General features: G+C 46.2%; 1 long non-coding RNA gene and 2 pseudogenes across 13 annotated transcripts; 2 read left to right on the top strand and 1 right to left on the bottom strand.

Annotated features, from left to right (window-relative positions):
- The first annotated feature begins 48,671 nt into the window (after positions 1 to 48,671).
- On the top strand, positions 48,672 to 49,977 carry LOC309812083 (phosphoethanolamine/phosphocholine phosphatase-like; annotated as a pseudogene). Its single transcript has one exon. The product of its transcript is annotated as a phosphoethanolamine/phosphocholine phosphatase-like (transcript).
- A 3,030-nt stretch (positions 49,978 to 53,007) lies between these two features.
- On the bottom strand, positions 53,008 to 122,317 carry LOC309812543. 11 transcript variants are annotated; one of them, XR_014295336.1, is made up of 6 exons: positions 122,101 to 122,317; positions 120,858 to 120,954; positions 79,846 to 79,922; positions 73,060 to 73,136; positions 72,406 to 72,523; positions 59,416 to 59,987 (listed from the first exon to the last, which is right to left on the bottom strand). It is a non-coding gene; the product is annotated as an uncharacterized lncRNA (long non-coding RNA). The 11 variants fall into 11 exon arrangements; XR_014295339.1 differs by lacking the exons at positions 59,416 to 59,987; positions 72,406 to 72,523; positions 120,858 to 120,954; positions 122,101 to 122,317 and adding exons at positions 53,008 to 53,847; positions 63,301 to 63,543; positions 81,807 to 81,861; XR_014295337.1 differs by lacking the exon at positions 120,858 to 120,954 and having other exon boundaries at positions 122,101 to 122,312.
- LOC309812542 (putative ATP-dependent RNA helicase DDX28) lies at positions 81,955 to 87,777 on the top strand (annotated as a pseudogene). Its single transcript, XR_014296197.1, has 2 exons — positions 81,955 to 83,716; positions 87,680 to 87,777. The product of XR_014296197.1 is annotated as a putative ATP-dependent RNA helicase DDX28 (transcript).
- Positions 122,318 to 144,179: the final 21,862 nt, after the last annotated feature.

Raw genomic sequence — 144,179 nt, 5'->3', positions numbered from 1 at the left:
AACAGTTCAGCAGCAGCTGGCCTGGGGCTCAGCTCACGTTTACTCACAGACGCCTCAGCACCGTCCCCCAGCTTTGCAATGAGGACGCTCCTTGCAGGGGGGCTGCTGGCTGCATGGGAGACGATTCCCCACCTCTGACCAACTTCAGAATTGTTTACCACTGGAGCAAGTGCCCTGGTAGGGTTTTCATCTGTGTAACTATGGGGTTCTTAATTAACAACGTGAACGGTGACATCAGAGGTCCTGAATCAGGATGGAAATACTTATCCCCAGCATGTACAGGCGTAAAAATCTGGGGAGGCCGTGTGCAGCCAGCACCCTTAGGGATGGGCTTCCAACTGACCCCTCAACATTCTGGTGTCCAGCCTCTGCTTTACTATTTCTGGGGCGCAATGCTGATTCTAAGGGTTCTGCAATCCAGCCTCTGTCGACCTTTAATGAGACCCGCACTTCCAGGATCCTACAGAGTAGGGTCTGTGTGACCGTTCTGTGGCTTCTGTAACAAATGACCACAAGCTGTGTGGTTTAAAACAACAGGAATTCATCCTCCCCCAGTCCTGGAGACCAGACATCTGAGATCAAGGTGTTGCAGGACAGAAGTCTCTCCAAAGGCTCTAGGATAGGGTTCTTCCTGCCTTTGCCAGCTTCTGGGGGCTCCAGGCGTCCCCAGGATTGCGGCTGCATCCCTCCCGTCTCTGCCTCTGTGTTCACGTGGCTTCTCCTCTCTGTCTGTGTCTCTCCTCTGTTGTCTCTCATAGGGACTCTCTCAATTGGACTGAGGGCCACCGTAACCCAAGATGACCTCACCTCAAGATCCTTAACTACATATACAAAGACGCTTTTCCCAGATATGGTCCTGTTCATGTGTTCTGGGGGACACATCTTTTGGGGCCAGAATTCAACCCATTACCTGTGTATAAAATAACCCTCATTTTAGGAGGTTACCAAGGTCCCGTATAGACTGGCACAGATGGCAGCCATGTGGGTGGGGTCTGGGCAGAGTGAGGACCCTGGAATCACCTGGAAAGAATGAAGTCCTGGCTGCATTAGGTGAGCTCTTCCACCACGGGGCCCGTGGAAACAGCCACTCCACTCTGTCCGTGGAAAGGGACCCAGTGCCGAGTCCAGAAATGGTTATACTGCAAAGCTGGCTCTTCTGGGATTTCATCACCAGTAGCATCATGTAACCAGTAACTATGGGCTTGGAGGAGTCACTCTCTGGCACATGATGACAGCACTGTCACTTTAGGCTCATCCAGCCTAGAATAGGAATGTTTGAAGGAGGAGAGTTTGGGAGATTGCAAAGCTCAGTTGTCAAGGAAACAACCTTGAGCAGGTTTGTCAAGGTTGTCAAGGAAACTTCCTCCTTAAACTGAAGGCAGGGCTGGGAGAGCTGAACTCCAGGGATCTTTTAAAGGGGCTGCTCTGAAGCACCATCACCCGAGAGGTGGTCTCAGCGTGAGCTGGGGTTTGAGAAAAGTGTGATGAGATTAAGCCTGACTTTCTGTGACAGCTGGGGAGGGGTTTGTAAAGCACCTTGGCTTTTAAGGCAAATGTTTGTTGCTGGAACAAAGTGTCTCCCAAAACTGGGCTGAAGCTCAAGACGTCTCTGTTCCCTTGTTGTGAGAGTCCAGGGCAGGCGGGGGTTAGGTCCCAGGCTCTGTCCCCCTTGTTTCTTCTCCCTGCTTCCAGGTGAGGGCTCCAATCAGCAGGGTGGGGTGACCAGGTGGGCATCATGCCCTCCGTCCTAGGATGCAGGCTGGCCAGGGCCCTCACCACCTCCACCCCTTCCCCTTGGTAACACAAGACACTGCGTCCCAGCTGTAAGGGGTGGGAAGGCTGGGAGGTGCAGGGTAGCCGTGAACAGGAAAAAGGGAAATGGGTTCTGATGGGCAGCTGTGCAGCTCTGCTGTGAGGGTCACCTGGATGGTAGCGCACAGACTCTGGGGCCTGTGAGGCCTCGACACTTTGTGGTTCTGGAAATCCTATAGGAGACGGTCCACAGCAGGTGAAGCTAATGCCCTCAGTGGAGGTGGTGAAGCCAAAGATCTGCAGTTCAGACTGAAGGTGCCGATGTACATACAGGACAAGACCATCTCGTGTGAATGGACTTCAGGAACGTTTAACGTGAATGCAGTCATGTTAATGCCTAGCATCTTCTATCTCATGCCTCCCCTCAGGGACCCCCTCCTCAGGTCCTGAGGATCCTGTAACTCACGTACAGGGAGATGGAGAGTGAGCTCTGTCCAGTCTGAGCCCTGAGTTACCCTGCGTGTGAGTCTGCTCGGGACCCCTGTAACAAAGAGCACAGACTGGGCTGCTTGAATAACAGACCTATCTCCCAGTCCTGGATGCTGAGATCAAGGTGACTGCAGGCTGATTTCTCCTGAGGCCTCTCTACCTGGTGCTTAGACAGCCATCTTCTCCCAGGTCCTCACATGGTCTCCCCCTGTGCCTATCTGTGTGCTAATCTCTTCTTGTAAGACATCAATCCTATTGGATTAGGATCCAGCCTAGTGACCTCATTTTTACCTTGATCACCTCTTTAAAAATCCCATCTCCAAATACAGCCACATCCTTGGGTCCTGGGGGTTAGGGGTTCAGCATGTGGATTTGGGGGGACGTGACTGAGCCTGTACCATCCTCCTTAGGAACCAAGGGTGCCTCGGTCCTTCCTTCCCTCAAGTCACACGAGGTGATGTAATGGCTCACGGAGAGGCCACTCGTGCAGAGTTTGTGTCCCAGCAGGGGATCCCTTCTCTGCTCTCTTTGATCAGGCCGTGGCAGTGCCAGTCCCCTCCGGAGGTGAGCAGTTCTGGGGTTTCCTGCCACGTCTTCTGGCCTGCTGAGGTGCTCATTGTCAGGGAACCCAGGAGCCAGCAGCCTAGTAGGGATGCTGGGGACCCTCAGGGCCTTGGCAGATGTCTCTCCCAACAGATACCCTAGCAAAAGTGGGGAAACATTTGGGGGATTACAGGTGGGAGAGGGTCACAGTCTCGTTTATGCTTCAGAAAGACCACGTTGGGGTGGGATGTGAGACGCACTGTGGGGCAGGGAGCTTTGTCAGGCCTGATGGAGGAACCAGGCACAAGACCGGGCTTGGGCCAGGGCTGTGGACGTAGAGAGGAATTAGTGTGGGAACTGGCCACAGACTGTTGTTGAAATATCGGCTTCCCCGTGCACCGAGGCCGAGCAGAAATACAGAGACAGGGATTTTGGAGGAAGAGAGAGATGGCTTTATTTTTCTGCCAGGCAGAAGGGAAGACACAGCTGGCTAGCACCTCAAGGACTGGGCACCCCTCCTTGAGAATCAGGGAAGATTTTATATGTGGGGCTCTCGCAGTCCAGGGTATGGGATGAGGATCAAAGTAGTGAAGGTCTTGCATTCCTCCTTTCCTTTGCATTGTTTCAAAACAGTCATAGCTGGCGTCAGGCCGCCCGGTAATTGGGGTCCAGCAGTCTGGTAATTGCATCCGTTTGCCTCTGGTTTATCGGCTGGTGACCTTGTTTCTGAAATGAAAAACTATAGGGGGTGACTTGTTATGAGGGGCATATAGAATGTAAGTGCTGGACATAATAAGGTTAGGGAGTGAGAGGCAGGGGATGTAACTCACACAGAGTCAGGGGTGATGGGTGCCGAATGTAAATTACATAGTGTCAGGGAGTGAGGTTAGCTTTGTAAAGTACAAATCTAGTTACTACAAATGAGTGACAAAGTAAAACAAGGAGTGATGAACTCTTTCAGGCCAGGTTATGTTTCTTCTCTAGCCTGTTCGCTGTTCCCTTTGTTTTCCTTGTTCTCAGGGGAAGGAAAACTTCATTTCTATTTTTGCTGCAACAAGACTCTGGAGGAGCAGATGACAGTCACTGGGGCGCAAGGAGGGTGGGAGCCTGGGAGACCCCAGTGTTACCGAACAAAACGTGGGTCCGCTTGCCCGAGTGCAGTAAAGCCAGTCTACTGACACCGGGTGTGGTGAAGGAAAGTGCAGCTCTAATTGTACAAGTGCCAATACAAGGAGTCCAGGCGGCTTGTGCTCTGAAACCCCGAACTCCCTGAAGGATTTCAGCAAAGCAATTTCAAAGGCCAGGTGAAGGAGGGGGGTCGCAGGGTATGTGATCAGCTGGTGCACAATTCTCTGGCTGATGGTGAGGTAACAGGCGGTTAACATTATAAATTCTTAGGCCCCAGAAGCTCCGGGGCTACCTGTTCATGATCATCAAGTAGTTAATTCCTTCCACTTGGTGGTGGAGGAAGCGTGCGTCAGACACTGTTATCCGGGTACTTCAGAGAGGACCTACAGCAGAGGACGTGGGGGAGGGCTCTGTCCTGGGAAGGCCCTGTAGGGTCCGGCTCAGTTACACCCGGTGCCTGGGCTCAGCAACCTGGGAAGGTGGGGCTGCTCCTGGGTGTGGGGAGCTGCGGGATCCCAGTCCTCTGAGGGCCCTGTTAGCCCCCAAGGTGAGATGGGGGTGCAGTGGCTGGACAGAGGCGTCTGGCCTGGGGGAGGGGTCCAGGCTGGAAATGTCATGGGAATCATCCCAGGGAGGGAGAGGAAAGGCCAGTGGGGGCAGGTAGGTCACAGCAGACTACGTGCAGGTGACTGCGGTCCTGGTGGAAGCAACTCAGAGCCAGAAAGGAGTGGCCGTCAGGGGCTCAGCTCCATTCTCTTGTTCCTTTGTAAAACTGCTGTGTCAGAGTTTGAGACACCACCAGGAGACGTCTGGGCCCAGTGCTGCCATGGCTTCATCAAAGGGGTCCAGGGGGAACACAGGACCACTGCAGGCCCTGCCCATGTCCTCACTGGGAATGAACCCCACTGGGGCTCCTGGGCTCACAGACTTGAGGGAACCTCTGTCCTCAGGACCGGTCTTCCTCCCTCCTCTCACCTTCTGGTCAGAGGCCCAGGAACCCCCAACCTGGCTCCACCCCCAGGGCCTGGATTCTGGGACAGCTTAGTGGTAAGCAAGACCCTCATGCTCCTTTATCTGCCTGGGGGGTGAGAATGTCTTAAACACTGCAATTGACTGATTATGGAGGGCTGAGTGTTTCCAGCAGGTATGGGTGGAAAGATGGGGCGTGAAGTTCCTATGTCTGCAGGGTCTTCCCAGCGTGAAGATCTGTCAACATCGCAGCCAGTCAGCATCCTCCCAGGAAGCCCAGATCCAGGATTACGAGGGCAGAGGCTCTCCCCTTGCTTATCTGTAACTTCCTGCTCCCACAGCAAGGAGCCTGGCTCCCACCATCTGCCATTTATCTGTGCATTGCTCCTTTCCAGGTTACATGTGCAGAGGTTTCAGAATTGTTAGCTACTACACCCTGGAAAGAACTTCGTAGAATAAAGCCCACTGTTTATATACGGTCCATTTTGCCTTTAGTCTACAGATTCCATTCATTTCCAAAGGTAACTTAGGTCAGCAGCTTTTACCCCATCCCCTACAGTGAGTTGTTTCCATATATTTCTAACACAGTTAGATTCTGTGACATTGTGTATTCCATCCTGCAACACTCCTACATCCTAAATAACTAAATTTGAATAGATTATGATTGGCCCCTTGGGCTGTGCACATCTGTGGGCTTAGACAACTGCATAGTGACAGGTATCCACCCTAGAGTATCACGTGGAACACTTCAAACCCCCCACCCCATGATCTGCTTATCATCTATGTAGCTTTGCCTTTCCCAGAATGTCATCAATGGGGTCATACTGTGTGCAGCCTCCTCAGACTGGATTCTTTCACTTAGCAGTATATACTGAAGATTTATCCATGTCTTTCCATAGGTTGGTGGTGCATTCCTCTCTGCTGAGTAGGATTCCACTGCAGGTGTATGGGAGGAAAAACAATTTTCCCTCTACTTTTCTAGGTTCTTGGTTGAGGTCCCCCCTGCCCCTGTAATAAAAGATTACCAGGAGAAAAGCAGAAGTTTAATAACATGCATACCTTCTGAATACAGGGGGGGGTACCACGGAAACTGAGTCACTCCCTGAAATGACCATAACCATCCCCTTAAATACCGTCTTCAGCTAAAAACAGAAGAAAGATGCTGGGGAACGGGGGAAGACCACTTATGGCAGGTTATCATGCAAAGCTCAGTAAACAAGGGTATGACTGTTTGCACATTTAAGTCAGAACTTCTCCATTGAAAAGAGTTACTTAAGATTTAATTATCCTATTTTTGGTGCAAAGAGGGACATACCCTTATAAATGGAGATTTCTCTATTGTAAATGTCCTTCATAATACGGCAATCTCAGTTTTCTGAGATTAAAAAAAAATAAATTTATTATTTTATTTTTGGCTGCATTGGGTCTTCATTGCTGCATGCAGGCTTTTCTCTGGTTGTGGCAAGCAGCGGCTACTCTTCATTGCGGTGCGTGGGCTTCTCATTGTGGTGGCTTTTCTTGTCACGGAGCACAGGCTCTAGGCATGCAGGCTTCAGTAGTTGTGGCACATGGGCTCAGTAGTTGTGGCACACGGGCTCAGTAGTTGTGGCTCGCGGGCTCTAGAGTGCAGGCTCAGTAGTTGTGGCTCACAGGCTTAGTTGCTCTGTGGCATGTGGGATCTTCCTGGACCAGGGCTCAAATCTGTGTCCCCTGAATTGGCAGGCAGACTATTAACCACTGAGCCACCAGGGAAGCCTTTTTTTTTTTTAAAGCAGGCCAATAATCCTTATGCCAGAGAGACATATTTTGGGGTGGCATATTCTACTCGCCTTGACATGGATGTACCCCAATTTGCTTATGCATTCATCTTTTGAAGGATATCCTGATTTCTTCAAGTTTTTAGCCATTATGAAAGTGCTGCTGTGAATAATTGCACCCTTGTTTGCATTTGGACATAGATTTTCAAAGCAGTTGCCTAAATACTGGAAACACGATTGTTGGATCCCAACGTGAGACTTGTTTAGCTTTGGAAAAAACTGCCAAATTGTCTTACAAAGTGGCTGCACATGCATCCCTCCAGCGATGAGGGAGAGTTCCTTTTGTTCCTCACCCTCCAGCAATTGGTATTGTCCTATTTTTGGAACTTAGCAGTCCTAATAGGTGTGCTGTGATATCTCATGATTTTAATTTGTAATTCCCTAATGGTGTATGATGTTGAGCTTGTTTCTGTATGACTTTCACTCTCTGTGTATCTTTTTCGGCAGGACGTCTGTTCAGATCATGCTGTCATGTTCATGCTGAGAGGAGCCCCGTCTCCTCAGGACCCGCTGGGGCTTTGGCTTCTGGGACATGCGGGGCCGAGTCTACGCTGACGGCTGGGCTTCGGGACCACCCGGGGTCGAGTCCACACTAACGGAAGCCGGGTCTCCTCAGGACCCGCTGGGGCTTCAGCTTTGGGACACCGTGGGGTCCAGTTCATGCTGACAGGAGCCTGGTCTCCTCAGGACCTGCCAGGAGGTGATGCCACTGACGGAAAAGGTGAGGGAAAGTGAGCAGAAGGTTCCTGTGCATGGCTGACCGCTGAGGGTGTCTGTCTTCAGAGGACCCAGGAGAGGAAGGGCTTGATGTGGAAAACTGGGTTTTTGGCCCCTTTTGTGTGTGGTGTAGACAGAGTGCAGTGTTGTTCTTTGGCATGTGGTGTCTGGTTTTCCCAGCACCGTTCATTGAGGGGACTGTCCTTTCCCTGGTGTATGTTCTTGGCTCCTTTCTTGTGAAGGAACTGACCACATACCTGTAGGTTGATTCCTGGGCTCTCTGCTCTGTTCCTCTGGTCTGTGGGCCTGTTTTTGTGCCAATTCCACACTTTTTGGGACTGTAGCTTTGTAATGAAGTGTGAAGTCAGGGAGGGAGATGCCTCCAGCCCCTTCTCCTGCCTCAGGGTCCCTTTGGCTCTTCTGGGTCCTTTGTGGTTCCACACACAACTTAAGATTGTTTGTTCTGTTTCTATGGAAAATGTCATTGGACTTTTGGTAGGGATTGCATTGAATGTGTATATTAATTTGGCTAGGATGCATATTTTTTTAAATTAAAAAAAATTTGGGGCCACACCATGTGGCATGCAGGATGCGGGATCTTAGTTCCCCAATGAGGGATCGAACCCATGCCCCCTGCAGTGGGCGCGCAGAATCCCAACCCCTGGACAGCCAGGGAAGTCCCACCTTAGAATGCACATTTCCACAATATTCTTTTTACCCATGAGCACGGGGTATCTTTCTATTTATTTTTGTCTGTTCAGTTTCCTTTATCAGTGTCTTCCAGTTTTCAGTGTGCAGGTCCTTCACATCCTTGGTTAAATTTACTCCTAGTTATCTTTTTGGATGCAACTGTAAGTGGAATTTGTTTTTAAATTCTTCTTCTGATGGTTCATTATCAGTGTATAGGATCACAAATGATTTTTTTGCATTGATTTTTCTTTTTTTTATCCTGTAGCTTTACTGAATTCATTTTTTAGTTGTAACAGTTTTTGGTGGTTGAATGTGGAAAGCTAGAACTCAGAAATCTCACTGTTTCAACTACATCCAGGTCATCCACAGCACCCAAGACATACTGGTTCCCAATATAATCTTCCCATGGTGCCTCTTGTAGTATGTGGACTCCTACAAGGGTGATTAGCATCACCACTGTGGGTGAACTGGATCTGGGTAGGGCTTGGCCTCTATAACAGAGTTTGATGTCTGTATTTCTGGCTTGGTATGACATGGTTGTTTTGATAAGTACTTTATTTTCTAGTAAATTTCAAGTGTAAAAAAAACTTTAAATAGCAGTATAAAGTTTTCCACATTCACAAAATACTCCAGTTTGTTTACCCTGTGAGAGTGGGGGGGCCACTCTCCCAGGTAACCAGCACATAACCGCATAATGAGGAATAATTATGGTTTCCACATTATAATCCTATCCACAGACTTGCTTCAACTTTCACCAGCTGCCCCAGCTTTGTGGAAATGTATTTTTCCATTCGAATCCAGTTTTCTTTTCTTGGAACCATCACTGGGGCTTTTCCTCACTTTAAAAACCTGGCTGGATTTAAAGTGTACAAGATGAGCATGATCTGGGTGGTTTTTCTGTATGGCTTCTTTCACTTAGGATGTTTTCAGTGTTAATCCACATTGTAACATTGATCATTATTTCATTCATTTTTTCCCATTGTGATTAAAAACACATAACATTTACCATTTAAACCATTTTTTTAAAGCTTTTAAAAAATTATTTTTTCTTTTTTGGCTGTGTTGGGTCTTTGTTGCTGCACGCAGGCTTTCTTTAGTTGTGGCGAGTGGGGCTACTCTTCATTGCTGTGTGCAGGCTTCTCACTGCAGTGGCTTCTCTTGTTATGGAGCACGGGCTCTAGGCACACGGGTTTCAGTAGTTGTAGCACGAGGGCTCAGTAGCTGTGGCTTGCAGGCTTAGTTGCTCTGCGGCATGCAGGATCTTCCAGGACCAGTGCTTGAACCCGTGTCCCCTGCATTGGCAGGCGGATTCTTAAACACTGTGCCACGAAGGAAGCCCCATTTAAACCATTTGTAAGTATACAGTTCTATGGCATTAACTACATTCACATTGTTGTAAAAATATCCTCACCATCCATCTCCAGAATTCATTTTCCCCATGTGAAACCGTAGCCATTAAACACGAACTCATCTCAACCCCTGGCAACCTTATTCTACTTTGTCTTTGAGTTTGACTTATCTGGATACCGCATACTAGTGGAATCATAGAACGTTTGTCCTTTTTTGTGTCTGGCTGGTTTCACTTAGCATAATGACTTCAAGGTTCATCCACATTGTAGCATGTGTGAGAATTACCTTAGTTTTAAAGGTTGAATCATATTCCATTGTGTATATACTACACTGTATTTGTCCATTCATCTGTTGAAGGATGTGTTGTGTTGCTTCCACCTTTTGGATATTGTGAATAACGTTGCTATGAATATGGGGTACAAATGTCTGTTCCAGCCCTTGCTTTCTAATATTCTGGGTGTACACCCTGGAGTGGAATCAAGGGATCACACATTTTCCATGTTTTTCAGGAGCCACCATACAGTTTTCCACAGCGGCTGTATAATTTTACTTTATTCCTTTATATGACAGAATAATGTAGCTTATGAATCTACCTTATTTTGCTTATCCATTTACCTGCTGATGGACATTTAAATCTTTTCTACCCTGGGCTGTTGTTAACAGTGCTGCTATGAATAATTGGTGTACAAGTTTTTGTTTGAACGCCTGTTTTCCATTTTTTTTGGTATATATCTAGGAGTGGAGTTGTTGAACCACATGGTAATTATATTTTATATTTTTGAGTAAATGCTAAAGTTTTGTACACATAGACTGCACCATTGTACATCTCCACAAGTAACATTTAAGGATTCCAATTTCTCTACATTGTTGCCAACCTTTGTTATTTTAATTTATATATTTTAAAATTGATTTTAAAGTTTATTTTTATTCTAGTGTGTGTGAAGGGGCATCACACTGTGGCTTTCATTTGCATTTTCATCATGACTACTAACATTTGACATCTTTCCATGTCCTTGTTGACCGTTTGTATGTCTTGCCTGGAGAGCAGTCCATGCAGCCATTTGTCTGTTTCAAAAATTTTATTGTTTGTCTTTTTGTTGATGAGTTGGAAAAGTCCTGGGTATATTCTAGGTAAAGAGCCTTATCAGATATATAATGTGCCAGTATTGCCTTCCATCCTGTGGGCTGTCTTCTTCCTTTCTGGATAGCTTCTTTTGATGCACAAAGGTTTGTAATTTTGAGGAAATCCAATTTATCTATTTTTTTCTTTCATTTCTTAGGCTTTACTGTCAAATCTAAGAAACCATTGCTAAATTCATGGTCAGGAAGATTTAATTCCTTGGTTTATTTGAGAGTTCATACAGTCATCCATCGGTACCCACTAGGCCAGGCTTTAGGCCTGGGGTTGAGTCAGTGTGAGGGTTCAGGGGTCACAGTTTAGGGTTATGGGTCATTGTTGGAGAGTCCTGGTACAGGGTTGTGGTTAAAGGGTCGGGGATTAGAGTTCAGGGGTCTGGGGCGAGGGTCGTTAGGGGGTTACGGTTAGAGGTCAGGGTTCTTAGGGTGAAGGTTAGAGTTAGGTTTAAGCACAATTGGCCCTCATTGCCCTCCCCTCTCCTTCTCTCTGAAGCCTGCAGAATGGATAGGACTTGCCCAGGGTCAAACAGGAGTCAGGGAGCTGAGGTCAATAACTGTTTTTCTGGCCTCCCTTCCCCCAGTCCTGGGCTCTGAGAGAAGAATGAAATGTCTGTTCTTGTCTTGGACTGTTTCTTATCCAACTCAACCTCTGTCAAGGATTGGGGAGGGTGTCAGAAGTCATGCATGGTTTCCTTCTGCCCTCCTACCTGGGAAGGGTGATGCTGGCCCTACTCTGCCTGGGCAGCCCCAGGTTCCAGCACAGCCCAGACTGGAGGACACTCAGTGGACACGTGTGGATTTATACAGGACTGGGGGCAGTGACCTGCCAGCCCCCAGATGCTGCCTTCTTAAGGGCTGGTGGGCCCTCCTGGCCCTGGAGGCCTCCTTTGTTCCATCTGAGTGGGCATGAATAGATGATCAAGTCTCAGGCAGGACAGCCTTTGACCTCTGACTATGCAGGCAGGCATCTGTGGTCCTCTAGCTCAGTCCAGCCTGGGCATTGTCAGGCCCTCATGTACAGTTACGGAGCTGACCATGATGCTGGGCAATTCAAGAGCTACCTGGGCAGTGTAGACATTCCTTTGAGAAGTTTCAACTACCAACATGCATGTGGCTGAGAAAAGGGCCTCCCGCTCACAGCCTCATAGGCTGCCAAGAGAAGTAATAATCCTCTAAACATTGGAGTGTGTCCCTGACACAACACCCATACAGCAGACCATGACCCTGCAATCCTTTGTCCTTTCAGTCGTTAGAAACTTTTGACATGCATATTCATTAAGAATCAAAGATATGGGAGCAACTGGACCTCCCAGTTGGAGGTTTACACTGACACTGCCATTGTCTTGGAGAGCCATATGCATCCATGTGGCCTCTGGAAGCCTGCCAATTATGGGTTCCATGGCATGGAATAATTCTTGAGCCTCCCGTTACTTCATTGCACAAGAGTTTCCTTACCACCCTAGCATTTCGTTTCTTCCCTTAGAAAAGGAGAGAGAAGAAACTGGAAAAGGAGCAGTATTGTTTTTCAGGGATGGGTAGTTAATATGGCCAGGGAGATGGCATAACTCACGGGCTCCCACCTCTCAGGGGCAGGAATGAGGTCTGTGGGTCTTCTGAGGGCACATGGGCTGTTCTGGGCCAGCCTCTGAGATGTGAGGACCTGATGCCCAAGGAAAGAGACTTGAGTTTACCACCACCAGTGATCCTGACTTTTCAGCAAGTGAAAGAACTTCTTGCAGTCTTGGGAGGGACAGTAAGAGCACTGGATAAATAGCTGCAGCCCCTGACCCTAAGTGAACCCCTTTCTTCCTTTTGTGTCAGACTCTGTGCTGTGCAGTGAGCCGTCATTGACTTAGAATCTGTTGCTTTTTCCTAGCCAACATCTGTTCTCAGGTCCAGGTGCCTCAGTTTTCCTTTGGGAATTACATCTCACCTGCTTCCAGTCCAAACAGTTGCAGAAGGATGACCCCATGTTCCACCCAGCTCGAAGAAGTGTTTACAACCCACATCTAGCCAGTCTCATTTTCCATCTTCTGGTGTTGGGTCAAGGATGAGAATGTAACCCAAGCCAGATCAAAGGCATTTAAACCCATGACTTTTTGGAATCCAAGAAAAGGAGAAACTCTTTCTCGGAAAATGGATGGTGAGTGTTTGTCAACCTAGAACTGCTGTTGGCCCAAGGGCAGTGAGAGAGCCTGTGCCTGTGAATGGGGTCCCCCAAAGGCACTGAGCGGGACAAAGATTTGGAGAGAAGCAAGATCACACTGAGACAGTGTGAGCCGCTGGACCTGCCAGGTCCAAACCCATTCTTCAACTTGTCACTTGCAAGTATTAATGTATTTCTACCCTTACAATAAATACTAATTTATTTTACTTCTGTAAGTGTGTCCAGTCGCTGGAAAAAGAAAAAGTCCTGGTTGATACATCTGAATCAATAATCCCTGACCCTTCCTCAGGTGTCCTCACTGGGTAGGCGTGGCTGGGGGAGGTGAAGACACTGGGTGGGGTCATGTACTAGGGGAGCTGCCAGACATCTCTGTCCCTGCTCCTTCCCTGTCCCAGGAGAGGGAAACCCTGGAACAGTGATAGGATAACCAGTAGGGGAAGAGGTTCCTCAGTGATTAATTGGCCTTTTTGTGTTTTCCTTAATTTAGGGACCATTTTGGTAATGTGTTTTTACAAAGAAATCCCCCTTTTCCTCTAGGTTTCCAGTTTGTTACAGTAGGTTTCTCTTATTTGACGTTTACTTTTTCCTGTCTAATTTTCTACAGAATCATGACAAATAATGAACAAATACTGATACTTTACTATTAACTGAAGTCCCTATTCACGTTCCCTTTGTTATACCTTTCCATGTTCCAGAGTCTCAAAGGACATGGGGTCATCATGTCTGTTTAGTCTCTTCTGGGCTCTGACAGTTGCTCAGACTCTCCTTGTTTCCATGACCTTGACAGTGTGGAGGAGGACTGGTCAGGTATTTTATAGACTGCCGGGCACTGGGATTTGCTTGGTGTTTTTGTCGTGGTTAGACTTGGCTTTGAAAAAGCAGATCACAGAGGTGAAGTGCTTCCTCTTCATTATATATCAAGAGGACAGGCTCTTAAGGAAACTTCTCACTTATATTCTTAACTTTGGTCACCTAGCTGAAGTAGTGTTTGTCAAGTTTTCCCACAGGTTAATTTTTTTCCCATGTCCATCCTGTGTGTCTTATTTAGGAGGAAGTCATAATGCAGAAGCTACACTTGAGGAGAGAGGGGTTAGCTTCACATCCTTGATGGACAGCTGAGTGTCTATATACATTGTTTAGAAGCTTTGTGCATAGGAGATTTCTATTTAACACCATTCATCTAAAACTATGTAATTTATTTTTACCAGTTTGGACACGTGAATGATTATTGTAAACTTTTGGTTAGAATCCAGCACTACATGATTAGACTGCTTAGTTCATTCTTGCTTTGGCTGTTGAGAGCATTGTCCATTTGCTCCTGTTTTCATTTTACATAATTTTCCTTTTGTGGGCTTTTAAAATTTTGGGTACTTCTTTACTTTCTGATATTTTAAGATTACGCTGCTTCATATATTTACTGTCTCAGTCCTAGCATCAGCCCTTTCTTCAAAGAGCCCTTGTTCCTTTTATTAAAGAATGGTATTGAAAACTTACATGTGGGAGCTCAATATGCTCAGCTGACTGTACATAGAAATACATGCATGTATCCCAGCCTATGCATATACACATAATTATAAAGATATCCATATGGAACTATGTGTAGGCTAAAGATAGTTTATACCGATGTCTCCAACCGGATCTGTTATGACATGGATATCGTAACCTTTTCCCTTTGTTTGACTGTAACATCCCACTCCAGTGGTAAGAAACCTGGCTTCCACCATTTGTCATTTATTAAATTCAGTGCTTGTTCCATTCGATTACTGATATAGTAGTTTCAGTACTGTTAGCTACTACCCCTCATGGGAAAGAACTTAGAGTCCACTGTGTATGTATGGCCCATTTTGTCTTTGGCCTACAGATTCTGTACATTTCCAAAGTTAACTTAGGTCAGCCCATTTGTCCCACTACCAACAGTGAGTTTTTCCATACATTTCTGAATCAGTTAGATTCTTTGTTACATTCTGTATTCCAGGCTTTGACACTCCCATATCCTAAGTAGCTAAGTTTGAATAGATTGTAAATTACTTGTTGGGTTGTAAAAATCTGTGGGTGTAGACAAATGCATAGTGACAGGTGTTCACCACTAAAGTATCATATGGACTATTTCAACCACATATTCCTTAAACTGTTTACCAGTGTCAGTTTTACCTTTTCTAGAATGTCATATAAATGAGGTCATACAGTGTGTAGCACTTCAGACTGGATTCTTTCACTTAGTAATGTACGTGTTAGTTGCATCTATATCTATCTATATATATTTGCATGGGTTGATGATCCATTCCTTTATATCTCTGAATACTATTGCACTGCATGTATAGGAGAGGAAAAATAATTTTCCCTCTACACTTCTATGTTCTTTATTGAGATCTCCCTTGTAATGAAAAAGAGACGAACTGGAGAAAACAATCAGAAGTTTAATATATACCATGCGTACCTCCTGTATACTTGAAAGATACCCAGGAAAACTGAGTCACTCCCTGAAATGGCCCAAGCCATTACCTTAAATGCTATCTTCTGCTGAGAACAAAAGAAAGATGTTAGGGAATGGAGGAAGCCATTTAAGGGATGTTATTAGTCAAAGCCCAGTAAACAAAAGTATGGTTGTTACACAGATTTACATCCAGGCCTATTTCATTGACAAGCTTTTTTTTTTTTTAAACACTTATTTATTTGGCTGCACTGGGTCTTAGTTGCGGCCTGTGTAATCTTTAGTGGCGGCATGCGGTCCCTTTAATGCAGCATGTGGGATCTAGTTCCCTGAACAGGGATTGAACCCTGGTCCCCTGCATTGGGAGTGTGGAGTCTTAACCACTGGACCAGCAGGGAAGTCCCAACAAGCTTTTCTTAATATTTAGTCATCTTTCAATTCCTGGTCCAAAGAGGGACATACCCTTACAAATGGAGATATCCTTAATAAATGTAAATTTACCTCCTAAAAGAGCATTTTCTACTTTATTTATTTTTTTGCAGTACGGGGGCCTCTCACTGTTGTGGCCTCTCCCGTTGCGGAGCACAGGCTCCAGATGTGCAGGCTCAGTGGCCATGGCTCATGGGCCCAGCCGCTCCGTGGCATGTGGGATCTTCCCGGACTAGGGCACGAACCCGTGTCCCCTGCATTGGCAGGCAGACTCTCAACCACTGTGCCACCAGGGAAGCCATCTACTTGGTTTTGAAAGATTCTCCTGGGTCTGCTGTTTCTTAAGTTAATCAGTCCAAAATAATCCTTTTGTCAAATGGGCATATTTTGGGGTGGTGTATTCTGCTCCCCTTGACATGTATGTGCCCTTATTTCTTATGAATTCATCTACAGAAGGACATCCTGATATCTTAAGTTTTTAGCCGTTATGAATAGAGGTGCTGTGCATTACTTGATGCTAGTTTTGGTTTGAACACAGTTTTTCAAAGCAGTTGTCTAAATACAAGAGGTACACTTCTTGGGTCCTAAGGTGAGACTTTTTAGATTTGGAAAAAACTGCCAAACTGTCTTCCAAAGTTGGTTGTACATGCATTCCACCAGTATCTTGAGTATATTCTTGTATGCTTATTTACTGCCTGTTTATCTTCTTGGGCCAGCTGTGTGTTTCAATCTTTACTAAATTTTAATGGCGTTGTTGGCATAATTTGAGTACAAATCCTTTATCAGATACGTGTTTTGGAAATAGTTTCTTGCAGCTTGTGATTTGTCTTCCTGTTTTCTGAATAAGGTCACCAGACCTAAAATCATGTAGATTATCTTTTTTTGTCTAGGATTTTTATAGTTCCGTAATTTAAATTTGTCTATGGGCAATTTTGAGTGAATTTTGGTTTAAGTTGTAAAGTTTGTGTCTACATTCATTTCATTATATATGGTTTGTAATTAATTGCTCCTGAACCAATTTTTGAGAAGATACAGTGAGACACTTGGCTCCATTTCAGTTTGGATTTCCAAACTTAGTATATACAGCAGAACTGCCTTCCGGATGAGGCCTCTGGGTTTGTGAGTGCGGCACTCCTGGCACTTTTCTCACGTCCCACAGGGGGCGCCAAACCCACCTGTCTGACCCTGGGGGCACAGGTGCACCCTGCCCACAGACTTTGCTCCATGACAAGCAGACGGGAGCTTTGTCTCCTGTCAGGGCTTAGGTTTCTGGACCATGAGGCATTGTCCACACTGACAGGAGCTGGGTTTTCTCAGGAGCCACTGGTGAGGAGACTCTGCAAGAGGAAAAAATGAGCAAGTGTGGAGAATCTTCCTGTGCAACTGACTGCTGGCTGGGTGGGGTGCAACTTCAGGGGACTCAGGAGAGAAAGAGTTTAATGTGGAATACTGTGTGCTTTTAGTTAGCTTTATATGCAGTGTAGATGGTGACCACTGTCATTCTTTGGAGTCCGTTGTCTAGTTTTCCTGGCACTGTTTGTTGATAACTTTAGGTAGAATAAACATTTTTTTTACATCTTTATTGGAGTATAATTGCTTTACAATGGTGTGTTAGTTTCTGCTTTATAACAAAGTGAATCAGTTATACATATACATATGTTCCCATATCTCTTCCCTCTTGCGTCTCCCTCCCTCCCACCCTCCCTATCCCACCCGTCTAGGTGGTCACAAAGCACCAAGCTGATCTCCCTGTGCTATGCGGCTGCTTCCCACTAGCTATCTATTTTACGTTTGGTAGTGTATATGTGTCCAAGCCACTCTCTCACTTTGTCACAGCTTACACTTCCCCCTCCCCATATCCTCAAGTCCATTATCTAGTAGGTCTGTGTCTTTATTCCTGTCTTAACCCTAGGTTCTTCATGACATTTTTTTCCTTAAATTCCATATATATGTGTCAGCATACGGTATTTGTCTTTCTCTTTCTGACTGACTTCACTCTGTATGACAGACTCTAGCTCCATCCACCTCATTACAAATAGCTCAATTTCGTTTCTTTTTGTGGCTGAGTAATATTCCATTGTATATATGAGCCCCATCTTCTTTATCCATTCATCTGATGTTGGACACTTAGGTTGCTTCCTAATGTCCTGGCTATTGTAAATAGAGCTGCATTGAACATTTTGGTACATGACTCTTTTTGAATTATGGTTTTCTCAGGGTATATGCCCAGTAGTTGGATTGCTGGGTCATATGGTAGTTCTCTTTGTAGTTTTTTAAGGAACCTCCATACTGTTCGCCATAGTGGCTGTGCCAATTCACATTCCCACCAGCAGTGCAAGAGTGTTCCCTTTTCTCCAAATCCTCTGCAGCATTTACTGTTTCTAGATTTTTTGATGATGGCCATTCTGACTGGTGTGAGATGATATCTCATTGTAGTTTTGATTTGCATTTCTCTAATGATTAATGATGTTGAGCATTCTTTCATGTGTTTGTTGGCAGTCTGTATATCTTCTTTGGAGAAATATCTATTTAGGTCTTCTTCCCTTTTTTGGATTGGGTTGTTTGTTTTTTTGATATTGAGATACATGAGCTGCTTGTAAATTTTGGAGATTAATCCTTTGTCAGTTGCTTCACTTGCAAATATTTTCTCCCATTCTGAGGGTTGTCTTTTCATCTTGTTTATGGTTTCCTTTGCTGTGCAAAAGCTTTGAAGTTTCATTAGGTCCCATTTGTTTGTTTTTGTTTTTATTTCCATTTCTCTAGGCGGTGGGTCAGAAAGGATCTTGATGTGATTTATGTCATAGAGTGTTCTGCCTATGTTTTCCTCTAAGAGTTTGATAGTGTCTGGCCTTACATTTAGGTCTTTAGTCCATTTTGAGCTTATTTTTGTGTATGGTGTTAGGGAGTGATCTAATCTCCTACTTTTACACGTACCTGTCCAGTTTTCCCAGCACCACTTATTGAAGAGGCTGTCCTTTCTCCACTGTACATTCCTGCCACATTATCAAAGATAAGGTGACCATATGTGCGTGGGTCTGTTATTATAGGTCTTTTCCTTCTCTTGTGTTTCTTGCCTAGAGAAGATCCTTTAGCATTTGTTGTAAGGCTGGTTTGGTGATGCTGAACTCTCTCAGCTTTTGCTTGTCTGTGAAGGTTTTAATTTCTCCATCCAATCTGGATGAGATCCTTGCTGGGTAGAGTAATCTTGGTTGTAGGTTGTTCTCCTTCATCACTTTAAATATGTCCTGCCAGTCCCTTCTGGCTTGCAGAGTTTCTGCTGAAAGATCAGCTGTTAACCTTATGGGGATTCCCTTGTGTGTTATTTGTTGTTTTTCCCTTGCTGCTTTTAATATGTTTTCTTTGCATTTAATTTTTGACAGTTTGATTAATATGTGTCTTGGCATGTTTCTCCTTGGATTTATCCTGTATGGTACTCTCTGTGCTTCCTGGACTTGATTAACTATTTCTTTTCCCATATTAGGGAAGTTTTCAACTATAATCTCTTCAAATATTTTCTCAGTCCCTTTCCTTTTCTCTTCTTCTTCTGGAACCCCTATAATTCAAATGTTGGTGCGTTTAATGTTGTCCCAGAGGTCTCTGAGACTGTCCTCAGTTCTTTTCATTCTTTTTTCTCTATTCTGCTCTGCAGTAGTTATTTCCACTATTTTATCTTCCAGGTCACTTATCCGTTCTTCTGCCTCAGTTATTCTGCTATTGATCCCTTCTAGAGTATTTTTAATTTCTTTTATTGTGTTGTTCATCGTTGCTTGTTTCATCTTTAGTTCTTCTAGGTCCTTGTTAAATGTTTCTTGCATTTTCTCTATTCTATTTCCAAGATTTTGGATCATCTTTACTATCATTATTCTGAATTCTTTTTCAGGGAGACTGCCTATTTCCTCTTCATTTGTTAGGTCTGGTGGGTTTTCATCTTGCTCCTTCATCTGCTGTGTGTTTTTCTGTCTTCTCATTTTGCTTCTCTTACTGTGCTTGGGGGTCTCCTTTTTGCAGGCTGCAGGTTCGTAGTTCCCATCGTTTTTGGTGTCTGTCCCCAGTGACTAAAGTTGGTTCAGTGGGTTGTGTAGGCTTCCTGGTTGGAGGGTGCCTGTGTTCTGGTGGATGAGGCTGGATCTTGTCTTTCTGGTGGGCAGGTCCACGTCTGGTGGTGTGTTTTGGGGTGTCTGTGGACTTATTATGATTTTAGGCAGCCTCTCTGCTAATGGGTGGGGTTGTGTTCCTGTCTTGCTAGTTGTTTGGCATAGGGAGTCCAGCACTGTAGCTTGCTGGTCATTGAGATAAGCTGGGTGTTGGTGTTGAGATGGAGATCTCTGGGAGATTTTCGCCGTTGGATATTACGTGGAGCTCGGAGGTCTCTTTTGGACCCGTGTCCTGAAGTTGGCTCTCCCACCTCAGAGGCACAGCACTGACTCCTGGCTGCAGCACCAAGAGCCTTTCATCCACATGGCTCAGAATAAAAGGGAGAAAAAGTAGAAAGAAAGAAAGAAAGAAAGAAAGAAAGAAAGAAAGAAAGAAAGAAAGAAAGAGGATAAAAGAAAATAGAGTAAGGTCAAATAAAATAAAGTTATTAAAATAAAGAATTATTAAGAAAAAATTTTTTACGTAAAAAAAACAAAACCCCCAAAAAACGGATGGATAGAACCCTAGGACAAATGGTGAAAGCAAAGGTATACAGACAAAATCTCACACAGAAGCATACACGTACACACTCACAAAAAGAGGAAAAGGGGAAATAAATCTTGCTCTCAAAGTCCACCTCCTCAATTTGGGATGATTCGTTGTCTATTCAGGTATTCCACAGACGCAGGGTACATCAAGTTGATTGCGGAGCTTTAATCCGCTGCTTCTGAGGCTGCTGGGCGAGATTCCCCTTTGTCTTCTTTGTTCGCGCAGCTCCCGGGGCTCAGCTTTGGATTCGGTCCCGCCTCTGCGTGTAGGTCGCCGGAGGACGTCTGTTCTTCGCTCAGACAGGACGGGGTTAAAGGAGCCGCTGATTCGGGGGCTCTGGCTCCCTCAGGCCGCGGGGGAGGGAGGGGCACGGAGGCCGGCGTGACGTTGCGTCAGCACGAGGCGCGCCCGTGCGTTCTCCCGGGGATGTTGTCTGTGGAGCCCGGGACCGTGGCGGTGGCGGGCAGCACAGGCTCCCGGGAGGGGAGGTGTGGAGAGTGACCTGCGCTCGCACACGGGCTTCTTGGTGGCAGCAGCAGCAGCCCCAGCGTCCCACGCCCGTCTCTGGGGTCCGCGCTTTCAGGCGCGCCTCGCGCCCGTCTCTGGAGCTCCTCCTTTCAGCGGCGCTCTGAATCCCCTCTCCTCACGCACCAGGAAACAAAGAGGGAAGGAAAAGTCTCTTGCCTCTTCGGCAGCTCCAGACTTTTCCCCGGACTCCCTCCCGGCCAGCCGTGGCGCACTAACCCCCTTCAGGCTGTGTTCACGCCGTCAGCGCTCTGACTGAAGCCCGAGCCTCAGCTCCCAGCCCCGCCCGCCCCAGTCGGTGAGGAGACAAGCCTCTCAGGCTGGTGAGTGGCGGTCGGCACCGGTCCTCTGTGCGGGAATCTCTCTGCTTTGCCCTCCGTACCCCTGTGGCTGCGGTCTCCTCCGCGGCTCCGAAGCTTTCCCCCTCCGCCACCCGCAGTCTCCGCCCGCGAAGGGGCTCCTAGTGTGTGGAAACCGTTTCTCCTTCACGGCTCCCTCCCACTGGTGCAGGTCCCGGCCCTATCCTTTTGTCTCTGTTTATTCTGTTTTCTTTTGCCCTACCCAGGTACGTGGGGAGTTTCTTTTCTTTTTTTTTTTTTTTTTTCGGTACACGGGCCTCTCACTGTTGTGGCCTCTCCCGTTGCGGAGCACAGGCTCCGGACGCGCAGGCTCAGCGGCCATGGCTCACGGGCCTAGCCGCTCCGTGGCATGTGGGATCTTCCCGGCCCGGGGCACGAACCCGTGTCCCCTGCATCGGCAGGCGGACTCTGAACCACTGCGCCACCAGGGAAGCCCCGTGGGGAGTTTCTTGCCTTTTGGGAGGTCTGAGGTCTTCGGCCAGCGTTCAGTAGGTGTTCTGTAGGGGTGGTTCCCCGTGTAGCTGTATTTCGGATGTATCTGTGGAGAGGAAGGTGATCTGCGTGTCGTACTCTTCCGCCATCTTCCCCCTCTCCCAAACATTTTAATAATAGTAATTTTTCTGACGCATGAGCATGGAATATTGTTTCCTATTGTGCCTTCAGTTTCTTTACGAGTGCTTTATAGTTTTCTGAGTATAGGTCTTTCGTGTCCTTGGTTAAATTTATTGCTAAATAGTTCGTTCTTTTGGATGGAATTGTAAATGGGATTGTTTTCTTAATGTTTCTTGCTGGTGGTTCATTATTAGTGTATAGAAACGAAACTGATTTGTGTATATTGAGTGCATATTTTGCAACTTTACTGAATTTACTTTTTAACATATTTTTTGAAGTAATGTGAACAATTGCAAGACTAAAATCTCACCGTTTCTACTGCCCCCCAGGTGATCCACAGGACCCACGACATGGTAGCTACCAATACACTCTTCCCACGGTGCCTCTTAATACCGTGCGGACTCCTACAAGGGAAATAAGTATCACAACTTTGGTTGAACGTGGTCTGGGTAAGTCTTGGCCTCTGTGAGAAAAATTTGATGTCTGTCTTCTCTGATTTTCTGGCATGATACTGACATGGTTGTCTAGAAAAGTAATTTACTTTCCAGTTATTTAAAATGTACAGAAAAGTTGCAATAATGGCAAAAAGTACTCACATTTGCCACTTGACACAAAATGCTCAGTGTGTTTTGCCCAAGGCACCAGCACATAACCCCTAAATGAAGAAATCCTGATGTCCACATTATAATTTAATACTCAGCCCCACTTCAACCTTCACCTACTGTCCGAACGGTATGAAAATGTCTTTTTCCATCCTGATCCAGTTTTCTTTTTCTGGAACCATGACTGAGTTTCTCCCTCATTTGGACAACCTTGATGGATTTGAAGCAGACAAGATGAGTATGGGATCTAGGGGGCCTTTTCTGTATGGCTTTTTTCACTAAGAATGTTTTTAACGTTCATTTTTGTAACAAATATCAGCGCTACACTTTTTTTTCATTGTCATTAAAAATACAAAACACGACTTTAGCATTTAATTCACTTTATGTATACAGTTTTGTGGTATTAACTACCTTCATTTAGTTGCACAAACAAGTTAACTAACATGTGTACCTCCTGTGTGCATGGCAGACACCCAGGAAATGGAGTAACACCCTGAAACGGCCCAAGACATCACCTTAAATGCCGTCTTCACCTAAAAGGGAAAAAAAGGAAGGCTATAGTTGTTTCTGTCTACATTCATTTGATTGTATATGGTTTCCAATTGATGTTGTATAACTAGTTGTGGAGAAGTCATGGGATAGGTGGCTTCATTTCAGTTTGAATTTCCAAATTTAGTGGATTCTGCAGGCTTGTTACAAGGTTTACAAGCTTCATATTGGATCAGGACATCCCCTGGTGTAACTGGTATTCACGGTTTGTTCAACAATTAAAGGTCTGTGTGATATGAGTTCATCCGGGAGTAATCCAGGTTAGTTTCTGTTATACATTTGTCCCAGGATGAAAGGACAAGAGAACTAAGACCCAATTTATAAAAGTGCCTTCAAACTAATTGATACTGAAGTATAGTTAACCTACAATGTTGTGTTAATTTCTGCTGCACAGCAAAGTGATTCATACGTACGTACATACATATATACATATTTTTCATATTCTTTTCCATTATGGTTCATTACAGGGTATTGAATACAGTTCCCTGTGCTGTACAGGAAGACCTTATGTGTCCATCCTATATCTAATAATTTGCATCTACTAATACCAAACTCCCAATCCATCCCTCTCCCCTGTCTTCCCCTTGACAACCACAAGTCTGTTTTCTATATTTGTGAGTCTGTTTTTGTTCTGTAGATAGGTTCATTTGGGTCTCATTTTATAATCCACATACAAGTGATATCATATGGTATTTGTTGTTCTCTGTCTGACTTACTTCACTTTGTATGATAATCTCAAGGTCCATCCATGTAGCTGCAAATGGCATTATTTCATTCTGTTTTATGGCTGAGTAATATTCCATTGTATATATGTACCACATCTTCTATATCCATTCCTCTGCTGAGGGACATCCAGGTTGCTTCCATGTCTTGGCTATTGTGAATAGTGCTGCTGTGAATGCTGGGGTGCATGTATCTTTTCGAATTATAGTTTTGTCTGGATATGTGCCCAGGAGTGGGATTGCTGGGTCATATGGTAATTCTAGTTTTAGTTTTTGAGGAGCCTCCGTACTGTTTTCCATAGTGGCTGCATCAATTTACATTCCCACCAGTAGTGTATGTAGTACACCACACCCCTTCCAGCATTTCTTTCTAGACATTCTAATGATGGCCATTCTGACCACTATGAGGTGATAACTCACTGTAGTTTTGATTTGCGTTCTCTAATAATTAGCGATGTGGAGCATCTTCTCATGTGCCTATTGGCTATCTGTATGTCTTTGGAGAAATGTCTGTTTAGACCTTCTGCTTATTTTTTGATTTTTTTTTCTTTTTGGAGCTGTATGAGCCGTTTGTATATTTTAGAATTAAGACCTTGTTGGTCGCATCATTTGCAGGTATTTTCTCCCAAACAGTTAGCACAGGTAGTGGAACAACTGGATACCCACATGCAGAAGAGTAAAGTTGGACCCTTACCTCCCCCCACCCCACATACAAAATCAACACAAAGTGGACCAAAGGCCTAGGTGCAAGAGCCAAAATTATAAAACTCGTAGAAGAAAACATGCGAGTAAATCTTCATGACCTTGGATTTGGTCATGATATCTTAGATCTACCAAAAGCACAAGCAACAAAAGACAAAATAGATGAATTAGACTTCCTCAAAATGAAAAGGAGTTGTGTATAAAAGGAGCAAGGAATAAGATAATCCACCATCCAAAACGGCGCAGGATGTTTGCAAACCATGTATCTGATAAAGGACTGTATGTAGCCCACCGGCCAAGCCCCCGGTGGTCCAGTGGAGTGTCTGTGCGGCCCCTCCCGTCCTCGGTGATCAGGGAATTTCAGGCCCCACGGCACCCGAGGGGTGGTCACTGGTCATCCTCGGCACCCTCAAGGAGTGAGTGAGTGCTGGATGGTTTTGAGCCCCGATGCACTCCCATTACTGCCCTCAAAGGCTGAAGCCTTCAGCATGCCTCCAGAAGGACACAGAGTATTTGCAAGTCTTTGAGAGCCAAGAGAACAGTCTTCACTTTTCTGAAAAGGGCATCTTACTATCTCACAGCATGACCATTTTCAATCTGGCTCTCGGGGTGCCCTCCCACCGTCTTTATTTCTCTGAGAGTGGCCATGGTGGTTTGGCTGTCCCCAGTCCCCACACCAGGTGACAAGGCCAGTGGGGCCAGATCCTGGTGGCCCTTAGCTTCGTTGGAGATTAACCCAGACCCTCGGCCTGCGATTGAATGGGGATGCCCCTGCTTCTCCCCATCACCGATTCTCATCTCCTCCTCTATCTCTTTTCCTCTTGCTTTTCAGTTTCAGATTTACCTGATGGTCACCACTCACAGCTCCCGCAGAGCCCAGAGATTTCTCCTTGAAGGAAAGGTTCTGGAAAATCAGAGGGATAAATAAAGGATGCAGCTGATTCCCGCCTTGTGCTGACGCCCCAGAGGGTGAGGAGAGTGAGTGTTTTCTCATTAGAATTTTAAATCCTGCAAGTAATAGATCATTGGGGGTGGGGGGCATCCAGTGTTTTCCTGCTCATTCTAATAATGTCATTCCTGAATTTTTATGTGGTAAGTAATTTATATTATTTATCAGTAATTTGATTATTGATATAATCAAATTATTATCAAATTATCCTGAGGGGGATATCCATTTTAAAAATGTTAGAGGTAACTCCAAGGGATTTACAACAAACAAGGACACAGAACCCGTTCTCCAGACACTGGCTGAGCCGCAGTCCCCTGGAGGGCGGCGTGGCCATGACTCTCCTCCCACAGGTGAGCCTACACAGGCACATCCCACGTGGGACCACTGCATCCCAGAATCTTAGAGTGGCCAATGGCAGGCAGCTGGCCAGAGATGCAGACAAGAGAAAACTGCCCAGCAGCCTGGGACAACCCCGGGGTGAGGCCTTAGGAAGGGCCAGTGTCAGAGCCTCAGAGATAACCTGAAGAGAGTTCAGGCTGTTAAGGACATCGTCAGAGATGCACTTAGGGACATATTCAGGGCCTTAGTTATGGACAGGATCAGGGCATTATTTAGTGACAGCTGAGACTATAAAGGACAGCATCAGGTCCTGATACTGTCCCTAACAAAGTCCCTAACCCTATGCCTGACTCAGGCCCTGACAGTGTACCTAACAGAAGGCCCGGACGCCAGTCCTAACCAAGACCCTGACACTGTGCCTAACAAAGGCTCTCATGGTAGTGCTAACCAAGGCCCTGACACTGTCCCTAAGTAGGGCCTGAGACTACGGCTAACTCAGGCCATGACACGATACCTAACCAAGGCTCTGATGCTAGTCGTAACTCAGACTCTGATACTGTCCCTAACTAAGGCCCTGACACTACTCCAAGCTCAGGCCCTGACACGATACCTAATGAAGGCTCTGATGCTAATCCTAACTAAGTCTCTGACACTAATCCTAACTAAGGCCTTGACAGTACTCCTAACTAAGCCCCTCACACTGACCCTAATTAAGGCCTTGACACTACTCCTAAATCAGGCCCTGACATGTTACCGAACAAAGGCTCTGATGCTAGTTGAAAGTAAGGCTTTGACACTGTCCTTAACTAAGGCCTTGACACTACTACTAACTCAGGCCGTGATACTGTCCCTAACTAAGGCCCTGACAGTGTCCCTAACTAAGGGCCTGACTCTCCTCCTAACTCTGGCCATGCCATTATATATAAAAAGGGCACTGATGCCCGTCCTAACCAAGACTCTGACACTGTCCCTCGCTAAGGCCCTGACACTACTTCTAACTCAGGCCCTGACATTATACCTAATGAAGGCTCTGATGCTAACCCTAACTAAGGCCTTGACACTATTCCTAACTAAGGCCCTAGTCCTAGCCCTAGCCTAAGCCCCAGCCCCAACCCCAGCTGCAGCCACAGCCCATGCCCCAGCCCCAGCTCGTGATGCTGATCCTACAGAGGCCCTTATACTCCTCCTAGGCCTTGCCCTGACACTGTCCTTAACTAAGGCCTTGAAAATATTCCTAACTAAGGCCGTAGCCCCAGCCCCAGCCCCAGCCCCAGCCGCAGCCCCTGATCCTACAGAGGCCCTTATGCTCCTCCTAGGCCTTGCCCTGACACTGTCCTTAACTCAGGCCTTGACACTACTACTAACTCAGGCCGTAATATATTCCCTAACTAAGCCCCTGACAGTGTCCCTAACTAAGGGCCTGACTCTCCTCCTAACTCTGGCTCTGCCATTTTACATAAAAAAGGCTCTGACGCTCCTCCTAACAAGGCACTGACACTGTCCCTCACTAAGGCCTTGACACTACTTCTAACTCAGGCCCTAACATTATACCTAACGAAGGCTCTGATTCTAACCATAACTAAGGCTCTGACAGTGACTCTAACTAAGGCATTGACACTATTCCTAAACAAGGCCCTAGCTCCAGCCCCAGGCCTAGCCCTAGCCCTAACTCGAGCCCCAGGCCCTGACCCAACCCGAGCCACAGCCCCATCCCCTGATGCTGATCCTACAGAGACCCTTATACTCCTCCTAGGCCTTGCCCTGACACTGTCCTTAACTAAGTCCTTGACACTACTAATAACTCAGGCCGTAATATCGTACCTAATTAAGGCCCTGACAGTGTCCCTAACTAAGGGCCTGACTCTCCTCCTAACTCTGACTCTTCCATTTTACATAAAAAAGGCTCTGACGCTCGTCCTAACAAGGCCCTCTCGCTGTCCCTCACTAAGGCCCTGTCAGTACTTCTAACTGAGGCTCTGACATTATACCTAACGAAGGCTCTGATGCTAACCCTAATTATGGCCCTGACAGTGACCCTAACTAAGGCCTTGACACTAGTCCTAACTAAGGGCCTAGTCCTAGTCCTTGTCCTAGCCCTAGCCCCAGCCCCAGTCCCAGCCTGAGCCCCAGCACCAGCCCCAGGCCCAGCCCCAACCCTAGCATTAGACGCAGCCCCTGCCCTAGGCCCAGCCACAGCTCTAGCCCTAGCCCCAGCCCCAGCCCCACACCCAGCCCCAGCCCCAGCCCCTGATGCTGATCCTACAGAGGCCCTTATGCTCTTCCTAGGCCTTGCCCTGACAGTGTCTTTAACTAAGGCCTTGACAGTACTACTAACTTAGGCCGTGATACTGTCCGTAACTAAGGCCCTGAGAGTGTACCTAACTAAGGGCCTGACTATCCTCCCAAATCTGGCCCTGCCATTATAAATAAAACAGGCTCTGACGCTCGTCCTAACCAAGGCCCTGAGACTGTCCCTCACTAAGGCCCTGACACTACTTCTAACTCAGGCCCTGACATTATACCTGATGTAGGCTCTGAAGCTAACCCTAATTAAGGCCCTGACAGTGACGCTAACTAAGGCCTTGACACTATTCCTAACTATGCCCCTAGCCCTAGGCGCAGCCCCAGTCCAGCCGCAGCCCCAGTCCACCCCCAGCCCCAGCCCCTGATTCTACAGAGGCCCTTATGCTCCTCCTAGGCCTTGCCCTGACCCTGTGCTTAACTAAGGCCTTGACACTACTACTAACTCAGGCTGTGATACTGTCCCTAACTAAGACCCTGAAAGTGCCCCTAACTAAGGGCCTGACTCTCCTCCTAACACTTTCCCTGCCATTATACATAAAAAAGGCTCTGACGCTGTCCTAACCAAGGCCCTGACACTGTCCCTCACTAAGGCCCTGACACTACTTCAAACTCAGGCCCTGACATTATACCTAGCGAAGGCTCTGATGCCAACCCTAACTAAGGCCCTGACAGTGACCCTACCTAAGGCCTTGACACTATTCCTAACTAAGGGCCTAGCCTTAGCCGCAGCCCCAGCACCAGCCCCTGATTCTACAGAGGTCATTATGCTCCTCCTAGGCCTTGCCCTGACACTGTCCTTAACTCAGGCTGTGATAATGTCCCTAACTAACGCCCTGACAGTGTCCCTAACTAAGGGCCTGACTCTCCTCCTAACTCTGGCCATGCATTTATACATAAAAAAGGTTCTGACTCTCGTCGTAACCAAGGCCCTGACACTGTCCCTCACTAAGGCCCTGACACTACTTCTAACTCAGGCCCTGCCATTATACCTAACGAAGGCTCTGATACCAACCCTAACTAAGACCCTGACAGTGACGCTAACTAAGGCCTTGACACTATTCCTAACTATGCCCCTAGCCCTAGCTGCAGCCCCAGCCCCTGATGCTGTTCCCACAGAGGCCCTTATGATCCTCCTAGGCCTTGCCCTCACACTGTCCTTAACTCAGGCCTTGACACTACTACTAACTCAGGCCGTAATATTGTCCGTAACTAAGGCGCTGACAGTGTCCCTAACTAAGGGCCCGACTCTCCTCCTAACTCTGGCTCTGCCATTTTACATAAAAAAGACTCTGACGCTCGACCTAATGAAGACCATCACACTGTCCCTCACTAAGGCCCTGACACTACTTCTGACTCAGGCCGGGACTTTATACCTAAGGAAGGCTCTGATGCTAACCCTAACTAAGGCCCTGACAGTGACCCCAACTAAGGCCTTGACACTATTCCTAACTACAGGCCTAGTCCTAGCCCAGTCTTAGCCGTAGCCCAGGCTCCATCCCCAGCCCCAGCCCCAGCCCCAGGCCCTGATGCTGATCCTACAGAGGCTCTTATGCTCCTCCTAGGCCCTGCCCTGACAGTGTCTTTAACTAAGGCCTTGACACTACTACTAGCTCAGGCTGTGATACTGTCCCTAACTAAGGCCCTGACCGTGTACCTAATTAAGTACCTGACTCTCCTCCCAACTCTGGCCCTGCCATTATACATAAAAAAGTCTCTGTTGCTCGTCCTAACCAAGGCCTTGATACTGTCCCTCACTAAAGCCCTGATAGTACTTCTAACTCAGGCCCTGAAGTTATACCTGACATAGGCTCTGATGCTAACCCTAACTAAGGCCCTGACAGTGAACCTAACTAAGGGCTTGATACTATTCCTAACTAAGGGCCTAGTCTTAACCCCAGCCCCTGCCCCAGCCCCAGCCCCTTCCCCAGCCCAAGCCCTAGCCCCAGCCCCAGCCCCACACCCAGCCACAGCCCCAGCCCCTGATGCTGATCCTACAGAGGACCTTATGCTCCTCCTAGGCCTTACCCTGACACTGTCCTTAACTAAGACCTTGACACTAATACTGACTCAGGCCATGATACTGTCCCTAACTAAGGCCCTGACATTTTCCCTAACTAAGGACCTGACTCTCCTCCTAACTCTCGCCCTGCCATTATATATAACAAAGGCTCTGACGCTTGTCTTAACTAAGGCCCTGACACTGTCCCTAACTAAGGTTTGACACTACTTCTAACTCAGGCCCTGATATTATACCTAACGAAGGCTCTGATGCTAACCGTAACTAAGGCCCTGACGGTGACCCTAACTAACGCCTTGAAACTACTACTAACTCAGGCCGTGATACTGTTCCTAACTAAGGCCTTAACAGTGACCCTAACTAAGTGCTTGACACTAGCCCCAGCCCCTGATTCTACAGAGGGCCTTATGCTCCTCCTAGGCCTTGCCCTGACACTGTCCCTACTGAAAGCTGTGATACTGGTCCTAAAGAAGGCCCAGGTGCTCTCGATAAGTAAGACCTTCAAAGTGTCCCTCGCTCCGTTCCTGACTTTATCCCTAGTCCGTAGTTAATGTCCTGCCCCTTACCCTACCTGAAGCCCTAATGTTGTACCTAACTAAGGCCCTGACTAGTCATCACTAAGGCCCTGACTCTGTTTGTATGTAAGGCCTGGAAGCTGTCCCTAATTCAGGCCCTGCTGCCAGCAATAACTAAAGGCCTGACACTATCCTGAGCTAATATACTGACCCATCTCTAACCAAGTTCCTGACACTATCCCTAAGTTAGCCCTTATTCTGGCCCTAAATAAAGTTCTGATGCTGTCCCTAACACAGGTCCTGAAGGTATCCCTAAGTGAGGCCTTGACGCGCCACCTAACTCAGGCCCTGATCATGTCTTTAACTAAGACCGTAATGCTCATCCTACAGAGGCCCTGATGCTGCTCCTGAGTCATGACCTGACAGTGTCCACAGCTAAGGGCCTGATACTAGGCCTCACTCGGGCCCTGTCACTCTCCCTACGTCAGGCTCTGACGCTGTCCCTACCTGAAGCCCTGACACTGGTTCTAAACAAGGCCCTGATACTCTCAGTAACTAAGGTGTTGACACTATACCTGGGTCATTTCCTGACAGTACACCTAGATCATAATTTAACCCTTTCTTTAGCTAAAGTCGAGCCTCTTATGGCAACTAAAGCCCTCATGCTGTACTTACCTCATGCCCTGAATTTAGCCCCAAGTCCGTGACACTGTCCCTAATTAAGGCCTAGATGCTGGTCCAACATCAGGGACTAACAAAGTCCCTAACACTATGCCTGAGTCAGGCCCTGACAGTATACAAAACAGAAGGCCCTGACGCCAGTCGTAACCAAGACCCTGACACTGTCCCTAACAAAGGCTCTGATGCTAGTCCTACCTAAGGCCCTGACACTGTCCTAACTTACGCCCTGACACTACAGCTAACGCAGACCCTGACCCTGTTCCTAAGAGAGGCACTGATTCCACTCCTAACTCAGGCCGTGACACTGTCCCTAACTAAGGCCCTGACACTACTCCAACCTCAGGCCCTGACATGATACCTAATGAAGGCTCTGATGCTAATCCTAACTAAGTCTCTGACACTAATTCTAAGTAAGGCCTTGACAGTACTGCTAACTAATTCCCTTACACTGACCCTAACTAAGGCCTTGACACTACTCCTAAATCAGGCCCTGACACGATACCGAACAAAGGCTCTGATGCTAGTTGTGAGTAAGACCTTGACACTTTCCTTAACTAAGTCCTTGACACTATTACTAACTCAGGCGGCGATAGTATCCCTAACTAAGGCCCTGACAGTGTCCCTAACTATGGGCCTGGCTTTCCTCCTAAATCTGGCCCTGCTATTACACATAACAAAGGCTCTGACGCTCGTCCTAACCAAGGCCCTGACACTGTCCCTCACTAAGGCCTTGACACTACTCCTAAATCAGGCCCTGACACGATACCGAACAAAGGCTGTGATGCTAGTTGTAAGTAAGGCCTTGACACTGTCCTTAACTAAGTCCTTGACACTACTACTAACTCAGGCGGTGATAGTGTCCCTAAGTAAGGCCCTGACAGTGTCCCTAACTATGGGCCTGACTCTCCTCCTAAATCTGGCCCTGCTATTATACATAACAAAGGCTCTGACGCTCGTCCTAACCAAGGCCCTGACACTGTCCCTCACTAAGGCCCTGATACTACTTCTAAGTCAGTCCCTGACATTATACCTAATGAAGGCTCTGATGCTAACCCTAACTAAGGCCCTGACAGTGACCCTAACTAGGGCCATGACAGTATTCCTAAGCCCTAGCCCTAACCCTAGTCCTAGCACTTGCTCCGGCCCCGGCTCCGGCCCCTGCCCCTGCCCGTGCCTCTGCCCCTAACCCTGCCCCTGATGCTGATCATACAGAGGCCCTTATGCTCCTTGTAGGCCTTGCCCTGACACTGTCCTTAACTAAGGCCTTGACAGTCCTCCTAAATCAGGCCCTGACACAATACCAAATAAAGGCTCTGGTGCTAGTTGTAAGTAAGGCTCTGACACTGTCCTTAACTAAGGCCTTGACACTACTACTAACTCAGGCCATGATACTGTCCCTAACTAAGGCCCTGACAGTGTCCCTAACTAAGGGCCTGACTATGCTCCTAACTCTGGCCCTGCCATTATACATAACAAAGTCTCTGACGCTCGTTCTAACTAAGGCCCTGACACTGTCCCTCACTAAGGCCCTGACACTACTTCTAACTCAGGCCCTGACATTATACCTAACGAAGGCTGTGATGCTAACCCTAACTAAAGCCCTGACAGTGACCCTAACTAAGGCCTTGACACTTTTCCTAACTAAGACCCTAGCCCTAACCATCGCCCTAGCCCCAGCCCCAGCGCCAGCCCCAGCCCGAGCTCCAGCCCCTGATGCTGATCCTAAAGAGGCCCTTATGCTCCTCCTAGGTGTTGCCGTGACCCTGTCCTTAACTAAGGCCTTGACAGTACTACTAACTCAGGCTGTGATACTGTCCCTAACTAAGACCCTGAAAGTGTCCCGAACTAAGGGCCTGACTCTCCTCCTAACACTTTCCTTGCCATTTTACATAATACAGGCTCTGATGCTCGTCCTATCCAAGGCCCTGACACTGTCCCTTACTAAGGCCTTGATACAACTTCTAACTCAGGCCCTGAGATTATTCCTAACAAAGGATCTGATGCTAACCCTAACTAATGCCGTGACAGTGACCTTGACTAAGGCCTTGACACTATTCCTAACTAGGCCCTGAAGCTACACTTAACTCAGGCCCTGACACTGTCCCTAAATAAGGCCCTGATACTACACCTACAACAGGCCCTGACACTGTTCCTAACAGAGGCACTGATGCTAGTCCTAACTCAGGCCCTGAGAGTGTCCGTAACAAACGCCCTGCTGCTGTCAATATCTAAAGTTTTGACAGTATCCTTAGCATATATCCTGTCCCATCTCTTACTAAGGTCCTGAAACTGTCCCTAAGTGAGCCTTGATGCTGTCCCTAAGTGAGACCCTGAGCCTGTCCTTAAGTGAGGCCCTGAGAATGTCTTTAACCAAGACCCTGATGCTGATCCTACAGAGGCCCTCATACTCCTCCTAGGCCTTGCCCTGACACTGTCCCTACCGAAGGCTGTGACGCTGGTCCTAAAGAAGGCCCAGGTTCTCTCAGTAACTAAGGCCTTCAAACTGTCCCTCGCTACGTTCCTGACTTTATCCCTAGCCTGTAACCTGACTCAGTCCGTAGTTAATGTCCTGCCTCTTACCCTACCTGAAGCCCTAATGCTGTCCCTAACTAAGTTCCTGACTAGTCATCAGTAAGGCCCTGACACTGTTTGTAAGTAAGGCCCGGAAGCTGTCCCTAATGCAGGCCCTGCTGCCGGCAATAACTAATGGCCTGACACTATCCTGAGCTAATATACTGACCCATCTCTAACCAAGGTCCTGACACTATCCCTAAGTCAGCCCTGATGCTGGCCCTAAATCCCTGAGGCTGTCCCTAAGACAGGCCCTGAAGCTATCCCTAACTGAGGCCTTGACGCTCCGCCTAACTCAGGCCCTGACCATGTCTTTTTTTTTTTTTTTTTTTTTTTGCGGTACACCGGCCTCTCACTGTTGTGGCCTCTCCCGTTGTGGAACACAGGCTCCAGATGCGCAGGCTCAGCGGCCATGGCTCACGGGCCCAGCCTCTCCATGGCATGTGGGATCTTCCCGGACCGGGGCACGAACCCGTGTCCCCTGCATCGGCAGGCGGACTCTCAACCACTGCACCACCAGGGAAGCCCCCATGTCTTTAACTAAGACCGTAATGCTCATCCTACAGAGGCCCTGATGCTTCTCCTGAGTCATGACCTGACAGTGTCCCCAGCTAAGGGACTGATGCTAGGCCTCACTCAGGCCCTGTCGCTCTCCCTACGTCAGGCTCTGACGCTGTCCCTACCTGAAGCCCTGACACTGGTTCTAAACAAGGCCCTGATACTCTCAGTAACTAAGGTGTTGACACTATACCTGGGTCATTTCCTGACACTATACCTAGATCATAATTTAACCCTGTCTTTAGGTAATGTCAGGTCTCTTATGGCAACTAAAGCACTGATGCTGTCCCTAACTCAGGCCCTGAATTCAGCCCCAAGGCTGTGACACTGTCCCTAACTAAGGCCTTGATGCTCTAAGTCAGCTCCTGATAACTGTCCTTAACTAAGGCTATAATACTATTCCTAACTAAAGCCCTGACAGTGTACCTAACAGAAGGCTCTGACACTAGTCCCAACCAAGGTTCTGACAGTGTCCGTAACAAAGGCTCTGTTGCTCCTAACCAATGCCCGGACACTGTCCCTAAGTAGAGCCTGAGACTACGGCTAACTCAGGCCGTGACACGATACCAAACAGAGGTTCTGATGCTGGTCGTAACTCAGGCCCTCACACTATTCCTAAGAAAGGCTCTGGTGCTACTCCTAACTAAGGCCCTGAGACTACTCCTAATTCACGCCCTGACACTCTCCCTAAATAACGCCCCGACATTACTCCTAGCACAACCCGTGAATGTGTCCCCAACTAAGGCCCTTGTTGTACTCCTAATATAGGCCCTGCCACGATACCTAACAAAGGCTCTGATGCTAGTCCTAACTAAGGTCCTGACACTGTCCGAACTAAGGCCCTGACACTATACCTTCCTAAGGCCCTGACACTGTCCATAACTAAGGCCCTGACACTACTCCTAACTCAGGCACAGACACGATACCTAACGAAGGCTCTGATGCTAATCCTAACTAAGGCCCTGACACTGACCCTAGCTCAGTCCCTGACACTGTCCCTAACTCAGGCCCTGACACTGTCCCTAACAAAGGCCCTGCTGCCGTCAATATCTAAAGTTTTGACATTATCCTGAGCATATATCCTGTCACATCTCTTACTAAGGTCGTGAAACTGTCCCTACGTGAGCCTTGATGCTGTCCCTAAGTGAGGCCCTGAGCTTGTCCCTAAGTGAGGCCCTGAGAATGTCTTTAACCAAGACCCTGATGCTGATCCTACAGAGGCCCTCATACTCCTCCTAGGCCTTGCCCTGACACTGTCCCTACCGAAGGCTGTGACGCTGGTCCTAAAGAAGGCCCAGGTTCTCTCAGTAACTAAGGCCTTCAAACTGTCCCTCGGTCCTTTCCTGACCTTATCCCTAGCCTGTAACCTGACTCAGTCCATAGTTAATATCCTGCCTCTCATCCTACGTAAAGCCCTAATGCTGTCCCTAACTAAGGCCCTGAATAGTCCTGTTAAGGCCCTGACACTGTCTGTAAGTAAGGCCCGGAAGCTGTCCCTAATGTAGGCCCTGCCGATAGTAATAACTAAAGGCCTGACACTATACTGAGCTAATATACTGACCCATGTCTAACCAAGGTCCTGACACTATTCCTAAGTCAGCTCTGATGCTGTCCCCAAATAAAGCCGTGAGGTTGTCGCTAACATAGGCCCGGAAGCTACCCGTAACTGAGGCCCTGACGCTCTCCCTAACTCAGTCTCTGATCATGTCTTAAGACCGTAATGCTGATTCTACAGAGGCCCTGATGCTGCTCCTGAGTCATGCCGTGACAGTGTCCCTAGCTAAGGGCCTGACGCTAGGCCTCAGTCATGCTCTGACCATCTCTCTGTCAGGCTCTGACACTGTCCCTACCTGAAGCCCTGACACTCGTTCTGAACAAGGCCCTGATCCTCTCAGTAACTAAAGTTTGACACTATCCCTAGGTTATTTCCTGATACTATACCTAGACTTTAACCTAACCGTTTCTTTAGCTAAAGTTGAGTTTCTTATGCCAACTAAAGCCCTGATGCTGTGCCTAACTGAGGCCCTGACTTTAGTCCCAAGGCCGTGACACTGTCCCTAACTAAGGCCTAGATGCTCATCCTAAGTCAGGGCCTCATACTGTCCCTACCTAGGGCCCTGACACTATTCCTAACTGAGGCCCTGACACAATCCCTAACAAAGTCCTTGACACTACTGCTAACTCAGGCCCTGACAGTGTCCCTAAATAACGCTCTTATACTACTCTTAACTCAGGCCCTGATATGATACCTAACAAAGACTCTGATGCTAGTCCTAACCAAGGCCCTGACACACACTGTCCCTATCTAAGGCCTTGACATTGCTCCTAACTCAGCCCCTCACACGATTACTAACAAAGGCTCTGTTGCTAGTCCTAACTAAGGACCTGACACTGTCCCCAACTAAGGCCCTGACACTACTCCTAACTCAGGCCTTGACATGATACCTAACAAAGGCTGTGATGCTAGTCCGAACTAAGGCCCAACACTGTCCCTAACTAAAGCCTTGACACTACTCCTAAGTCAAGGGCCTTAGTTAGGTCCTGTTTCAGCACCTTAGTTAGGAATAGCATCAGAACCTTTGTTAGGTATCGTGTCAGGGCCTAAGTTAGGAGTACTGTCAGGGTCTTAGTTAGGGACAGTGTGAGGGCCTTGGTTAGGACTAGCATCTGAGCCTTTGTTAGGGACAGTGTCAGGGTCTTAGTTAGGACTAACGTCAGGACCTTCTGTTAGGTACACTGTCAGGCCCTGAGTTAGGATTAGTGTTAGGGCCTTTGTTAGGGACAGTATCAGGCCCTGACGTTCGACCAGCATCTAGGCCTTAGTTAGGGACAGTGTCAAGGCCTTGGGACTAAGTCAGGGCCTGAGTTACGCACAGCATCAGGCCTTTAGTTGGCATAAGAGGCTCAACTTTAGCTAAAGACAGGGTTACGTTAAGGTATAGGTATAGTGTCAGGAAATGACCTGGGGATAGTGTGAATACCACAGTTACTGAGAGTATCAGGTCCTTGTTTAGAACCAGTGTCAGGGGTTCAGGTAGGGATCGCCTGGGAGCCTGTCTTAGGGAGAGCGACAGGGCCTGAGTGAGGCCTAGCATCAGGCCCTTAGCTAGGGACACTCTCAGGGCATGACTTAGGAGCAGCATCGGGGCCTTTGTAGGATGAGCAGTAGGGTCTTAGTTAAAGACATGATCAGGGCCTGAGTTAGGAGTACATTCAGGGCCTTAGGTAGGGAGAGTGTCAGGGCCTTAGTTAAGACTAGCATCAGAGCCTTTGTTAGGTATCGTCTCAGGGCCTGAGTTATGAGTAGTGTCAGGGCCTTAGTTAGGGACAGTGTCAGGACCTGAGATAGGAGTAGTGTGAAGGCTTTAGTTAGGGCCAGTGTCAGGGCCTGATTTAGCAGTAGTCAGGGCCTTAGTTGGGGACAGCATTAGGGCTTCAGGTAGGATAAGAGGCAGGACATTAGCTACGGACTGAGTCAGGTTACAGGCTTGGCATGACGTCAGGAAATGAGCGAGGGATAGTTTGAAGGCCTTAGTTATTCAGATCATCAGGGCCTTATTTAGGACCTGCGTCAGGGCCTTATCTAGGGGCAGTGTCCACGCAAGGCTGAGGAGTAGCACCAGTGCTTCTGTAAGATCAGCATCAGGGTCTTTGTTAAAGACATTGTCAGGACCTCTGTTAGGGACAGCATCAAGGCCTCACTTAGGGACAGTTTCAGGAACTCAGTAAGAGATTGGTCAGGATATAAGCTTAGGATAGTGTCAGGACTTTAGATATTGACAGCAGCAGGGCCTTTATTAGGGACAGTGTCAGGGTCTGAGTTAGGACTAGCATCAGTGCCTCTGTTAGGAACAGTGTCAGGGCCTGTTGTAGGTGTAGTATCAGGGCCTTATTTAGGGACAGTGTCAGGGCCTGAGTTAAGTGTAGCATCAGGGCCTTAGTTAGGAATAGTGTCAAGGCCTTAGTTAGGGTTCCCATCAGTGCCTTCGTTAGGTATCGTGTCAGGGCCTCAGTTAGGGACAGTGTCAGGGCCTGAGTTATTAGTAGTGTCAAGGCCTTCGTTAAGGACAGGGTCAGGGCCTGAGTTAGGTGTAGCATCAGGGCCTTAGTTAGGAGTAGTGTCAAGGGCTTAGTTAGGGTCAGTGTCAGGGCCTTAGTTAGGATTAGCATCAGAGCCTTCGTTAGGTACCGTGTCAGGGCCTGAGTTAGGAGTAGTGTCAGCACCTTTGTTTCGGACAGTGACAGGGCCTTGGTTAGAACTAGCATCAGAGCCTTTGTTAGTTATAATGTCAGGGCAGAGTTAGGAGTAGTGTCAGGGCCTTAGTTAGGGACACTGTCATGGCCTGAGGTAGGTGTAGTGTCAGGGCCTTAGTTAAGGACAGTGTCAGAGCCTTAAGTACGATTAGCATCAGAGCCTTTGTTAGGTATCGTGTTAGGGCCTGTATTAGGAGTCGTGCAAGGCCCTTCATTGGGGACAGTGTTAGGGCCTGAGTTAGGAGTGGCATCAGTGCCTTTGTTAGGAACAGTGTCAGGGCCTTAGTTAGGACTAGCATCAGAGCCTTTGTTAGGAATCGTTTGAGGGCCTGAGTTAAGAGTAGTGTCAGGGCCTTAGTTAGGGACAGTGTCAGTGCCTTAGTTAGGAACAGCATCAGAGCCTTTCTTAGGTATCGTGTCATGGCCTGAGTTATTAGTAATCTCAGGCCTTACTTAGGGACAGTGTCATTGCCTTGGTTAGGACTAGCATCAGAACCTTGGTTAGGGACAGTGTCAGGGTCTTAATTAGGACTGGGGTCAGGGCCTTCTGTTAGGCAGTGTCAGGGACTGAGTTAGCCATAGTGCTAGGTCCTTAGATGGAGACAGTATCAGGTCTTGACTTTGGACCAGCATCTAGGCCTTAGTTTGGGACAGCGTCAGGGCCTTGGTTAGGAGTAGCATCAGAGCCTTCTGTTAGGTACAGTGTCAGGGCCTGAGTTAGGAATAGTGTTAGGGCCTTTGTTAGGGACAGTATCAGGCGCTGACGTTGGACCAGCATCTAGGCCTTAGTTAGGGACAGTGTCATGGCCTTGGGGCTAAATTCACGGCCTGATTTAGGCACAGCATCAGGGCTTTAGTCGGCATAAGAGGCTCGACTTTAGCTAAAGATAGAGTTAGGTTAATATCTAGGTATAGTGTCAGGAAATGACCTGGGGATAGTGTCAATACCATAGTTACTGAGAGTACCAGGGGCCTTGTTTAGAACCAGTGTCAGGGCTTCAGGTAGGGACAGCGTCAGAGCCTGACGTAAGGAGAGCGACGGCCTGAGTGAGGCCTAGCATCAGGCCCTTAGCTAGGGACATTCTCAGGGCATGACTTAGGAGCAGCATTAGGGCCTTTGTAGGATGAGCATTAGGGTCTTTGTTAAAGACATGATCAGGGCCTGAGTTAGGAGTAGGTTCAGGGCCTTAGGTAGGGAGAGTGTCAGGGCCTTAGTTAAGACTAGCATCAGAGCCTTTGTTAGGCATCATGTCAGGGCCTGTGTTATGTGTAGTGTCAGGGTCTTTGTTAGGGACAGTGTCTGACCTGAGTTAGGAGTAGTTTGAAGGCTTTAGTTAGGGCCAGTGTCAGGGCCTGAGTTAGGAGTAGTCAGTGACTTAGTTAGGGATAGCATTAGGGCTTCAGGTAGGATAAGAGGCAGGACATTATCTACAGATCGAGTCAGGTTATGGGCTAGGGAAAATGTTAGGAAATGAGCGAGGGATAGTTTGAAGGCCTTAGTTATTCAGAACATCAGGGCCTTATTTAGGACCAGCATCAGGGCCTTATCTAGGGAAAGTGTCAGGCCAGGCTTAGGAGCAGCACAATTGCCTCTGTAGGATGAGCATCAGGGTCTTTGTTAAAGACATTCTCAGGGCCTGTGTTAGGGACAGCCTCAGGGCCTCACTTAGGGACAGCATCAAGGCTTACATCAGGAGAGTTCTAGGACGTTATTAAGACATTCGTTAGAATATATTCTCAGGATAGTGTCAGGACTTTAGATATTGACGGCAGCAGGGCCTTAGTTAGGGTCAGTGTCAGGGCCTTAGGACTAGCATCAGAGCCTTCAAAGGAATCGTGTGAGGGCCTGAGTTAGGTGTAGTGTCAGGGCCTTAGTTAGGGACAGTGTCAGGGCCTTAATTAGGACTAGCGTCAGAGCCTGAGTTAGGAGTAGTGTCAGGGCCTTAGGACTAGCGTCAGGGCCTTCTGTTACATACAGTGTCAGAACCTGAGTTAGGAATAGTGTTAGGGCCTTAGTTAGGAACAGTATCAAGCCCTGACCTAGGAGAAGCATCTAGGCCTTAATTAAGGACAGTGTCACAGACTTGGGACTAAATTCAGGGCCTGAGTTAGGCACAGCATCAGGGCTTTAGTTATCATCAGAGGGAGGACATTAGCTAGTGACAGGGTCAGGTTAACATCTAGGGATCGTGTCACGACGTTAGTTACTGACAGTACCAGGGCCATTTTTAGAACCAATGTCAGGGCTTCAGGTAGGGACAGCATGAGAGCCTGACTTAGGGAGAGTGACAGGGCCTGAGTGAGGCCTAGCGTCAGGCCCTTAGCTGGGGACACTGTCAGGTCATGACTTCAGAGCAGCATCAGGGCCTTTGTAGGATCAGTATTAGGGTCTTAGTTAAAGACATGTTCAGGTCCTGAGTTAGGAGTAGGTTCAGGGCCTTAGTTACGGAGAGTGTCAGGGCCTTAGTTAGGAGTAGCATCAGAGCCTTTGTTAGGTATCGTGTCAGGGCCTGAGTTAGGACTAGTCAGGGCCTTAGTTAGGGACAGCATTAGGGCTTCAGGTAGGATCAGAGGCAGGACATTAGCTATGGATCGAGTCAGGTTAAGGGCTAGGGATAATGTCAGTAAATGAGCAAGGGATAGTTTGAGGGCTTTAGTTACTCAGAGCATCATCAGGGCTTTATTTAGAAGCAGCGTCAGGGCCTTATCTAGGGCCAGTGTCCGGGAAAGGCTTAGTCACACCACAAGTGCCTCTGTGGGATCAGCATCAGGGTGTTGGTTAAAGATATTATCGGGGTGTCTGTTACGGACAGCCTCGGGGCCTCACTTAGGGACAGCGTCAAGGTTCACTTAGGGAGAGTTTCAGGACTTCAGTAAGAGATGGGTCAGGATCTAAGCTCAGGACTGTGTCAGGATATAGATATTGACAGCAGCAAGTCTTTATATAGGGACAGTGTCAGGGCCTGAGATAGGAGTAGCATCGGTGCTTTTGTTAGGTTAGGGTTAGGGTTAGGGTTATGGATAGAGGTTTTGGGTTAGAGGTTTAGGGTTAGGGTTAGGTGTTAGGGTTAGGGTTAGCATTAGTGTTAGTTATGGGTAGGGTTAGTTAGGGTTGGGGTAGGGTTAGGTTTAGGGTTAGGGATTAAGGTTTAGGGTTTAGGGTTAGGTTTAGGGTTTTAGGGTTTTAGGCTTTCAGAGTTAGGGTTTAGGGTTAGGGTCAGGGTCAGGGTCAAGACTAGGGTTTTGGGGTTAGGGTTTAAAGGTTACAGTGATGGTTAGGGTAAGAGGGTAGGCTTAGGGTTATCATACGGGTTACGGTACAGGTTAGGGTATGGCTACAGCTTAGGGTATGTGTTAGGGTACAGGTTAGGCTTAGGGTATGGATAAGGGTTAGGATACAGGTTAGGGTACAGTTTAAGGTTAAGGCATGGGTTAGGGTTGGGGTATGGGTTAGGGTCAGGGTCGGGTTAGGGTTAGGGTTTAGGGTTTAGGGTTAGGGTTAGTGAACGGGTAAGGTTTATGGTAAAGGTGAGTGTTAGGATAGCGTTAAGGTTAGGTTTAGGGTTAGGGTAAGGTTTAGGTTTAGGGTTACGGGTTAGGGTTAGGGTTAGTGTTAGTGTTGGGTTAGGGTTAGCTTTAGGGTTAGGGTCAGGGTCAGGTTCAGGGTTAGGGTTAGGTAAGGGTTAGGTTAGGGTTAGAGTATGGGTTAGGGTATGGGTTAGGTTATGGTTTAGTGTTTGCATACGGGTTAGGGTTGGTATGGGTTAGGGTATGGTATGCCTTAGTTTTAGGATTCGGGTATGGGTTAGGGTACGGCTATGGGTTAGGGTTAGGGTATGGGTTAGGGTACAGGTTAGGGTATGGGCTAGGGCTATGGTACAGTTTAGGGTATGGAGCAAGGGTGTCCTTAAGGGAGTGGCTTGGGGTCAGGAGGCGGTGGAGACTGTGTTTCGTGGGAGAGTCTTGCACACCTGTGACATTTCGTTCTCGGGGTCAGCACGGCAGCGCGGATCCACCATCTGCCCATTTTTCTGTTCCTTCATCGCTCACTCATTCCCTTGCTCATTCGTTCATTGACCCTCTCGATCCGTGACTTGAGCAGTTACTAAGGGTGTTCTGTCTGCAGCAAAACACAGGATGCAGAGGGTCCGAGAGATCTGGCCATCGGTGAGACTAAGGCCTGCTCAGCGCGTCACTCATGGTGAGCCTGGGAGTGAACTGTGCACCAGGGCAGGGGCTCTAGGGGGACGAGAAGACCATGCAACTGGGGTGCTGCCGCTTCCCGCCTCCTCTCCCTCAGGCTCCCTGGCCTGCCTGCGTCCCTGTGGCACAGCTCTGTGTTTGTTCACACTTTGTGTGGTAGAGGCCTGGAGGAGATGGTCAGTGTCCTCATGGGAGGATCCTGCTGCCCACAGAGGACCTGGGACTCTGAATCCAAGTTCAGCAAGGGGAATACTCTGGAACTTTCTGACCCTCCAGGCACCAGAAGCCTGGGAGCTTGGCTGGGCTCCCGTACCCACTTCTTATGCAGTCTCCCTGGATCCCCCATCCCACCATGGTGAGGATCCAGAAGGTGCTTTGTGAGGCCCTTTCCAGTCTGGGCAGCACCAGGGCCCTGGGGCTCTTCCAGGCCCAGAGCATCTCTGAGTATGTTCCAGTGTAGTGAAAAATTGACAGTTTTCACACAGTGTAGAACAAGCCTGGCGGTTATTTATGGTTTGTGTTGTGTGTGATTTTTTATGGTCTTGGAGAGTCCTATCATTTTTTTATGCATCAGCACATTTTCCCACAGCACGTGCTTGAGTCCACAGGCTCAGGGGGTATTCCTGGGTTCTCTGGTCAGGAAGGCCCAGTCAGACTGGGAGACTGATCACACCCAAGGCCTGGTCCTTGTCAGGCAGAGGGCTGGAGATAGTCCAGTTGAGGTAGGATTGAGGCTCATTCCAGGAGGGTCATCCTGACTGTGGTCTAAAGAGATGCTGCTGCTTCTGGGAATATTTTTTTCTAGAGGAGAAAAACAGAGATGTTGTATAGAGCATGACTTGGACTAACAGGCAAAGGCAAGTCCGTGGAGGCCTGCGAGAGGGGGATCATGTCTCCCAGATCTTCATGGACTGTAGACCCAGCACCTCTGCAATCAGCCCCAGGTGGAGCAGCATTAAGACATACAAGAAGTGGACTTGGGTCAGACTGCAGCTTTGTGATTGTGCACAGAGACGGCTGACTGTTTCCCAACTCCAGGGTTCTAGAACTGGGGCCTCTGGAGGACATAGGCATTCAGGAATATGGTGAAGTGCTTATGGAAGAGTAGATAGCAAAATGTAAGCCTCAGCCCAGAGCAAGATACCATGCAAGATAACACAAGACCCCAGTCCGGAAGTAGCACAGACATGACCTGCAACTGACACTCAGACTTGCTTCTCCCGCGAGCGGCTGGGGCAGCGGAAGGCTCGGCTGAGGCAGCTGAGCAGGCTGGGTCTGTACCCCACGACTGGGCAGGGCAGAGCGTGCTTGAGCCTTCAACTAGCCTCTGTGACAGATGCAGGGCCGTGACCATCTTTATTTCCCAGGGACCATCTGCTGTCTCCTCGTTCTTGGGGAGGGTGAAACAAAAACAAACTTTGTGAAATTTCCTGAGCTTTTGTGTGTATGTGTGTGCATTACGTGAGTGTGTGCAAGCATGTGCATGTGTGTGCTGTCTGTGCACAGGTCTGTGTACATCCGAGTGCATGTGAGTGTGTTTATGTGCAGGCAGGCACATGTGTGTATGCACGTGTTTTTGCATGCGCAGCACGTGTGATTGTGTGCCTGTGTGTGACTGCAGTCCATCTTTTCATGTGTGTGTGTACATGTGTGTGAATGCCGGTATGCTTGGGCATGTACGTGCACATGTGTGTGTACACATGCGTGCTGTGGGGGGATGAGGAAGGCATGGAGTTGTTGCTTTCTGGTGCCGCCTTCCCCCACCCTCCCTTTTGCTGTGGCCTCAGCACTTTGTGGTGAAGTGTAGAGACTCAAAAGGAGGACCACTACCCGCTACCGTCAGTGATCTGCCTGCTCATCCTCATGGTCATCCATCTGTCCAGTAAACATCCCTGAGCCTGTGCCATGTGCTGGGGCCTGGGGTCCACAGTGAAGCAGGTGCATGCTCTCAGCTTTGCTCAGCCCAGCCGGGCATGGGGCAGAGAAGCTGCAGGCCAGGTGTGTCTGTGGAGGGAGAGGTTACCTCTGGCTGGTGAGTCAGCGGAGGTGGCAGCTGAGCTGAACTGAAGGAGCGGGCTGGACGGAGCTCGCTCTAGAGGAGGGTGGGGGCAGGGGGCAGAGGAACGGGCTGGGTGCCTGGCTCGCGGGGAGGACGCATCGCAGAGGGGCTGCAAGGGTGGCCAGACAGCTAGCTTTGACTTCATTTTATAGACAGAGAGAACAGTTTTGGAACCAGAGTGACAGGATTAGGCCCACATTTTTCCTCTGGTGGCGGCTGAGGGGTTTGATGGCAGAAGAGAGGAGATGGGCCGAGGAACAGGGGTGACGGTGGGGGCTGTGCCTCCGCCAGGCTTCCAGCCTCTTTGTGGTGGTCCCTTGGGCCCACAAGGTTAGCACGCACCTTGTGTGAGGCCGGAATGGGGCTTCCTCTTCATTCCTTCTTTCCCAGAAGTAAACGCAACACAGTTTGGAGTTGGTGAGACTGAGGGGGCCATCTTGCAGGAAAGGCAAGCGTCAGCGTTGGCTGGGGTGCCTACCTGGGGTCAAGGGGGAACCCTTAGCCAGACCCGCAGACCCCAGGGAAGGACACGGTGTGCTCAGAGAGGCAGGGATAGTCAGGAGAGCCAGGTGTGCAGAGAAGGCTCGGCCAAGGGGGCCCTGGGGGCTCAGGCACTCAGGGAGTGAGGGGAGGGGTGGCCAGACAGCTGTGAATGAGGCCCAGGGGTTGATGGGGTCGTGCTGTGTACAGGGTGGACACACAGGGCCCGAGGCTGTTCTGTAGGGAACGTCTGCCGGCTGCCGTGGGCTCTGGAAATTGTCTGCGGGTTGCCATGCCTCCTGGGGCTCTCTGGCCCAGGCCCTAGCCGGGAGCTGCCTGTCCAGCCTACCCCGGCTCCACCTCCAGACTGCGCAAGGCTGGGCGGGCGGGATGGGCTCCTCGTGTCTCAGTTGCCATGACCTGTGACGTTTCCTTTCCAGTTGCCAGGTTCATTATAAGGATATATGTACAGTTTGTTGCGTTGTCTTGCGCCACCCGTTGGCTTAGGGAAGAACTGCCCTGGTAGGTTGGCCTTCAAGATGTGCTACTTCAGAGCCTCCATCTGACATACTCTTCCCTGTCCGAAATGCAAACACAGCACACACTCCCTGCCTGGTTTGGGAATGATGACACCTCACCTCTCGCCCCTCCTACCCTGTCCTGCCCACACTCCAACCTCAAGGACACTTCCGTTCCCCATCTGACTCCCGACCCCTCCAGCTGGCTGGGGACAGGCAGCCTCATGAGACAGTGTGCACAAAGCTTTCTGGCTGGGCTGTGAGGATGGGGACCAGGTCCCACCTGTGCCAATGAAGTAGGCGTCTCACCTGGATTTGTCTCCGGGCTCTTGAAGGTGGACTGAAGGTCAGACAGTCCAGAGGCCAAGGGCCCCAGAGGAGGGGGGTGTGGGCGCAGGTAGACCAGGAGCAGCTGCCCCTCTGGTCAGGAGAGTCCAACAACCCAGGGCTTTCTGGTTCCTGGGGGGAGGAGAGGGCAGAGGCAGTGGGGGCCGAAAGACAGGTCCTGCTTCACCTCTGGATGGAGCCACTCAGCTGAGCCCAGGTTTTGAGGGATTAGAGTTAAAGGATGCAGGCTAGAGGGTCAGGGTTAGAGGGTCAGGTTAGATGGTCTGAGTCAGGGTCAGGGTAAGGGTTAGGAGTTTACAGGTCAAGGTCGAGTATCTAGGGGCTAGGGGTTAGGAGCATTAGGGTTTAGGATTAGAGATGAGGAGGTTAGGGTTAGGGAGTGAACAGTAGAGATTTGGGCGTTAGGGTTAGTGGGTTAGTGTTAAGCACAACTGGCCCACGGACCCCCTAACCCCACACCTCTTGAGTCCTGTAGGACGGACAGGACTTGCCCGGGGTCACTCACGAGTGTGGGGTTCACCTGGGCCGCTGGTTATCTACCCCCATCCTGGAACCTGAGAGCAGAAGAACAAAACGTCTGCTTGGGTCACCGACTGTTTCAAATCCACCTCAACCTCAGTCAACGGTTGTTAGGGCCTCAGAAGCCCACAGGGTTTCCTCCTACCTCAGAACTGGAAAGAGTAGTGCTGGCCCCACTTGGCCTGGGCAGCCCGGGTCCAGCAGAGGCCTGATTGAGCTCACTCCATGGTCATGTTATGAATTTATACAGAACTTGGTGCAGCGACCTACCAGCCCCCAGGTGCTGCCTCCTGAGGGCTGCTGGGGCCCTCCTGGGACTGCAGGCATCCTTTGTCCCATCTGAGTGGGCATCAATAGACATCAAGTCTCAGGACAGCCCTTGACCTCTGACCATCCAGGCAGTCATCTGTGGTCCTCCAGCTCAGGCCAGCCTGGTCCCTGTCAAGTCTCTGTGGCCAATTACTGAGCTGACCTTGCCGCTGGGCAATTGAACAGCTACCTGGGCAGCACAGACAGCCCTTTGGGATGTTTCAGTTACTAACATCCTTGTGGTTGAGAAAAGGGCCTCCCCCTCACAGGCTCATAGCCTGCCAAGCGAGGTAATAACCGTCTAAACATTTGAGTGTGCTCCTGACACAACAACCATACAGCAGACCATGGCCTTGCAATCCTTTGTGCTTCCAGCTGTAACAAACTTTTGATATTCATACTCATTAAGAGTCAAAGATACGGGAGCAACTGGGCCACCCAGTGGACAGTTTGACACTGAGGCTGCATGGTCTTGGAGAGCCATGTGCACCCATGTGGTCTCTGAAAGCTGCCAATGATGGATTCCATGATACGGCATAATCCTTGAGCCTCCCACTGCTTCATTGAGCAAGAATTTCCTAACCACCATAGCATTTAGTCTCTGCTCTTTGTAAAGGAGGGAGGAGACTGGATAAATGAGCAGTATTGTTCTTGGGGGATGGGTGAGTCATGTGGCCAGGGGGCAGGTGTGACTCCTGGGCTCCCACCACCAGAGACATCAAGGAGGGCTGTGCCTTTTGCAAGAGGAAGAGGTTCTTGCTGTTGTGGACGGACAGCAAGAGCACTGGATGGGTGGCTGCAGCCCCTGACCCTAAATCAGCCCCTTCCTTCCTTGGCCTTCAGATCCCACAGCTGTGCAGTGGGCCGTCAGTGGTGTGGAATCTGCCGCTTTCCCCTATCCAGCATCTGTTCTCATGCCAAAGTCCAGAACCTCAGCTTTCCTTTGGGCACTTCTTACCTGTTTCCAGTCCAAACAGTTCCAGAGGGCTGATGCTACGTTCCACCCACCTTGAAGATGGGCATATGATCCACATTTAGCCAATCCCATGTTCCATCCTATGGGTGCTCTGATGGGTTCAAGGACGATGCTATGACCCAAACCAGGCCAATGACGTTTATTTTATTTTATTTTTTGGCCATACTGTGCACGTGGGATTTTAGTTCCCTGACCAAGGATCGAACCTGTGCCCCTTACATTGGGAGCTCAGAGTCTTAACCACTGGACCACCAGGGAAGTCCCATCCCCTCATTTTCAAAACTGCTATGGATTTAAAGCACACAAGATGGTTGTGATATGAGTGGCCTTTTCAGTATGACTTCTTTGACTTAGAATGTTTTCAATGTTTATCCATGTTGTAACATGGATTATCAGTGCTTCATTCATTTTTAAAATTGTGGTTAAAAATACATAACATGGGGATGGGGGGCAAGTGGAGGGAACGGCCCAGATGCACACCATTCACGGACCCTCTGGACTGGAGGGACTCGTGAGAACCGGAGCCCAGAAATCCAGGAATGGATAAGACGCAGCGTCCCCTCCAATTCCCGTGAGCACCCCTTGCTCCATCCTGTGCCCAAATACCTCAGCTAGGCCTTCTCCCCACTCTTTACACTCCAGACTCAGCGGGGACAGACCTCCGCAGCCGCCACTCCCCACCCTGCAGGAGAAGCTCAGAGGTCCTGTCCCCCTTTCCTCTGAGGGACTCTTTTTGGCGACCACAAAAGGATTTGGTCGCTCAGGACAAAGCTGGTAGAGGACAGTGGGATGGCTGCGCCCGGTGCACCATGCTTCCTCCTGACCTTCGACTTGGACGAGACTATCGTGGATGAAAACAGCGACGACTCCATCGTGCGCGTGCCGCGGCGGGCCAGCGGCTGCCCGAGAGCCTGCGTGCCACCTACCGCGAGGGCTTCTACAACGAGTACATGCAGCGCGTCTTCCAGTACCTGGGCGAGCAGGGCGTGCGGCCGCGGGACCTGCGCGCCATCTACGAGGCCATCCCCCTGTCGCCCGGCATGGGCGAGCTGCTGCAGTTTGTGGCCAAGCAGGGCGCCTGCTTTGAGGTTATTCTTATCTCAGATGCCAACACCTTCGGCGTGGAGAGTGCGCTGCGCGCCGCCGGCCACCACGGCCTGTTCCGCCGCATCTTCAGCAACCCGTTGGGGCCCGACCCTTGGGGGCTGCTGGCGCTGTGGCCCTTCCATGCGCACAGCTGCGCTCGCTACCCCACCAACATGTGCCAGCACAAGGTGCTCAGCGACTATCTGCGCGAGCAGGCCGACGACGGCGTGCCCTTCGAGCACCTTTTCTACGTGAGCGACGGCGCCAACGACTTCTGCCCCATGGGGCTGCTGGCAGGCGACAACATGGCCTTCCCGTGCCGCCACTACCCCATGCACCGCCTTATGCAGGAGGCGCAGAAGGCCGAGCCCAGCTCCTTCCGCGCCAGGGTGGTGCCCTGGGAAACCTCCACCGAAGTGCGCCTACACCTGCATCAGGTGCTGAGGACGTGGCCTGCAGGGCCCACCCGGGCGGGGAGGGGGTGGGGCGGTGGGGGTCGGGAAAGAGAAAGCTAGTTTTATTACTCCCTTTCCCTTTCGTTTCGGTATATCCCTCCAGGATTTCCCGGAATCCCAGGTTGGTCCATTTGGGGACTGGAGGAGGGAGTTGGGAGCTGTCCCCATCTGTACAGTTAACCGAGCTCAGCTGCCTCCCCCAGTTCCACTGCAAGCGAATTCTGGAGTCTGGCCGCAGCAGCGTGGCACGCCTATCTGAGCAGGCAGCAGTGTTTCCACAAACCTTGTCCTCTCAGTTGGGAGGACGGGGTTCCCTGTCAGGGTAGAGAAGGAACATGTCCCGCCGCGTTGTGGTTAACTGTTGCCTTGGGCTGCGTGGCCTCCCTCCTCCAGTCTTCTGTCCAGAGGACCTAGGCCCCGAAATGTACCCCTCGACCTCCCCCGCACCGGACTCCCCACAGAGAGAGGTGGCGCTCCTTGCTGATGGTCCCAGGCCTAGATCCTGCTTTACCTACCGTGACTGTACACTACACTCCTTGCCTCCCCCCCGCCCCGCCCACCCTGTTAGGATCCCCACAGGATAAAAAGCTAGAGGGAACAGTCACCTCCTGTTGGTGGAAAGAGGTAGCACACTGTCTCGGGGCTCGGGTCTGGCCAGCCAGGGACCTCACAGAGCCCGAAGATGTCTCCTTGCACCCCAGCCTCGTCTATGCAGCAAGAAACCAGGGACTTAACCAAAGTCCCCCCACTGACTGGGCCTTTTGAGTCCCCCTCCTCCCGTATGGAACAGAAAGCCATGATGCTGTAAAGCAGAGCCAGTGGAAACCCAAGGCCCACCTCCATCTTCTGGAGTTTCAGAGCTGTGAAGGAGGTGAAGGGGCGGAGGTGAGCGAGGTGTCTCACGCTGCCATCTGGGGGATGAGGGTGAGGTGAGCTCTGCTCTCAGAGAGCCCCACCTAAGTGAGGGAGCTGGTCCCCACTCTTGGAGTGCCCAGCCTGGGGAACCAAGACTGAATACATAACAAAGCAGGCAACAGGCAAAAGAGCAGGGTGCAGCCCACCTTCGCAGAGGGGCACAGGGGTCTAGTGTGGAGGGCTCAGTGAGCACCGAGGAGATGGGAGATGCTGCTGCTTAGGGCAGGCAGAGGAGGCTTAATGAGCGGGAGCCTTACAGGTGGGTTGCCTTTCAGTCCCTCGGCCCGCTAGCCCTGCAGGGCAATCATCAGGAGGTCATCAGAATTTTATTCAAAGTTGGCACTTGCAGCTGGAGACCCTGTCTTGCATGGCGTAAGGGTCCCCTGTGGGTAAGGTCACCAAACTCCTTGGCTTCCAGTTTTTTCCTGTCTCCAGCAGGCCTCTGGGTACCTCCTCTGTCTTTACCAGGACGCCTTCCCACTGCAATGGGGGGAAGGAACAGACACAGCTCACAGCCCAGGAGGCGTGCCGGACTGGTCCATTCTTGACTGGAGCAGGCTTTGGTGTGGGACTCAAGAGGTTCACTCAAGGTGGTGCTTGGGTCAGCATCCCAGAGATCCCAGGTTGTCAGCAGCTGGGCTGCACATAGTTCCCGGGGAAGAATCCAGACCCCTTTGAGCCGATGCCCTCACAGCAGCCATCGTAGTAGTGGCGGGTGATGCAGATAATGGTGCCCTCAGAGAAGGAGAGTTCATTGTCCTTCTGGCGGGTGTATGGGTACAGTGTCATTACTGCAGGGCGAGAGGAGAGGGGTGCCATGAGACGTGCCTCCTGCCCCACCACAGGGATGCTTGTGCCCACATACTGGACTCTAGGGGGCAATGTGGGGAGTGGGGCAGGAGATGCCTTCTTCAAAGCCCCAGGACTCCTCCCCAGCTGAGCTAATATTCAGTATCAGGCCAGCTGCTTCCCTCCTCTGTGGGGGTGCGGTGGGGTGGAATAAAAGGCTCCACAAGTGTGACACAAGCCATCCCCTCCACTCCAAGAAACTTCAGTGTTTGAGAGCAGGGCCCCAGGATCTACCCATGTTTTGTAATCTGCTTTCAGCCCCCGTTCATCCTGGTCTTCCCACAATGTGTCTGGCAGGTGCTGGAGGTATTGCTCAGTAGGTGCTCTAGTAGGTGCTCAGTAAATACAGCAACATTGAACAGTGTAGACTTGGCCGAGTGAGCCTTGGGCAAGTCACCTTAGTTTAACCTCTCAGGCTCAGCTTCGTCTGTTAAATGGGAGTGTGAAGATCGTAGGAGGTTAAGTAAAAGTGAGAAAATGGATGAGAAGCTTTGACTCTGGGGTCTGGTATAAAGCAGGGGCTAAATTATGTTAAACCCCCCCCACATAACATTTACCATTTAAATCATTTTGAGCATACAGTTCTATGGCATTAACTACATTCACGTTGTTGTACAAATATTCTCAGCATCCACCTCCGGAAGTTATTCATTTTCCCTATGGAAAATTCTGTATCAGTTTCTCTAAATTTTTGCCAACATTTGTTATTTTTAGCTTTCTTGATTGTAGGCCTTCTAGTGTGTGGAGGGGTCAGCGTTGTGGTGTTAACTTGCATTTCATCACGACTAATGACGATTAACATCTCTTCATGTGCTTGCTGACCATTTGTATGTCTTATCTGGAGAAGGGTCTTTTGAAGTCCTTTTTCCATTTAAAACATTGGGTTGTTTGCCGAGTCCTGCCAAGCGCCCCTCCTGGCGGCGTTGATGTCAGTGAGTCTAGCCTGGAGCGGTCTGCGCGCCGCAGGGGCCCGCGCCCCGGGGCATCGCTAGCTGCCTCTCAGGAAAGGAGACGCCCACCCCCCCCCCGGCGCCCGTGCCTGGAGCGCTGAGATCGTGCTGCGCCTAACGGGGCGGGTCTTGTTCGGCATTGGCTGCGGGTCACCTGAGCGCGGCGGCAGTCTGCGCGCCTCTTCCGGAAGAGAGTGTCCCGGAAGTGGGCGTCCCAGCCAGAGCGCACCTGTCCCGGGGCGTCCTCGGGGCTCCTCGCCGTTGGCGCCACGCGAGCTGGCGGGGGTCTAGGGAGCCAGCGCCTGGCGGCTGGGAATGACCCGTCCCGTGGGTCCCAGGCACCCCAGCGGCATCTGAGCGTGGAGCGGAGGGAGTCTAGGGAGCCAGCGCCCTGTGGCTGGGAACGACCCGTCCCGTGGGTCCCTGGCACCCCAGCGGCATCCGAGCGTGGAGCAGAGGGCTGCAGACCGCAGGTAAGGGGACAGTGGTTAGTGGGGGTGGGTGGAGGAAGGAACGACGAATTACACCAGAGCTGTTTGGTACAGGGGCAGAAACAGAAAACTCAGACGTACCACTGCAGAGGCCATGGGAGTTCAGTTGTAAATGCTGCTGGCTTTCAGTAGCCTGCAGCCATTCTCTTCTGTAGCTGATGGGATACAAAGCTCTACTGGGTTGTTCTTTGCATGGGATAGTCTTATTTTGCAGAAATTAAGCTCAGAGCCATCCTTGATGTGTAAGTGTAAGGTCAGATCTTAACAAACGGCATTGCGAAACAGAGGAAAGCTTCAAGTGAGCTTTATTAGGGGGCGCTCCCGGGCGAGGTTCACTGGTCCGAGAGAAAGGGGCCAGAGAAGTCGCCCCCCGGGCGAGGGCTGGGCAAGATTTTATAGGGGAAGAAGGGAAAGGGGTGTGGTGAATCTGGGAGGGCGCAGGGAATTCCTTATCTGGTGGTCTCTTCGGGTGTCGTGGCACTATCTGGTGCCGGTTACATCAGTCTTGGGACCGCTAGTCCCGTCCCTTGAAAGGCGGGAAGGCTGGGCCAGGTGGAAAGCCCCCAGGTCAGTTCCTGGAACTGGGTGGTCCGGAATGTCTCCAGGTCAGTTTCTGGAACTGGGTGGTCCGGAGAGTTTTGGTCTGATGCAACCTGTGAATCTGATTGCGTTCCCCTGCCTCGGGCCAGTTGGCCTTACATCCCGACATCTTTGGTGTAATGGGGCGGCGTTCTGATCTCTGGCTACTTCATGCTGAATGGGGGTGTCAAAAGAGGAGTCGGGGGCTTCCCTGGTGGCGCAGTGGTTGAGAGTCCGCCTGCCGATGCAGGGGACACGGGTTCGTGCCCCGGTCTGGGAAGATCCCACATGCCGCGGAGCGGCTGGGCCCGTGAACCATGGCTGCTGAGCCTGCGCGTCCGGAGCCTGTGCTTCGCAATGGGAGAGGCCACAACAATGAGAGGCCCACATACCACAAAAAAAAAAAAAAAAAAAGAGGAGTCGGGCGACCAGAGGTCCGAGGCTTAGGGGAGAGCAGTGGGGGTTTCTGTAGGAAGCAAGGTGTAAGGACCAAGGAACATTTGGTTTGTGGCCACCCGAGAGACTTCCTCCATGCGCCGGCGAAGGAACCTAAGAAAACGGGGCAAACATGAGCAAGATACAGATGAGAATTAAGGGGCCTCAGATTGGTGTTAGCCAGGTATAGAGGGTGGATCGCCACCAATCGGGAATTGGGGAGGCGGACTGTTGGTGTTTGCGTTGGAGTTCTTCTCTTAAGCGATGGAGGGCGTTTACAGCAGCATTCCTCCTGTAGGAAGAGGCAGGTACCTCCTTTGTCGGCTGTCAGGAGATCCAGGGCTTGTCGATTCTGGAGAGCGACTCGGGCTAAGGAGGTGATTTGGCACTGGAGAGAGGAGATGGAGGCGGCGGAGCCTTCAATGGCTAGCTGGAGTTTATGTTCTAAGTCGCGGGATGTTGAGACACTATGTGTTAGAGCTCCCCGCCCCGCCCCCCGAGGCCTGCAGCGACCAGGGAGGAGGCGAGAGAGATGCCTGCGACCAGAGGAAGAAAGATAGCTCTTTTTTTGTCGGGTAAAGGGCGGCATGATTAGCGAGGAAAATTCGTCTTGGCTATACAGTGTGAGTTGTGGGACAAGAGTAACGGGGATACATGGGAAGGGGGAGGAAGAATTGATCTCTTTTGTGAGGGAACCATTGCACCACAAAAACATGCCTGGTGGTGCTTCAATTGATGTGTTTACCGTGAGGGATGTGTTGCAAAGAAACGCAGTATCAGGTAGATTTGGGCGGCTGCCGTAACAGATGGTGAGATTTTTGTGAATCAAGGAATATGGGGACTTTTAACGGGGAAAAAGGTGGGTTTGGGGATGTGTAGGAAGTAGAATTGAAGGGCTGGTCGAGTGGGACAGCAGCCAAGGGTGGACGGCCAAGCGAGGCACATAGAAAGCAGTCAGAGATGTTACCTATTCCTGTGTGGTTGAGTATCTGTAGTGTTTGTTTGGTCAGTTCGGCTGCTGCTGCTAGGGCCCGAAGGCATGGTTGCCATCCCCGAATGGTTGGGTCTAGCTGTTTGGAGAGGTAAGCCACAGGGCGGTAGGAAGGCTCTACAGGCTGGGCAAGGAGTCCAGTGGCTATTCCGGCCCGTTCATCTACAAAAAGGTGAAAAGGTCGGTTTGGGTTGGGCAGAGAAAGGGGAGAAGATATCAGAGCATTACGGAGGGTGAGAAAGGCCTGTCGAACGGCGGAAGGAGAGGTGAGGGGTCCTTGAGGGGTTTCTTTAGTGGCTAGATATAAGGGTTTAGCGAGGAGAGCAAAGTTAGGGATCCAGTGTCGGAAAAATCCTATAAGGCCCAAAAAAGAGAGAATTTGTTCCGCTGTTTCCGGAGGCTGGAGTTCACGGATAATCTGGGTGTGATCGGCTGTTAGACCTTTGGTGGTGGGGGTAAGGTGGAGCCCCAGGTAGGTTACAGAAGATACAGATAACTAAGCCTTGGCTGGAGACCCGATAACCGCGAGAGCCAAGGTAATTGAGGAGATCTGCAGTATGTTGTCTTGAGAGGCTGAGATGGGCTACAAAGGAGGAGGTCATCTACATATTGAAGGAGTGTGCTGGGGGTACCGGAGCAGGAAGTGAGGTCCTGTGCCAGCGCCTGACCGAAGAGGTGAGGACTCTCGTGGAAGCCCTGGGGAAGAACTGTCCAGGTGAGCTGACTGGAAGTATGAGTATCCGGATCCGTCCAGGTAAAGGTGAAGAGAAAATACGAGTCAGGATGTAGGGGGATAGTGAAAAAGGCATCTTTGAGATCCAGAACCGTAAAGTGGGTTGTGGATGGGGGGATATGGGAGAGCAAGGTGTATGGGTTTGGTACTACTGGGTGGAGAGGGATTATGGCTTCATTGATTAGGAGGAGGTCCTGGACTAGGCGATAATCCCCAGAGGCCTTGCGGACAGGCAGGATGGGGGTGTTTCAGGGAGTCAGTGGGGATAAGGAGTCCCTGGTTTAGGAGTCTGGTGATAACAGGTTGTAGGCCCCTAAGGTGAGTCTCAGAGATGGGAAATTGGGGCCTTGATGGAAATTTGGAGAGGTCCTTTAGGCGGATGAGGACGGGGGAATGGTGTGTTGCTATTATGGGCTTAGAAGCATCCTAGACATGGGGATTGATTGGGTTCCGTGTGATTGGAAGAGGGGGATAGGAGGGGGAGGGTTCTAGAGACAGGCCGAGAAGAGGAAGCAGGAGTTGGGAGGAGGGGACCTTAGGGTCAAGTCTATCCAGCTGGAGGGAGGCCCCTAAGTGGAAAAGGACATCTCGGCCTAGCAAGGGAACTGGGCAGGATGGTATGACTAAGAAGGAATGAGTAAAAGGGAGTCCTTCGATATGACATGGGAGTGGACCGGTCTGGAGTGGGAAGGATGGTTTGCCATCAATACCCATGATCGAGATCTGGGAAGGAGAAACTGGCCCGGAATAAGTAGGCAGGACCGAATAGGTAGCCCCCGTGTCCCCCAGAAATGAGATGGGCTTACCCGCTACCTGTAGCGTTACCCTGGGCTCGGTGAGGGTGATGGGGGTCTTCGAGTCCGGGTGCTGTCAGTCGTCAGTCAATCCCAGCAGTTCGAGTGGTAATGCCATTGGGTCGGCCTGCCCCCCACGTGGAGACGCTGAGGGAGGGCCAGTCGTAAGGCAGTCACTCTTCCTTCCAGTGGCCCGTTAACCCGCAGCTGGGACAGGGCTTAGAAGGAGGTCGGGGATGGGGACATTGGTGAGCCCAGTGGCCTTTTCCGCATTTGAAGCAGGCCCCCAGCGGGGTTGCCTTTTGCAGACCCCATGGATGCTGTGATACATGGGAGATGGCCGGCCTTAGGGCAACTACAAGAGGTTGGGTTTGGAGGGCCACCTTCTGGTGCATCCGAGCCTGTCAGCTGGATCCTGCCAAATCCTCACGGCCAGTGTAGACTTTAAAGGCCATCTTTACCAGATCTCGAATAGGGGTTTGAGGGCCATCTTCTGCCCGTTTTAATTTCTTTCGGATGTCTGGGGCTGATTGGGTGATAAAATGGGTGGCTAGGACCGCTGCCCCTGCCGGGGTGTCGGGATCCAGCTGGGTGTAGAAAGTTAAGGCCGCTGTAAGGCGATAGAGAAAGATAGCTGGATTTTCGTTAGGTTCTTGGATTATCTCCTTAGTTTTTCAAAATTGACTACCTTATGAGCAGCAGCCTGCATGCCAGCCAGGAGGCACTGGATCATGAGGTCGTGTTTATGATGGCCATCTTGGCCTTCCTGATAAGTCCAGCCTGGATTGGTACCAGGTACAGCAGTCACTCCGACAGGCATGGAGTTGTCGGTAAGGTGAACCTGATCTGCATGGTTTCGGGCAGCAGTTTGAATTCTCTTTCCCTCTCATCAGGGGTCAGAGTAGAAGATAGGATCACAGAGATATCATACCAGGTTAGATCGTAAGCTTGAGAGAGGTAGCAAAATTATTTGATGTAGCGGGAAGAGTCCGCCGAAAAGGAGCCTAATCGCGTTTCTATTTGAGAGAGAACTTGGAGGGAAAAGGGAACATGAACTGTAACTAATCCTTCCGCTCCTTCTACCTCCCTCAGAGGGCAGAGGAGATTCGGATCTTGGGAGTCGGGAGAGCGTGTATGTGCACTAATTGGCGAAGCAAGGGGTGAGGGAGGAGAAACCGTTGAGGGAGGCGGGGGAGCGGTTGGATGGGCCGGAGCGGCTGCGGGATGAGGAGGGACCGCTTCAGGGTTGGGTGGAGGCTGGAGAGGAGCTCTGGAGAGGGGAGAGGCGAGAGATTCGGGTGGGTCGCCTAGTAGAGAGGAGTCATCATCAAAGGAAATTAGGGGCTTGGATGTAGGAGATGTCTGTTTGGCAGGAAAGATCTGGGAAGTGGAACAATTGACGTAGAGGGAGGGGCGGGAGCATAAATACCAGAAGGCCTGAACATAGGGGACCTCGGATCATTTGCCCATCCTGCGGCAGTAATTATCTAGATCACGGAGGATGTTAAAATTGAAAGTCCCTTCAGGAGGCCATTTGGATTGACTGTCTAGAGAATATTGTGGCCTGGCCACAGTGGAATAGAAAATAAGCCGTCAGCAATGGAGAACTTGGGAGAAACCGAGGGCTGTAAAATTGGCTAGGAGACACCCCAGGGGTGTCTTAGAATCTGGTTTCGATTCTGAGGTTCCCATGACCCCCAGTCTGTCCCTGAGTGAATGGAGGAGGAGAGAGGCGTGCCTGGTCTCAGTCTCCAATTCACGGCAGGTCGGAGAGCAGTCAGGTGATTGGGACGTCTCCACAGTTCCATAGACCTCACTTGCTATATGGTCGGTCTTTTGATATATGTATTTAATAGGTATTTGTACACGTATGGTAACCCTAATCTTAATTTTTCCATTCACCCCACCTATCCTTTTAGATAAGCATACTTCTAAGTCTGTGAGTGTCTTTCTCTGTGGAAATATGTTCATTTGTGTTAGTTATTAGTTAACACCTGTAAGTGATATCATAGGATATAGGTTTTTGCTTTCTGACTTACCTCATGTTCTGTGATTATCTCCAAGCTCATCTATGGTGCTTCAAATAGCAGTGTTTCATTGTTTTCCATGGCTAATATTCTGTTGTATAAATAGACCACTTCTTTATCTGTTCATCTGTTGATGGACATTTTGGTTGCTTCACTGTCTTGGCTATTGTGAATAAGGCTGCAGTGCAGATTTTGCAGCCCGGGTCTTCTCGATTCAGGTCTCAGGTGAGAGGCCCAGTGGTGTGACTGCTGGATTGAATGGTACCTCAATTTTTATTTTAATTGCAGCTCCCTTCTGTTCTCATTATTGGCTGTTACCACTTTACATCTCACCAGAAGCTAGAGGGTACAGTCTTCTCTAAAACCCCTTCAATACTTATTGTTTGTAGTATTTTTGCTGATGGCCAGTTGACTGGTGTGAGTTGAAACCTTTTTGTAGATTAGATTTGCACGAGTCTAATAATTACTGAGGTTGGGCTTTTATCCATTTTCCTTTTTTTAAAAGAGAGTGAGCCAAATTAACCTCTTCATATTATTTTCTTGAAAAATTTGCAGTTTTGAATTTCTTTGGCCATTCCCTACCTCCGCACAGTTGTTTAGGGCAGGTGTCCTTTACAGCCCTGAGTCCTTCTGAATGTTAAGTGACCATTAGCGGTGGGTTTAAAGCCGCTCTTGTGGGAAACGGCCACAAGGCAGCAGCATTTCTACATTTCCAACTCTGGGTTTTTGGGCAACAGAGCTTTCCTGGAAATCGTGTTAGTAAGCTGCAAATTAGAGTGGAATGTGCCAGCGAAAAGCCCCAAGAGTTTATATCTCCTAAATTATTGTTTGTTTTTTAAATTTAATTTTTATTAATTATCAGAGCAAATTTGATAAAAATGTAGATTCTCCTAGGTGTACAGTCTCCGGTTCATCCTATCAATGTATCCGTCTATTCCTCTTTGGATCCTTTCCCGTGTATGTTATTATAGAGTGTTGAGTAGACCTCTCTTCGTATTCCATAGGTATTGTGTGATTATATATTTCATGTGTATTAGTACATGTCTGTTAACCCCCATATCCTAATTCATACATTCCTTACACCTTTCCATTTGGTTAAACATAATTTGGTTTTCTGAATCTATGTGTGTTCTCTTGGAAATTATTTCATGGGTATCAATTTTTAGGTAACACCTATAAGTGATGTCATAGGATGTCTGTCTTTCGGTTTCTTTCTTACTTCAAGTTGGGTGATTATCTGTAGATCCTTCTATAGTGGTGCCAACGGCACTGTTCCATGCTTGTTCATGGCTAATATTCCATTGTGTACATGGACGACTTCTTCTTGGTGCATTTTTCTGTTGATGGATATTTTGGTTTCTTCCAGGTCTTGGGATGGTACATGTTGCTGCAGTGCAGGATTGCCAGCCTGTGTCTTTTTGATTCTGGTCTAATCAGGTGATAACCCCATGAGTGGGCCTACAGGATCACATGGTAGCTCCATTTTTACCCCTAAACGCACCTCCAATCTGTTCTCACTACTGGCTGTTACCAGGTTACATCCCACCAGCAGCTAAAGGGTACAGAGTTCTCTAAAACCCCTTCAGCATTTATTCTTTGTAGACTTTTTTTTTTTGCTGATGATCATCCTGAAGGCTGTGAGGTGAAAGTCTTTGTACACTGGATTTGCATGGCTTTATTAATTCCTGATGTTCAGCCTTTTTCCATTCCTGTTTTTTTAACAAAGAAAGAAAGAAAAAGAAACAGAACACAAATGTGCGTAAAATATGCCTCTTGAAACTGTCGGTTTGAAATATGGACGTCTTTTGAATTTTTGGTCTATATACGACCCCAGGATTTGTTTTCAGGGCAGGTGTCATTTACAGGCCTGCAATGATTTTGAATATCAACTGACCATTAGCGCTGGGATTAAAGCTGCTGTTGTGTGAAACGGCCACAAGGTGGCAGCAGTTCTCCCTTACCAAATCTGGTTACTAGGGCAGCAGAGCCTCAATGGAAGTCGTGTTCTAGATTGTAATTTAGAATGGAATGTGCCAGGAGAAAGCCCCTCAAGTTTGTCTCACTACTTCCTTGTTCGTTTTTTTAATATAATTTTTATTTTTTATCACAGCAAGTTTGATTTCAATATTTAGCTTGTTCTAGGTGTGCAAGATGTCATTCTTGTACACATAAACATGTGTGTATTCTTCCTGGGATCGTTGCCCATGTACGTTATGACAGAATGTTGAATAGTCTTCTCTTGGAATTCTGTAGGTCTTTGGTGATTATATATTTCACCTGTGTTTGTATACGTCTGTTAACCCCAATATCCTAACGTATCCAATCCACACAAATTTCCATTGGTGAAACGTAAGTTTGTTTAATGAATCTGTGATTGCCCTTCTCTGTGGAGATATCTTCACTGGTATCAATTTATAGGTAACACCTATAAGTGATATCATACGATATGTGTATTTCCCTTTCTGATTTACTACATGTTGTGTGATTACCTCTAGACTCATCTACGGTGCTGCAAATGGCATTGTGTCCTTTTTTTCCTTGGCTAATATTCCGTCTGTACATGTACCAGTTAGTCTTTTTCCACTCATCTGTTGATGGACTTTTTGGTTGCTTCCATGCCTTGGCTATTGTAATGCTGCGGCAATGCACATATGCCTGCCTGTGTCTTTCCAATTATGTCTTCTTAGGTTATAGGCCCAGGGGTGGGCCTGCTGAATCATATGGTAGCAAAATGTTTACCTTGTAAAGGCACCTCCATTCTGTTCTCATTAGTGGCTCTCACCAGGTTACGTCCCACTTAAAGTTGAGGGTATGCACTTCTCCACAACACCTTCAGCATTTATTGTTTGTAGATTTTTGCTGATGTTTATTCTGACTAGTGTGTTCTGATACCTGTTTGTGGTTGGATTTGCATGTGTCTCATAATCCCTTGAAATTGAGCTTTCTGGCATGTCCTTTTATTCTTCAAACTGTGAGTACAGCTTACCTCTTCAAATTGTTTTCGTGAAGTATGTGTGATATTTAGAAATATTTTGGCCATTACCTCCCTCAAGACATTTTGAGGGCAGGTTTCATTTACAGCCCTCCAGTACCGGTGCATATGAAGTGACCCTTAGCACAGGTTTTAAAGATGCTGTTGCAGGTCAAGGCCAGAGGGCAGCAGCATTTCTGCTTTTGCCAATCTGGTAACTAGGGAAAAAGATCTTCCTGGCAGTGGTGTTCCTCGGTTATAAATTAGAGTGGAATGTGCCCGGATAAACCCCCAAAAGCTGATGTCTCCTTACCTATGTTTGTTTTCTAAATTGAATTTATATTTTTTTTATTGGAGTCATATTCCATTGTGTACACGGACCACTTCTTCTTTCTGCATTCCTCTGTTGATGGACATTTTCGTAGCTTGCAAGTGTTGGCTATGGTAAATATTGTTGGAGTGCAAGATTGCCAGCCTGTGTCTTTTTTTTTTTTTTTTTTTTTTGCGGTACGTGGGCATCTCTCTGCCGTGGCCCCTCCCATTGCAGAGCACAGGCTCCGGACACACAAGCCCAGCAGCCATAGCTCACAGGACCAGCCACTCCGCGGCATGTGGGATTTTCCTGAAATGGGGCATGAACCCGTGTCCCCTGCATCGCCGGTGGACTGTCAACCACTGTGCCTCCAGTGAAGCCCAGCCTGTGTCTTTTTGATTCTCATCCTCTCAGGTGATAGGCCCAGCAGTGGGTTTGCTTGATTGAATAGTAGCTCAGTATTTACCTTTTCAAGGCACCTCCTTTGTGTTTTCCTTACTGGCTCTTACCATGTCCCACGTTGAACCAAGGGTAGGCATTTCTCGACAACCCCTTCAGCATTTATTGTTTGCAGAATTTTTGCTGATGGCCATTCTGACTGGTGTGAGCTGATAGGATTTTTGTAATTTGGATTTACATGTCTTTAATTATTCCTAATGTTCAGCATTTGTCCACACCTTTTTTTTAACATCTTTATTGCAGTATAATTGCTTTACAATGGTGTGTTAGTTTCTGCTTTATAACAAAGTGAATCAGCTGTACATATACATATATCCCCATATCTCCTCCCTCTTGCATCTCCCTCCCTCCCACCCTCCCTATCCCAACACTCTAGGTGGTCACAAAGCACCGAGCTGATCTCCCTGTGCTACGTGGATGCTTCCCACTAGCTATCTGTTTTACATATGGTTAAGGACACGGGTAGGGGGAAGGGTAAGCTGGGACAAAGTGAGAGAGTGGCATGGACTTATATATACTACCATATGTCCACACCTTTTAAAATTTCTGTTAAAAAGTGGAAAAAAAAAACGGAGAGTACAATTAACCACCTGAAATTGTCTTCTTGTAAGGTTGCCGTCAAAATTGAATTTTTTGGTCTATTTTCGACCCCAGGATTGTTTTTTAGGGCGGTGTCATTCACAGGCCTGTAATGAGTGTGAATATTTAGTGACCATTAGCACTGGGTTTAAAGCTGCTATTGTGGGAAACGGCCACAAGGCGGCAGCATTTTTCCATTCCCAAATCTGGTTACTAGGGCAGCAGAGCCTTTCTGGAAGTCCTGTGCCTAGGTTGTAAATTAAAATGGAATGTGCCAGGAGAAACCCCCATAAGTTTATCTTACATTAATTCTTGTTCGTTGTTTTAGTTTTTTAATCAGGGTAATGATTAGAATATTGTTTGTCCTAGGTGTACACAATCTGGTTCATTTGTGCATTATATATATATATATATATTCCTGTACAGAGCCAATTCCCATGTAAATTATTGCAGAGTGTTCCATAGACCTCCCTTGCTATATGGTCGGTCTTTTTAATATATGTATTTAATAGGTATTTGTACACATATGGTAACCCTAATCTTAATTTTTCCATTCACCCCACCATTCCTTTTAGATAAGCATAGTTTATTTTCTAAGTCTGTGAGTGTCTTTCTCTGTGGAAATATGTTCATTTGTGTCAGTTGTTAGATAACGCCTATAAGTGATATCATAGGATATGTCTTTTGCTTTCCGACTTACCTCATGTTCTGTGATTATCTACAGGATCAACTATGGTGCCTCAAAGAGCAGTGTTTCATTGTTTTCCATGGCGAATATTCCATTTTGTACATGGACCACTCCTTCTTTTTCCACTCATCTGGTGACGGACATTTTGGTTACCTCCATGTCTTGGTTATTGTGAAAATTCCTGTAGTGCAGCTGTTGAAGCCTGTGCCTTCTCGACTCTGGACTTCTCAGGTGAGAGGCTCAGCAGTGGGCCTGCTGAATGGAATGGTGGCTCAATTTTTACGTTTAAACGCAGCTCCTTTCTGTTCTCATTATTTGCTGTTACCACTTTACATCTCACCAGAAGCTAGAGGGTACAGAGTTCTCTAAAACCCCTTCAGCATTTATTGCTTGTAGACTTTTTGCTGATGGTAGTTGACATGTGTGAGTTGAAAATTTTTGGAGGTTAGACTTGCATGAGTCTAATAATTCCTGATGTTGAGCTTTTATTCATTTTCCTCTTTTTTGAAAATGAGTAAAACTTACCCCTCCATACTATCTCCTTGAAAATATGCCAGTTTTGAATTTTTTTGGCCACTCCCTACCTCCGCACAATTGTTTAGGGCAGGTGTCCTTTACAGCCCTGAGTCCTTGTGAATGTTAAGTGACCATTAGCTGTGGGTTTAAAGTTGCTCTTGTGGGAAACAGCCACAAGGCAGCAGCATTTCTACATTTCCAACTCTGGGTTTTTGGGCAACAGAGCTTTCCTGGAAATCATGTTAGTAAGCTGCAAATTAGAGTGGAATGTGCCAGCGAAAAGCCCCAAGAGTTTATATCTCCTAAATTATTGTTTGTTTTTTAAATTTAATTTTTATTAATTATTGGAGCAAATTTGATAAAAATGTAGATTCTCCTAGGTGTACAGTCTCCGGTTCATCCTATCAATGTATCCGTCTATTCCTCTTTGGATCCTTTCCCCTGTATGTTATTATAAGACTGTTGAGTAGACCTCTCTTCGTATTCCATAGGTATTGTGTGATTATATATTTCATATGTATTAGTACATGTCTGTCAACCCCCATATCCTAATTCATACATTCCTTACACCTTTCCATTTGGTTAAACATAATTTGGTTTTCTGAATCTATGTGTGTCCTTCTCTTGGAAATTATTTCATGGGTATCAATTTTTAGGTAACACCTATAAGTGATGTCATAGGATGTCTGTCTTTTGGTTTCTTTCTTACTTCATGTTGAGTGATTATCTGTAGATCCTTCTATAGTGGTGCCAACGGCACTGTTCCATGCTTGTTCATGGCTAATATTCCATTGTGTACATGGACGACTTCTTCTTGGTGCATTTTTCTGTTGATGGGTATTTTGGTTTCTTCCAGGTCTTGGGATGGTACATGTTGCTGCAGTGCAGGATTGCCAGCCTGTGTCTTTTTGATTCTGGTCTAATCAGGTGATAACCCCATGAGTGGGCCTACAGGATCACATGGTAGCTCCATTTTTACCCCTAAACGCACCTCCAATCTGTTCTCACTACTGGCTGTTACCAGGTTTCATCCCACCAGCAGCTAAAGGGTACACAGTTCTCTAAAACCCCTTCAGCATTTATTCTTTTAGACTTTTTTTGCTGATAATCATTCTGACGGCTGTGAGGTGAACGTTTTCGTACACTGGACTTGCATGGCTTTATTAATTCCTGATGTTCAGCCTTTTTCCGTTCCCATTTTTTTTTAACAAAAAAAGACAGGAAAAGAAACAGAAGCCAAATGTGCATAAATTATGCCTCTTGAAACTGTCGGTTTGAAGTATGGACGTCTTTTGAATTTTTTGGTCGATATATGACCCCAGGATTTGTTTTCAGGGCAGGTGTCATTTACAGGCCTGTAATGATTTTGAATATCCACTGACCATTAGCGCTGGGATTAAAGCTGCTGTTGTGTGAAACGGCCACAAGGTGGCAGTTCTCGCTTACCAAATCTGGTTACTAGGGCAACAGAGCCTCAATGGAAGTCGTGTTCTAGATTGGAATTTAGAATGGAATGTACCAGGAGAAAGCCCCTCACGTTTGTCTCACTACTTCTTGTTCGTGTTTTTAATTTAATTTTTTATTTTTTATTACAGCAAGTTTGATTACAACGTTTGGCTTGTTGTAGATATGCAAGATGTGTTTCTTTTACACATATACATGTCTGTTCTTTCTGGGATCCTTTTCCCATGTACGTTATGACAGAATGTTGAGTAGTCTTCTCTTGGTATTCCGTAGGTCTTTGGTGATTATATATGTCACCTGTGTTTGTATACGTCTGTTAACCCCAATATCGTAATGTATCCAATCCTCACACCTTTCCATTGGTGAACCATAAATTTGTTTAATGAATCTCTGATAGCCCTTCTCTGTGGGAATATCTTCACTGGTATCAATTTTTAGGTAACACCTATAAGTGGTATCATAGGATATGTGTCTTTCTCTTTCTGACTTACTCCAGGTTGTGTGATTACATCTAGAATCATCTACGGTGCTGCACAGGGCAATGTGTCCTTTTTTGTTCCTTGGCTAATATTTTGTCTGTACTTGTACCAGTTCTTCTTTGTCCACTCATCTGTTGCTGGACTTTTTGGTTACTTCCATATCTTGGCTATTGTAATACTGTGCAGTGCACATTTGCCTTCCTGTGCCTTTCCAATTCTGTCTTCTTTGGTTATAGGTCCAGGAATGGGCCTGCTGAATGATATTGTAGCTCAATGTGTACCTTTTAAAGGCATCTCCATTCTGTTCTCATTAGTGGATCTTTCAAGGGTACGTCCAACTGAAAGTTGAGGTTATGCATTTCTCCACAAACACTTCAGCATTTATTGTTTATAGGTTTCTTGCTGATGGTTATTCTGAGGTGTACCAGCTGAAACCTCTTTGTAGCTGAATTTGCGTGTGTCTCATAATCCGTTGAAATTAAGCTTTAAGGCATGTCCATTTTATTTTTCAAACTGTGATTACAGCTTAGCTCTTCAAAGTGTTTTCTTAAAGTATGAGTCACATTTTGAAATTTTTTGGCCATTACCTCCCTCAAGGCATTTTGTGGGCAGGTCTCATTTACAGCCATGCAGTACTTGTTCACATGAAGTGACCATTAGCACAGGTTTTAAGCTGCTTTTGCAGGTAACGGCCAGAGTGTGGCAGCCTTTCTACGTTCCCCATGCTGGTACTAGGGAAACAGACCTTCCTGCCAGTGGTGTTCCTCAGTTATAAATTAGAGAGAAATGTGCCCGGATAAACCCCCAATTGCTTCTGTCTCCTTACTTATATTTCATTTTAAATTTAAATTATACTTTTTATTGGAGTAATATTCCATTGTGTACATGGACCACTGCTTCTTGGTGCACTCCTCTGTTGATGGACATTTTCGTTGCTTCCAAGTGTTGGCTATGGTAAGTATTGCTGGAGTGCAGAAATGCCAGTCTGTGAGGTTTTGATTCTCATTTTCTCAGGTGACAGGTCCAGCAGTGGGTATGATTGATTGCCTGGTAGCGCAATGTTTCCCTTTTCAAAGCACCTCCATTGTGTTTTCATTAGTGGCTCTTACCACGTCCCCCCTAGAACGGAGGGTAAGCACTTCTCCACAATCGCTTCAGCATTTATTGCTTGCAGCATTTTGTTAATGGCCATTCTAACTGCTGTGAGCTGATAGGTTTTTGTAATTTGGGTTTGCATGTCTTTATAAATTCCTAAAACTCATCATTTTTCCAAGCTTTTTTTGTTTGTGTTTTTAAAAAAAGGAGAAAAAAGTATGCATACAATAAACCTTTTCAAATTGTCCTCTTGGAAGGTTGCCCTCTTTTCAATTTCTTATTCAATTTTCGACCCCAGGATTATTTTGGTGGACAGGTGTCATTACAGAACTGCAAGATTGGTGAATAGTTAGTGACCATTAGCAGTGGGTTTAAAGCTGTTGTGTGAAACGGCCACTAGGAGGCAGCATTTCTCCATTCCCCAATCTGGGTAGTAGGGCAGCAGAGCCTTTCTGGAAGTCGTGTTCCTAAGTTGTAAATTAGAATGGAATGTGCCAGGAGAAACCCCCATACGTTTATGTCTCATTACTTCTTGTTGGTTGTCTTAATTTTTGTAATCGGGGTAATGATTAGAATATTGTTTGCCCTAGCTGTACACAATCTGGTTCATTTGTACATTTTATATGTCTATTCATATACAGATCCTCTTCCCATGCAAAATATTACACAGTGTTCCGTAGACCTCCCTTGCTATATGGTCGGTCTTTTTGACACATGTATATAATATGTATTGGTATACATCACACTGATCTTCATTTATCCATTCCACCCACCTTTCCTTTTAGATAAGTATATTTTTTCCCTACATTTGTTATTGTCTTTCTCTGTGGAAGTATGTAAATTTGGGTCAGCTATTAGATAACGCCTATAAGTAATATCATAGGATACAGGTCTTTTGCTTTGCAAATTACCTCATGTTCCATGATTATCTCTAAGCTCATTTGTGGTGCCTCAAAGAGCAGCGTTTCATTGTTTTAAATGGGGAACGTTCCACTGTGTACATGGACCACTACTTCATTATCCATTCACCTGTTGATGGACATTTTGGTTGCTTCACCATCTTGGCTATTGTGAATAAGGCTGCAGTGCAGCTGTTGCAGCCTCCGTCTTCCCGATTCGGCACTTCTCAGGTGAGAGGCCTGCTGGTGGGTCTGCTGCATCGAATGGTAGTTCAATTTTTGTTTTTCTAATGCAGCTCCTTTCTGTTCTCATGATTCACTCTTACCACTTTACATCTCACCAGCAGCTAGAGGGTACACAGTCCTCTAAATATCCTTCAGTATTTATTGTTTGTAGAATTTTTGCTGATCGTCAGTTGACAGGTGTGAGTTGTAAACTTTCTGTAAATTAGAGTTGCATGAATCTAATAATTCCTACGGTTAAGTTTTTATTCATTTTCCATTTTTTTAAAGAGAGTGAGTCAAACGTACCTCTTCATACTCTCTTCTTGAAACATTTGCCTGTTCTGAAATTTTTTGTCCATTCCCTTCCGCAGCACAATTTTTTTAGGGCAGGTGTCCTTTACAGCGCTGAGTCCTTGTGAATGTTAAGTGACCATTAGCTGTGGGCTTAAAGCTGCACTTGTGGGAAACGTCCACAAGCCAGCAGCATTTGTACATTTCCCACTCCATTTTTGGGCAGTACAGCCTTCCAGGAAATCGTGTTAGTAGGCTGCAAATTAGAGTAGAATGTGCCAGGGAAAACCCCCAAGAGCTTATATCTCCTTTCTTCTTGATTGTTTTTAAATTTAGTTTTTATTAATTATCAGAGCAAATTCGATAAAAAAAAAATATTTTGTTTCTCCTAGGTTTACAGAATCTGTTTCATTATATCAATGTATCTGTCTACTCATCTTTGGAGCCCTTCCCGTGTAGGTTATTACAGAGTGTCGAGTAGACCTTTCTTGGTATTCCATAGGTATTTTGTGATTAAATATTTCATATGTATTAGTACATGTCTCTTAACCCCCATATCCTAATTCATCCATTCCTTACAACTTTCCATCAGGTTAAATGTACTTTTATTTTCTTAATCCATGCTTTTCCTTCTCTTGGAAATAAGTTTGTGGGTATCAATTTTTAGCTAACACCTATAAGTGATGTCATAGGATGTCTGTCTTTCAATTTTTTTCATACTTCAAGTTGGGTGATGATCTTTAGGTCCTTCTATGGTGGTGCAAACGGCACACTTTTATTCTATTCCATGGCTAATATTCCATTGTGTACATGGGCCACTTCTTCCATGTACATTTTTCTGTTGATGGACCTTTTGGGTTCTTCCAAGTCTTGGCGATGGTAAACATTCCTGCAGTGCAGGATTGCCAGCCGGTATCATTTTCATTCTGGTCTGCTCAGGTGATAGGCGCATGAAAGGACCTACCAGATCACAAGGCAGCTCAATTTTTACCTTTAAATGCACCGCCACTCTCTTCTCCCTACTGTCTCTTACCAGTTTATCTACCCGCAGCGGCTAGAGGGTACATAGTTCTCTAAAACCTTTTCAGCATTTAAACCTTTGTACACTAGTCTCCTGGTGATCATTCTGATGGCTGTGTGGTAAAGGTTTCTGTAGATTGGATTTGCAATCTTTATTAATTGCTGACGTTGAGCATTCCCATTCCCTTTTTCTTAAAGAAAAAAAAAGCAAGAAAAGACAAAATGTGCGTAAAATATACCTCTTGACTGTGTTTTTGAAACGTTGACGTCTTTTGAATTTTCTGATTGATTTACGACCCCAGGATTTTTTTCTTTGATGGTAGGTGTCTATTACAGGCCTGCAATTATTTTGAATATTAAATGACCACTAGCGCTGGTTTCAAAGCTGCTGTTGTGTGAAACGGCCAGAAGACAGAAGCATTTCTCCTTACCAAACCTGGTTACTAGGGCAAGACAGGCAAAATGGAAGTTGTGCTGTAGGTTGTAAATTGGAACGGAAAGTGCCAGGAAAATCCCCTTAAGATTATGTCTCATTCTGTCCTGTTCGTTTTTTAATTTAATTACTATTTTTGATGACAGCCAATTTGATTACAATGTTTTCTTTGTTCTAGGTGTGCAAGATGGGGATGTTTTACACATATACATATATCTAGTGTTCTTCAGATCCTTTTCCATGTAGGTTATGACACAATGTTGAGTAGTCTTCTCTTGGTATGCCGTAGGTCTTTGGTGATTATATATTTCACATGCGTTTGTATATCTCTGTAAACCCCAATAATGTAATGTATCCAATCCTCACACCTTTCCTTATGGTGGACCCTACGTTGGTTTAATGAATCTGTAATTGCCTTTCTCTGTGGAAATATCTTCATTGGTATCAACTTTTAGCTCACACCTATAAGTGATATGATAGGATATGTGTCTTTCACTTTCTCACTTACAACAACTCGGGTGATTACTTCTAGACTCATCGATGGTGCTGCAAATGGCATTGTTTCATTTTTTCCCCAGCTAATATTCCATCTCTACGTGTAGAAGTTCTTCTTTGTCCACCCATCTGTTGCCGGACTTTTTGGTTACTTCCATATCTTGGCTATTGTAATATGTGCAGTGCACATTTGCCTTCCTGTGCCTTTCCAATTCTGTCTTCTTTGGTTATAGGTCCAGGAATGGGCCTGCTGGTTTATATTGTAGCTCAGTGTTTACCTTTTAAAGGCATCATCTCCATTCTGTTCTCATTAGTGGCTCTTTCCAGGGTACATCCCACTGAAAGTTGAGGGTATGCATTTCTCCACAACACCTTCAGCATTTATTTATTTATTTATTTATTTTTGTTTGTTTGGCGGTACGCGGGCCTCTCACTGTTGTGGCCTCTCCCATTGCGGAGCACAGGCACCCACGGCATGTGGGATCTTCCCAAAACGGAGTACGAACCCGCGTCCCCTGCATCGCAGGTGGACTCTCAACCACTGCGCCACCAGGGAAGCCCCAGCATTTATTGATTATGGGTTTCGTGCTGAAGATTATTCTGAGGGGTGTGAACTGATACCTCTTTGTGGTTGAATTTCCATGTGTCTCATAATCCCTTGACATTAAGCTTTAAGGCATGTCCTTCTTATTTTTCACACTGTGATTACAGCTTAGCTCTTCAAAGTGTTTTCTTAAAGTATGAGTCACATTTTGAAATTTTTTGGCCATTACCTCCCTCAAGACATTTTGAGGGCAGGTTTCATTTACAGCCATGCAGTACTTGTTCACATGAAGTGACCATTAGCACAGGTTTTAAGCTGCTTTTGCAGGTAACGGCCAGAGGGTGGCAGCCTTTCTATGTTCCCCACGCTGGTACTAGGGAAACAGACCTTCCTGCCAGTGGTGTTCCTCGATTATAAATTAGAGAGGAATGTGCCCGGATAAACCCCCAAATGCTTACGTCTCCTTACTTATGTTTGTTTTTAAATTTAAATTATACTTTTTATTGGAGTAATATTCCATTGTGTACATGGACCACTGCTTCTTGGTGCACTCCTCTGTTGATGGACATTTTCGTTGCTTCCAAGTGTTGGCTATGGTAAGTATTGCTGGAGTGCAGAAATGCCAGTCTGTGAGGTTTTGATTCTCATTTTCTCAGGTGACAGGTCCAGCAGTGGGTATGATTGATTGCCTGGTAGCGCAATGTTTCCCTTTTCAAAGCACCTCCATTGTGTTTTCATTAGTGGCTCTTACCACGTCCCCCTTAGAACGGAGGGTACGCACTTCTCCACAATCGCTTCAGCATTTATTGCTTGCAGCATTTTGTTAATGGCCATTCTAACTGCTGTGAGCTGATAGGTTTTTGTAATTTGGGTTTCCATGTCTTTATAAAATTCCTAAAACTCATCATTTTTCCAAGCTTTTTTTGTTTGTGTTTTTTAAAAAAGGAGAAAAAAGTATGCATACAATAAACCTTTTCAAATTGTCCTCTTGGAAGGTTGCCCTCTTTTCAATTTCTTATTCAATTTTCGACCCCAGGATTATTTTGGTGGACAGGTGTCATTACAGAACTGCAAGATTGGTGAATAGTTAGTTAGTGACCATTAGCAGTGGGTTTAAAGCTGCTGTTGTGTGAAACGGTCACAAGGAGGCAGCATTTCTCCATTCCCCAATCCGGGTAGTAGGGCAGCAGAGCCTTTCTGGAAGTCGTGTTCCTAGGTTGTAAATTAGAATGGAATGTGCCAGGAGAAACCCCCATACGTTTATGTCTCATTACTTCTTGTTGGTTGTCTTAATTTTTGTAATCGGGGTAATTATTAGAATATTGTTTGCCCTAGCTGTACACAATCTGGCTCATTTCTACATTATATATATCTATTCATATACAGATCCTCTTCCCATGCAAAATATTACACAGTGTTCCGTAGACCTCCCTTGCTATATGGTCAGTCTTTGTGACACATGTATATAATATGTATTGGTATATGTAACACTGATCTTCATTTATCCATTCCTCCCACCTTTCCTTTTAGATAAGTATAGTTTTTTCCTACATCTGTGAGTGTCTTTCTCTGTGGAAATATTTTCCTGTGTGTCAGTTATTAGATAACGCCTATAAGTAATATCATAGGATATAGGTCTTTTGATTTCCAACTTACCTCATGTTCCATGATTATCTCTATGCTCATCTGTGGTGCCTCAAAGAGCAGTGTTTCATTGTTCTCCATGGTGAATATTCCACTGTGTACATGGACCTCTTCTTCTTTATCCATTCACCTGTTGATGGACATTTTGGTTGCTTCACCATCTTGGCTATTGTGAATAAGGCCGCAGTGCAACTGATACAGCCTGTGTGTTCCCGATTCTGGACTTCTCAGGTGAGAGGCCTACCGGTGGGCCTGCTGCGTCGAATGGAAAACGTAGGGAGTAACCAGGCAAGGTCAGTTACCATGGCAGCCCTGGGAAAAACATTACCAAGTGACACTAACACTCCCAGGAGCCTACATTTGTTTCCACAATAAGTAAACCTTTCTCATTTCTAAAGTACTATACTGTGAAATATGCATCTCAGTCACAACTAGAGGTTACTCAGTGTCTGCTGTGACTGACAGGAAAACAGAAGGGCCTTACACAGTACCTAAAGTAATGACGAAGAAACTAGGGGCCACGGGCAGAGACAGACAGGCTCAGACAGGATCCTATCCCTATGACATTCTGAGGAGATCATGTTGTAAGGGCTCGAGCACGAGAAAGCAGCCACTAACCAGCTACCCTATCTCAAATATGTGGAGAAAGTCAATGCAAATACATACCTATGTATTATTCTTTTCTGATCATTCTTTCAGTGTATCCCTTCTGGCTTTGTGCAAAGCGATTCTTTGTTTTGTACCTGAAAAATGAGTGGCACATGTAAATGGATGAAACATGTCAGAGCAGACATCCAATGAGCACTTCAGGTAACGAACGAGGAGCTCCGAGTTCTGGGAAAGAATCGTGAAAGTAGTGTAGAATCACAATATCTTAGAGCATCCTTTATATCAACTCCCCTCTATCATCACCAATCAGTGGTCATCAGCCTATACATGAACTTTGCAGTGACAGAAAACCCAGCACTCTCTAGACAGATCTAGGCATTTCTAGTTGCTACAGCAGTCTATATCAAGTTCAGAATGTGACTCCCTGTCACGCATCAGTCCCAGTCTGCCTTCTGCAATGGTACACCCCATGGCACACCTCATCTCTTTTCCATCTGGCACATTTCCCAAACACATGAGGACAATTTTGTTCTTCCTAAAGCTCTCTTCTCCCACGTCACCCTCCTAAATCACTCCTTCCTTCCTGTGTTTATGACTTTGAGGAGCCCCCAAGGTTTTCTCATCCCAAGGCCATGACAAGCAATGGCATCAGTGTGCCTGCTACAGATTCTAGGAAAGGGGCAGGGCCACACAAGGGTCTGGCAAATGTGACTGACAACCTGAAGGGAGAGTACATGTGAGACCCTCAGCCTCTCTTCAGTCCTCAGCCTCTATCCAAGGTTTCTCCATAGCACACTATTGACATTTTGGAGCAGATAATTCTTTTGGGGGGTGGGGAGGGCTGTCCTATGCCTTGTACGATATGTAGTAGCATCCTGACCTCTACCCACTAGATGCCTGCAGCACCACCAACCCCACACCCCGGATGTGACAATGAAAACTGTCTCCAGCCATTGTCAAACGTCCTGGAGGGGCTTCCCTGGTGGCGCAGTGGTTGGGAGTCTGCCTGCCGATGCAGGGGACACGGGTTCGTGCCCCGGTCCGGGAGGATCCCACGTGCCGCGGAGCGGCTGGGCCCATGAGCCATGGCCGCTGGGCCTGCGCGTCGGGAGCCTGTGCTCCGCAACGGGAGAGGCCACAACAGTGAGAGGCCCAATTAGCTAAAAAAAAAAAAAAAAAAAAAAAAAAAAAACAACGTCCTGGAGGACGGGTGATGGCAAAATCACCCTCACTCAGGAGCCACTGCTCTATCCAATGACTCTGTTCACCCATGAGGACTCACCCTCACTCAGGAGCCACTGCTCTATCCAATGACTCTGTTCACCCATGAGGACTCAAAACCCTCTCCTCTGCTGGCTTAGCATTCAACTCTCCAGAACGTCTATCGCGTATCAAAATGCTATTTGAAATTTGATAGTATTTATCTCTATAACGGTGTCTGATGAAAGTAAAACTCTTTCGCCAGATATTAAGAACCCCCCAGGTGATTAATCCACGTTTACCTTATCTCCTACCCAAGACACTGGAAATTACAGAAATGATCGGACACCCATTTTCGGTATCCGTTCAGGAAGTACCTGTTGTCTAAGGCTTTTTGGCGACCTGAACAACTGAGTTAAAGTAAAATATTCTGCCTGACCGTGGCTTTGTGAGACAAGACACAAACCTGTAGCAGGACCCTCCTCTCTGCTGTTTATGGAATTGAGGTATCTGACTGGAAAGCCGTTGGAGGTGAACTACCCAAGAAAGCAGTGGGTTCAGGATGAGAATTTGGAAAGGGTGACAAGGGAGGGGAGAATGAACCTCAGCTGAAAAGAAAGGGGAAAAGTACCAAGAGATGAGTTCTCTTGACTGAAGAGAAGATACGCTGAAAGCCATCAGCTTGCCCTCGGGGCCCTCAGCTCTCTGGGGAGCTCTAAGGGAAGGGTAAGCCTGGACCTACGACTCCGGACTCCTGGTCTCGGCCCCCAGGCCTGACCCATTCACTCAGACTCTCAATAAATACTTGTATTCAAAGACCTTACACGGGGACCACATCTGGGAAAACATCGCCGCACCCTCATCGTAAGTCACAGGGGGAGACCCGAACTGGCCAAGCCATGACAGGAGCTGTGAGGGCGACAAAAGAGCACGGCAGGGATCGGACATCGGATCGCCAGAAGCCCTCCGCCCTCCTGGTTCGTAATGCCAGGGCCCCATCGCCGCGTATCGCCGGACCCCGGTCCTGCCTCCGTCGCGCACCCTTCCCCAAGTTTGGCCGGGGTCTGGAGTCACCATCCCCGGTTCGGACCTACACACCTCGCCGCTGCTGAGCTCTACAGATCCCGCTCCTTCCACACAGTTCGCCGAGTCCGCGGGCCTTACTGAGCCGCGCCGGCCACCGTCCGCGAGGCCTTGGCGCGCCTGTGACGTCACCGTCGTGCGCCTCTCCCGCAACGAGGGGTGTATGGCTCTCGCACGGCGGCTGCGGCTGTTGTCGCTCGCGGCTCGGTTGCTTCTGGCGCCTCGCCGGGACCTGACGGTCTGCGGTCCCAACGAGCCCCTGCCCGTGGTGCGCATCCTGCGGGCTCTACAGCGGCGGCAGGAGGAGCGGCAGAGTGGGCAGCGGAGCCCCCCGCGGCCGGTGCTGGCGCGACCTGGGCCGCTGCCACAACGACTGAGCTCACGTGCCGCAACTACTGAAGCCCACGCGCCTAGAGCCAGTGGCCCCCAACAAGAGAAGCCACCACAATGAGAAGCCGGTGCACCGCGACGAAGAGGAGCCCCCACTCACCGCAACTAGAGAAAGCCCACGTGCAGCAACGCAGACCCAACACAGCCAAAAGTAAACAAATAAATAAAATGAAAAAAGATACAATACAGTATTGTTAACCATAGTTGCCATGCTGCACATTACATCCCAGAACGTATTTGTCTTGTAACTGGAAGTTTGTATCCTCTGACCACCCTCACCCATTCCCCCCCCACCTCATCCCCATAGGTTAAAATTTTAAATAGAGGAGCCCAGATAAACTTCAATGAGAAGGTGACATCTGAGCAGAGATGTGAGTTAGCCAAGTTCGTATCTAATGGAAGAGCGCACAGGAGAGGTAAGGGCCGGTGCAAAGACCCTGGGGCAGGAGCTTGTCTGGTGTGTTAGAAGAACAGGAAGGAGGCCACTGTTGGTTGCAGCACAGAAAGGAGAAGAGGGTAATGGAAGTCAGATACACAATGGATGGAGAGCAGTGAGCAGGTAGGACACAGTGGTCGGACCCCGAATGGCCTTGTCGGACGCTCTGCGGGCTGTGTTAGCGCTTCACGGTAGGAGCCAGTGAAGGATTTTAAGGAGAGGAGTGGCATGACTGATCACATTCCCCATGATCACGCTGACTGCTGTATGAAAAACAGACTGTGGGGGCCACGGTAGACACTGGCAGATCATCAGAAGGCTCTTCTGCCACCGATGTCAGAGATGATGGTGGCTCAGGACGGAGAGATAGTAGGGGAGGTGGCGAGAAGTGGTCACATTCTAAAAATATTTTGAAGGGAGAGCAACAGGAGTAAAACGAAGAAAATCCAAATCCTGTGGCCCAGAGATAACTGTTAATTCATTTATTCTAAGCAAACTTGGTCCCTCCTAAAAACCACAAAGCTTGCCAAGGATGCTCTTCTCAGAGGTACTACCTTTGTACTACTCAGCCCACTCCGGCATGCCCTCCCCCTCTGCCACTCTCCCAAAACTGCTCTGATTCAAGTCACCAATTACCTCGAAGTGGCTCAGTCTATGAGACACTGACCTGTCCTCCTCAATCGTGTTCTGCTAGCAGCACATGGCACGGTGAAGCCTCCCCTCTTGCTTGATCTCTCTCCTCCCTGGGTTCGTCGACCGCACACTCTCCCAGTTTTTCTCTCTACCCCTGCTTTGCAGTCTCTTTTCCTGGTTTCACCTCCTGCCCTCACATGTTGAGGTTGCTCCTCAGTCGTGGGCCCTCTTCCCTGCTAATTTCACACATCCTGCCCCACAAATTTATTCACTCCCATGGTATAAACTACTGGCCACGATCATCTCCAAAGGCATCCCAACCTCACACCAACTGCTCAAAACACATCCCCACTCGGATGTGTTAAGGGCATCTCCTACTCCACGTGTAGAAGACAAAGCCTTGATCAACCTTCCTAAGCCTTGTACTCTGTCTCCAATTATTTATTCAACGGACACTTACTGAGCCCCTAAGATATGCCAAGCACCGCTAGGCACTAGAGACAAAAAGATGAGGCAGGAGGGTAAGGTTCAATAGAACAGAGGGTTATAGAAAGGGAACTTACAGATATGTGTGAAAATAAAAGTGTGCATGGTGCTATGATGGAGCACTTACGTAAGGCTGTAGGAGTCTAGCTCAGCAGCGAAGAGACTGATGGGGGTTGAGGAGGGCCTCCCTCAAAAAATAATCTCTGTGGACTTCCCTGGTGGTGCAGCGGCTCAGAATCCGCCAGCCAGCACTATTTACAATAGCCAGGACATGGAAGCAACCCAAGTGTCCATCGACAGACGAATAGATAAGGAGATGTGGCACATATATACAATGGAATATTACTCAGCCTTAAAAAGAAACGAAATTGAGTTACTTGTACTGAGGTGGATAGACCTAGAGTCTGTCATACAGAGTGAAGTAAGTCAGAAAGAAAAACAAATACCGTACGCTAACACATATGTATGGAATCTAAAAAAATAAAAAGAGTTCTGATGAAGCTAGGGGCAGGACAGGAATAAAGACGCAGACGTAGGGAATGGACTTGAGGGCACGGGGAGGGGGAAGGGTAAACTGCGATGAAGTAATAGAGTAGCACTGACATATATACAATACCAAATGTAAAATAGCTAGGTAGTGGGAAGCAGCGGCATCGCAAAGGGAGATCAGCTCAGTGCCTTGCCACCACCTAGAGGGGTGGGATCAGGAGGGTGGAGGCAGACTCGAGAGGGAGGGGATATGGGGATATACGTATGCATAGAGCTGATTCACTTTGTTATACAGCAGAAACTAACACACCATTGTAAAGCAATTATACTCCAATAAATATGTTTAAAACAAAACAAAACAAAAACAAAAACAAGAATCCACCTGCCAATGCAGGGGACACGGGTTTGCTCCCTGCTCCAGGAAGATCCCGCATGCCTCGGAGCAACTAAGCCCACGAGCCACCACTACTGAGCCCGTGTGCCACAACTTCTGAAGCCCGCGCACATAGAGCCCGTGCTCTGCAACAGGAGAAGCCCCTGCAGTGAGAAGCCCGTGCCCCACGACGAAGGGTAGCCCCTCCTCGCCGCAACGACAGAAAGCCCACGCGCGGCAACGAAGACCCAACGCGACCAAAAATTGATTAATTAAAGCTTATATTTAAAAAAAAAAAAAAAAGAAAGAAAAAAATCTCTGCTGGGAATTCCCCGGTGGTCCTCTGGTTAGGACCCTGTGCCTCCAGTTCAGGGGGCCTGGGTTCAGTCCCTGGTTGGGGAACTAAGATCCTGAAAGCCGGCACCGCAGCCCAAATAAAAATGAAATAAAATAAAATATATTAAAATAAAAAAAGAAAGGATCTCTGATTCAAGGTCTAAAGGGTGAGAAGGTGTTTATCAGGCCAATATGTGGGGAGAAAATTTTTCCCATTTCAGTAAGTAGCACCTCCATTTACCCAATTACACACCATTAACCCACATTCCCCACATCCAATTCATCGCTTACTCCTATTCGCCTCCAAGCCATCACTAACCTTCCAAATATGACTCTAACGTGCCTGCTTTACTCCACCTCCAAGGCCACCACTGTGCACAAAGCCAGTCTCCTAATGAGTCTCCCCAAATCTTCTCCTGCCCCCTCCTATCCATTCTCTTACAATAGCCAGTATGGTGTCTGAAAAAGGCATCTCTGCTAACACCACTTCCCTGTTTATACCCTGCAATGGCTTCCCACCAACTTTAGGATAAATCCCAAACAGATGATGGACTGGAGGTTGGAAGACCAGAAGGAGGTAGGGTGTTAGGTTAGAAAGAGGGATAAAGGGTCTAGGCAAACAGCGAAAAGGGCTGAAAAGAAAATGATCGGCACTTGTACAACAGTCCGGATGCAGGCAGGAGAATGCAGGAATAGCGAAGGAATACGAATAGCCAGCCACTTTTTATTTCTGCAATGCCTTTGCAATTCCCAAAGTGCTTCACTTATAACTGTGATTCTCAAACCTAGCTGTACATTAGAATCATCTGGAGAGATTTTTAAAACTACCAATGGCCAGGCCTCACCCCATTTTAATCAGAATATACACTTCACTAGGGCAGGAATTTTGTCTGTTTCATTCACTGTCCATATGAAAAGTACCTGGGACATACATGGTGCTCAGAAAATATATACTGAATGAATAAATGAAGGAAGGAATGTACCACTATCACCTGAGATCCAAGGAGACATTCTTTTCAAAACTTAGGGAGTAACCAGGCAACGTCAGTTACCATGGCAGCCCTGGGAAAAACATTACCATGTGACACTAACATTCCCAGGAGCCTACATTTGTTTCCACAATAGGTAAACCTTTCTCATTTCAAAGTACTATAATGTGAAATATGCATCTCAGTCAGAACTAGAGGTTACTCAATGTCTGCTGTGATCGGAGGAAAAGAGAAGGGCCTTACACAGTATCTAAAGCAATGACACGAAGAAACTAGGGGCCACGGGCAGAGACACACAGGCTTAGATAGGCTCCAATCTCTATGACATTCTGAGGAGATTCACTTTGTAAGGGCTCGAGCACGAGAAAGCAGCCACTAACCAGCTACCCTGTCTCAAATATGTGGAGAAAGTCAATGTAAATGCTTACCTATGTATTATTCTTTTCTGATCATTCTTTCAGTGTATCCCTTCTGGCTTTGTGCAAAGCGATTCTTTGTTTTGTACCTGAAAAATGAGTGGCACATGTAAATGGATGAAACTTGTCAGAGCAGACATCCAAGGAGCTCTTCAGCTAACGAACGAGGAGCTCCGAGTTCTGGGAAAGAATCGTAAAAGTAGTGTAGAATCACAATATCTTAGAGCATCCTTTATATCAACTCCCCTCTATCATATCACCAGTCACTGGTCATCAGCCTATACATGAACTTTGCAGTGACAGAAAACCCAGCACTCTCTAGACAGATCTAGGCATTTCTAGTTGCTACAGCAGTCTATATCAAGTTCAGAATGTGACTCCCTGTCACGCATCAGTCCCAGTCTGCCTTCTGCAATGGTACACCCCATGGCACACCTCATCTCTTTTCCATCTGGCACATTTCCCAAACACATGAGGACAATTTTGTTCTTCCTAAAGCTCTCTTCTCCCACGTCACCCTCCTAAATCACTCCTTCCTTCCTGTGTTTATGACTTTGAGGAGCCCCCAAGGTTTTCTCATCCCAAGGCCATGACAAGCAATGGCATCAGTGTGCCTGCTACAGATTCTAGGAAAGGGGCAGGGCCACACAAGGGTCTGGCAAATGTGACTGACAACCTGAAGGGAGAGTACATGTGAGACCCTCAGCCTCTCTTCAGTCCTCAGCCTCTATCCAAGGTTTCTCCATAGCACACTATTGACATTTGGGGCCAGATAATTCTTTTGGGGTGGTGGGGAGGGCTGTCCTATGCCTTGTACGATATGTAGTAGCATCCTGGTCACTACCCACTAGATGTCTGCAGCACCGCCCCCCCACACACACACACCCCGGATGTGACCAAGAAAAATGTCTCCAGCCATTGTCAAACGTTCTGGAGGACGGGTGATGGCAAGATCACCCTCACTCAAGAGCCACTGCTCTTTCCAATGACTCTGTTCACCCATGAGGACTCAAAACCCTCTCCTCTGCTGGCTTAGCATTCAACTCTCCAGAACGTCTATCGCGTATCAAAATGCTATTTGAAACTTGATAGTATTTATCTCTATAATGGTATCTGATGAAAGTAAAACTCTTTCGCCAGATGTTAATACACTCCCAGGTGATTAATGCACGTTTACCTTATCTCCTACCCAAGACACTGGAAATTACAGAAATGATCGGACACCCATTTTCGGTATCCGTTCAGGAAGTACCTGTTGTCTAAGGCTTTTTGGCGACCTGAACAACTGAGTTAAAGTAAAATATTCTGCCTGACCGTGGCTTTGTGAGACAAGACACAAACCTGTAGCAGGACCCTCCTCTCTGCTGTTTATGGAATTGAGGTATCTGACTGGAAAGCCGTTGGAGGTGAACTACCCAAGAAAGCAGTGGGTTCAGGATGAGAATTTGGAAAGGGTGACAAGGGAGGGGAGAATGAACCTCAGCTGAAAAGAAAGGGGAAAAGTACCAAGAGATGAGTTCTCTTGACTGAAGAGAAGATACGCTGAAAGCCATCAGCTTGCCCTCGGGGCCCTCAGCTCTCTGAGGAGCTCTAAGGGAAGGGTGAGCCTGGACCTACGACTCCGGACTCCTGGTCTCGGCCCCCAGGCCTGACCCATTCACTCAGACTCTCAATAAATACTTGTATTCAAAGACCTTACACGGGGACCACATCTGGGAAAACATCGCCGCACCCTCATCATAAGTCACAGGGGGAGACCCGAACTGGCCAAGCCATGATAGGAGCTGTGAGGGCGACAAAAGAGCACGGCAGGGATCGGACATCGGATCGCCAGAAGCCCTCCGCCCTCCTGGTTCGTAATGCCAGGGCCCCACCGCCGCGTATCGCTGGACCCCGGTCCTGCCTCCCTTGCGCACCCTTCCCCAAGTTTGGCCGGGGTCTGGAGTCACCATCCCCGGTTCGGACCTACACACCTCGCCGCTGCTGAGCTCTACAGATCCCGCTCCTTCCACACAGTTCGCCGATTCCGCAGGCTTTACTGAGCCGCGCCAGCCACCGTCCGCGAGGCCTTGGCGCGCCTGTGACGTCACTGTCGTGCGCCTCTCCCGCAGCAAGCGGAGTATGGCTCTCGCACGGCGGCTGCGGCTGTTGTCGCTCGCGGCTCGGTTGCTTCTGGCGCTTTGCCGGGACCTGACGGTCCGCGGTCCCAACGAGCCGCTGCCCGTGGTGCGCATCCTGCGGGCTCTACAGCGGCAGCAGGAAGAGCGGCATAGCGGCCAGCGTAGCCCCCCCGCGGCCGATGCTGGCGCGTCCTGGGCTGACGCTGATGTCAGTGCGGCGACCCGACTTGAACCAGCCGGCTCACCTCACGCTGGGCTCTTGGAACCCGCGCCACTCTCTTCGTGGGGCTGGAGGAACCGGTGCACCCACGCGGACCATTTCTCCATCGAGTGTGCGCAACATGAGGCTCCAGCGCTGCGGAACCTCTCGCCCAACGGCAGCTGAACCGAACTGGGTCTGGAGCTCCGCGTTCTGAGCGCACTACAAGAGGCTGCTCCCGAAGTTGTTCGGCCCACAACCGTGCGGTCGAGTACCATTCCCCCACTTCTTCGCGGCCGCCACATTCTCTGCGCCGCAAAAACCGGCAGTGGCAAAACTCTCAGCTACATGCTACCTCTCCTTCAACGGCTGTTGGGACAGCCAAGCCTGGACCCCTGTCGTATCCCTGCTCCTCGAGGCCTGGTTTCTTGTGCCTTCTCGAGAATTAGCCGAACTGGTGCGTGCCGTGGCCCAGGCCTTGGGCAGCTCCTTGGACCTCCAGGTGCAGGAGTTAGGGGGAGGCCATGGCATGAGGAGGATCAGGCTGCAACTGTCCAAACAACCTCCAGCAGATATTCTGGTGGCCACTCCGGGGGCTCTGTGGAAGGCCCTGAAAACTCAACTGATCAGCCTGGAGCAGCTCTCCTTCTTGGTGTTGGATGATGCAGACACGCTGTTGGATGAAATCTTCCTGGAACTGGTGGATTACATCTTGGAGGGGAGCCATATAGCAGAAGGCCCAGCTGACTTAAAAGACCCCTTCAATCTCAAAGCTCAGTTAGTGCTGGTGGGGGCCACATTTCCCGAAGGTGGAGGCCAGCTGCTGAGTAAAGTTGCCAGCTTAGACTCTCTAACCCCCGTTACCAGTGACAAGCTCCACTGCATCATGCCTCATGTCAGACAGACATTCATGAGGCCGAAGGGAACAGAGAAGGTGACTGGGTTGGTACAGATCCTTAGGCAGCATGACAGAGCATATAGGACTGGCGCCGCAGGAACTGTTCTGGTGTTCTGTAATTGCTCCAGCACTGTGAACTGGCTGGGGTATATATTCTGGATGACCACAAAATCCAACACTTAAGACTGCAGGGACAGATGCCTGCCTCAGTGAAAGCAGGCATCTTCCAGTCCTTCCAGAAGGGCTCCCGAGACATTCTTCTCTGCACAGACATCGCCTCTCGGGGCCTGGACAGCACCCAGGTGGAGCTAGTCATCAATTATGATTTCCCTCCTACCCAGCAAGACTACATCCACAGAGCAGGGAGGGTGGGCCGGGTGGGGAGCGAGGTGCCAGTCACTGTCATCAGCTTTGTGACCCATCCCTGGGACGTGAGCCTGGCTCGGAAGATTGAACTGGCAGCTCGCCAGAGGAGAAGCCTTCCAGAACTGGGGTCCTCAGTGAGAGAGCCTTTGCACCAGCAAACCTTATTGCAGCAGGCTTATATATGATGCCATAACAGGGACCGTTCCCTCTGTGCTGGACGGGTGAGCACACTTGTCAGTAGGGTGCTCTGGACTGCCTAGTCACCTTCTGAAGACCCGGGCTGCTGTCTGGCTTCAAAAGGTAAGTTGCTGGCCAACACTGGAGGGTGAACTACTGAGCTCGGCTCTCTGTAGTCTTTCACGTGAAGAATAATGTCGATCTTGGCTCTGTATTATGTCATGGTTTCTAACAATAAGCGATGTTTCTATGGGTGCCCCTTAATAACAGTTTCCACTGGGGCAGAATTCAGTAGACCCCGAGAAGATTCACACTCCAAACTACCACACTTAGGACGAAGGCTCTTTCAATGGATGTTTTAGTTTAAATTTTGTTTCCTGCCCCCAAACATCCATTAAGCCTCCAGGAGAAGGAAAAGGGGATGTGACTAGCAATAAAGAGAAATTTTCTTCACAACAATGGCCATGGCAAGCTTAGGCACTTTTGGTGAAATCTCTCTGGGAAGTACTGGCAGAGGAATAAAAGGCAAACTGACACAGAAATATTGCTTGGTGTGCATTTCCAGGCTCTGCCTTCTTTCTCATCTCTTGGTGGCAGGTGGAGGAAGAGAAGAAAAGGTTAAACTTTTTTATAAACCAGCAGAATAAGCTTATAACATCCTCTCACTATCTCTGCATAGGTTCTAGTCTCTGCAGCATTATATAAGCTTTGCCCAAAGTAATGAACTGTTGAAAGTCAAATGTAATACTTCACCAAACAACTTAAAAATGCTTGCGCACTGGAAAGGGTTAAGTTGCAGAGAACACAGATGGACCCAGAGCAACCTTTGCCGAAAGAGAATATTGTGCTAAATGTACAGTCATAACTCTTTTCCATTTGAAGAAACAGTCAGAAGGATAAAAGAACTTGGTCAAAATCACACAAGTCAGTAGGAAAGAATCTGGTTTGTCTGTCCTCAGGGTTGTGTTCTTTAACCACCAGGCTAGCTTTTCTCAAATCTGATTCATGCATAGAATAACTATACACCTCTGCTTGCCTTGAATATTCCCTGTTTATACATATGCCTGCTGCAGTTTTTAATATTGCCCACTTTGACTCCCAAAAGCAACCGAGAATACACAATAATTTGGTCTCTCTATCCATGGACCACTGTGGTGGGACTGCCCAGGAAGCTTATTAAAAGTGCAGCTTCCTGAGCCCTACTCCAGATCTAGATAAGTTTTCTGAGGGTTGGCTCAAGAATCCAGGTACAAGACTTTTTAAGTGGTTTGGTGGAACCCCCCAGGTGATTCTCTCGCTCTCTTAAGTTAATAAACCGTTTATTCTGCCTCCCCCAGATGCCCAGCCAGGTCCTGTTAAGGTAGGAGTCCCCAAACCACATCAGAGGGATGCTCCCAGCCAAGTAATCTCTGGAGCCTTGGAGATTCTGAATGGTCTCATGCTGGCCCACCTGCCGTGACAAACCTCCGCCAGAGCATTCCCCTTCACATTTACCTTCTACCACTCCAAAAGGCAGTCTGCTCCAATGAGGCCTGACTTCGTCTGTCCTAATGGGCACCCACTGATTCAAGCAGTTTAGGGACAGAAGGTGCTGTGGTTCTCAACCAGGGTGGCCCAACCTCTAAAAGGGTAGTCCAAGCAGTCTCTACCTCCTGGGCACATCCCCTCTGCAACAGCCCCAGTAAACGAAGGTCCCATCTTTGCTTTCTCAAGGTCGGCAACAGGGAGTCCCCTCCTAAAGAAAGTTCTCTCTCATTGCCACACTATCAAAAGCTGCCCCAAATGTGGTTCCTTCCTGTGGGCCTGATCAGGCTAAGGGCAGAGTTGTCTCTTTCCTTCTCTGAGTCGGACCAAGTTGTCTTACTAACCCCTCTTCACAGTGTTGACCATGATTTTCACGGGGGCTGCTGCTGAGCCTTTATCTCATCCTTTCATGGTGGAGAGAGAGAGGATTATAATGATTTTTACTTCTAGGGGAGAGGGGAGTGTAATGATTATGTTGTCATTTTGTATTATGTCCTTTTGTCATGAATTTGTTTTGAATTTCATATTAAAATGGGCCCACCATTCCCACTTTGTGAGGTCATTCAGCACCCTCATTTTGCACCTTTAACATCTCTCTCAGTATCACTTGGAAATGTTTGAAACGGCATGAGCTCGTCCTCACATTCCTATCAGCTGTAAATCCGGAGCCCCGACATGAACGTAACCATTGAGCAGAACCCCTCTCCACTACCTGTGTAACACTGGGTAGGCTCCTTAACATCTTGGTTTTTCTAAGCCCTCAGGTGTAAAAATGTGAGGGTTCTATGAATTTATATTTGGGGCAGGACAAGGTCGAGAAGAGTGTGTCTTTGCTTGTATTCTTCCAAACTGGAATGTCTTCCCTCTCTTCCCCATGGGTCCAGATCTCACTTGTCCTTCAGGCCCACTGCCAAGGAGCCTTCCCTGATTCCCCAGTCCACACAATTCTCTGCCTCTTAGGGTCAGTGCCATACAACCTAGCTGTCTCTTAACGTTAATCTTGCCTCTCAAGCCAATTTCAGAATGTGGGTCTCTCTTGCCCTCCTGGGGCCCCTGGGGCTGTACCAGCCCACCTGAACGCCCCACGTGGGGTGTCTACTAGACTAGGGCATGGGTGGGGAAGCCCAGGTGTGAGGGGCCAGGCAGAGTACCTCTGCCTCCACCCTGCTCTCCTCCACAAAACTGCCCCTCCTCCTGAAGCCTGACCCGCAAGTCACAGGTTCCTTATTATGACCTCACTGGGTAGTGATGACCTCACAGGCCTTCTCACAGTTTCCATGGCAGCATAACTATGGAAATGTGCTGCCCTCAGAGAAACTTCCCTACCAGTTCTCCACCAGATACCAATCTCTTTGGTTGTCTGAGAGAGAATGTCTGACCGGATCGTCTATATTTACTCAAACCTGTGCTGTTCCCTGGCTGGGCAGTGCAGCAGGTACACCGAGACCGGGCATCTGTAGAAGAGGCATGGTGTACACACAACCTCACCTGGCTGCCACATGTTCCTGTGGGGCTTGCCCACTACGTAAACCTCAGCACTTTCCCAGCTGTAAGTAATACCAGTGACCTGGGACACCTTCAGGGTCCCACAGTGCTCACTGCTGAGGACAAGTGAAAGGTCATCCCTGAACTAGTGTGCAGGAAGCTTCTGATCTTTATAAATGTTGCCTTCCGCTTTGGGCTACAGGATGCTTCCATTCAGACCCTTTCCTGGTTGGCCTCTTAGCAAAAGGCAAGTGCATTTTTGTTGGCAGATGGTAAACGGAGCAGTTTGAGGAAGAGGGCCACTCTTGAACCGCACCTTCAAACCCAGGCACCTCTGTGCTGTCATGTACACATCTATATCGGTCCCCTCAGACACGTCCCATACTGAGCTGCTGAGTACTAGGGGAGAGGGTGGTGCCATATTCATGGGAAGACCGGAAGAACCAAGGGGGGTGATGAAGTGCTAGTGAGACTGGAGGGCTGAGCAGATGGTGTCCCAGCAGGCTGGGTGGATGTGAGCCTACACTTGGTACCCAGAACCCGGTTCTGAGTCTCCTGATCACTCTGCCTCAGTATTTGGCCTTGATCTAATCTAGATAAAAGTATCAGAGGGCTAGAGTTCAGTGTGGTTGTAACAGGCATTATAAATGGGGCCCAAGAGGGGTTGCCAAAGTGGGAGGGGTCCTTAACCAATTTATATTAGATTATCTTTTTCCAAAACTTGAAAGACGTTTCCATTAAAGCCTCAGAAGTGACACACTGCAAGAAATGTTTTCTCTGTTGTGGAAGGGAGAGATGGAGAGGATCATGATTGCAATTTCTTTCGGGTTCTACTGTTTTCCCTGGCAACGGTGAAGAGACTACCTCACTTGATGCAGCCGTAGGCTCTAGGAATTGCTTTTGCAGCCAGTGTCCCTTCTCTAGGGACTCATAGAGGTGATGGGCCAAGTCTGTGTTTTGGATGTCAAGTAGATTAAAGGTCTTCAGCCAGAAACTGGGAGAGACATGAGAGAGGGAAATTCTGGCAGGAGACTGTGTACAGCAGAAGTGACTGATCAGTTCTGATTTTCTTTGCAGCAGCTGTGGCTCCCATTTCTCCTCCTAAATCTGGTCACTACCATGTCCTCAACCGAGGGTGTGGAGAAACGCAGTTGGGCCGGCATCGGAAGACATACTGCCTGGTTGGTGGCTACCGGGCCTACGGGGATGCTCCTTTGGCCATGCCAGCAAAGGCGGAAGCTGAGAAGCCAGTCTCCAGATGTGCTCCCGAGAGAAAGCAAGCTCCAGAAGAGTCGGACGAAGATCTCGGTTGCTCCAGACCCAAAATCCGGCGATTGTAGCATGGTGCCAGGAGGCGGACTCCACAGAATCTTGCTGGCTGAACCATTCTGAAGACAGGGAAATGGTTTAACTGCCTAAGACAGCGAATGCCTCTTCCTGCAGTGACCCCTCCCGCCCCCCCCCCACTGCCCACTACCACAGATTAGAACCTGCGTCGTTCTGTCTGAGCCTTCCTCAGCCAGGAGCCTCCCTGCACACTAAATGGCCATAAGCCAGGAGCCTCAGAAAGTGAGGTATGAAATGAGAGCCTGCCCTGAACATCCCAGGGCGGAAGCTGGCCTGGAAGAAAACCTGGCATTCCTCTGCTCAATCCTCACGGGCCCCTTTGTGAGCTGAACAAAGTGAAGTCTGCACTCTGCGAGCCGAGGAGGATGCAGGAGCAGAGACAGGGTGCAGAGAAGCCTTAGCAGTCTACCACATGGGCTCCTGCCCTGAGCCATTGTCAGCGGCCACCACCACAAACCAGTGGGGAGCTGGGCTTTTTGAAACTGAAAGCAGCAATCTATCTGTGGCTTCCCAAAGAGCCTCCTGCCTGGGGTCTCAGGAGGCAGGATAGAGAGGCCCAGGAAGCCCTGCTCCCTGAAGCAAGAACAGGATGGAGAGTCAAGCAGCACGCACCCTGTCCCGAGGTTCACATGCTCCTTTATTGCCAGGCCTTTCCGTCCCCAGTGGCGTCCCTTACTGCTCAATAAAATGCTTTTCTGTAACAGATTTCTAGGGTCGCCAGTGCTCAGACTTAGGTCACTACCCCTGTGCTAGGCACTCCTGCCACCTGGGAAAGGTTCCAAAGGTGGAACAGCTCCAGGGGGTGCCAGGGATCAGAGCAAAAACTTGAGAGGCTGGGGATGCAGGAGTTTGGGTACAGTCCCTAAATCATCTCAGTGGTTGAGCTGCTGTGAGAAGGCACATCCCCAGTGTGCGTGTTGAGGGGAGGGGGTCCCTAGAGGAGGCAGCTAGCGGGAGGGCCTGAGGCTGGAAATGGGGAATGGCGTGCGGCCTCTGAGCAAGCACAGGCACTTAGCCCTTGAGGTTTCTGGGAAAGCTAGAGCCACAAGGGCCACGAGATAAGGCAAGTGTAGCAGCAGAACCCAGGTGCCAGGTCTTTCTTCAGAACCTACACTTCTCCACGAGGCCGGGCCTTCCACGCTGAGGTAGGAGGGATCCTGGCCAGAAGGTCAGCCAGCAGCTCTGGGACGAAGGTTGCTGCGGCAGGGCTCTTCTGCCATGGAAGCGACTTCATTTCCTTCCACACAAATAGCCTACTGACTGAGTTCCTGCTCTGTTGAGTAAAAGGGTCGTTGACTCTCCCCAGAAGGTTGTTCAGTTCACATCCCAAAAGTCCCTCTATTCAGGCCCTGGGGAGGTGTAGCAACTCCTGAGGGCGCTCTCCTGAGGCTGGCTGACAGAAGTGGGGGAGGTTCCTGATAGTTCCCAGGTGCTGGTTCAAGTCCCCAGAGAATGGTCATGCAGGTTGGGGAGTCAAGTAGGAGGAGAGAGAAGGTTGGGGGCAGAGGGCCCCTTCCTGAATCCAGAGCTCACATGGTTACCCACCCCCATTTCCAGAAACTATCTCTTCCCCCACACCAGCCCCCATGGCCCAGTACCGGGAAACCGGGAGCCCAGAGCACTTGTGGCCACAGAGACCCTCACAGGCAGCCCTCGGGGTGGGCGGGGCCGGCTGCGGGCAGATGGGGACGAGGTGTGCTCCCGGGAGGCCACGGGCTGCAGGTGGCCCTCTGAGAGAAGCACCCCAGCTTGGACAGGAAGGTTAGAGGCGGGGGAGAGCACCCTAGGGCGCCCCCTCGGAGCAGTGGGTGTGGGAAGAGGGGCGGGGGCGGAGGGAACCCGCGATGGGAGGCGAGTGGGCTCTCAGCAGAGGCCAGCTTAGCCCGCGGGAGCTGCCTCTGAGCAGGGGGCGGGAGGGCAGTGCCGCCCTGTGGCTGCCGGGCTTCCCGGATTGCGGCTCTCCACACACGGGTCGCAGGGTCCTGTGACTCTGTATCCCCTCCCTCACCCCGCCCCCCTCGCGAGGCCGCGCCGCTGGGTGGCCTGTGTCGACGGGCAGAACCCCATCGCCCGCCCCTCTCAGACCCGCCTCTGCCCGCCTGCCCTGCCCTGCGCAGCTTGCGGCCCGGGGGCCTCGAATGTCCCCGTGCACGCAGCCAGCGGCCTCTGCTGTGCCTGCTGCTCCTGCTGGGTCTGTTGCTGTGACCGGTAACCCTCGTGCAGACCACGCTGGGCACCTCCAGCACCCCAAGTCCGCGGGAGCGCACGCGGGCCCTGATGCGGGACTTCCCGCTTGTGGAAGGGTGGCTGCAGTGTGTGCGGGCTGCTGGGGGCCGGTGGGGGCCTAGCCTGGCCCTGGGCAGGGGAGGAGGTCCGGAGCATGTAGCGCTAGTGGGGAGGCTCCCTCACACCACCCCTGGATGTCCTCTCCATCATCTATGGATGCCCTTCCCCTTCTCTGTCATCCCCTCCCTGGTGGGAAACCCTCAGCCCAGGCCTCAGCTGCTCCTAGTATAGTCTGTGTGACAGTGTGAGGTGGGGGACCCCCAGGCTGGCCCAGGCCAGGCAATGTGTCCTGCCCGATCCCAAGACCTAAGGAGCCCACCCATTTGCCTTGACCTCCCTCCAGCCACAACAACATGCCCCTGGTCCTGAGGCAGTTTTACCACAATGGGCTATAGCATGGTAATCTGCGCAATTTCAGCCATGGCTAGACCAGCTTGGACAGGCTGAAAGATGGTCTCGTGGGTGGCCAGGTACCAAAGGGACACACAAGGTGCCACCATGGCTGCTGGGGAATGTGGGGCAGTTTGGGGGCCACAGAGACCACAGGTTAGTCACATTGGAACGAAGTTACCATAGTGACCTAGAAAGTGCCATGCCATGGATGCTGGGCGCTACAGGGGTCACAGTGAGCCCACCTGACGGACTTCCAAGTACCACAGAAAAAGCAACGCATTACATGTGACTTCTGGGCACAGTAAGTGCTGTGCCAGCTGAGGAGGCTATGAGAAGCCCAAGGAGTTCCAAAGCCCAAACTAAGCCCTGGCCTTCCCTCAGTTCTGGTCAGCCTACGTCCCATGCCAGACCCACGAACGGGATGCTGTGCGCCTCACCCTGGAACAAATTGACCTCATCCGCCTCATGTGTGCCTCCTATTCTGAGCTGGAGCTTGTGACCTCAGTTAAAGGTAGACGGGGGACTTCCCTGGTAGTCTAGAGGTTAAGACTCCACGCTTCCACTGCAGGGGGGTCGGGTTTGATCCCCGGTGGGGGAACTAAGAGCCCTCATGCTGCGTGGCACGGCCAAAAAAAAAGGTAAACAGACGGGTGGTAGTGGGTGTTAGGGACTTCAGTAAGCTACCCCTGCCTCTGAAAATGATCATCTGACCTACGTGCCCCCAGCTCTCAACAATACCCGGAAGTTGGCTTGCCTCACTGGTGTGGAGGGCGGCCACTCACTGGACAGTAGCCTCTCCATCTTGCGTACCTTCTATGCGCTGGGTGTGCGCTACGTGACACTCACCCACACCTGCTACATGCCCTGGTGAGCACCTGAATATATTCAGGAAAAAACGCATTCGCCCTTTTTGGCCAACCAAACAAGCGGGCAATGCAAATCAACACTGCAAAGAAGTCTCACTAGGCATCGGTCAAAAGGGCCATGCTGAAAAAGTGTAAAAACCAGAAATGCAGGGCAAGTCAAGGAGAAAAGGGAGCTTTTTTACGCTGATGGGCGTGATATAAATTGCCAACGGCCACTCTCGAAAATTGTATGGTGTTTCCTAAAACATCTAAAAAACAGAGCTACAGAGCACAGGGCACTTCCACTCATGGGCTTATATTTTGAGAAAACCAAAAATCGACAGGACACAGGCACCCCAAATTTTAGGACTGCTGTGTTCACAAAATCCTCGACTCGGGTACACCTTAAGTATCTCATGAAAGAGAAAAATGGATAAACAAGTTGTAGTACTTATGTACAATGGAATATCACTCAGTCATGAAATCAATGTCCTAAGGCTAGTAGCAGCATAATGAGTGGATTTAGGTACGATGATTCTAAGAGAAATACGTCACACAGATAAAGAAACTTATCATAAGATATCAGTTATAGACGGAATGTAAAAATCGCTACATGAACTAAATTACAAAACAGAACAGAGTCACACATTTAGAAAACACACTTATGGCTGCTTAAGGGGAAAGGTGAGGTAGGGTGATGCATAAAACAATAGTTTGAAATTAGCACAGATACCGTTCCATCAACCAAATATGTAATAGAAAAGACCTACTCATTGCTCAGTGAACTGGACTCAACACACCTTATTCACCACAGAAGAATATATCCACGTAGTAAGAATCTTAAAAAGTATTTATTGATATTTCTCAGTAAGTGAATATAGTGGGTGTAAAGGGGCACAAACACAGCACTGAAAATCAGCTAAATCCCATTATAAATACAAATTACAAAAAAAAGCAAAGATAGTGAAAGAGAGAGAAATTCTTACAAAATTCATTCAGTGGCTGTGATGCAACCTGGATTGACCACATCTAGACCCACAGCTGGAAGAGACATAAGGCTGGACACTCTTGGGGGCGACCGGATTGGTGAGGTTGTGTGAGCAAATGCAGACCCTTTAAAGTAATACTGCGTGCTACCCATTCCATGGGTCAGAAATCTCCAGGTTCAAGGGAATCTTCCTACAGCTAAAACATGCATGGGAAACCCAGAGGATGGTACACCATATGATCGGGAAACGTTTCTAAAACGCACCTCATTTTTCATCTCGTGGTGCTCGGGTTCGCCATTCCAGCTGCTTTACCAACAAGCTCCCCACTTGGAGAATCAGCACCTTTAACCTCCTGTTTCGTACAGTTTGCAATTTGTCCAGAGGTTGAATGGGTAGAGGGGGAACCAATGAGAGATCAGCTCTAGGTGTTTGGACAGACACATGTCACTCTAATTTCCAATCAGGAAGAAGAATTAACCAAAGGATCTGCCTGCCCCCCGGAACCAGAATAGGGCCTGAAGCAGTCCTGCGGTTTGGAGGCCAGCTCCTAAAAAGGCGAGTTGAAAAATGGATCTCAGAGGCACTAAAATTCACAAACCTGCAGGATAATAAATGATAACTTTCGTACCTTATTGAGGTAAGGCAACAAAGAGGATTTGAAAACAAGGCAGAATTGCAGGAAACCGTTTTCAAGAGGTAGATTGGAGTCGCCTTTAAAGCACATGAAAAGCGGCAGAACTTCGACAATGATGCAGTTGGCCAAAAAGAGTGTACGTTTTTTTTTCCTGAATATATTCAGGAAAAAACGCGTAGGCCCTTTTTGGCCAACCAAGCAAGTGGGCAATGCAAATCAGCACTACAAAGAAGTCTCACTTCGCATCGTTCAAAAGGGGTTTTACCATGTTTGAAATTCCAATATTTTAGCCTGACACGTTTTTGGATTTTAGAAAAAAAAAATATTTTAAATGAGACAAAAAATCTTTTTTATGACCCAAAAAGACAGCAATAGTTTTATATTTTTATCTATTTCACTTGCACACAAAAGTCTCATGGGGTTATGTAAAGCAGTCCTGTTGGATGCTGTGCATGGTGCAAATATGGATTAAAGCTTTGGAATCTTAAGCTTCACTCACCTGAAACTTTTAAATTAGGATGCAAGCAATCCTTTCCAACATTTGAACAGAGAAAGACACTGTTTTTATTTTATTTGTCAGGTAATTAATCTGTCTTTTGCCCCAAGGAGAGAAACACCTGGCACTTCTATCAATGTGTTGTACAAAAATCTTTGAACACAGAGTGCAAGCAGAGGCTGATACAAGATGTGAAAGAAAAAAAAAAGAGAGAGAGAGACCCCTGTGGCATTTTCTCCTAACTTATTGCAATCTCCCATTTAAAATGTGGGAATAATCAATCTTCTGAGGAAAAAGGCCCAAGGAAGCTTTTTGCTTTTGTGGAATAATGCAATGCCTAAAGATTTGATGAGGCAAGAAGAATTAATGAGAATGACCATGAGAAATCAAGAAAAGTCAGATCCATGGATGAAGTGATGTTTACCTCTGTGAATCAATAAGAAGTAGGAGCAAATGAAAAGAGAGCTGAATACAACATTTTCTGAATAAATGTAACCTTGCAGCTGTCATAGACAAATTAATGCTCACTATGATACAACATATTTAATTCAGAAAGTTAACTTAAATTTAAAGCTTAACAATTAGATTTATTGAAGAAACAAAAACATATTTGTGGTTTAGAATATATAATGTGTTCTGCAACAGATAAGAAGATTACATAAATAAATAGAAATAAGACTAAATAGAGGAAAATAACAAATTAGATGTTATTAACATTAAAAACTGACACTCATCTAAAGAAAGAGGAGAGACAGAAAGAGAGAAGAACTTATATCAAGTATATATTTAAAACTCCTAAATAAGAAGTCTTCAGATGTTAAAAAAAAAAAAGTCTTCAATAAGAAGATAATGTAATAGCAAAGATGGGAAAAATATACCAAAAGATATTTCAAGAAAGAGAGTACAGAACGTTAAGTAAACATATCAAAAGATGCTTGGCTTCTTAGTAGTCAATTAAATGCAAAAAAAGTCATACCTGGAATTATCACTCACCAACCAGAAAGTTCAAATGAAAATGACAGGTATTATCAAGTTTGACAAGAATGTGTGTAATCCTTGAATCTCATTCACTGCTGCTGAGGATGAAAAATCATACAAATGTTTTGAAAATATTTAGAAATATCTAAAAAGATAAACAGATGAAAGCTATGAGTCAAAAATTTTACTACTACATGTATATTGAACAATAATTTATACACATACCACCAAAGCTCAAGTTCTAGTATGTATATACCAGTGCAATTCTCAATAGACCCAAACTGAAAATCACTCATATTGTAATACATTTGGGAAAAAATTAATTAATAGTTAAATATTTACACTATGGAATCCTATGCAACAGTGTCAGTGCATGACAACAACAACAGGCAACCATATAGGCATATTCATAAACAACATAAAATAAAAAAGCCCAATCCAAAAGTGATTTTACTGTGCCATTACATTTATATAAAATACAAAATACAGGTAAAGTGATCTTTTTGTTAGATACCAGAACAATATTAAACCTTAAGGGGAGTCACTAGAATTGGACAAGGGGAGCTCTGAGTATCTGGCAATTTTCTGTGTCTGTATCTAGAAGCTATGTATAGAGTGTATGCAGATTCTGAATTTTCTGAAATTTGTCATTTCCTTACAAACCATGCATATTTTTAGTTGTTTTTTATACATAACAAAAAGTAAAAATCATGCTTTTCAAGGTGGAAGTGAAAGGTATTAAATACTTGACACTGTGATTACTTCTTAAAAGTAAGGTGAAAATTTCAGATTAATAAATAAGACATACTTCTTCATATATCATCCTCAAAGAGGAGGGGTAGAAAGGAGTATTATTTTTTTTTATTTAATATAGAACAGTTAAGATAGAAAATAATGAAAACAGACTAGGTTTAAAAAAGAGCACACTGGACTTCCCTGGTAGCTCAGTGGGTAAGAATTTGCCTGCCAATGCAGGGGACAGGGGTTCAATCCCTGGTCTGGGAAGATCCCACAGGCTGTAGAGCAACTAAGCCCGTGTGCCATGACTACTTGGCCTGCGTTCTAGAACCTGCAAGCAACAACTACTGAGCCTGCGTGACACAACTACTGAAGTCCATGCACCTAGAGCCCATACTCCACAAGAAGAGAAACCACAGCAAGGAGGAACCCATGCATCACAATGATGAGTAGCCCCTGCTCGACACAACTAGAGAAACCCTGTGCAGCATCGAAGACCCAACACAACCATAAATAAATAAAATTAAGTATTGTGACTTGTGAGATGACTCACTCATGTGGCTGTAAGTAAGAGGCCTCAGCTCCTTGCCACATGAATCTCTCCTTAGGGCTGCTTGAGTGTCCTCATGACATGGCAGCTGGCTTACCACAGGAAGAGTGATCTAGCAGAAACCAAAGCAGAAGCTCCAATATCTTTTATACCTTTGGAAGCTGCACTTTGTCATTTCTGCAATGTCTTATTAGTTAAAACATCAGCCCTTTTCAACTGTGAGGAGGCACACAGGTGCATGATGACTGGGAGATAATTAGGGTATGATTAGGGCCTTCTTGGAGGCTGGCTACCAAGGTGGCTGACTCACCGAACACTGAATTTTGTTTTCTTCACTGACAGAGAGAAAATGGTGAGTGAATCTCATTGGTGTTCTTTGAGATGTACCAAAGCTAGCTCTTGCTCTCACCCCCAGCTGTGTGGCTGAGAGGGTCTTGGTGCTCCAGCCGGGTGTCACGCCTGTGCCTCTGAGTTGGGAGAGCAGAGTTCAGAATATTGGTCTACCAGAGACCTTGGGCACCTTGTAATATCAAAACGGCAAAAACCTCCCAGAGATATCCGTCTCAATGCTAAGACCCAGCTCCACTCAAAGACCAGTAAGATCCCGTGCTGGACATCCAATGCCAAACAACTAGCAAGACAGGAATGCAGGCCCACCAATTATCAGAGAGGCTGCCTAAAATCATAATAGGTCACAGACACCCCAAAACACAACACCGGATGCGGACCTGCCCAACAGAAAGACAAGATCCAGACAAACCCACCAGAACACAGGCACCAGTCCTCTCCACCAGAAAGCATACACAACCCACTGAACCAACCTTAGCCACTGGGGGCAGACACCAAAAACAACGGGAACTACGAATCTTCAGCCTGCGTAAAGGAGACCCCAAACACCGTCCACAAAGCCAAATGAGAAGACAGAGAAACACAGAGCAGATGAAGGAACAAGGTAAAAACCCACCAGACCAAACAAATGTAGAGGAAATAGGCAGTCTACCTGAAAGAGAATTCAGAGTAATGATACTAAATATGATCCCAAATCTTGGAACTGGAATGGAGAATATACAAGACATGTTTAACAAGGACCTAGAAGAACTAAAGAGCAAACAGACAATGATGAACAACACAGTAAATGGAATTAAAAATTTTCTAGAAGGAAACAATAGCAGAATAACTGAGGCAGAAGAATGGATAAATGACCTGGAAGATAAAATAGTGGAAATAACTACCACAGAGCAGAATAAAGAAAAAAGAATGAAAAGAATTGAGGACAATCTGAGACACCTCTGGGACAATGTTAAACACACCAACATTCGAATATAGGGATCACAGAAGTAGAAGAGAAAAAGAAAGAGAAAGAGAAAATATTTGAAGAGATTATAGTTGAAAACTTCCCTGATATGTGAAAGGAAATCGTTAATCAAGTCCAGGAAGTGCAGAGAGTCCCATACAAGATACACCCAAGGAGAAACATGCCAAAACATATATTAATCAAACTATCAAAAATTAAATGCAAAGAAATAATATTAAAAGCAGCAAGGGAAAAACAACAAAAAACATACAAGGGAATCCCCATAAGGTTAACAGCTGATCTTTCAGCAGAAACTCTGCAAGCCAGAAGGGACAGGCAGTACATATTTAAAGTGAAGAAAGGGGAGAAGCTACAACCAAGATTACTCTACCCAGCAAGGATCTCATTCAGATTCGACAGAGAAATTAAAACCTTTACAGACAAGCAAAATCTAAGAGAATGCAGCACCACCAAACCAGCTTTACAACAAATGCTAAAGGAACTTCTCTAGGCAGGAAACACAAGAGAAGAAAAAGATGTACAATAACAAACCCAAAACAATTAAGAAAATGGTAATAAGAACATACATATCAATAATTACCTTAAATGTAAATGGATTAAATGCTCCAACCAAAAGACATAGACTGGCTGAATGGATCTGAAAACACGACCGGTATATATGCGGTCTACAAGAGACCCACTTCAGACCTAGGGACACATACAGACTGAAAGTGAGGGGATGGAATAAAATATTCCATGCAAATGGAAATCAGAAGAAAGCTAGAGTAGCAATTTTCATATCAGAAAAAAGAGACTTTAAAATAAAGACTATTACAGGAGACAAAGAAGGACACTACATAATCATCAAGGGATCAACCTAAGAAGAAGACATAACAATTGTACATATTTATGCACCCAATATAGGAGCACCTCCATACATAAGGAAAAGGCTAACAGCCATAAAAGGGGAAATCGAAGGTAACACAATCGTAGTAGGGGACTTTAACACCCCTCTTTCACCAATGAACAGATCATCCAAAATGAAAATAAATAAGGAAACACAAGCTTTAAATGATACATTAAACAAGATGGACTTAATTGATATTTATAGGACATTCCATCCAAACACAACAGAATACACTCTTTCTCAAGTGTTTGAGGAACATTCTTCAGGATAGATCATATCTTGGGTCACAAATCAAGCATTGGTAAATTTAAGAAAATTGAAATTGTATCATGTATCTTTTCCAACAACGCTATCAGAATAGATATCAATTACAGGAAAAAATCTGTAAAAGAATACAACCACATGGACGGTAAACAATACACTACTTTATAACCAAGAGATCACTGAAGAAATCAAAGAGGAAATTAAAAAATACCTAGAAACAAATGGCAATGAAAACATGATGACCCCAAACCTATGGGATGCAGCAAAAGCAGTTCTAAGAGGGAAGTTTATAGCAATACAATCCTGCCTCAAGAAACAAGAAACATCTCAAATAAACAAGCTAAACTTACACCTAAAGCAATTAGAGAAAGAAAGAAAAAAAAAAACCCAAAGTCAGCAGAGGAAAGAAATCATAACGGTCAGATCAGAAATAAATGAAAAAGAAATGAAGGAAACAATAGCAAAGATAAAAAAAACTAAAAGCTGATTCTTTGAGAAGATAAACAAAAGTGATAAAACCATTAGCCAGAGTCATCAAGAAAAAAAGGGAGAAGACTCAAATCAATAAAATTACAAATGAAAAAGGAGAAGTAACAACTGACACTGCAGAAATACAAAGGATTATGAGAGGTTACTGCAAGCAACTATATGCCAGTAAAACGGACAACCTGGAAGAAATGGACAAATTCTTAGAAAAGCACAAACTTCCAAGACTGAACCAGGAAGAAATAGAAACTATAAACAAACCAATCCGAAGCACTGAAATTGAGACTGTCATTAAAATCTTCCAACAAACAAAAGCCCAGGACCAGATGGCTTCAAAGGCAAATTCTATCAAATATTTAGAGAAGAGTTAACACCTAGCCTTCTCAAACTCTTCCAAAATATAGCAGAGGGAGGAACACTCCCAAACTTATTCTATGAGACCACCATCTCCCTGATACCAAAACCAGACAAAGATGTCACAAATAATGAAAACTACAGGCCAATATTACTGATGAACATACATGCAAAAATTCTCAGCAAAATACTAGCAAAAAGAATCCAACAGCACATTAAAAGGATCATACACCATAATCAAGCTGGGTTTATCCCAGTGATGCAAGGATTCTTCAATACATGCAAATCAATGTGATACACCATATTAAAAAACCTGAAGGATAAAAACCATATGATTATCTCAATACATGCAGAAAATGCTTTCGACAATATTAAACAGCCATTTATGATAAACCTCTAGAAACTAGGCATAGAGGGAACTTTCCTCAACATAGTAAAGGCCATATATGACAAACCCACAGTCATCATTGTTCTCAATGGTGAAAAAGTGAAACCATTTCCACTAAGATCAGGAACAAGACAACGTTGCCCACTCTCACCACTATTATTCAACACACTTTTGGAATTTTTACCTACAACAATCAGATAAGAAAAAGAAATAAAAGGAATCCAACTCGGAAAAGAAGAAGTTAAGCTGTCACTGTTTGCCACTAGATGACATGATACTATATATAGAGAATCCTAAAGGTGCTACCAGAAACCTACTAGAGTTAATCAATGAAGTTTGTAAGGCTGCAGGATACAAAATTAATGTACAGATATCCCTTTCATTCCCATACACTAAAGATGAAAAGTCTGAAAGAGAAATTAAGGAAACACTCCCATTTACCCATGCAACAAAAGGAATAAAATACCTAGGAATAAACCTACCTAAGGAGACAAAAGACTTTTACTCAGAAAACTATAAGACACTGATGAAATAAATCAAAGATGACACAAACAGGTGGAGAGATATACCATGTTCTTGGATTGGAAGAATCAACACTGTGAAATGACTATACTACACAAAGCAATCTACAGATTCAATGCAATCCCTATCAAAATACCAATGGCATTTTTCAGAAAACTACAACAAAATATTTCCCAATTTGTATGGAAACACAAAAGACCCCGAACAGACAAAGCAATCTTGAGAAGAAAAACAGAGCTGGAGTAATCAGAATCCCTGACTTCAGACTATACTACAAAGTAATCAACACAGTATGGTACTGGCACAAAGACAGAAATATATATCAATGGAACAGGAGAGAAAGCCCAGAGATAAACCCAGACACATATGGTCACCTTATTTTTGATAAAGGAGGCAAGAATATAGAATGGAGAAATCACGGCCTCTTCAATAAGTGGTGCTGGGAAAACTGGACAGCTACAGGTAAAAGAATTAAATTAAAAGACTCCCTAACACCATACACAAAAATAAACTCAAAATAGATAAAAGACTTAATGTAAAGCCAGACACTATAAAATTCTTAAGGAAAACATAGGCAGAACACTCTATGACATCAATCACAGCAAGATCCTTTTTGACCCACCTCCTAGAGAAATGGAAATAAAAATAAAAATAAAAACATGGGACCTAATGAGACTTAAAAGCTTTTGCACAGCAAAGGAAAACGTAAACAAGATGAAAAGACAACCTCCAAAATGGGAGAAAATCTTTGCCAATGAAGCAACTGACAAAGGATTAATCTCCAAACTTTACAAGCACCCCCTGCAGCTCAATATCAAAGAAACAAACAAGCCAGTCCATAAATGGGCAGAAGACCTATTAGACATTTCTCCAAAGAAGATATACAGATTGCCAGGAAACACATGAAAGAATGCTCAACATCACTGATCATTAGAGAATTGCAAATCAAAATTACAATGAGGTATCATCCCACACAGGTAAGAATGGCCATCAATCAAAAAATCTACAAACAGGGCCTCCCTGGTGGCGCAGTGGTTGAGAGTCCGCCTGCCGATGCAGGGGATACGGGTTCGTGCCCCGGTCCGGGAGGATCCCATATGCCGCGGAGCGGCTGGGCCCGTGAGCCATGGCCGCTGAGCCTGCGCATCTGGAGCCTGTGCTCCGCAACGGGAGAGGCCACAACAGTGAGAGGCCCACATACCGCAAAAAAAAAAAAAAAAAAAAAAAAAATCTACAAACAATAAATGCTGCAGAGGTGTGGAGAAAAGGGAACCCTCTTGCACCGTTGGTGGGAATGTAAATTGATACACAGACACTATGGAGAACAGTATGGAAGTTCCTTAAAAAACTAAAAATAGAGCTACCATATGACACAGCAATCCCACTACTGGGCATATACCTGGAGAAAACCATAATTCAAAAAGAATCATGTTCCGCAATGTTCATTGCAACTCTATTTGCAATAGCCAGGACATGGAAGCAACCTAAGTGTCCATCAACTGATGAATGGATAAAAAAGATTTTGCACATCTTCAATATAAAATGGAATATTATCAGCCATAAAAATAAATGAAATTGAGTTATTTATAGTGAGGCGGATGGACCTAGAGTCTGTCATACAGAGTGAAGTAAGTCAGAAAGACAAAAACAAATACTGTATGCTAACACATATATATGGAATCTAAAAAAAGAAAAAAATGGTTGGGAAGAAACTACGGGCAGGACAGGAATACAGACGCAGACGTAGAGAATGGACTTGAGGACATGGGGAGGGGGAAGGGTAAGCCGGGACAAAGTGAGAGAGTGGCATTAACTTATATATACTACCAAATGTAAAATAGATAGCTAGTAGGAAACAGCTGCATAGCATGGGGAGATCAGCTCAGTGCTTTGTGACCACTTAGAGGGGTGGGAAACGGAGGGTGGGAGGGAGATGCAAGAGGGAGGAGAAATCGGGATATATTTATATGTATAGCTGATTCACTTTGTTATACAGCAGAAACTAACACACCATTGTAAAGCAATTATAGTCCAATAAAGATGCTAAAAATAAATAAATAAATAAATAATTTGTACCTCCCCCAAATTAAGTCTTTTTAAAAATAAATAAATAGGGCTTCCCTGGTGGCGCAGTGGTTGAGAGTCCGCCTGCCGATGCAGGGGACGTGGGTTCGTGCCCCGGTCTGGAGCCTGTGCTCCGCAACGGGAGAGGCCACAACAGTGAGAAGCCCGCGTACCGCAATAAATAAATAAATAAATAAATAAATAAATAAATAAATAAGGGTACTCAATAACATGGTAACTCTAAACCTAAGTATTTTCAATACTACAGCAAAGGTAAATGGATTAATGTCTCCTATTAAACTGTAATTTTTTATATTATGTGCAACTAAAATTTTTTCCCAATATACAGGTAAAATAAAATAATTACTTTAGAAAGGTGAAAACATTCCATGTATTTAAAAACAGTAAAACGATAAGCATATGATATGCATCTTAGATAAAGTAGTGTTTAATTTCAGAACAATTTGTCATTATTGTAACTAGTACTATTATCCCAATTTCTTAAAAATATTTCAATACTTTTTCTATTTGAAAAAATACTTTAATATTTTTTTCTTTGCTCTTTTGTGGTCTAATACCTGGTAAGTATTTAGCTGCTAACATAACTTAAAAATATATGTTGTTTTTTACAGCCAAACAGAACGGAATCAAGAAGAAATAGATAACTTGAACAGACTGATCACTACAAGCAAAATAGAAACTGTAATTTACAAAAACTCCCTACCAACAAAAATCCAGGATCAGATGGTTTCACAGGCAAATTCTACCAAATATACAAAGCAAAACTTACAGATTCTTCTCAAGCTCTTCGAAAAGATTGAAGATTAAGGAATACATCCAATGACATTCTATGAAGCCACCATCACCCTGATATCAAAACCAGATGGGGGGGGGACTTCCCTGCTGGCACAGTGGTTAAGAATCCATCTGCCAATGCAGGGGACATAGTTTCAAGCCCTGGTCCGGGAAGATCTCACATGCCGTGGAGCAACTAAGCCTGTGTGCCACAACTACTGAGCCTGTGATCTACAGCCCACGAGCCATAACTACTGAGCCTGATAGCCACAACTACTGAAGCCCACGCACCTAGAGCCCATGCTCTGCAAAAAAAGAAGCCAGTGCAGTGAATAGCCCGCACACCACAACGAAGAGTAACCCATACTTGCCACAACTAGAGAGAGCCCGTTCACAACAACAAACACCCAATGCATCCAAAAATAAATAAAGAAATTTACTGAAAAATAAAAAAACACAGATGGGGACTTTTCTGGTGGTCCTGCAGTTAAGATTTTGCCTTCCAGTGCAGGGGGTGTGGGTTCAATGCCTAGTGGTGGAGCTAAGATCCCACATGCCTCACAAATAAGAAACCAAAACATAAAACAGAAGCAATACTGTAACAAATTCAATAAAGACTTAAAAAAAAACAACACAGAGAAAGACACTAGCAAAAAAGAAAATTGCAGGCCAATATCTCTGATAAATATGGATGCAAAAATTCTCAACTGAATATTAGAAAACCGAATCTGACAGCACATAAGAGGATCATACACCATGATCGTATTTGATTCACCCCTGTGTCACAAAGTTGTTTCAACATATGCCAATCAATCAACATGATACACTCCATCAACAAAGGAAAAACACAAAAAAATGATCATCTCAATAGATGCCGAAAAAGCATTTGAGAAACTTCAACATACATTCATGATAAAAACGCTTACCAAAATGGGTATAAAGGAAACATATCTCAACATAATAAAAGCTATTTATGACAAACCCACAGCCAATATAATATTCAATGCTCATGACAAAATATCAAAGAAGCACGGAAAAGTGATGGAGGAGATGGAGAAACTTCTCAGTGTGCAGGTGCAGGATCAACATCAGCGGTAAATCCTGCTCAGCTTATGGTGATTCAAGAGAAAGCTAAAAGCCTTTAAGAAGACTTGAAGAAGAAACACGGGAAAGAATCAGAGGGCATATTTTTTAATGCCAGCCATGGCTGTTTTCATCGGTTCAAGAGTAGAGCCAACCTCAACAAGGTAAAAGTAAGTGGAGAGGCAGCAGGTGCAGATAGGGTAGCTGTCCAGGAACTTCCTGAAACACTTTGAGAAATTATTGATAATGGTGTGCATTTACCCAACCAGGTGTTTAATGTGGATGAGACACAACTGTACTGGAAGAGGATGCCAGACCGAAGTTACATCAGTAAGAAGGAAAAGTTGATGCCGGGCTGTAAAGCAGCAACAGATAGGCTAACTGTTGTTTGGTGGAAATTCTTCCAGTGATATGAAGCTGAAGCCTCTCTTAGTTTATCATTCAGAGAACCCAAGAACCCTTAAAAACATAGCCAATGACTCTCTTCCTATTGTGTGGAAGTGTAACCCCAAATCCTGGATTACACAGGCCACATTCCAGGACTGGTTTTGCCAACACTTTATCCCAGATGTAGAGAAATATTGCTCGGAGAAGGACGTCCCAGAAAAACATTCTTTTGCTGCTTGACAATGCTCTGGGCCACGCCCCTTTCATGGATGACTTTTCCCAACGTCAAAGTAGTGCATCTGTCACCGAATACTGCATTGCTCATCCATCCTATGGACCAGGAAGTTATAGCGACTTTCAAGAAATATTATTTATGTCACACTTTTTGTCAGGCAGTAAAGGTAAGTGAGAAATCAGGAAGAACCTAGGGACAATTTTGGAAGGACTATAACATCTACAAGGCCATAAAAAACATTGACTTTGCATGGTGTGAGTGTATGTTGGTCACCATGAATGGGGTTTGGAAGAACCTTTGCCCACAGTTTGTTCATGATGTTTGTGGACTTGAGAAGGCAGATCAGAAGTCTGAAGAGGTCTTCAGCAACGTAGTGACCCTCAGCGAGAAGCTGGAGCTAGATCTGCAAGAGGACGATTTCACTGAACTCCTTGCTGTGCAACATGAGGAGCTTACTGATGGAATTGGAGGCGCAGAGAAAGGATGAAGAGGGACAGGAGGAAGAAGAAGTAACTGAAGAACTGAAGAGATTCATGACACAGAAAATGCCAAGGGAATCTTCTAAATTGGAGGAGGCACTGTTAGTTTTTGAGGCACAAGGCTCGAACCTACAATGGTATCCAAAGGTGGCAGCAGCCATTCAGAACGCAAACCAGTGCTACCATGTCATCATCTATGATAAGAAACGAGCTACGACCCAGACATCAATGGATCATTTTTTCAAGAGGGTAGATAGAATTAAATCCAGCAAGGAACCAGAACCTGTGCCATCAATGTCAGGTATGAGTGAAATTGGAGCTTGCCCCCTGTCTCCCACTGCTGATAATCCTTCACCTCTACCATCTCCCACCTCCTCTCCCTTCTCCGATCAGTAACTCTTCTCGCCTGTTCCCTAGATGCCAGCCCCAGTATCCCAGCTGTTGTACTGTATTACTGTACTTTTCAAGTTACTGTACTGTAAGACTAAAAATGTCTTCTTTGTTTTTGTGTTTGCTTCTTATGTATTGTTTCTGTGAAAAGTATTATAAACCTATTACGGTACAATACCGTATAGCCGACTGTGTAACCTGGGTACCTCGGCTAACTTTGTTGGACTTACAAACAAATTGGACTTACAAACGCACTCTTGGAACAGAACTTGTTCATACGTAGCGGACTTACAGTAAAAGCAAAAAAGAAACAGGGACTAATCAAACTTATAAGCTTTTGCACAGCAAAGGAAACCATAATCAAAATGAAAATACAACCTATGGGCTGGGAGAAAATATTAGCAAATGATGAGACTGACAACGGCTTAATTTACAAACTATACAAACAGCTCCTACAACTCAATAACAATAGAACAAATAACTCAATGGAAAAATGGGTAGAAGACCTAAATAAACATTTCTCTAAAGAAGACATACAGATAGCCAATAGGCACATGAAAAGATGCTCATCATCACTAATTATTAGAGAAATGCAAATCCAAATTACAATGAGGTATCACTTCACACAGATCAGAATGGCCATCATTAAAAAAAATCTACAATTAACAAATGCTGGATGGGGTATGGAGAAAAGGGAACCCTTCATCACTGTTGGTGGCCATGTAAGTTGGTGCAGCCACTATGGAAAACAGTATGGAGGTTCCGCAAAAAAACTATAAAGAGAGTTGCCATATGATCTAGCAATCCCACTTCTGGACATATATCTAGACAAAATTATAATTCAAAAAAATATATAAAACCCTATGTTCATAGACGCACTATTTATAATAGCCAAGACATGGAAACAACCTAAATGTTCATTAAAAAATGAATGTATAAAGAAAGTGTGGTATACGTATACAATAGATATTACTCAGACATAAAAAAGAATGAAATAATGCCATTTGCAGCAACATGGATGGACATAGAGATAATGATACTAACTGAGGCAAGTCATAAAGGGAAAGACAAATACCATATAATATCACTTACATGTGGAATCGAAAACAGGACACAAATGAACATGTCAGCAAAACAGAAACAAACACACAGATATAGAAAACAGAGTTGTGGTTGCCAAGGAGAGAGTGATGGAAAGATTGGGAGTTTTGGAATAGCAGAAGCAAACTATTCTACATAGGATGGACAAGCCACAAAGACCTCCTGTACAGCAGGAGAAACTATATTCAGTATCCTGTGATAAATCATAATGGAAAAGAATATATATATATATATATATATATATATATATATATGACTGAATCACTTTGCTGCACAGCAGAAATTAATACAATAATGTATAAAGGCTGCAGAGGGTGTGGAGAAAAGGGAACCCTCCTGCACTGTTGGTGGGAATGTAAACTGATACAGCCACTATGGAGAACAATATGGAGGTTCCTTAAAAGCTAAAAATAGAACTACCATATGACCCAGCAATCCCACTACTGAGCATATACCCGGAGAAAACCATAATTCAAAAAGATACATGTATCACAATATTCACTGTAGCACTACTTACAAGAGCCAGGACATAGAACCAACCTAAATGTCCATCGACAGATGAATACAGAAAGAAGATATGGCCTATATATATAATGGAGTATTACTCAGCCATAAAAAGGAATAAAATTGAGTTATTTGTAGTGAGGTGGTTGGACCTAGAGTCTGTCATACAGAGTGAAGTACGTCAGAAAGAGAAAAACAAATACTGTATGTGAACACATATATATGGAATTCAGAAAAATGGTACTGACGAACCTAGTGACAGGGCAGGAATAAAGACACAGATGTAGAGAACGGACTTCAGGACACAGGGCTGAAGGGGACACAGGGACGTAGTGAGAGAGTAGCACTGACATATATACACGACCAAATGTAAAAGAGCGAGTGGTAAGCTGCCGCATAGCACAGGGAGATCAGCTCGGTGCTTTATGTCCCCCACAGGGGTGGGATAGGGAGTCTGGGAGGGAGCCTCAAGACGGGGGGATATGGGGATATATGTATACATACAGGTGATTCACTTTGTTGTAAAGCAGAAACTAATACAGTGTTACAAAGCAATTATACTCTAATAAACATGTATTTTAAAATACCACAACGTTGTAAATCAACTACACTAGAAAATATTTCTTAAGTGAAAAAGATTTTTTGAATGTATGTTTTATTGTGTGTGTGTACCACAGGTTCAATATATATGAATTATGTCAAATTGATTACATTGTTTTTCAAAATAAAGAATTTTTGATATTCTACATCAGCTGCATAATATAAATGCAGAAAAACTATATTATTTTTTTCTAAAGTTCAGAAATACCCATTTTGCTCATTCGGTATACTATAAACCACTAACTGTTAAAAAGGGATTCATGACCTCTTTCTTCCAAAGAAATATTTCTGCACTCACACAAGTTTAATAGAATGTTCCACCATGAACTGGCTTCCTACCTTAGAGACACGAGATTTGCATCCTGAAATCTCTTTCTTGCAAAAATGTCCAATTAGCATCCTAGCATTACAGAAAAGAAATGCTTTTTGCCAGATCTCAAATTACATACAACTTTATCACGACATCACGTATGTTTTTTTTCCACACACACAGACTGCATTTTATTTTTACAAGAGAAAAATCAACTGACACCAAACATTGTAAATGGATGACCACAGCAAAAGCAACAATGATTGTAATTACCAAACATGAAACACACTCATACTATTGTCATAATATTGACATTCATTCCAGGAATCCTCCAAAACTCCTTTATTTTGCAGTGAAAGACACCATGGTTTTTTTTGTTTTTTTTTGCAGTACGCGGGCCTATCAGTGTTGTGGGCTCTCCCATTATGGAGCATAGGCTCCGGACGTGCAGGCTCAGCGGCCATGGCTCACGGGCCTAGCCGCTTCGTGGCATGTGGGATCTTCCCGGACCGGGGCACGAACCCGTGTCCCCTGCATCGGCAGGCGGACTCTCAACCACTGCACCACCAGGGAAGCCTGATATCATATATATTTAAATTATCAGCACTCACCTGAGATCTTCAAAAATCAACAAAAACATAATTTTGTGCTCTCTTTCATTTATTCTGGTTCTAAGTGGTCATTTCTAAACGAAAGTATTTAAGTATGTTAGCGTCATCTTATAACATCATATTTCAAATGACTACCGTCTCTCCAAAGATGCAATATGAGGAACTCATAAGTAGGCTCTCCAAAGTTTTACTCTTTGAATCTGTATTACACTTCTGCTGAACTTCACACTGTTCATTATTCTCTGAGAATATTCTTTTTCTTGTATGCCCATCTCACATGCTCTTTCATTTCATGAAGTTTTTTCCTACAATTTTATGCCTAGTTTTTTTCTGAGAAAATGCATTATTCCGGATTGATAATTATAGACACAAAAACTTCTATATAATTCCCTGAGAGTTTCAAAAACTCCTTCTTCTTTTTTTTTTAAATACCTAGATTCTGAAGCTCTCCACAAAGCATTACTAAAATTGCATTTACATAGTATCTACATATTAATCACACATTAATGCATTTACAATTGTATTATGCTTTATTGCTAATTTTGGAGCATAAACGTAGCTGTCTTATTTACCACCCTCTTGGAAATCACTTTAATATTTGCACTTAGGACTTGAAAGAGAATGGATAAATAAAAACCTGAAGAATATGCAAATACAATTTATATATTTCTCATAAAATTAGGTGATTATCTAACCTTTATCCAGAAAAAAGAAGAGCCCACATACTCTGCAGTCATGATACTCGAGAATGTGTGGTCTTCCAGCAGGAAAACATGCAGTAATCCACGTGGCAGAGTTTACCTGTGACCAGCTGGGGTTAGTGTCCTATGCATTCCTTACATGCAACATATCAGGAGTGGCCAAAGTGAATTTGTCAGTTGTGGCAATAAGTATAATGAAGATTTGTAGCAGGTCATGCTCATATATGCAGCACAGGTACAATCAACATTTTGCTCAATTCTGGTAGATCTAAATCTGTATCTGTTACCTTGTCTTTAACGAGGAAATGTCAGAACTGACTTACCAAAAAAAAAGTGTTTTGTTTGTTTGTTTGTTTTAATTACAGTCACGGTGAGTAAGACATAGCTCAGAACAACTAATGTGACTTAGTGATTCTCTCATCAGGAAATGCAGTTTCTACTTCCCTGTTTATTCTCCACATCTTGTAGTAAGTTAAGTTTCAGTGAAAGATGAATCTACAGGGTGAAAAGAAAAGAAAACTTACATGTGTTGATAAGATCATTCTGACAGGTTTTACCACGTATGTCAGTGTTTCTGGTGATGGACACAAGCTAGAGCTCCCTACTCTGACATTTTCACTGATGTCATTCCCCTTGATCCTCAATTTGAAAGTGGATAAAAATGTTTTCTATGTTTTCTTCTTTAAGAAATTAAATAAAGAATGCTGTCTAGACATGATCCTCTAATGACTTTCAGTCAGTGGTCATCAAGAGAAGAAAAGCACAGAATCTCATCCCCACAGAAGGGTGACATTCAGTCAGGTAAGAAAATTCTCCCCAAAATCAGAGCTTCATCTTTAACATTCAATCAAAGGCTTTCACAGGTGCTTCATACTCTGCACTCAGCCTTACCATATGGGATTGGCTCTGAGAATCTCACACCAGATGACTGACAAACATGTCATAGTACAGTGATCTGGGACCAGATCCTGCCTCTCTTAATGATCTCCCGCAGGGACATTGCAATATTCTAGGATATTTCCTGGAGCCCTCTACTCTATACAGGTACACTTCCAAGTAGAAACAGAAGCTTTGATTCTCACTGGGACCCCTGCTCTGTCCAACCAACCTCTCTAGAAATATGATGTTCTAATCTCTCCTGATTAGAACATTGCACGGTCTCTCACTGTGCTAATTTAGTAAAGGTAAAAGAGAAACAAGAAAGAGCAAACTATGCAGGGAGCAATATATAAGATTCCTTTACTTAATGTATTTATCTGATATACACAAATATTGAGAAGTATAGATTCATTTCATAATGGTCAAGAAAAGAGGAGGAGGAACCTCCATGCCAACAGTATATATAAATTGGAATCAATCCTGCATAAGCTCCAGCTAAAGCTTAGCTACGAGGTACTAACTCTTCTCATAAAGAAGCAATAGTTCTCCATCATTTGAAGCACACTGAGGACTCAGACAGCTGGACGCTGAGGGTGTAGTCTCCTCACTCGAATTCTGTACCTGCATCACAGAGCAATGAAATATTCCCAAAGAATTATTAAGGATGAGGTGGGGAGCCGAAATAAAAAAGATGAAACCACAGTCTGCCCTACCATCCATTCTGCTGGACATTACCACCATCTTGGCCCAGTATGACCTTCCCACTTTTCTCTGGGCCTCCCTACTTCCCACCTCCATCCTCTCATTATATCTTACCTACACTTGGAAACGACTCTAGTTTTTCCACTGATCTTCATCAACAAGCAATCGAAATAGCAACTGTGTATATAACTCCTTAGAAACCTCAGGTATGACTCATTTGAACGGATCCTGGGTCACACCTACCTCCTGATCTTGGAGAGTCTCCCAGAGAGTCCAGAGGCAACTACAGCACAGCCTCAGGGACATAGACACTGGCAGCAGCCACTTGGGGGAGCTCCTTCTACCTCGTGGCCACTGGTACCAGCAAGCATAATTTCAGAGTCCTCCCTCTATCTTTTTAGCCTCAGGGTCTAGCCCTACCCATTTCCACCAGACTATAGACACAAGTACTAGGATGCTGAAGGCCAAGCAACTAACTGAGCAGGGGCATAGCCCCATCCACCAGCAAACATGCTGCTTTCAGACCCTCTCAATGCACAGCTGCCGCTGGACATGGGCCCAGCAACCAAAAGCCCCAGGACCAGCCTCCACACCTAAGTGGAGAGGCACCAGCCCCAGAGTCCTTGGCCCCTCTGACAAGTGAGCCTGCTCTGGCCTTGGAATCAGTCTCACCGTCGGCAGGTGATTACTGCACAGGGACTGGATGGAGCTTGGACCTACCCAACAGCAAATCTGCTCTAGCAGTGGGATCAGCCTCATACACCAACAGGCACACACCAGCTCCAGGAATACCACAGCCCAGCAGCCTGTGTGACCAGAACACTCACTTGCAGGCCAGAAGCAGCCATGGACTCACTTGGGTCTTGACCCTGCCCATCAGAATGACAGCACAAGATTAGGGATACCCCAGACCCTGCAGATAGCTGTGTCAGGAACAGTGATCCAACACCAACTCTGAGACTCCTGGGCCCTGCAGTCAGAACTCAGGACCTGTGTCTTCCTCCCAGTAGCCAGCATCACCGCAGTGACTGGGCACTAGCCCTGATATCACCTGGACTGCAATTCTACCCATAAGTGAACCACCACTAGATTTGGTGTCCCACAGAGTCGTGCAGGCAACTGCCTTATGATTTAGCCTCACCAAGCAGCACAGACAGCCTCCATACAAGGCAGAGTCTGTCAAACAAGTAGTCTGGGGGCAGCCAAGCCTACCAGACCACCCACAGTAGTCAGCCCACCACAATAGAAGAGCCCAAGTAGCCAACATAGGGGGTACACCTAGAACATATAGTTCTAGTGACCAGGGGACAGTGGGCTTCTGGGACACATAGGACCTCTCCTACAAAAGGCCACTTCTAGAAGGTCAGGAAATGTAACGAACATACTACATACATAGCAATAAAAACAGCAAGTTAAGAAAAATGAGGTGACACTGAAACACGATCCAAATGAAGGAACAAGATAAGAACTCAGAAGAAGATCTAAGTGAAGTGGAGGTAACCAATCTCCTCAAAAAATAGTTCAAGGTAATGACTATAAAGATGATCAAAGAACTCAGGAGAAGAATGGACGACCAGAGCAAGAAGGTAGAATTTTTTAAAAAAGAGTTAGAGCATTAAAGAACAACAAAACAGAGATGAGGAATACAATAACTGAAATGAAAAGTACACTAAAAGGAAACTACTGTAGACTAAATGATACAGAGGAATGAATCAGAAAACTGAAGGACAGAGTACTGGCAATCACTGAAGATGAACTGTAAAACAATAGATTAAAATGAAATGAAGAAAGTTGAACAGACATGTGAAACATCAAGTGTACTAATATTTGCATTATACTGGTCCCAGAAGCAAAAAGGAAAGAGAAAGCAGTGTAGAGCATACCTGAAGACATAAGAGCTGAAAACTTCCATAACCTGGGAAAGAAAACAGACATCCAAGTCCAGTAAACACAGTAAGGCCAAAACAGGATCAACCCAAAGAGGACCACACCAAGACTCATTGTAATTAAAATGGCAAAAAAAATAAAGATAAAAAGACACTATTAAAAGGAGCAAAGGAAAAGCAACAAGTTACAAACATGGAACTTGCATTAAGTTCTCAGCTGACTTTTCAGGATAACCTCTGCATGCCAGAAGGGAGTGGCATGGTATATTTAAAGTCATGAAAGGGAAAAGCCTATAACCAAAAATACTCTACCCAGCAAGGCTCTCCTTCAGATTTGATGGTGAGATCTAAAGTTTTACAGAGAAGCAAAACTAAAAGAGCACAGCATCGCCAAAACAGCTTTATGAGAAATCTTAAAGGGGCTTTTCTCAGTGAAAAAGAAAAGGCCATGACTGAAACATAAAAATTAGGAAAGGAAACTTACTAACGGAAAAACCTCATTGGATAAGGCAAATATTCAACAAAGGCAGTAAATCAACCACGTACACAGCTAATAGGAAGGATGAAAGAAAACAGTAATAAAATCATCTTTATTCACAATAAGAAGTTAAGGGACACACAAAACAAGTAGATGTAAAATATAAGGTCAAATTCAGTAACTGTGGGGGAGCAGAGTAACAATGCAGGGTTGTTAGTGTCCACGTGAAACTAAGAGCTCAGCAACTGAAATAATCACACACACACACACACACACACACACACACCTGAAAGAAATCCAAACATCATATTAAAGATAGTCCTCACATCACAGATGAATAAAAGGGGAAGAAAGGAACAGTGAAGAAATTAAAGAGGGATTCTAAAAATACCCAAGAGAAATGAAAATGAACACACAGTGATCCAAAATCGATGGGACACAGCCAACGCAGTTCACAGGGGGAAGTTATAGTGATACAAGCTTATTCTTAGGAAACAAGAAAAATATCAAATAAACAACCTAACATTACACCTGAAGGAATTAGAAAAAGAAGAAAAAAACAAAACTCAAAGCTGTCAGAAAGAAAAAAATTAAGAAAACAATACCATATGCAATCACACTAAAAATAATAAGATACCTAAGAACAAACACACCTAAGCAGGTAAAAGACATGTACTCAGAAATGTATCAGCCATTGGTGAAAGAAGTTGAAGGCAACAGAAAAAGATGAGAAAATATAGCAGGTGCATGGACTGGAAGAATTAATACTGTTAAAATAACCATACTGCCAAAGACAATCTACAGATTTAATGCAATCCCTATCAGAATACCAAAGCATTTTCATAGAACTTGAAAAAGTAATTTTAAAATTTGTATAGAAACACAAAGACCCCAAATAGCCAAACAATCTTGAGAAAGAACAGAGCTGGAGGCATCAGGCACCTTTACTTCAGATTATACTGCAAAGCGACAGTAATCAAAGAGCATCGGACCGGAGCAAAAACAGACACAAAGATCACTGGAATAGAATAGAGATCCCAGAAATAAGCCCACACACGTATATTTAATTGATTTATAACAAAGCAGGCAATATGGAGAAAGAACTGTCTCTTCAATAAGTGGTACTAGGAAAACTGGTCAGCTACATGGAAAAGAATAAAATTAGAGTATTTTAGCACACCGTATATAAAATTAACGCAAAACTGAATAAAGACCTAAATGTAGGACCATAAAACCCCGAGAGGAAAATACAGAACATTCTTCAACATAAATGATAGCAACAGTTTTGCGTTCAGTCTACTAAGGCAAATGAAACAAAAGCAAAAATAAACAAATGGGACTTCACTAAACTTAAAAGATTTTGCACAGCAAAGGAAACCAAAGACAAAATGAAAAGACAACCTGCTGAAGGAGAGACAATATTTGCACATGCTAAGAGGTTAACACCAAAAAGATGACCAAGCAAGGGTTCATATCTAAACTACAGAAACAGCACATACAACTCAATATCAGAACTGCACCCAAAATATTTTTTTAAAAAATGAGAAGACTTAAATAGACATTTTTCCAAGGAAAAAATACAGATAGACAGCCAGAATGCACAAAGATGCTAAACATAGCTAATCGGCAATAAAATGCAAATCAAAACTATGAGATATATCACCTCAGTCTTGTCAGAATGGCTGTCATCAACAAGGTCACAAATAACAAAGGTTAGTGAGGATGTGGAGAAAGGGAAACTCTTGTAAACTCTTGATGTGAATGTGAAGTAGTGCAGCTACTGTGGAAAGAAGAATGGAGGTTCCACAAAAAACTAAAAATAGAACTACCATAATATCCAGCAATTTCCCTCTTGGGTATATCAGAAGAAAACAAAAACACTATTTAAAAAAAAATAACTGCACATCAATGTTCATAACAGTGTTATTTGCCATAGCCAAGATATAGAGTCAAACTAAGTGTTCATCAGTAGGTTAGGGGATAAAAAATGATATTTATGATGACTTCAGCAAAAAAGGAAATGTTGCTATTTGCAATAACATGGATGGACTTGGAGGGTATTATGCTTAGTAAAATAAGCCGCAGAGAAAACAAGCCTGGTAGGTTATCACTTACACGTGCATCTAAAACACTGAATACAACAACGACAATGAAACAGACTCACAGATTAAAGAACAGACTAGTGGTTACCAGCAGCGAGAGACAGGGCGGAGCAGCAAAATAGTGGTAGGAGGTTCTGAGGAAGAATCCACTCTGTATAAAATCAATAACCTACAGTGACGTTCTGTATAGCCTGGGGAATAGAGCCACTCTTTTATAATAAGTATAAATGGAGAAGAACCTAAACATTTATGAGTCACTATGTTGTACCTCTGAAACTAATATAATAATGCAAATTAACTATAGATCAATAAAATATAAAGTAAGAAACAATAAAGGGGAGACAGATTATTAGATAGAAATCAATTAAATAAACACAAGTTTTGGAAATCAAGGAATTAAAAAACAACATGTAAGACAACATTGGCCTTTAAAGTGTACGATCTATTCATTTAAAAGAAATCATTTAAGTGGTGAAAAATGGTACCCATTCTCACAATTTTGTATATCTAGGATAAATTATTATCTACAAAAATATGTTACAAATGTTCACTCAAAAAGAGAAAATTTGGATTAACCCACTTTAGTATACAAATTTAATATCAAAGTCTCTATGTAACATTGATGTGAACAAGTTCTGTTAGCCACTTCTAGTTTCTTTGTGATGTAAAATCTTTTAAAGCATAAAAATCAGCCTTTCTACATCATCCCATTAGACATACATAGAAGCTAAAAGAAATGAGAAGACAGAACAATCAACCAGGAAGGTGAATTTACTGAGAAACAGTCATTCGTTCTCCCTCCTCCTTTGCTTTTCCTCCTTTTCCAGGTCTCTTTCGGTTCCAATCAAGAGAAGTCTTGAGAATTCTGAGAATATTTCTTTGAGGGCTTCAAATCACCATACCTACGTCCTCTGCCACAACTACACACATGGGAACAAAAATAAACCTCTGCTATCTACTCATGTAGGAGAGATTCATGCAAAGTAAACTCCTACATGGAGACCAACAGGTGAGTTTTCTACCTGTTCTTTATAATGTCCTTCCATTATAGTAAATCCCACACATTATGAGGCAGAAGGGGTTATGTGAGCTCTTCCTTGAAGTCAAAAACCTTGCATTCATTTCAAGTACCTGGTGATCATAGGGTACAGCCAGGGAAGGTGCCATCACCCTCGGGGGGGGGCGGTGAATGGGCTTCCGCAACCATGCACCTCCTGATGAACAGATTCTGAAGAAACAAAGGGCAGTCACACCGCAGCCAGCCTGTCAGACTGTCGGGCCACTGGGCAACCCCACCAGTCTGGAAGTGCCCCATAAGTTGCTCAAAGCAAAACTCTGCCCCCTCGTGAAGCCAGGCAATTTGGGCCAGAGAGTCAGAGGAGACCGGTAATCAACTCCTCCTCTCTGCTCACCTCCTTGGGGTTACAGCAACCCCATCTCCAAACCCAACTCTGATCCTGGAGTGCCAAGGTGGGAGCGCAGGTGGGCTCTGCCGGTGCTTCAGCGCCTTCTGGGAAGCCCCCTAGTTTGAATATGATTTGAGTTTGATCCTGAGAAACCATCAGAACTTCCCACCAGAGATAAATGAGGAGATTCTGGCCTTTATTAGTGCGCACGGTGAACCCGGTTGTCCTGGCTGTACTTGCCAACCCTCCTATTTTACGCACCTATGTTTATCCACCTTCCTCCTTGTGAGTACCTTTGACTAACCCTGAGCTCAGACTCCTGACCTATTACAGTGACTTTTTCAGTCTTTCTTTAAAAATGTACAGGTAGGGCTTCTCTGGTGGCGCAGTGGTTGAGAGTCCGCCCGCAATGCGGGGGACACAGGTTCATGCCCCAGTATGGGAGGATCCCACGTGCCGCGGAGCGGCTAGGCCTATGAGCCATGGCCGCTGAGCCTGTGCGTCCGGAGCCTGTGCTCCACGACGGGAGAAACCACAACAGTGAGCGGCCCGTGTACCGCAAAAAAAAAAAAAAAAAAGGGACAGGTAATAAAATGAATTTAACCTAGAAGCAGCAGCTCAGTAAGGGAAATAAAATCATCAGAAGTTATCTAATCACAGCCACAGCCATCCAGGGCCCTGTCTTATCTGCTGGGGCATAAGAATGGGACCTTCCTAAACTTGAAGGGCATCCAATCAGATAAGTTGATTACGCTCACCTCTGGCTCTTCCAGGGACTGCTAGGCAGTCTACCCAGTGTATACTGACTGCAAAACACGGTCATGGTTTTGAAACACCTATGCTCCAGGAAAGATTTTTGCGGTGCATGGGGAAGGTTTCTTTTTGACATCAAGCAAAAAATAAGTCACCAAGCCCTTTGAGCACAGGGCTTCTTAAGAGGGAAGTAGAAGGAAGGAATGGGCAGAAAACATGATCTCCTCGGAAGTGCAGGGCGTTTTTCCAAAAGAGTAGGATTTAGTCTCAGTTTAAGGAGAACACCTTTAAATAGCTGGGACAGCTCCAAACTGCAGTTTAGGGAACGAGTGCTCCAAAAGAACAGTGCTTTACAAGTCCTGGCCAGGCAGCAAGAGGATGAAGAGTTGGTTTTGCATAGTTTTGAACGCAGGAGTAAAGAAACCGAGGCATCTCTGACTAAAAGGGCCTGAGATCCTATGGCATCAGTGGGTCAGTCAGTTGCAGGGGGCAGGGGGTGTGGGGGGCGATACTTCTCTCTCAACATCTCCCAGGGCAGCCACCCCTCCCAACCCCACCCCCCTACTCCCTTCACCCTTCCTCCCTCCACTGTTGGGTCCCCAGGGACAGCACTTCTTAAGCTGGAGCGCTCAAGCACCATCTCTGCAGTCTGGATTCTTCCTGGAGCCTGGCAAGTTCTGGGACAGGAAGCCAGGTCTGCAAGGCCGCTGGGGTGCAGTCAGCCCTGGAGGTCTGGAGGGGAAATGGAGCCCTGAAGCCCACCCACGTCCTTGAAGCCGAGGGAGGAACACATCCTTCTAACAGTACTTCTCAGGGGTCAGCATGCTCCCCACCCGACGGTGATCCATACTCACTTGAGGCAACAAGGACTGCCTCTAACTGGCCCCCTCGATTGCGCCTTAAGGGTCCTCGCACATGTGTGATAGCGCAGGCCCTGGATCTCTTTAGTCAGCCTAGGCCAGTGCTGCCGGGGTCCCTCCAGTCCCATCCCCCAGCCCCTCCCTCTGGGACTGTATCTAATAGAAGAAAGAGCACAGAGGAATTGGCTAAATCAAGGGACCTGGGAGCCTGGGTATGAGTTTGAAGACCGAGAACCTAAGGCACAATTACATATTATTGGAGACTCTTGTGGGGTGTGTGGGGTGAGGTTAGGAGGCTGAGAGGCTGAGTCGACCTGGTGAGTCCAGCCCCAGGACACCACACAGCCCCGTCCCCCCTTCCCTGCCATCAGACAAGGGGTGCCGCAACTCCAGCCGGGACTCTGCACTTCCCCCTCCCTGATTCTCCTCCAGAAGAGCAGGTGGTCCCGCTCTGAGGGCAGCGGCAAGACAACGGACCAAGTCCCCCCGCACTAAGGCGCTACTGGAAGCTCTTCCTGCACAGCAGTGCCGGCTTGGAGCAAACCCGAGCAGCGCCAAAGTTGGTCTCGTCCTGCAGCGGAGGGACGCAGGGTTTAAGCCAGCTGCCCTGGCTTTAAAGCAATCAGCCCCCCCTTTAAGTCAGGTGACCCGACTTTAAATCCCTGTGTGCCCCTCAAGCCTGCAACTTCAAAAGTTGGGAACTTCACTTTGATCCCAGCACCTCACATAGCTGAAGGCACACTAGTCACCCCCAAGCCTGGCTTAGAGGCAGGATATAAGGTAAGGGGATGGGCGTGCACTCACGGTGATGAGGGTGCACTTCATGTACCAGAAGGGTCCAGGCACCCTGGGGTACAGCTACCAGTGCACGGTACAGCAGCTCCCTGGCAAAGCTGGCGAGGCCCAGGGAGAGCAGGCACACCCATGCGTGCAGAGGTTCCAGGACGGGAGCTGGGGCACAGCCAGCCGGGAGGGTGTGAAAGTGGAGGATCTGAGCCTTCTGTGAAAGGCAGACACAGAGGATGGATGAGAAACAAAGACCAGATGAAATATGGATTTGAAAAACACACCCTGCTCTTGAAATTGGGGTGGGGGGGCACCCCAGACTTGAGACTTCTTACTCCCCAGTACCTAGTGCTTTGGCCTTTGCCCAATTACTTATAAAATGTACTGATAATATCTAACCCATAGAATACCGCATTTGTAGTGGTATTGCATGTTAATGTTTCTATAGTGGAAAAATCTTTTCTACAAGAAACATGTACACTATCTGAAATCAATTAAAACCCCTCTTTATAAAGTACTATATTGGACTTCCCTGGTGGCACAGTGGTTAAGAATATGCCTGCCAACGCAGGGGACATGGGTTCGAGCCCTGGTCAGGGAAGATCTCACATGCTGCGGAGCAGCTATGCCCATGCGCCACACCTAGTGAACCTGCAGGCCACAACTACTGAAGCCCGTGTGCCTAGAGCTGGTGTTCCACAACCAGCGCAGCAAGAGAAGCCACTGCAATGAGAAGCCCGCGCACCACAACAAAGAGTAGCCCCCGCTCGCCGCAACTGGAGAAAGCCCGCGCACAGCAACGAAGACCCAACACAGCCAAAAATCAATTAATTAATTAATTAATTTTAAAAAGTACTATATCCTTCTGTACAACTTCTCTGGGAAGCACAGAGATGGCGTGGGAGAGTGAGAAAGACCAATATTTAGTGCACATCTCTCATGCAGGTGCTCTGCTGGCTCAGATACATTTATCCCCACTTTACAAAGGAGGAAATAAGCTCAGAGAGGTTTAGTAATTTTCCCAAAGCCAAACAGCTATTGAGTGGCAGAACCAAGATCTGAACCAAGTCTGTTGCCTCCAAAGCCTAAGTCCTCATCACAACAAAACTCAATTAATATTTACATTTATCGAATTACATTGCAGCCTGGGGAGTTCTTGGCACAATCCTGAATAAGAGTGAGAAAGAAAGAAATAGCATTGTTCCTACAGTCAACCAAAATTTTTGGAGCAGCGGCTAGATGCCTGGTCCTTTTTGGGGTTCAGCAGTGATCACGACAGGAAAAGTCGTGCTTTCATGAACCATGTAGTGGGGAGGAGAGACGGGTGCAACTTGGGTGAGGGATTTCACCTTGCTGGGCCTCTGTTTTCTCATCTGGAAAATGGGATGGGTGTTCCTCATTTTCTGGGATTGTCCGGCTGGACATTCTCTGATTCCATAAGAAGCATTTGTTTTCCTGTTTCTTTAAAATTCATTCAAGCCATGAGCCGTGATGCATGTTGTTAGCTGCTCCCCAAATCACTCTTCCCCACCCTTTTCCTGTGATCAGGTCTTTCCCGAAACATGACTCACAATCAGTCAAGTCACAGAACCTAAGGGGCACCCAGCAGAAAAATTCCAACCCTTGCTTCTCAGGAGCTCTGTGGTCTACCTGCCAGGTAAACTTAACTCACCTGGGACAAGGTGGCCATCCCTGGTTTCACATCAACATGATCTCAGGCACAAACCTCCTTTTTTTCCATTTGGTCTTTAAGTTACTTGTTGAAACAACTGTACAAATATGACAAAGGTATAAAATCAGGCATCTTCTGCCCCCAGCGCCTACTAATACATGATGTTCTGCCACTTTAATGATAAAGATAGAACATTTCAACATTCTGCTGCCCTCATCATTTGTCATTTTTGTTGATATTTCTATTGAAGACATCTTTCAATATTTTAACAATGGAACATTTATTTAGGTTGCTCCAGACCCAGCCTTTAGTGGTAAGGGATTTGTTGTTATATTTCTATTGTTTCCTTTAAAAACCATTATCCTATTTAAATGGATTAAGTCAATTCTATAGGCATGTATCTTATGATATTCATGAAGTTAATCCATAGAGGGCAGTGGTACAATTGATCACACTTGAGAACCTCTAGTAACACAGTTAAGTGTACATATTATCTACGTGTAAACCGAAGTACATGCCGAGTGAGATTCTCCTACCCTTTTCACTCTGTGCCCCTCAAGCCTGTGAGAAATGGAATATTTCTTGCCATCTCAGTAAACAAAGGATGTCACAGTCATCAGCCCTTGCAGCCCTCCAGTGTGAGCCGCGAGCCCTGAGGATCTCAGGATATGCAAATACAGAATGCAGGCCCCAGAGCGCTGAGGTGCATATGAAAGGAAGGAATTCAGGGAGCCCAGCCTCTGGCATCTCCGCAAACAAAGAAAAGCGCTGCATTCCTCACGTTGGGAGAGCCGGTTTTCCTTAGTTAACAATCACCTGCTGATGGTCCCCATTACCTGCGCCAGTGCCCTGCCCTGTCCCCTCCCCCCGGTCCTTTAGCTCAGGGAGGAAGGAGGGCAGAGGGACTCCGCTGAATAAGGGGCCTGCGAGCCTCGGGAGGAGTTTTTAGCCGCCTTCCCCGCAGTCGGGGGGAGGCGCGCTGACGCTGCCGCCGGGCCCTGCGCCTCCCTTGCCCCGTTTCCCCTCAGGACACTCAGGCCGACCCCCTCCCCACGCCCCCCAGGCCCCGCGAGCCAGGCCGAGGGCAGGGGCGAGAGGAGGGACCGAAGTTCCCGGGACCAGACGCTGGGGGCCGCCCTTTCTGCACAGCAGCGGCGGGTGGCGGCGAACCCCTGCCCCTCAGAAGCTGGTCTTGCCCTGCCGCCAGGGCACCGTACCAGGCGGAGGGTCGGCGCCCACTTACCCGGCCCGCCGTCCGCATGACTGTCGCGGCTTCGGCCTCCGGGGCCCCTCCAGAGCCGGCAGCGTCAGTGAGGCCGCCCTCGCCGCGGGCTCCGGGGCAGTTCCGTGAAGGCGGAGGGAAGAGACCCCGAGCCGGGAGCTCCAGCTCTGCGGAAACGCGGGCTCCGTTCTGGGCGCAGTGGGTGGGACCGCTCTGCCCCGAGGCCTTCTGGGAGGGACGGAGGCGCCGGGGGAGGGAGACGCCAGGAGCGCAGGGCCCCGTCGGGGGTCCTGGAGGGGCGGCCCGGCCTGAGGGCCCCGCCCACTGTGACCGCAGCCCAGGCATTTTTCCTGGAGTCCTACACTACAAAGTTAGAAAGATACACGGTCTATAGTAAATATTCACAAATGATTGTTGCTGCTGTGCTTACTATCCTATTAAAGGTGTAAAATCCATAAAACACTTTAAGTTCAAAATTAAATATGAATTTTTACCTTTCTAATTATGTCTCTGCTATTCACAATTGTCGTTAATGAATCAGAGACTGTGGCATCACTAGTTAAAAGTGAGCTTGTTAAAAAAATAGAACTCAGGCCCACCGGACCTACTGAATCACAATCTGAACTTTTACAATCTCCCCAGTGTACTTGTGTACACATGAATAGTTGAAAGGTACATTTCTACCTCGACACGTCTTTTCTGTCTGAGAAATACACACATTTTATCCAATTTGATATAAATAAAACACTCAAAAATGCATATGCCTGTGTTGAAACCATCATTTTATCATTTCTTTTCCAGATAAGTATAGTCTCTATACTGGTTTTGTGGATCACATGCCACACTCTTTTCTTGTAGTTAGAAATAAGATAGAGAAACTTACTTTGTAAAATATATATATATATATATATATACATTAGTGGGTAATTGAAGACACTCTTCTAAATTAAAACCAGTTCTCTTAACTTGCTCTTTTCTTCTTGGGTCACATTATGAACTCTTCCCGTGGCCACACGGTATGTGTACTTTTAATTTCAGAGACTGCTGACATTCCAGGATATGGCCATAGTTTTCTCTCAAGAGGACAGGCAATGCCTGGACCAAGATCAGTGGGAACTGTCCAGGTATGTGATGTTAGACAAGTATAGGAACCTGCTCTCCTCGGGTGAGGATACCTTCCTTCCAGAATTCCTTATCCAACCACAGGGTTTAGAGTCCTTCATTTGTAGAATGTCTCCTGGAATCTTCTGCTTCCTACAATAGGGTTCCAGATTGCAACGTTTCAGGAAAGATTGGGAGTTTGTGGGTATAATTTATCTTATTCTTTTAACATTGCAGCCTCCCTCAGCCGCATAGCACAGGGAGACCAGCTCGGTGCTTTGTGACCACCTAGAGGGGTGGGATAGGGAGGGTGGGAGGGAGGGAGATGCAAGAGGGAAGAAATATGGGAACATATGCTTATGTATAAATGACTCACTTTGTTATAAAGCAGAAAATAACACATCATTGTAAAGGAATTATACTCCAATAAAGATGTTAAAAAATAATAAAAATAATAAAATAAAATTGCAGCCTCCCTTTTAATATACTTTGTAACTGCTTGGACTGTGTCTATATGAACTGTGTACTATATGCTTCTGTCACAGTCCTTACAATATTTTATTGTCTTATTTTCTGTAACAATTCTCCATGGATTCTTTGGGCTTAAGGTATACTAAAAGGGAGACTGCGATTCTGGGACTTCCCTGGTGATGAAGTGGTTAAGAATTTGCCTGCCAATGCAGGGGACACGGGTTCGATCCCTGGTCTGGGAAGATCCCAGTTGCCACAGAGCAACTAAGCCAGTGGGCTACAACTACTGAGCCTGTGTGCCACAACTACTGAAGCTGGTGCGCCTTGGGCCCGTGTGTCATTTATTTTTTGGAGAAGCAACCACCTCTGAGTGATCAAAATTTAGACCAACTAGTCAAAATGCTTTATCACCTGTTCTAAAACACTGATCAACAGAACAAGTTTTACTAGGGATAACAGTGTAATTGTATTCTGGAGTTCATAGCGGCAATATGGTTTATGACCTTGATGCTGGATCACGACATTTCAATGGTATAACTGCTTTTAATTGTTCAACGATTAAAGTCTCACGTGATCTGAGTTCAGACTGGAGTCATCCTGGTTGCTTTCTGTCTATTGCAGATTTCTGCCAGTAGGAAAGGACAAGAGCATTACGGCTTACTTTACAAAATGTCTGGAAACTAAATGATGATATACTCTACATTCAATTAATTTATACATACCCTACTGTAGAGCCATGTTTGTTAAGGTGGCAGAGCCCGGTAATTATGTAAAACTGAAACCTTGATCTGCACTGGTTCAAGTCCTCTTCCTAAGGATATGTTTATAATCAACGTTCTTTCACAAATGACCCAATTTAATTCACCATAGCATTCCTCATATTAATTAAATGGAAAATCCTAGGCTATATAAAAATCCAGAAAGGGCCAACAATCCTCAGCCCCCATGGATGATTAGAAACCATTGCTGAGGCATACAAATTACTTATTAAAGAACCACTATGTCCATCAACATCATCAATTTATATATTATTGCCCCAATGCTAACCTTAATCCTGGCTCTCAAAACATGAATTCCTCTTCCCATATCTTACCCACTAATTAATATAAATGTTGGCATATTATTTATATTAGCCATATCACACCTAGCCATTTATTCCATTCTCAGATCTGGATGAGCTTCACATTCAAAATACTCACTCACTGGAGCCCTAGGGACAGTAGCACACACAATCCCATATGAAGTAATGCAGCAGTTATTCTATTCTCAGTCGTACTGATAAATGGATCATTTACACTTTCAACAGTAATTATTACACGAGAACGCCTATGACTAGTTTTCTCCTGACCCCTACCCAGAATTTGATGATCTCCGCGGTAGCAGAAATCCAATGAAGCCCCACTTGATTTAACAGAAGTAGAATCAAAACCTGTATATGTCTTCAATGTAGAAAATGTAGCAGGCCCATTCACCCCGTCCTTCCTAGAGAATATGTTAATTTCCTTATAATAAACGTTTCCACAACAATCTATTTTTAGGAGCATTCGACAATCCTTAGGTGCCAGAATTATAGATTCTTTCATCTTGTGAATATAGTTTTTTTTTAAAAATAATTTTTTATAGTTTTACTGCCTTTAAACAAAATGTACTCCATTGCTGTGGAATATTCCTTCATAGGAGCGTGCATGGTTCATTTCTGCATCTGCTTGTGATGGTCTTCAGGTTCTTTCAGGTTTGGCTCCTGTGGCTGCAGAGTCCATGTCTGTGTGTCCTGGTGCAGGGCTGGGGTGGTTGTGTTCAGCTGGGAGGAGCACTGTGGGTCTGTGTGCACGGACTTCGCTCTCTGAGGCCCGATTGTTTCAGAAGTGGTTGCACCCCCCGCTGCGCACCATGCTTTCCATTGCTCCACATCCTGCTGATATTTGATACTGTGTCTTCATGTCTGCCATTCTGGTAGGTGTGTGCACAGTAGTTTTCTTACGGTTTTAATCCCTCGGTTGTTAGTGAAGTTGTGCATCTTGTGTTATTCACGGACTACTTCCTGTTGTTTTTTTTTTTTAAGTTTTAAAAATTGTGGTCCAATACACAAAACATAAACTTTACTATCTTAACCATTTTTAAGTGCACATTTCAGGGTCCAGAAGTAATTCGCACTGTTGTGCAAACTTGACCGCCATCGCCCTCCAGAATTTTTTCATCCTGCAAAATTGAAACAGTCCCCATTAAACACTCAGTCACCATTGTCCCTCCCTCAGCCCCTGGCACTCACCATCCTACTTTCTGTCTCTATGTTTCCGACTGCTCTAGGGGCCTTGTATGAATGGATCAAGCACTGTTTGTTTGTTTGTGTCTAGCTTACATCACTGAGCATTAATGCCCTCAAGGTTCATCCCTGCTGCAGCCTGTGTCAGAATTGCCTTCCCTTTTAGGCTGAATAACATTCCCTTGTATTGATGGACCATGTTTTTCTTCTCCATTCATCCATTAGTGGACACATGTACTATCTACATTCACTTCTCCTGTCATAATATTTGTGGAATAACGTCAGAAAGTCCTATGAATCAAAAGTCATTTGCCATTAACTTTTTCCTTAAACTTTTTATTGTGAAAAACATCAAAGCTAAGAAAAGGGAAAAATACATGTCAGCTTCACTTGTGTTCAGGACTTAATGCTTTACGGACTCACTTTATGGATTCACTTTATTCCCTGTGTGTGTGCTATGTACATGCGTGTGCATGTGCCTGTTTGCATACCTATGCTGTGCATGTGCATAGGTATGTGCACTTGCACACGTTCGTTAGTGTGCACTTGCTCACGTTAGTGTGTGCATGGGCATATGCGTGCATGTGTGTTCATATGCTAGTGTGTGAATATATTTGTGCTGTGCACCTACATATGTTTGTGTGTGTGCTGTGCCCGCCTGTGTGCACAACTGTGTGTTTGCTGGAACCACTTGCAGATATATCCACACGCAGCTGCTCTAACAATCCTGCGTAGCCACGTAAAGGTCACAGATCTCAGGGATTTAAGTGGATGGAGCAGGATGTCCTGACACAGAGTCTGTCTTCCAATGACTGTCACGGTCTCAGTAACATCCTTCACACCTTCCTTAAGCCCCATTCAGGGTCCAGTTTAGACACCCATTACATTCAGTCACCTGCCCCAGGTCCCCTAAAGCTACAATGTCACAGTTGGAGAGGCCGGCCAAGGCTGGGGATGCCCCTCCTGTTGGCCTGGCCTCCAGGCCCTGCACTTGGCTCCTGTGTTCCCATCTCTCAGCCAGGCCCCGACTTGGATGGGGCCGCCACCTCTTTCCTCACAGTGTCCCATCACCCAGTCAAGGGGGTTCATTCTCCCAAAGTCAACATCAGGAGTGGGGGCGTGACAGTCCCCACTGGGTCTCCTTCATGTGAGACCTTGTCCTTTTGAACGAGCAGGCGCCCTGCCCTCGGGGGTGGGGGCTGGGGGGTGACATGCGGCCCACGATGGGCAGGCGGGTCACCAGGTGGGGCGAGCCAGTGTGCAAGGAGCTCCGCGGTGGGTTCTCCTCTCCAACAGCTTCTGTGCCCCTACCTCTCCCCGTGAATCCCCTCGAAGACAGCGCGGTGCCCGGGACGGGAGCCATGGGAGCCGTCAGCCACCGCCCCCTGTACACACACCCACACGCACACGCACACACACACGCACACGCACATGCACATGCACACGCTGCAGGGAAGCAGGACCTGAGTGCAGGGCTCTCAGCGGCCCTGAGCGCCCTGCCCGGAATCGGCCAGTGGAATGGACAGACCGGATCTCCCGGCCCGGACCATGCAGGACTGTCCTGCCTGGGTTCCAGTGCGGCCGCCTCCTTCTGGAAGCCTGGGAGGCTGGAATCAGGCCACTTCTTGTCTGTCCTGGCAGCAGACGGGGCTGCACTCTCAGAAGTTCGTGGCTCACTCATGGATCCTGACCATCAGGTGGCCAGAGATATTGGTAACATTTTGGTTTTGCCTGTTGAAATGTTTAATGACAAAGATTTTGTTCAGTTTCCTGATGTGGGTGTCCAAAGATGAGAGACCCATGTGTGTGATCTGTACCTCCTATGAGATCAGCCCTAAGCTAGTTTAAACATGGTCAAGTTCTGTCTACACGGTAGATTTAGACCTCTGCATGTCCTTTCTACTGATTATGTTCAGAGCTGACCATGTGTTGTCTATAAGAAGAAGATTAGGCCTGACCATGTTCTGTGTACGCTAGGACTATGGGAACCTGGGTAGAAACCCGGCCTGGCCTCAGGACTGGGAAGCTCCATGCCTGCATCTGAAGGTGAGTGCTTAAATGTCTGGGGTCTGGAACTGAGGTGGGCTTCTCTAAGTAACAGCCTCTCTTCTGAGTGTGGTTACTTGGTCCTCCCAAGAGTCAGTGCTGTGGTCGGGGCCTTAGTCTTAATCCCTGTAAGGTTCACCTTCCCTGGGGCTCGTGGAGAATCCACAGGAGGGCTACCTGGCAATAATTCCAATTCACCAGCACGTGCATGGTGCGTAGGGAGGCAGGTTTAGCTGTGAACTGATTGCAGGGCACGCAGATCGGGCAAAAGCCCGATGGGTAACAGCTGAGGCTGCTGCTGAGCTCTCCTTCCATTCTACCGTCCCTACTCAGAAGTGTCCAGAGCTGCCCCTCTGCTTTCAGCCCTGCTGTCCTGTGAGTTATCTCAACAAGCATGTGAGACAAGAAAGGACTGAGCCTGCCAGAACCAAGTAGTGTGTTCAACTTTAGCATGAAAGCTTTAAAAACAGGTAAAATCAACAGAATCAAACTGAAAAGAGGAGGACTTCTCTGGGACAAGTGTGGGGAGAGGAGACCCACCTGCCACATTCTCCCATCCCAGGAGGCCCCAGGAACACAGCTTGTTTCCACATGAGGGGATCCACCAGCAGAGCCATGGTGTCCTGACCAAGGGGACATGTCACCCCAGGTGCAGGGTCTGGGGAGGTGAGGTCACCCTGGAGACTGTGCACGTGTGGCCCCAGTTGGGGGAGTCTGGGGAGGGCGGTTCACCCTGGGACTGTGGACATGGGACTCAGGTGGAGAGGTCTGGGTAGGAGGGGTCACCTGTTGAGAGAGAACGTGTGACTTTAGGTGCAGGGTCTAGGGAGGTGGGGTCACCGTGGTGAGTGTGGACGTGCGACCCCAGGTAAAGGGTGTGGGGACTGTGTGGCTCTCACCACATCTGCATGGGTCAGGATCACATGTACGGGGAGAGCCCATATGTGCTCTTTGCCTGCAGTGTGTCTTTTCCCCTTTGAGATTTCCAACCTCTGCATTAAGGGTGTTGACCTGATTAACCTGTGGTACCTTTTCTTCTCTTAGTCTTCTCACATTCATGTGAGGTCAGGCATGTTTGAGTGGGTTGCTGCTCTGTGTTCTGGTGAGTGACAATGCTTGGTGGTATCGTATTAATAACATCTCATATCATATGTCTAATCTATGGGGGTCACCACTGCCTGGGTCCCCCTGGACAGAGGTCAGGTGAGCACAGACTAGCCCCCCCAAGAATGGTCTCCCATGTGCCATGTGAGGGTACCGTGATGGCCCCTAAGGTAGTGGACTGTGTCTGGGCCTCCGACATCTGTGATGAAGGGGAGTCGAAATGGAATCACAGTGAACAAGACATTATTTTAAGAATTTATTTTAAGTGAAATAAAACACACACCACATACCCTTTACCATCTTCACCATTTTAAGTGCACGTTTCTGAGGCATCAGATCTATTCACTTTCTCGTGGAGCCATCACCACCATTCCTAGGACTTTTCATCTTGCAAAACCAAAGTTCCACAACCACGAACGTCTCACTCCCCATTCTCTCCCACTGCCCCTGGCACCAATATCCACTTCAGTCCCTGAGTTGTGGACTCCAGGGCACCCACTGGAGTGGAATCCTGCCGTGTTTGCTGAGGGGTCACTTTGGAAGAGCTGACTTTCAGCCTGAAGCTCTGCCTGTTTGCATCTGAAGAATCTGCATTTAAGGAGAGGGTGTATGAGGAAGGGGCTGTATGAGGGACAAAGGTGTCTGGGGTGCAGATGAGCCAGGACCTGACCAGCTGCCTTTTGGGTCCTCTGGATCCATCTCTTGGTCTGTGCCTCATCTGCATCATCACTGTTCCCGCTGGCACCCCTGGGGTGCTGTCTGAGTGAGATTCCCCTGGTGCCCCTGCTCTCCTCCCCTCCTCCTGCTGGTTGGGGAGGAAACTGCTTGCTGTGGGGTCTTTACTCCTGAGGCAGGAAGGACCCTGCAGCGTGGACCTGCAGAGTGTGGGTGTGGTCCCAACAGCATGGGACCCACATAGGACACAGCATTGGGACGTGACAAGTGCTAGGGCTGCCTCATCACTGACAGGGAATGTTGCCAAGATGCTGCTCGGGAGGGCGTGGTGGGTGGCCTGGGACCCCAGAGGCCCCATTCCTATCCTGGAGCTTGGAGGGTGCATCCCCATGGGCTCCAGATTCACCCCATATCTCAGCCATATCCCTCTGTCCTGTCTTTGACCTCAGGAAAACGAGCTCTCTTGTCCACAACATAGGCCTGGTCCTGTCTGTATTAGGATTCTTTAATTTAGGCGTCCTGGGATAGCAGCTCTTTTTAGGCCTGAGAAGGAACAGCTCAGGAGTGTACAACAATTTCAGATGAAACTAATATTCAATGACTATCTCTATAGTGCTAGGTTGTTGACTTCTATTAATCACTATTCTCCTGGTTTTAGCTCTGATGTGGGGATTACAGAGCAGTCAACATTTAAATCTTCTTAATCTGTGTATTTGTAGCATCAATATCATTACCGACCCATAGTTTTTATGCTTTGGGAAGAGTTATTGATTTCATGTATCATGTAAAGGATTCACAATGATGATAGAGCAGCTAAGATTACAATAATGGCTGGTAAAATGTTCAAATTTTCTCTACCTGTGCATCTATTGTACATATATGAGTTAGTTTAATTGTCAATATTAGTAAAATAATATAGAAGACTATAGAACTTCTTTTAAAAATCACTATTAATGTGTGTGATGAAAATGTAAAAGTTCTTCCATAATCGGTGATGTTGTATCTTGAGAGCTTAGATGAAATTGATATGCCTTCGTGATATACACTATTTTAGCCTATGATTTCACTTTGAAAATTTTACATCACTTTTTACTTTTATCTCATTTATTGAGAAAGACATAATTGTTATGCTGTTGGCTTCAAACTGCTTGAAAAGGACTTGAGTCCTACCTTATTTTACATTTACATAGGTAGGACTTCAAATATAGGATATGGTGGAGGGCATCCGTGCAACCATTCTAGGTTAGGAGCAGCAGTTTCCACTGCTGAGACTTCTCATTTGGACACAAATGGTTTTCACAGTATGAAGATTATTAGCATTACTGCTGCTACTGAGACGAATGAGCCTAAAGACAAAATATTTCATGTTGTGTGTGCCTCAGAGGAATGTAGTAACCTCCCTGAGAGGCCAAGAAAGTGCTGCAGGAAGTCATATTTACTACTACAAATATACCTGTGAAGTGAGTTTTGCTACTGCTGAGTTAACTGTGTAACCTGAGAATAGTGGGAATCAGTGTAGGAAGCCTCCTATAATAGTGAAGACTGCTCCCATGGACACTACGTCATGGAAGTGTGCTACTACATAGTATGTATCCTGGAGGACAATGTCTGGGGATGAGTTGGCTAAGATGATTCCTGTCAAACCACCTACTGTAAAAAAGGAAAATAAAGCCTAAAACTCATAATAGAGTGGGATCTCATATAATATTACCTCCGTGAAGAGTTGCTAATCAGGGACTTCCCTGGTGATGCAGTGGTAAAGAATTGGCCTGCCAATATAGGTGAAACGGGTTTGATCCCCGGTCCAGGAAGATTCCACATGCCGCGGAGCAAAAAGCCCGTGCACCACAACTACTGAGCCTGCCCTCTAGAGCCCGTGAGCCACAACTACTGAAGGCCACATGCCTAGAGCCTGTGCTCTGCAACAAGAGAAGCCACCGCCATGAGAAGCCTGCGCATGGCGACGAAGAGTAGCTCCCGCTCACCGCAACGAGAGAAAGCCGGTGTGCAGCAACGAAGACCCAACGCAGCCAAAAATAAAAAAATAAAAAAATTAAATAAAGAGTTTCTAATCGGCTAGATACTTTTACTCCTGTAGGGATAGAAGTAATTATGGTAGCTGATGCAAAGTATGCTACTGAGTCGACAGCTATCCTTATGGTAAATATAAGATGGGCCCACAAGAGAAATCCTAAAAGGCCAGTGGACATGACTCATAATATTCCCAAATAGCTGAAAGACAGTTTTTGTCCTAAATCGTATGTAATGATATGTGAAATTATAACAAACCCTGGTAGGCCATGAATACACACACTTCAGGTTGACCAAAGAATCAAACTAGGTGTTGCTATAGGATTCGGTTTCCTCCTGCAGGGTCAAAGAATGTAGTGTTGAGATTTCTATCTCTTAACAGTCTGGCAATTCTGGCTGCTTGGACTGAGAGTGGTAATTATAGTAATATGGCTATAGTTAGGGAAGACTAAACAAATAATGGTGTTTGGTATTGGGATTTGACTGCTGGTTTTGGATTAAAGACTATAGTAATACAAGAAATAGCACGAAGAATTGAAGAGACACCTGCTAAAGGTAAGGAGGAAATGGTTAGGTCGACAGAGGCTCCTGCGTGGGCCAGATTGCAGGCTAGAGCTGAATATACAGTTCCACTTTTACCTGAACCAGCTTCTAGTATTGGTAATATGAGTAGGAGTAAGAATGATGGGGGAAGTAGTCAAAAGTTTACATGATTTATTTGGGGAAATGCTACCTCAGGTGTCCCAGTTATTAGTGGCCCAAGTCAGTTTCTGAACCCTGCAGTGTAATGGGTACAACTACAAAGAGAATTATTACAAGTGCAGGGACTGTTACGACTACGTTAAAGATTTGGGCATCTCCAAGTAGCGCTCCAGGTTAGCATAGCTCAGCCAGGATTAATATCCTCAAGGCGCTGCCTGCTACTCCAGCTCAAGCACCAAATAGGAAATATAAAACACCGATATCTTTGTGATTTGTTGAAAATAATCAGCAGTGTATGAACAGAGGTAAAATGACTTGAGCTCGCATTAGACTGTAAACGTAAAGACAGAGATGGAGCCCTCTGCTCTTGTCCTGTTTCACTGTAGATCTAGATGGGGTCAATGCAGGTTTCATCACAGCCCCTGAACGAATTTTGTAACAGTTTCTCCTTGGTTTTTTTTTTTTTGTAATTTATTTTTATAATGGGGTATAGCTGATTTTCAATGCTGCTGCACATCCACTTGATTCACTTACAGAGAGACATCCATAAATTCTTTTTCAGATTCTTACCAGTCGTATATATTCTTTTATGGTGACTAGAGTGTGCCCAGTCTAGTTTTTGAGCTATAGAGTAGGTCTTGTCAATTACCTATTTGGTCTTTGGAACCCTATCTGTGCTCATTTCAACCCTCTGGTTTATGCCTCACCCCACCCCACCTTTCCCCTTTAGCAGCCTTAAGTTTGTTTTCTAAATGTGTGACTCTCTTTTGTAATTTAGTTCATGTGTAGCCATTTTTAGATTCCACCTATAAGTGATATCTTATGCTAAGTGTCTTTTTGTGCCTGACTTTTGTCACTTAGAATGATTGTATCTAAGTCCACCCGAGTTGCTGCAACTGGCCTTATTTCATTGATTTCATAGCTGAGTACTATTCCATTGTACATAAGTACCATATCTTCTTTATCCATTTTTTCCTTCCAAGGACATTTATATTGTTTCTAAGTCGAGGCTCCTGCAGAAGGGCTGCACTAACAGTTGAAGTGCCTGTGTCCTGTGGATCCATGGTTCTCCCGAGATGTACACCCGGGAGTGGAGGTGCTGTATGCTCTGGAGCTCTATTGTTTTTAATTAATTAAGTTTTTTGGCCTGTGTTGGGTCTTTGTTATTGCACGTGGGCTTTCTGTAGTTGCAGCAAGTTGGGGCTACTCTTCGTTGAAGTGCATGGGCTTCTCATTTCAGTGGCTTCTCTTCTTGCAGAGCATGGGCTCTAGGCTTCGGGCTTCAGTAGTTGTGGCTCACGGGCTCTAGAGCACAGGCTCAGTAGTTGTGGTGCACGGGCTTAGTTGCTCCGCAGCATGTGTTATCTTTCTGGACCAGGGCTCGAACCCATGTCCTCTGCATTGGCAGTTGGATTCTTAACCACCGCGCCCCCAGGCAAGTCCCTATAGCTCTGTCTGTATTTCTGGCATGGTATGACATGGCTGTTTTGATAAGTACTTTATTTTCTAGTAAATTTCAAGTGTATAAAAAACTTTAAATAGCAGTATAAAGTTTTCCACATTCACAAAATACTCCAGTTTGTTTTACCCTGTGAGAGTAGGAGGGCCACTCTCCCAGGGAACGAGCACATAACCCCCAAATGAGGAATAATTATGGTTTCCACATTATAATCCTATCTACAGACCTGCTTCAACTTTCACCAGCTGCCCCAGCTTTGTGGAAATGTATTTTTCTATTCGAATCCAGTTTTCTTTCCTTGGAACCATCACTGGGGCTTTTCCTCACTTAACAAACCTTGCTGGGTTTAAAGTGTACAAGATGAGCATGATCTGGGTGGTTTTTCTGTATGGCTTCTTTCACTTAGGATGTTTTCAGTGTTTATCCACATTGTAACATTGATCATTATTTCATTCATTTTTTCCATTGTGATTAAAAACACATAACATTTACCATTTAAATCATTCTTTAAAAACTTTTTAAAAATTATTTTATTTTATTTTCTATTTTTTGGCTGTGTCGGGTCTTTGTTGCTGCACGCAGGCTTTCTCTAGTTGCGGCGAGCGGGACTACTCTTCGTTGCTGTGTGCAGGCTTCTCATTGCGGTGGCTTCTCTTGTTACGGAGCACGGGCTCTAGGCGCACAGGTTTCAGTAGTTGTGGCACGAGGGCTCAGTAGCTGTGGCTCACGGGCTTAGTTGCTCTGCAGCATGTGGGATCTTCCAGGACCAGTGCTTGAACTCGTGTCCCCTGCATTGGCAGGCAGATTCTTAACCACTGTGCCATGGGGAAAGCCCCATTTAAACCATTTGTAAGTACACAGTTCTGTGGCATTAATTACATTTACATTGTTGTAAAAATATCCTCACCATCCATCTCCAGAGCTTTATTTTCCCCATGTGAAACCGTAACCATTAAACACGAACTCATCTCAACCCCTGGCAACCTTATTCTACTTTGTCTTTGAGTTTGACTTATCTGGATACCTCATACTAGTGGAATCATAGAACATTTGTCCTTTTTGTGTCTGGCTGGTTTCACTTAGCATAATGACTTCAAGGTTCATCCACATTGTAGCATGTGTGAGAATTACCTTAGTTTTAAAGGTTGAATCATATTCCATTGTGTATATACTACACTGTACTTATCCATTCATCTGTTGAAGGATGTGTTGTGTTGCTTCCACCTTTTGGATATTGTGAATAACGTTGCTATGAATATGGGGTACAAATGTCTGTTCCAGCCCTTGCTTTCTAATATTCTGGGTGTACACCCTGGAGTGGAATCAAGGGATCACATCCATGTTTTTTAGGAGCCACCATACAGTTTTCCACAGCGGCTGTATAATTTTACTTTATTCCTTTATATGACAGAATAATGTAGCTTATGAATCTACCTTATTTTGCTTATCCATTTACCTGCTGATGGACATTTAAATCTTTTCTACCCTGGGCTATTGTGAACAGTGCTGCTATGAATAATTGGTGTACAAGTTTTTGTTTGAATGCCTGTTTTCCATTTTTTTGGTATATATCTAGGAGTGGAGTTGTTGAACCACATGGTAGTTATATTTTATATTTTTAAGTAAATGGTAAAGGTTTGTACGCATAGACTGCACCATTGTGCATCTCCACAAGTAACTTTTAAGGGTTCCAATTTCTCTGCATTGCTGCCATTTGTTATTTTTATTTATATATTTTAAAATTGATTTTAAAGTTTATTTTTGTTCTAGTGTGTGTGAAGGGGCATCACACTGTGGCTTTCATTTGCATTTTCATCATGACAACTGACGTTTGACATCTTTCCATGTCCTTGTTGACCATTTGTATGTCTTGCCTGGAGAGCAGTCCATGCAGCCATTTGTCTGTTTCAAAAATGTTGTTGTGTTTGTGTTGATGAGTTGGAAAAGTCCTGGGTATATTCTAGGTAAAGAGCCTTATCAGATATATAATGTGCCAGTATTGCCTTCCATCCTGTGGGCTGTCTTCTTCCTTTCTGGATAGCCTCTTTTGATGCACAAAGGTTTGTAATTTTGAGGAAATCCAATTTATCTATTTTTTTCTTTCATTTCTTATGCTTTACTGTCAAATCTAAGAAACCATTGCTAAATTCATGGTCAGGAAGATTTAATTCCTTGGTTTATTTGAGAGTTCATACAGTCATCCATCGGTACCCACTAGGCCAGGCTTTAGGCCTAGGTTTGAGTCAGTGTGAGGGTTCAGGGGTCACAGTTTAGGGTTATGGGTCATTGTTGGAGCATCCTGGTAGAGGGCTGTGGCTAAAGGGTCGGGGGTTAGAGTTTAGGGGTCGGGGCAAGGGTCTAGGGGTCTGGGGCTAGGGTTGTTAGGGGGTTACGGTTAGAGGTTAGGGTTCTTAGGGTAAAGGTTAGAGTTAGGTTTAAGCACAATTGGCCCTCATTGCCCTCCCCTCTCTTTCTCTCTGAAGCCTCCAGAATGGATAGGACTTGCCCAGGGTCAAACAGGAGTCAGGGAGCTGAGGTCAATAACTGGTTTTCTGGCATCCCTTTCCCCAGTCCTGGGCTCTGAGAGAAGAATGAAATGTCTGTTCTTGTCTCGGACTGTTTCTTATCCAACTCAACCTCTGTCAAGGATTGGGGAGGGTGTCAGAAGTCATGCATGGTTTCCTTCTGCCCTCCTACCTGGGAAGGGTGATGCTGGCCCTACTCTGCCTGGGCAGCCCCAGGTTCCAGCACAGCCAGGACAGGAGGGCACTCAGCGGACACGTGTGGATTTATACAGGACTGGGGGCAGTGACCTGCCAGCCCCCAGATGCCGCCTTCTTAAGGGCTGGTGGGGCCCTCCTGGCCCTGGAGGCCTCCTTTGTTCCATCTGAGTGGGCATGAATAGATGATCAAGTCTCAGGCAGGACAGCCTTTGACCTCTGACTATGCAGGCAGGCATCTGTGGTCCTCTAGCTCAGTCCAGCCTGGGCATTGTCAGGCCCTCATGTACAGTTACGGAGCTGACCATGATGCTGGGCAATTCAAGAGCTACCTGGGCAGTGTAGACATTCCTTTGAGAAGTTTCAACTACTAACATGCATGTGGCTGAGAAAAAGGCCTCCCGCTCACAGCCTCATAGGCTGCCAAGAGAAGTAATAATCCTCTAAACATTGGAGTGTGTCACTGACACAACACCCATACAGTAGACCATGGCCCTGCAATCCTTTGTCCTTTCAGTCGTTAGAAACTTTTGACATGCATATTCATTAAGAATCAAAGATATGGAAGCACCTGGACCGCCCAGTGGGAGGTTTACACTGACACTGCCATTGTCTTGGAGAGCCATATGCATCCATGTGGCCTCTGGAAGCCTGCCAATTATGGGTTCCATGGCATGGAATAATTCTTGAGCCTCCCGTTACTTCATCGCACAAGAGTTTCCTTACCACCCTAGCATTTGGTTTCTTCCCTTAGAAAAGGAGAGAGAAGAAACTGGAAAAGGAGCAGTATTGTTTTTCAGGGATGGGTAGTTAATATGGCCAAGGAGATGGCATAACTCACGGGATCCCACATCTCAGGGGCAGGAATGAGGTCTGTGGGTCTTCTGAGGGCACATGGGCTGTTCTGGGCCAGCCTCTGAGATGTGAGGACCTGATGCCCAAGGAAAGAGACTTGAGTTTACCACCACCAATGATCCTGACTTTTCAGCAAGTGAAAGAACTTCTTGCAGTCTTGGGAGGGACAGTAAGAGCACTGGATACATAGCTGCAGCCCCTGACCCTAAGTGAACCCCTTTCTTCCTTTTGTGTCAGATTCTGTGCTGTGCAGTGAGCTGTCATTGACTTAGAATCTGTTGCTTTCTCCCAGCGAACATCTGTTCTCAGGCCCAAGTGCCTCAGTTTTCCTTTGGGAGTTACATCTCACCTGCTTCCAGTCCAAACAGTTGCAGAAGGATGACCCCATGTTCCACCCAGCTCGAAGAAGGGTTTACAACCCACATCTAGCCAGTCCCATTTTCCATCTTCTGGTGTTGGGTCAAGGATGAGAATGCAACCCAAGCCAGATCAAAGGCATTTAAACCCATGACTTTTTGGAATCCAAGAAAAGGAGAAACTCTTTCTCGGAAAATGGATGGTGAGTGGTTGTCATCCTAGAACTGTTGTTGGCCCAAGGGCAGTGAGAGAGCCTGTGCCTGTGAATGGGGTCCCCCAAAGGCACTGAGTGGGACAAAGATTTGGAGAGAAGCAAGATCACACTGAGACAGTGTGAGCCGCTGGACCTGCCAGGTCCAAACCCATTCTTCAACTTGTCACTTGCAAGTATTAATGTATTTCTACCCTTACAATAAATACTAATTTATTTTACTTCCGTAAGTGTGTCCAGTCGCTGGGAAAAGAAAAAGTCCTGGTTGATACATCTGAGTCAATAATCCCTGATCCTTCCTCAGGTGTCCTCACTGGGTAGGTGTGGCTGGAGGAGGTGAAGACACTGGGTGGGGTCATATACTAGGGGAGCTGCCAGACATCTCTGTCCCTGCTCCTTCCCTGTCCCAGGAGAGAGAAACCCTGGAAGAGTGATAGGATAACCAGTAGAGGAAGAGGTTCCTCAGTGATTAATTGGCCTTTTTGTGTTTTCCTTAATTTAGGGACCATTTTGGTAATGTGTTTTTACAAAGAAATTCCCCTTTTCCTCTAGGTTTCCAGTTTGTTACAGTAGGTTTCTCTTATTTGACGTTTACTTTTTCCTGTCTAATTTTCTACAGAATCATGACAAATAATGAATACTGATATTTTACTATTAACTGAAGTCCCTATTCACGTTCCCTTTGTTATACCTTTCCTTGTTCCAGGGTCTCAGAGGACATGGGGTCATCATGTCTGTTTAGTCTCTTCTGGGCTTTGACAGTTGCTCAGACTCTCCTTGTTTCCATGACCTTGACAGTGTGGAGGAGGACTGGTCAGGTATTTTATAGATTGCCGGGCACTGGGATTTGCTTGGTGTTTTTGTCGTGGTTAGAGTTGGCTTTGTAAAAGCAGATCACAGAGGTGAAGTGCTTCCTCTTCACTATATATCAAGAGGACAGGCTCTTAAGGAAACTTCTCACTTATATTCTTAACTTTGGTCACCTAGCTGATGTAGTGTTTGTCAAGTTTTCCCACAGGTTAATTTTTTTCCCATGTCCATCCTGTGTGTCTTATTTAGGAGGAAGTCATAATGCAGAAGCCACACTTGAGGAGAGAGGGGTTACAGCTGAGTGTCTATATGAATTGTTTAGAAGCTTTGTGCATAGGAGATTTCTATTTAACACCATTCATCGAAAACTATGTAATTTATTTTTACCAGTTTGGACACGTGAATGATTACTGTAAACTTTTGTTTATAATCCAGCACTACATTATTAGACTGCTTAGTTCATTCTTGCTTTGGCTGTTGAGAGCTTTTTCCATTTGTTCCTGTTTTCATTTTACATAATTTTTCTTTTGTGGGTTTTTAAAATTTTGGGTACTTCTTTACTTTCTGATATTTTAAGATTACGCTGCTTCATATATTTACTGTCTCAGTCCTAGCATCAGCCCTTTCTTCAAAGAGCCCTTGTTCCTTTTATTAGAGAATGGTATTAAAAACTTACATGTGGGAGCTAAATATGCTCAGCTGACAGTACATAGAAATACATGCATGTATCCCAGCCTATGCATATACACATAATTATAAAGATATCCATGTGGAACTATGTGTAGGCTAAAGATAGTTTATACCGATGTCTCCAACCGGATCTGTTATGACATGGATATCGTAACCTTTTCCCTTTGTTTGACTGTAACATCCCACTCCAGTGGTAAGAAACCTGGCTTTCACCATTTGTCATTTATTAAATTCAGTGCTTGTTCCATTCGATTACTGATATAGTAGTTTCAGTACTGTTAGCTACTACCCCTCATGGGAAAGAACTTAGAGTCCACTGTGTATGTATGGCCCATTTTGTCTTTGGCCTACAGATTCTGTACATTTCCAAAGTTAACTTAGGTCAGCCCATTTGTCCCACTACCAACAGTGAGTTTTTCCATACATTTCTGAAACAGTTAGATTCTTTGTTACATTCTGTATTCCAGGCTTTGACACTCCCATATCCTAAGTAGCTAAGTTTGAATAGATTGTAAATTACTTGTTGGGTTGTAAAAATCTGTGGGTGTAGACAAATGCATAGTGACAGGTGTTCACCACTAAAGTATCATATGGACTATTTCAACCACATATTCCTTAAACTGTTTACCAGTGTCAGTTTTACCTTTTCTAGAATGTCATATAAATGAGGTCATACAGTGTGTAGCACTTCAGACTGGATTCTTTCACTTAGCAATGTACGTGTTAGTTGCATCTATATCTATCTATATATATTTGCATGGGTTGATGATCCATTCCTTTATATCTCTGAATACTATTGTACTGCATGTATAGGAGAGGAAAAATAATTTTCCCTCTACACTTCTATGTTCTTTATTGAGATCTCCCTTGTAATGAAAAAGAGACGAACTGGAGAAAACAATCAGAAGTTTAATATATACCATGCGTACCTCCTGTATACTTGAAAGATACCCAGGAAAACTGAGTCACTCCCTGAAATGGCCCAAGCCATTACCTTAAATGCTATCTTCTGCTGAGAACAAAAGAAAGATGTTAGGGAATGGAGGAAGCCATTTAAGGGATGTTATTAGTCAAAGCCCAGTAAACAAGGGTATGGTTGTTACACAGATTTACATCCAGGCCTATTTCATTGACAAGCTTTTTTTTTTTTTTAAACATTTATTTATTTGGCTGCACTGGGTCTTAGTTGCAGCCTGTGTAATCTTTAGTGGCGGCATGCAGGCCCTTAATTGCAGCATGTGGGATCTAGTTCCCTGACCAGGGATTGAACCCTGGTCCCCTGCATTGGGAGTGTGGAGTCTTAACCACTGGACCAGCAGGGAAGTCCCAACAAACTTTTCTTGATATTTAGTCATCTTTCAATTCCTGGTCCAAAGAGGGACATACCCTTACAAATGGAGATATCCTTAATAAATGTAAATTTACCTCCTAAAAGAGCATTTTCTACTTTATTTATTTTTTTGCAGTACGGGGGCCTCTCACTGTTGTGGCCTCTCCCGTTGCGGAGCACAGGCTCCAGATGTGCAGGCTCAGCGGCCATGGCTTATGGGCCCAACCACTCCGCGGCATGTGGGATCTTCCCACACTAGGGCACGAACCCGTGTCCCCTGCATCGGCAGGCAGACTCTCAACCACTGTGCCACCAGGGAAGCCATCTACTTGGTTTTGAAAGATTCTCCTGGGTCTGCTGTTTCTTAAATTAACCAGTCCAAAATAATCCTTTTGTCAAATGGGCATATTTTGGGGTGGTGTATTCTGCTCCCCTTGACATGTATGTGCCCTAATTTGCTTATGAATTCATCTACAGAAGGACATCCTATATCTTAAGTTTTTAGCGATTATGAATAGAGCTGCTGTGCATTACTTGATGCTAGTTTTGGTTTGAACACAGTTTTTTAAAGCAGTTGTCTAAATACAAGAGGTACACTTCTTGGATCCTAAGGTGAGACGTTTTAGATTTGGAAAAAACTGCCAAACTGACTTCCAAAGTTGGTTGTACATGCATTCCACCAGCATCTTGAGTATATTCTTGTATGCTTATTTACTGCCTGTTTATCTTCCTGGGCTAGGTGTGTGTTTCAATCTTTACTAAATTTTAATGGCGCTGTTGGCATAATTTGAGTACAAATCCTTTAACAGATACGTGTTTTGGAAATAGTTTCTTGCAGTTTGTGGTTTGTCTTCCTGTTTTCTGAATAAGGTCACCAGACCCAAAGTCATGTAGATTATCTTTTTTTGTCTAGGATTTTTATAGTTCGGTAATTTAAATTTGTCTATGGGCAATTTTGAGTGAATTTTGGTTTAAGTTGTAAAGTTTGTGTCTACATTCATTTAATTACATATGGTTTGTAATTAATTGCTCCTTAACCAATTTTAGAGAAGATACAGTGAGACACTTGGCTCCATTTCAGTTTGGATTTCCAAACTTAGTATATACAGCAGAACTGCCTTCCGGATGAGGCCTCTGGGTTTGTGAGTGCGGCACTCCTGGCACTTTTCTCACGTCCCACAGGGGGCGCCAAACCCACCTGTCTGACCCTGGGGGCACAGGTGCACCCTGCCCACAGACTTTGCCCCGTGACAAGCAGACGGGAGCTTTGTCTCCTGTCAGGGCTTAGGTTTCTGGACCATGAGGCATTGTCCACACTGACAGGAGCTGGGTTTTCTCAGGAGCCACTGGTGAGGAGACTCCGCAAGAGGAAAAAATGAGCAAGTGTGGAGAATCTTCCTGTGCAACTGACTGCTGGCTGGGTGGGGTGCATCTTCAGGGGACTCAGGAGAGAAAGAGTTTAATGTGGAATACTGTGTGCTTTTAGTTAGCTTTATATGCAATGTAGATGGTGACCACTGTCATTCTTTGGAGTCCGTTGTCTAGTTTTCCAGGCACTGGTTGTTGATGGCTTTAGGTAGAATAAACATTTTTTTACAACTTTATTGGAGTATAATTGCTTTACAATGGTGTGTTAGTTTCTGCTTTATAACACAGTGAATCGGTAAAACATATACATATGTTCCCATATCTCTTCCCTCTTGCGTCTCCCTCCCTCCCACCCTCCCTATCCCACCCGTCTAGGTGGTCACAAAGCACCAAGCTGATCTCCCTGTGCTATGCGGCTGCTTCCCACTAGCTATCTATTTTACGTTTGGTAGTGTATATGTGTCCAAGCCACTCTCTCACTTTGTCACAGCTTACCCTTCCTCCTCCCCATATCCTCAAGTCCATTATCTAGTAGGTCTGTGTCTTTATTCCTGTCTTAACCCTAGGTTCTTCATGACATTTTTTTCCTTAAATTCCATATATATGTGTCAGCATGCGGTATTTGTCTTTCTCTTTCTGACTGACTTCACTCTGTATGACAGACTCTAGCTCCATCCACCTCATTACAAATAGCTCAATTTCGTTTCTTTTTGTGGCTGAGTAATATTCCATTGTATATATGAGCCCCATCTTCTTTATCCATTCATCTGATGATGGACACTTAGGTTGATTCCATCTCTGGGCTATTGTAAATAGAGCTGCAGTGAACATTTTGGTACATGACTCTTTTTGAGTTATGGTTTTCTCAGGGTATATGCCCAGTAGTTGGATTGCTGGGTCATATGGTAGTTCTATTTGTAGTTTTTTAAGGAACCTCCATACTGTTCGCCATAGTGGCTGTGCCAATTCACATTCCCACCAGCAGTGCAAGAGTGTTCATTTTTCTCCACATCCTCTCCAACATTTATTGTTTCTAGATTTTTTGATGATGGCCATTCTGACTGGTGTGAGGTGATATCTCATTCTAGTTTTGATTTGCATTTCTCTAATGATTAATGATGTTGAGCATTCTTTCGTGTGTTTGTTGGCAGTCTGTATATCTTCTTTGGAGAAATGTCTATTTAGGTCTTCTGCCCATTTTTGGATTGGGTTGTTTGTTTTTTTGTTATTGAGCTGCATGAGCTGCTTGTAAATTTTGGAGATTAATCCATTGTCAGTTGCTTCATTTGCAAATATTTTCTCCCATTCTAAGGGTTGTCTTTTCATCTTGTTTATGGTTTCCTTTGCTGTGCAAAAGCTTTGAAGTTTCATTAGGTCCCATTTGTTTGTTTTTGTTTTTATTTCCATTTCTCTAGGCGGTGGGTCAGAAAGGATGTTGATGTGATTTATGTCATAGAGTGTTCTGCCTATGTTTTTCCCCTAAGAGTTTGATAGTGTCTGGCCTTACATTTAGGTCTTTAGTCCATTTTGAGCTTATTTTTGTGTATGGTGTTAGGGAGTGATCTAATCTCCTACTTTTACACGTACCTGTCCAGTTTTCCCAGCACCACTTATTGAAGAGGCTGTCCTTTCTCCACTGTACATTCCTGCCACTTTATCAAAGATAAGGTGACCATATGTGCATGGGTCTGTTATTATAGGTCTTTTCCTTCTCTTGTGTTTCTTGCCTAGAGAAGATCCTTTAGCATTTGTTGTAAAGCTGGTTTGGTGGTGCTGAACTCTCTCAGCTTTTGCTTGTCTGTGAAGGTTTTAATTTCTCCATCCAATCTGAATGAGATCCTTGCTGGGTAGAGTAATCTTGGTTGTAGGTTGTTCTCCTTCATCACTTTAAATATGTCCTGCCAGTC

Source organism: Mesoplodon mirus, assembly GCF_964341445.2.
Source record: "Mesoplodon mirus genome assembly, chromosome: 11".
Classification (NCBI taxonomy): domain Eukaryota; kingdom Metazoa; phylum Chordata; class Mammalia; order Artiodactyla; family Ziphiidae; genus Mesoplodon; species Mesoplodon mirus.
This window is presented reverse-complemented; position numbering and strand designations above follow the sequence as displayed.